General features: G+C 44.6%; 4 protein-coding genes and 2 long non-coding RNA genes across 22 annotated transcripts; 1 reads left to right on the top strand and 5 right to left on the bottom strand.

Moving 5' to 3' along the window:
- Positions 1–7,788: 7,788 nt before the first annotated feature.
- Positions 7,789–19,508, bottom strand: FCAMR (Fc alpha and mu receptor). The gene is made up of 5 exons (XM_067711120.1): positions 19,058–19,508; positions 16,281–16,515; positions 11,571–11,909; positions 9,853–10,609; positions 7,789–8,558 (listed from the first exon to the last, which is right to left on the bottom strand). The coding sequence occupies exons 1-5, from the start codon at positions 19,094–19,096 to the stop codon at positions 8,282–8,284; spliced, it is 1,647 nt and encodes a 548-aa protein (XP_067567221.1). The 5' UTR covers positions 19,097–19,508; the 3' UTR covers positions 7,789–8,281.
- Positions 19,509–38,768: 19,260 nt separating this feature from the next.
- Positions 38,769–46,605, bottom strand: LOC137219899 (uncharacterized). 3 transcript variants are annotated; one of them, XR_010941303.1, is made up of 3 exons: positions 46,541–46,605; positions 39,096–41,427; positions 38,769–39,031 (listed from the first exon to the last, which is right to left on the bottom strand). It is a non-coding gene; the product is annotated as an uncharacterized lncRNA (long non-coding RNA). The 3 variants fall into 3 exon arrangements; XR_010941302.1 differs by lacking the exon at positions 46,541–46,605 and adding an exon at positions 45,233–46,126 and having other exon boundaries at positions 39,096–43,779; XR_010941304.1 differs by lacking the exon at positions 46,541–46,605 and adding an exon at positions 45,233–46,126.
- A 63-nt stretch (positions 46,606–46,668) lies between these two features.
- Positions 46,669–47,087, bottom strand: LOC137219898 (uncharacterized). The gene is made up of 2 exons (XR_010941301.1): positions 47,031–47,087; positions 46,669–46,966 (listed from the first exon to the last, which is right to left on the bottom strand). It is a non-coding gene; the product is annotated as an uncharacterized lncRNA (long non-coding RNA).
- Positions 47,088–74,221: 27,134 nt separating this feature from the next.
- On the bottom strand, positions 74,222–111,910 carry C2H1orf116 (chromosome 2 C1orf116 homolog). 6 transcript variants are annotated; one of them, XM_067729138.1, is made up of 5 exons: positions 85,896–86,128; positions 84,701–84,890; positions 80,451–80,636; positions 77,907–78,084; positions 74,222–76,523 (listed from the first exon to the last, which is right to left on the bottom strand). In XM_067729138.1, exons 2-5 carry the CDS (start codon positions 84,722–84,724, stop codon positions 74,989–74,991), a joined length of 1,923 nt encoding a protein of 640 aa, XP_067585239.1. In that variant the 5' UTR covers positions 84,725–84,890; positions 85,896–86,128; the 3' UTR covers positions 74,222–74,988. The 6 variants fall into 6 exon arrangements, with proteins under 6 accessions (XP_067585239.1, XP_067585241.1, XP_067585243.1 ...); XM_067729140.1 differs by lacking the exons at positions 84,701–84,890; positions 85,896–86,128 and adding an exon at positions 111,774–111,910; XM_067729142.1 differs by lacking the exon at positions 80,451–80,636.
- Positions 104,295–112,339, bottom strand: YOD1 (YOD1 deubiquitinase). Its single transcript, XM_067729156.1, has 2 exons — positions 111,774–112,339; positions 104,295–110,786 (listed from the first exon to the last, which is right to left on the bottom strand). Exons 1-2 carry the CDS (start codon positions 112,114–112,116, stop codon positions 110,083–110,085), a joined length of 1,047 nt encoding a protein of 348 aa, XP_067585257.1. The 5' UTR covers positions 112,117–112,339; the 3' UTR covers positions 104,295–110,082.
- Positions 112,340–113,264: 925 nt separating this feature from the next.
- On the top strand, positions 113,265–139,263 carry PFKFB2 (6-phosphofructo-2-kinase/fructose-2,6-biphosphatase 2). Of its 10 annotated transcripts, none has more exons than XM_067729146.1 (17): positions 113,270–113,421; positions 113,846–113,940; positions 115,160–115,267; positions 121,253–121,378; positions 121,895–121,991; positions 122,419–122,485; positions 122,618–122,692; positions 123,060–123,116; positions 124,014–124,138; positions 125,956–126,163; positions 126,772–126,918; positions 127,677–127,781; positions 128,537–128,666; positions 129,437–129,499; positions 129,759–129,823; positions 130,420–130,611; positions 136,962–139,263. In XM_067729146.1, the coding sequence occupies exons 3-17, from the start codon at positions 115,180–115,182 to the stop codon at positions 137,022–137,024; spliced, it is 1,608 nt and encodes a 535-aa protein (XP_067585247.1). In that variant the 5' UTR covers positions 113,270–113,421; positions 113,846–113,940; positions 115,160–115,179; the 3' UTR covers positions 137,025–139,263. The 10 variants fall into 10 exon arrangements, with proteins under 10 accessions (XP_067585252.1, XP_067585247.1, XP_067585249.1 ...); XM_067729148.1 differs by having other exon boundaries at positions 113,276–113,421; positions 113,846–114,049; positions 130,420–130,599; XM_067729145.1 differs by having other exon boundaries at positions 113,276–113,421; positions 113,846–114,049.
- The last annotated feature ends 2,867 nt before the right edge of the window (positions 139,264–142,130 follow it).

Genomic DNA, 142,130 nt, shown 5'->3' with positions numbered 1-142,130 from the left:
GGTGGGAGGGTTCCTCGATCATGTCCTGCTGTATTCCCAGGAGTCCCCAAGACTATCTTAGCACACCGTTCCCCCACTCACCCCCGCCCCGCCCTACATATCCAAGACCCGCCTGGATTAGTGATCCAGCTTAGGGAAAGAAGAAAATGAGAAGTAGAACCCAGGGAAGAGCCACAAAGTCAAGACCCTGCGTCCTATTTTGGGCTCAGCCACATGCTAGTGGTGTGATTAGAGTCCCCCAGCTTCCCCTCTTTCTCTGTGGTTTCGCCACCTGGAACCCACTGGCCCTAAGACATAGCCCCTGCATCCCAGTCCTGAGAGAGGAGATACTGGCCAAGAGGGTCCAACTACCCAACTCAACAGTGATGATAGCAACAGGAATTATACCTCCAAAACTGCCATCACTTCATCTGCTTAAAAGCTCCCCCTCCCTCTTAAAATAATCATATGAGAAGAATATAATAATGAGAACGGCTTCTCATTTGGCTTTCACGACTCTGGGACTCAGCATGAGTCAGTGTGGGGAAGTCCAGAGCCCTGGTCTGGGGACAGAACACCTATATCGTGGCTCTGGCTCTGCCTCTAACTTGCTGAACGACCTTTGCCAAATCACTTCCTCCTTTAGGGCTGCAGTCGTTTCATCTGTTGAATGGGGGCGCTGGACCAAATGGTCTCCAAGGCTTTTCCAGTTCTAGGATTCTGTGTTTTGATCGAGCACCCCATTAGAGTCCTGTGGCTGCTGTAACAAATTACTACAACCTGTGTGGCTTAGAACAGCTGAAATGTATTATCTCTTGGTTCTAGAGGCCAAAAGTCTGAAATCAAGGCATGGGTGACGTGCTTCCTCCGGAAGCTCTGGGGAAGAACCTGATCCTTGCTTCTTCTGGCTCCTGGTGGCTGCTGGCATTCCTTGGCGTTCTTTGGCTTGTAGCCGCATCACTCCGATCTCTGTCCTTGTGCTCACGTTGTCTTTTGAAAGTGTATCTCAAATGTTTCTCTGCCTCTCTTATAAGGACACTTGTAATGGCATTTGGGGTCCACCCGGATAATCCAGGATGATCTCCTCATCTCAAGATCCTGAATTGAATTACATCTGCAAAGACCCTTTTCTCAAATAAGATAACATTTACAGATTCTAGAGATCAGGAGGTGCACATGTCTTTGGGAGGTCGTGTTTCAGCCTACCACAAGCATCTACTATGCCCATGACCAGTTAGATCAGTTTGCCACAAAATTACGCCCACAAAAAGTTCGAGGTCCAGGGAGATTTGAGACATGCAGGGGTATGCATCCCTGTTCCCCAAGGGCTTATGGTTTAACTGAGGAGTCATCACCCCAACACACCAAGAGCGACACCAGCCAGGCAGTGTAGCCTTGTGGAAAGCTCCCAAGCTCCAGACCCAGAACGCCCTGGGTTTATGTAGGAGCCCTGCCACCTACTAGCGGGGGGACCCTTGACAAGTTTTTTAATGTCTCTGGACCTTGGTATTCTCATTTATAAAATGGGGCTAATTACACTTACCCCATAATTATGGTATGGAGTTTAACTGTAATATGGACAGTGGCTGGCATCTAAAAGGGGTTTATTGTCCAGCTTCAAATGAAAGGGACAGCATAGGCTTTTGGAACAGAGCCCCACTGACCCATGAGGAACCAAGGGAGGGGAAGTGGAATGACTTGCCCAGGTTTGCATGGTGAGTTGATGGCATGGATGGGTTGAGAACCAAGCATTGGGCACTTTCCTCCACTTCCCAAAGCCTTTACTCCCCCAGATGAATCTTCTGAATTGTGTTTCCCCAGGCAGCAAAGGGCTCCCATTTGCATCCTGAACTGATCCAGGGAAGACGGGAGGGGGCCAGGTCCACACGCCTCCGCAGGTCCAGCCCTTCAGATTGGCACCACTAGCGTGTTGCTCCCAGACCTGGGGCTGACCCAGCCACCGACAGAGAAGGGGAGGTCAACGCCATCTAGTCCTCCCCCAGAACTCCGCTGCCCTTCTGGCATTGCTCACTGTGGATGGTCTCCACGAATGTAGCTGGACAAGTGGGATAAGATGGGACGGATGAAATGCCTATAACTGCCGTTTACTGCCTGCTCTCTGCTCCCATGTGCGGATTTTTAGCTAAGTCAATGTTTAACCCTTGTCTGGAGTCAATGTTTAATCCCAGGTCAGCCAGCCCTGAAATTTAGCACTCCTTGGTAAGCCAATAATATATAGTATTTTAGTATCAATCACTGGAAAATAGAATTGTGACAGTGGATCTACCAAAGCTAAATAGCAAGCCCCATCCCCCCCTTTTTTTGTTTTAAGGATGTTGACTGTTTGGGGTTGTTTATGCCAAGTATGCTGCCCTCACCATCAGCAAATAATGATCTAGCATTTCCTGGCCCCAGCTGTCATCTACTGGCAGGAGCACAGCATTGGTTCTTCCTGTTCTAATTTCACCTTTGAGTCTTGGGAGAGGGCATGGGATGGGGACGACTGCCCTTTTGGTCAGCTGAGCGCTGCCGTCTGGCAATGTGGTCCCTAGAGTGGTCACTGCCTGGAATCCCAGAGTAGAACCGTCCAGTTGGCTGGGTTTGCTCGGGCAAGCTTTTGGGGGAGTTTTTAAGCACAGACTTATGTTCAGAGGCTCCCTGGTGAATCTCCCCATTAGGAAGTAGGTAGAAGGAAACTTCATTATAAATGCTCTATGTTTGCCTGGCTACTGGGTGATTTCATAGGGGCTCCCCAGGGCCCTTCTTAAGGAGCTTGGAGCATAGCATCTATGACCTGGCAGCATTGTGTCCATGACAAGAGCAAGTTCAATGAAGGAAAAGTCAGAATGGCAAGCTGGGTGGTGGACACGTGGGGAGTGTGAAAGAAGGGGAGAGGGCTGCGACCAGATTAGAGGTTCAGGTTACTGGATGTGTTGGAGACGGTGACTTACTGGCCAAGTGTGTGCACCTGAGCCTCAAATCTTTTCTTTTTTCTACATGAACTCACTGAGTCACCTCCTTCTCCCTGACTACCTGCCTCCCTATGTCACTGTCCAGATGTCCAATCCCTCATCTGTTTTCCTAGCTCTGTTGACTCCCAATAAGGGAGTGAAAACAACATTTCTTCTAGGCCTTCTGGGGTGGTGGTGAGGAGGATTGTCTGTACTCTATCATTGTGGCTGGTGGGGGAGTGAAGGCAGAGACTGTGGTGGGTGCCCCCTGAGCCTATGTCTTGTCCCGAGGAGGCTAGGAGTGATGAAGCGGAACATGAAAGAGTCTGGAAATGGAAAGTGGGCCTTGGTCCCAAGGCTCCCTCTATTTCCCCTAAGCCAGTCCCGGGACCCCAAAGAGCTTTTATTCTCTGGTTCTGAGAGGCAGGAACAGATTAACAAACCACTTCTGAGGTTACCAAACCACTCTCTTGCCCTCTACTACCACCATCCCTTGGCCAGGGAGGGGCGGAAGAAGGAAGATTTTCAGAGTAGACATCCAAAGTCAACAGAGTGTCAGGTGACAGGGCCCAGCCCCTCTCATAAGCTACTGGTGTCCTCCTGAAGCCTTGTTGTTTCCTTGTTCCTGGTCTGAGCCTGGCCTGTAGCCCAAGGTTTGCCTAGCAGGCAGCCATTGGAAAAACATCGCCTGTGATCCCTGCAGCCTGTGCCATCCGAGCCTCAACAGTCCCACCTGTATAGTGGTGTACAATCTGCTTCTTCCCGGTGACGTATACTGTCCTTAATTTTCAGTTTTCTGTGCCACACGGGTGGAGGAGAGTGCTGGCAAAATGAAACATTTAGACAAGTTGCATTTCCTAACCAGTCTGTCCTTCCCATGCCAGGCTCTAAAGAAGTGAACTCCCTGATGCCCTTTTTCTGAATTCGTGTCTGAAGTGAGGCGCAACATCTTCAAATTATGGGGCAACTTGAAAACGCCTTTGGTCATGGTCATCCTGGCTCTCTTCCTCTTGTCTAAGATACTCAGGGCTGGGGAGGCAGGACTCTGTAACATTAGGAGAAGAAGTGGTCCTTGTTGATTGACCCTCTACACTCAGAGCAACACTGGTAGATCTAGATCAAGGCAGCAAACAGGCTAAGGTTGGGAACTCGGCCAGAGGTTGGAAGAGGCAGAACACAGAAGATGCCAGATGCTAATCAGGGAACACATGTCTTCAACAAAACGGGACCAGGAGGCAAATGGTGGCCTCCTGACCCAGTGCCTCAGTGCTCGTGATTTCTACGATCCTCTAGGAGTATGGCAGAGGGTCCTTTCCTGCAGTTGGCACCTCTCTGCTGCTTGTCTGGGTTTCAGCTGACCCCCTGGAGAGCAGGCCATGGGGTGACAGCTCATCCCCTTGCTGATAGTGAAGGGAGCAGGTTGGCCTGGGAGGGCCAGTGCCTGCAAGCCAAGCTGTGTCATTTCAAGAAAAATGGAGGGTTTGGTGGCCCTGGACCCTGCATGCAAGGCCACCCACAGAGAGTGTGTTTCCTTTCGTGTAGAATCTCCATTCTCCATTGAACGTTTGTCAAGCTGTTAGCCCTGGATTATCTACACCAATGGAAAATAATCACATAATCCATGTCTACTTGACTGAAGTGAAGTGTAAGTCTTTCTGTGGAAGTACTTTCCTCTTTATATCTGACTGGAGCTGTTATTTAACTGATTCTGTATTTCCCAGACCCCACTGGCTCCTGGAGAAGAGGAAGAAATCCCCAAAGTCTTAGTGGAGAGCATGAGAAGTCGTCTGTGGAGTTAAGCGTTTGCCCTGAGTTACCTGTGACAGATGGACACCGCTGCAGGCGATTAAGATCTGAGCTCAATTTGTACAAATGCCAATAAGGACCTCGGGGCTGGTGAGTGAATTTTTAGCTCTTAGTTCCAGCTCCCTGAACTTTTCCACTTCACTTAGCCAGGACAGGAGTAAGTCAGCTCAGTGATTGAAGAGAACAAATTATTGGAAATGGTTATGAAATTTTTACACCCAGGCCTAAAAGAGGAAAACAAGGAATTCTCTAGAACCTTAAACAGGGAAGGCCTGACCAGATATGCAGGCCATAAGTCCAAGTGTGGAGGTGCAGCGCCATGATCAAGGATCTAGGCTGTAGCTGCTGTGCGTTCAGCGCCCAGGTGTGTAGCTACTTCCTGTCTCCGGCTTCAGTCTTCTCATCTGTAAAATGGGGATTATCCTGCCTACCTTACAGAAACGTTGCATCAAGTGAATATGGAATGTGAAGTCACCTAGAGGCGTGCCAGCTGCGTAGAGATACTTAACGAACAGTAGCAGCATTAATAGGTAGCGAGGTGAGAACGGGAGGGTTGAGCCCTAACCCGGAGAACATGCTTGATCCTAGGAAAGTCAGTGCTTCCCTGCCCTGTATCTTGGATTAGAAATCTCCATGGACACTTCCCTGATTCCAGCTTCAGAGATGGAGTGTCTCCCTGCCCCTCATCCCAGAGGTGTGGGTATCATGCTAGCTGGGGATATGAGATTAAAAAACCAAAGCACTGACAATACCCAGCAGTGGATGTGGCCTGCTTAGCCTGCTTTGCCTCTGGCCCCTTAAGGGCTCCTGCCCCACTGCAGGCATCCTTTAGCCCATAAAGGAGAGCTGTAAGCCCTCGGGGCTGCTCCACTTCCTTCCTGGCCAAGATTTCCCTCAGATCTTATCTCTGCTCAGCTCCAAAGACTTTGATCTTGGCTCTGCTCCATCCATTTGAAATTTTACTGGCTCCTCCTGCTTGCGGACCTCAGCTTTCCCTGGAACTCTGATTTGGCAGTCTTTCCTACTTCTGGAAGCTGCCCCTGACTCCAGCCCCTTGGCCAACACCCTTGCTGGCTGGTCCCCTCCTTCCCCCAGGCAGGGGGTCAGGCAGAATGTCCCAAGGCTGAATCCCAGACAGAAGGATTACAAGAGCTCAGAAGGAGGAGGGGGTGAGGAAAGGGGTGGTCCAGGGCAGCTGTTGAGAAGGAGTGATCCCTCATATCAGAGTGGGAACAGGAGAGTCTCAGTTGGTTTTATGGCCTCATGCAGGGATTGGCAAATTATGGCTCTCGAGCCAGACCCAGATCCAGCTTGCTTCTGTAAAGAGCTTTGTTGAAACACAGCCAAAGTCATTCACTTAGAGATTGTCTCTGGCTGCTTCTGTGCTGCCAGGGCAGAACTGGGTAGTTGTGACAGAGGCTGTACGGCCTGCAAAGTCTGAAGTATTTACTACCCGGCCCTTTCCCCAAAAGGTTTGCTGACCCCTGGTTTAGTGCATCAAGCTTCCCCAAACAAGAAGTGATTTGAGGAACCCAGTCCTGTGAGGTTGCTTCACCAAAACACAATAGTCCAAAACCCGGGGAAACACATAATGTCCCCACCCCCCAGAGCTATTCACAATGCACCTTAGTGAGCTAAAGTCTTCCAAAAATCCTGCACAAAACCTGTTTTTTGGTTAACCCACATTTCCCAAACTTCTTTGGTCTACCAAACCTTTTTCTCAGCATGCCTCTTAACAGTCCTCAGAAGCTAGCACTCTGTGGACGCCTCTGGAAGACTCTATCAGGTGGAATGATCCTATACAGCCTGGGTTCTCTCCTGTCCCTGCCTCTAATGAGCTGAGGGACCATGGTTGAATTACATACCCTTCAGGGCCTGCTTCCTCATTGGTTGGATGGGATAACAGTGGCTCTCCTGTCTCTTTTACAGGTGTTTCAGGCAGGTCCCTGAGATCATGTGCACGAAAATGGTCTGGAGCTGGGGCTGTGGTGTCATGGATTTTTGAGGATGAGCTTTGCTCTGATACATTGTTTAGCAAAGGTGAAGTGGGGAAGCCACCAGGTCAAGGTCGTGAGTTCCCTTTTCTAGTCCTCACTCTGTTATTCCTAACTGGGTTAACTGAGTGACTTTCAACAAGTTACTTCCCCCCATGGGGTCTCAGTTATCTCACCCTGGGCAATGGATTTTAGACTGGTTAATCTCTGAGGATCTATTAGCTCTGAAATTCGGTGATTCCATTTGGTTAGGTGCAGGCAACTTCCCTGCTTATCCAAAGCAGTGAGTCTTTCTCTCCCAAACCATGCAAATGGCATCGTATTGATTTTCTCTGGACAGTGTCTGGGTTTAGCTCCAGCTATGAGGAGGTAGTAAGGAAGGAAGGACTTCTGGTGCTGCTGACAGCTTAGGAGAGAGGGCCGAGCCTTCTGGGAATGTCTACCTGACAATTCTTGACTTGACACTGGCGCCTTTCTTTCCCTTCTCTTCCACTGCTCAAGGGCTGCTCTGTCCAAACATGAAGTTCAGACAGCTTGCTGACAGATCTGGCAAAATAAAAGAGCAGATGTAATTCCTGAAAAGACAGTGGGCCCAAGAGTGGAGCAAAAGTCCCCCAACAGGCATGAAATAAAGTGATTGTAAAGCAGAATCCACATAAAATTCCTCTCGGCCACCTTCTCCCCTCTCTGTCCCTCTGACCATAACCACTTTCCAGCTTCATCATCAGTCCTTGATATCAAGGATTTACAAGCAGTTGAATAAGAGAAGCTTTATGAAGAAGATGAGAATCTACTGAAAAATACCCTCTTCCTTCATGAACTTAGGAAAATCCCAGAAAATCTCGACTGGGTCAAAAGGTCTACAGCATAATAAGTAGGGGGCCAAACGGGCAGGGATGAATTGGGAATGAGGGTTCTTCCTGTTGGTCCCTGTGTAAGGACCTATGGGATCATCTAGGGGACTCCCAGATGAAGGGGGATTCAGAACATCTGTGTTGGCAGTGTCCCCAGAGGTCATGGAGCCCATGCCCCTCCAGTCAGCCATTCAGTCACAAATATTTATTGCGGGCCCTACTGAGCTGAAGTTCTTTGGGGACATAGTGAGATGGAGAAAACACAATTACTGCCCTAAGAGCTTAGAATGTACTTGAAAAGGTTATAGTTTAATGTGTGCAGCAGGCTGAGTGTTAAGAGATGTCAGAAAAAGGGGGCACCTCCCAAGGGCTAGGAGTGATGGTTGAAATTTTGTTAATTCTCCACTCTGATTGGAAGCCTCTCATATTTTCAAACCTCCAGGAATGGAAATTCCACTTTTTCCAGGTCCACTGACCTCCTCCAGTAACTAATAGATCCTTTCTTGCAGCCTTCTTTGAGTCATAGTGTCACCTTTGGCCATGAAAAATGCTGGACCTTCCTTGGTCCAGTGATGGTCAGCCTTTGCTTCCCCAGATGGAGTCCCAGCTCCCCAAGCTTCCCTTCATACAGGCGGAGGAAGGAAGAGAAGAAGCCGGTATTCGGTCCTGGTTCTTTTTTCCATGGTGTCTGAGCGGCTTATCCTTCCATTCCTTGGGGTCCAGGGTCCCTCTCCGGGATGCTCAGGCTGGCACGGAGAGGAGGAGAGTCATCTTGGAGCATCTTCCTTTCCACCTGGGGAAGCAGGTCTGGCTGGAGGCTCAGCTCCGGGAACTGTGTCATCTGAATCAAGGTGACCCCTGATGACCTTTCTGTCTCCTGAGCTGCACAGACACAGAGCACACTGTGAGCATCCTGGGCACTGAATGTGATTCCTTGAGAACCACCCTCACCCATCGCAATCCTCAAGGACTTCCTGACACAGAGGATTTGCAACTGAGCCCTTAGATCGGCAGGGTTTGGGACAGGCCTTTGGGGAGCTGGGTCTGAGAATCTTAGCCCCTTTGACTTGCTCCCAGAGCCTCTCACCCTTTCTTTGCCAGATCTAAACGCCGTGGAGCTGTCCCTTTAGGAATGTTTAAACCTGGGCCTGGTGCTTTAAGAGACTTCCAGCTGGGCCGTGCAGAGGGTGCAAATGCAGTCTGGTTCCACATTTGGGCCCTGTACTCCGACCTGCTGTCAGGATTGTTCACGTGGTTCATATGACTACCAGCTGTCTTGCCATCTTCTGAAGAGCTTCTCCTTAAGCTCTGGGGTGCCATTGAGGCATAAATACATAGACTACTTTCCCATTTGATTGATAAAAGAACCAAGGCCAAGCTTGGTTAAGTGGCTCAGACTAGAATTTAGCACTTCTACATCCAGAGGTCCTGGTACCAACTCTGACCCCGACCCAGTCCTGAGGGTGTTAGATGGGAAGAGGCGCTCCCCTCCCCAGCCTTGGGGTGACTTAAACTCCACTTACACCTCCTCTTTCTCCGGAGCTTCCTTTGCAGCAGAACAAGAACCGTCAGCATAAGCGGACACAGCAACGAAGAGACTGGAGTCAGCATCCGAGAGATGTTTTTCTCTTCCAGAGAAACACTGGAGTGGAAGCAGCAGGGGAGGGGATGGAGGTTGGAGCTGGGTAGGAGACTGAAGACCCTTTGGCCCTTGCCCCTCATTTTACAGATGAGAAGCTGAGGCCAAGGCGAGCTGGCTGCCCGAATTCCCATGGAGGGTTAGTTGCCGAGCTGAGACTAGGTCCCCTGCCTTCCAGATCCCAAGCCCTGATCCTTTCCCTCCTCCACCAACGTGCAACAGTGGGCAAGAGATGTGAGTGAGGGTCAGGGCATCTACGCTTGGCATTTGGCTTTGCCACAATCTGTCTTTGTAGCTTCAGTGAGTCACACCCCGACCTCGTCGGAGCTTGTTTCCTCATCTTTAAAAAAAAAAAGTCCCAACAGTCCCACCTAAATGTTCCATTATTTTAGTGTTTATATTTTTGCTTGAAAAATCACATGAAGATGCTCCGATAGCATTCTCCCAGCAAGGACCCTTGAATGAGGGAGGATTCTGACTTTCATGTCCCTTACGCTTTACTGTCCTGAGGTTACAAAGGGAGAGGAGTGAGCAGACAGAGGGGGTCACAGAGGTTAGCTCACTGAGGAGCGTGCAAGGGGATGGAGCAGATGTGGAGTCCCAACGGAGAGGGCAGCCTGGGGGTTTACCTCTTAACTTGGGAGTCCTTGCCCAGGGGCCTGAAGGGCCTTGCTGCCAGGGCCTGGCTCGATGTCACTTGGGGACCACTGTCTCCAGCAGGGGTGTCTAGGTCTCCTTCACTGCTTCCTTCCGCAGATGCCATCTCTATGCTGGTTGACTCCAAGGTCCACACAACTGCAACTGGGGGTGTTCCTTCAACAGAGCCCAGGGCTTGTGGCTTAGAAACCGACATTTCTTCTTGGTGGGTTTCCCACATCCACTTATCTGAGACCAGGGTTGATGGCCTAATGGTCGCCATGACCTTCTCAGCTGTGTCTGGGGCTATTCTGACCCTCTCTGTTTCCTCTCTTTGCCTATCAGTCCCAGTAGTTGTTTCCCTCTCTCTTTCGCTGACCCTAGTCCTGTTTGCTTCCAAACTTCTGGTGCTCCACACTCGATCACCTTCTGTTGTATTGGACACACTTCTGATGGCTGAAGCTGGACTCTGCGGAGTGGGGATGGTTGCCCAAATGGAACCCTCTAGCTGGCTGCCTGTCCCTGGAGCTACTACCCCAGTTGCTCCTGGGGTTTGTCTTCCCTTAGCTGAAGCTGTGGTTTTGCTGGTTCCTAGAGTCAGAGCAACTCTGTCCCATTCCGTCCCTTGTCTCTCTATAGTCTGCATAGTTCCTGGTGTCCGTCTGTTGGCCGCTGGCGATACTGTCACAAAGGATCCCGTGATGAGCTCGCCAGCAGCCACAGTGGCTGTGGGGACGGCTCTGGAAAGACCTGTGTGAACAGCAGAAGGAGACCAAATGAGAAGGCTATCCGGGCTGCCTACAGAACACCAGGCTGCAAAGGACACCAGGCTTGACATGTTTGCTCCATGGAATGCAACCTCACTAAGCAATGCAGTCTTTGGCCAATATGTTGGATAAAATAAAAAATTGGGAAAACCAGATGTATTCTCTAGACTGTTGCCAATATTGACATTTTATGTCCCTATCTCCTTTTACACCCACAAATTCTCTATCCAGCTACCCCAGGACACCATGCTGTCCCGTTTCCCAGGGCCCACATCCCTTCACGTACTGCTTTTCAAATAAGAAAAAAAAGAAACTCCAGTCACAGCAGAGCAGCCAATGTCAGCAGATGGTTAGATGGGAACATCTATTCAAACAAGTCCACTCTCTGGACTCTTGCCTGCCTGTGCCATCTCTCTGGTAGACCTGCCTTTCATAGCCTGGATGCCCTTCCTTGGACTCTGGGTACCTGACTCTAGATCAACTCTCCAGAACGAGCCATGCACGGCGCTGGCCTGGTAGCTGTTGGATGTCTGCTGAGAGGCTCAGCCTTAGGAAGACCTCAGTCTCCATTCTTCTGCTTTGCCTGTCTTATGTGCTCTGCATGTCTGAACAAAAAGACATCATGACCCTAAGAAGCCGTGTCCTCCAATTCACCAGCTTCACCGAGCTCTCTTCAAATATATGTGCCACAACTTTCAGGGGGAATTAGGTGAGATAGATTACAGGGATTCAGTTGGGACGTTTTCCCTAGTATCTACCTTCCCTCTGAAGGTGGTCTCCATCTGAAATAGATGTCTATGTCTTAAAGTCCTTGCCTGACCCCAGCTTTTCATCATCACTCTCCTTGTGTTTAAAGCCCTCTTGGACCTCTGGGTCTTCTGTTGCCCCTTGCCCTTCCTAACATTCATGTCACCAAACTTGACCTGCCAGCCATCAGCCCTTACCTGCAGAGATGGTCAGGTTCATGCTGAAGAATAGCATGTTGTTTGCGTTTCCAATGCCACAGCGGTAGTGCCCCACATCCTCCGGGGACAGCTGGGACAGCCTCACCACAAACAAGCCTCTTTGTGGGAAGTCTGTTAGGGCCACACGGCCACGGTAGCGAAGGTGAGTGTAGCGGTTGGTGGACACGATGGTGTGGCAGACCCACGTCAGGGGTCTTAGGCGGCACCAGTACTTCCTCTGGTGGCTGTTGATGGGCAAGGGTGGGTAATGGCACCGGATGGTGACAGCTCCCCCAGGCTCCCCAGACACCAGCCTCGGGCCCCTCAACGCATTTGCAGCTGCAGGCAGAGAAAAAAAAAGTCCGGAGCAAGAGTGCTGAATTTGTCACTGTTTGGGGAGCTATGAGCTCCAAACTCTGCCAGAATTAGGGAACAGGTCAGAAAATGCTTCCGTGAAAGTGAAGCTAGAAAGAATCAATATAGAAATGTCAGCGCTTAGCCACTAGGTCAGGAGTAGCTCCAAGGTATGAAATGGAGCTGTGTCCAAGGCCCCATGGGAGAGATGAAAAGGCAACAATAATCTTACCACTATTTAGCTAACCACTGTTGAGCTTATCACGTGCAGGTGTTCTTGCACGTGTCCGTCCAAATCCTGGATTCATGCCACTGTGCTCTAGTGAAGATGTTTTTAAAAAAATGCAAATGTTTAAGAAGCTACCATCTAAGCACCTGTAAGAAGGCCAAGGCAAGAGCTGACAGAAGGGCTGTGGTTGATTTGCATAGAATGTAAAAGAGAGATGTTAAAACAACAAGGTCCTACTGTATAGCACAGGGAACTATATTCAATATCCTGTGATAAACCGTAATGGAAAAGAATATGAAAAAGAATCTATATATATATATGCATAACTGAATCACTTTGCTGTACAGCAGAAATTAACACAACATTGAAAATCAACTATACTTCAATAAATTTTTTTTTTAAAGAGGGATGTTAAATAGTAAAAAGAGATGAGTGTGACTTCTGCTGAAAGGAGAGGGTGCTGGAAGCACAGGAATCCTGCTCTGCTGGGTGGATAACTCCCCAGACCATCGTTTTCAAAAACGTACATACTGCTCCTTTCTCTAGAAATGGAAATAACCAAGTGTCACCGTCAAAGCACAGCAGAATTTTGAATACGTCTGCTTTGGCGGTAGGCGTGAATCACAGTTGAAGCACAGTCTATGGTCCTTTTACTGATTTAAATTTGATCCAATGCAAGCAGAAACAACAAAGTTTACTCTTTCTCTCACTGCCTCTTCATACTAGCTCTGGGATGTCCCTCCTCCTTGATGAAATCTCAGACATAATTTCAAGTATAGTAGCTTTCATAGTCTCGCTTGGATAAGAAGATGTCCAGCCCAGTGACTGCTGCAACTCCAGCCTCTTACCCAACTGAAGCCTTTTCCAATTTCCCAGCTACACTTGGAGGCCTGATGTGGGGGAGGGGGACAGGTCGGGGTCTCTTGCTTTGCTCGACCCCTTCCCCTACTCAGAACTGCTCTGGGGCCCCTCTGGGATTGGGTGTGGAGGGGAGAGATGAGAGGTGAATGGAAAGTCGTGATCTGCTGGTGGCGCCCTCCGGGCATGGCAGACATCCAGAGCTGGGTCCTTCCCTTTTGCCTCCCAGATCACTTGTCTGTGGCCTCTGGCTGCAGTTCCGTCTTGGTAAGAACTGCCTCTCCTCCTGCTGGGCTTTTATGACTCCTCCACGACCAAGCCTAGGACTTCTGGCCACGTGCCCCTCTCGTGGTTACAATCCCTTCTGGGTAGACCTCTTGGTAGAGGCACTGGGGCAGCTCCTTTCTGTGGGACCTACATCACATTGGGTCCCAGGAAACACACTTTGTCTTGCTGTCAGGGGAAATCTGGGACATACAGCAAGCTTGCTGAGTGGCGTCCTAGAAGTTCCTTCTCTTACTTGGCTTCAAGTGAGGAGGAGGTGATCTGCCTTGTCCCCCAGGGGCAGGTGGTGGAGAGCATAGCACGCTGCCTCTCTCCAAAAAGCTCTTCTCTTCTATCTCTGATGATTCTCCAGGAGACTACATGGTGGGCTATTTCTGGAAAAACTAGCCTTGCCATCTGTCTGCATAGTCCTGCCCAGGTGGTTCTACATGTTGCTTTAGGATGTGGGCGCCTGGCATCTATCAATTTGTTCTATGTCTTCAGCACCTCTGAATCCAAGAAAGTTTCATCCTGTTGCCAGGACTGGCTACATAATTTGCAGGGTCCAGTGCAAAATAAAAATGGAGGATCCCTTATTCAAAAGTTACTAAGGATTTCACTATGGCAACAGTAGAGCGTTAAACCAAGCACCTTCTGAATGGGGTCCTGTGTGACTGCACAGGGCACATGCCCATAAAGCTGACCTTGCCTGTTGCATGTCTTGAGGTCTCATTATAAGAAGAGTGAAGGCCATAAATGTTAGGGATAAATCAATACTCATTGTAGGTTTAATTAAGCGACACACCACAACTATGCCAGTATTGATAAAGTTAAATGGCAACTCATCATTAAAAAGCAAGAATCTGGGCTTCCCTGGTGGCACAGTGGTTGAGAGTCCGCCTGCCGATTCAGGGGACACGGGTTTGTGCCCCAGTCCGGGAATATCCCACATGCAGTGGAGTGGCTAGGCCCATGAGCCATGGCCGCTGAGCCTGCGCGTCCAGAGCCTGTGCTCCGCAACGGGAGAAGCCACAACAGTGAGAGGCCCACGTACTGCCCCCCCAAAAAAACACAGAAAACAAACAACAAAAAAAGTAAGCATCTTCGTAATTACAAACAAGGACCACCTCAGGATGACAGTGATGGTGCTCTGATAAAGTGTTCACACCTCATATTTCAGGAATCTGCATGTGATCTACATGCGGCACAGGCAAAAGGATTAAGGAGCCCCATTAATCAGTGGGATGGGCTCTTCTGACTTTGCAGTTGAGAGCTGATTAGGAATCCTTAATCAACTTTTGCAATAAACATTTTTTTCTTTTATAAATACCAAGTTTCACTTACCCTTAAGAACTTAATCGCTGGATGACTAGTAGCTCTTGGTTCTATATAATAAAGGTTTTTGGAATTTAGTACCGGTTGCCTGTGAGAATTAAAGAAAGGGCTGGCATTTTAGGATCAACGTGGCGCCTGCCAGGGGTCCCTTCGGTGGAGGTGGTGCCCCTGCTCTCATTCACCCGTCATCTCCCAGCAGCTGTCCACTGTACAGCTTCAGGCAGGGATGGGCGAGGGAGGCCTGCACTGGAACTTGACTGGAGGCCGTGGACTGGAGCTTGACCTGGTCTGAGGAAGTGCAAAAGGCCTGTGACATGAACAGGCAGAGCAGGGCTGGCGCCTGGGATGGATCACTCCTCCCTCCAGCAAAGGGGTGAGAAAACCGGGAGTGTCTCCGTGGCCCAGAGGGTGGGCCCGGAGGGCAGAGAGCCATCCCACAGCCACCTGAGACGGGGTCTTCCGTGTGGAGGGGCCAAAGCAGAACCTGGGGCACAGGGAGGAGATGGGCCCTCGAGGGATCCACAAAGGCAACCACAAGAGGAGGAGCCAGCTCTAGAGCCCTGCCAGGCCAGAGAGCTCCAAGCCATCCCATCAAGTAAGAGCTGCCTGGCTCCTGCTGTCCTCCCACCTGCTGCTGTGACCCTACTGACGTCCCAAGTGCCAGCTGCCTCGGCGGGGAGGAGAAAGAGTAGAGGGGAAGGGAGAAGGCAGCCCCCAGAGCCCTCCATGCCTTCCTGACTGCGGGCCGTGGGTGATGAGGGGGCAAATCTCTGAATGAAGATTAAATTGCTGACCAAAATATTTAACCCGCCACTTACAATGATCAAATTAGAACATCTGAGACTTAAAGGAATTAGGTTAAGACTCTTATATGTTCGGAGAAAAATCATGGGCCTGCCTGAGTTTTCATCTGGGGGCCGGGGAAGCTTGCTCCTACTGAAAAATTTTAAAGGGGGCATTGGCAGATGAAATTAAAGAGGTGGTGTGATTATATCACAGAGGGCTCTCGCCCAGAGATAAGCTACCTTTGATTCATTAAAATTCTGATTTGTTTGTAAGACGAACACAATTGTTAATCCCTTTTTTGTATTATCATAACGTTTATTTATTCATTTATTCTTTCGACAATTATTTGTTAAGCATCTACTTGGGTACCAGACACTCTAAGCACATACTCACTACATTCCTCAATGGCTCTCCATTACCATCAAAATAAAACCAGATACCACAGCATGGAGACAGGATGATCGGTCCTCTGAGCCTGATCAGCACCCCAGCCTGTCAGGACGTACAGAGCAAGAATTCTGTCTTTCATCCGTGTGTCCCTAGTGCCTGGCACCTGGTAGGCCCTCCATAAGTATGTGTTGACTAAATAAGTAAATGTGTAGATGTAATATTTACCCATCTGGTTTCTTTGTAGACTCTGCACTCTTTGGAGTAGGTCGGGGTTTTTATGTCCCTAGTACTGGGTCTGCCACTCGAGCGTTTTTAGAATGAGTGGAAATAGAGCGGTGCTACCTCTGGCTTTTGCACACCCTGGAACCCATATCTTGCAAATGCAGCCAACTTTCAGTCATCAACTTGAATGGAAGAGAGTAGAGACAGATCAAAACTGTGGATATTCCAGCAATCGTCAAGTCAGACATATGCCCCCTCATGTGAGCTCTCACCTCCCTCATTCACTCTGACCCGGATCTGACCACTCCCTCGATCCAAAGCCATGCGGATGTCCAAACTACGGTGCGAGTGCTGAATGCTGCTGAGGTGCCTGTCAGGCATGTCTGCAGCCTGGAAGGCTCGGGTCTGGGTGTACAAGCTCTGAGGCTGGGCTGTCTGGGACTCACCTTGCAGCAGGCACAGTATGAGGAGGACGGGCATTTTCCATCCTGCCCTCTGGTTGCTGACCTGCAAAAAACAACACTGTAGATGAAGAGGCCTGAGAGGAGGCGAGTGAGAAGCTGGGCGAGCAGCCCTGGGACCTGGGCAAGCACCTTCTCACTCTGGGATCTTGGTTTGCTCAGTGCTGGGGCTGGATCAGCTCCACCTAAGAGCAGGATGTACCTGCCCTCTGAGAGAAGCACAGCTCCATCCTTACTGCCCTAAACACGCACATTTGGCCTGGATCACTGCCACCAAGACTAAAAAACTCCCTCTGGGGGATTCCAGCCCCGGCACCCACCTGCCAGCACGGAGCTCTGGAGTTGGGGCAGCATTGCGTAGTGGAAAGACCCCAAGCTAGAAGTTTAAAACTTAGCTGGAATTGTGGGATCCTGGAAAGGTTACTCAGTCTTGGGGATCAGCTTCCTCTCCAGGGGGAATGAGAATCTGTATGGGGCTGTTGTACCAGCTACATGAGACTGTGTTAGAAGAGTCACCAGCAGGCCTGGTACTCAGTCGCTCGCTTCCCCTTCTCTTTTGCAGAAGGAGAATTGCTTCCTTCAAGGGAAGCTTTCTATCTCACTGGTAGTGTGCCCCCAGTCAATGATAGGAGTAAATTAACTCTCACGCCAAGTAGTTTTCTGCCCAAGGGTCCTATTCTGTTTCTTCTCCACAATTTCTAGAAAGCCCTCCCTGGCCCCCAGTCCACACTGATTTTCCCCTGCTCTGGTCTCTCTCACTGGCCTGGGGAGCTCCTTGAGGGGAGGACTTTGAGCCTCCAGGCTCTGAAACAGGATCTAGCCCGGTGTAGGTGCCCAAGGCACAGCTACTGTGAACAAGAACCTTCCACACTTTTGCCAGACACCATGCTGACCACTACTCAATGGCCTTCTGTTGCTTGCTGATTAAAAAGGCAGGGACAGTACATTATACTTCACTTGTAGTTCCCACAGGGTTTTCATGGATGCTTTTTGAGTGACTAAAAATCTCTTCTTTGAATTTATCTACTGTCTGCAGTTCCTGGGACCTGTGGACTTTTTTTTCTAAAGAAAGCAAAATTAAGTTAGCCATAGTTTTCTCCTTCCAATGCTCATACATGTCTCGCGAATGTTAAGAACAGGCTCTTGACAGTCAATGGTCTGGTCCCCTCCCCCCCTGTATAACTAGACAAAGCCACACAAGGCCACTGGCCAGTCTGGGCTGTGGGCTAAAGGGGGAGAAAAGGGAACAAGGTGAGGAGGAGAGGGGGAAAGCAGAGGAAGTAGGAGAAGGGGAAAGGAAAGGTAAGGTGAGAGTTGAAGGAAAGGAGAGAGGAGAGAGGAGAGAAGGAGATAGAGTCCATGGTTGGCCCTGTAATGCAAGCTGTCGACTCAGTGTGGCTCAGCCTAGCCATCTCCACTAAAGCCTCTGCCTGCTCTATCCAGGTAGGGCCCCCAGAGTGGCCAGATCTGGAAAAGTCCACGGGTTCCTTCTGCTTCCTGTGCCCTCCCCTTAGAATCTCCCGGGTCTTGGGCACCATCATGGCAGCCTCAGGCCCTCCCTGCCCTCCAGAGCTGCTGGTTTCCTGCCTGCACCTGGAGGATTTCCCAGGTGTGCCTGCAGCTAATCTTTTGTTTGATTAATATTCACCAGGTCCAGGCTAATTCTGAGGCTCGTGCCCAGGTTCCCCCAGGTGAGTTTTTCAAAAGTGCTAAGTGCTGACACAGCACACGCTGGGGCCAAAGTCTGCACTGTCCTGCTGGGGTTCTCTGAAGTGTGCACCAGTGGGTGCAGCTATCTCTCGGCTTCAGGAGCAAAAGCCACCTCTGAGGGGCAATGAGGAAGCACAAGGTATGAGATAAAATGCCTCCAAGGAGTTACCGGCCTTGACTAGAGGCTGCAAGGATAACATTCAACGGAAAGTCTCCAAGTTATCCACCTGCCGATAACCTTCAGAAAACCTCTCTCCAGGAGACAGGGAGCCCCAACTCAGTAGCTTGGGGCCACAGGCCTCTGTGATAGTGCACAGCATTTTAGGGGACGAGGGCACATTGCAGAATTCTCTTGTCCCTCAGTCCTGCTGAGAAGGGATCTATCCCATCTTCAGCACAGGCTGGTGTATAACTCCCCAAATCCCTACTGGCCCCCTGAGCCCCACTTCTCTCCTATGCCCGCATCCCCGTGGCAGCAGACAAGAAAGGAAGGAGGCAGATGTAGAGGGAAGAGCACAGAACAAGGATTCAGGAGGTTCCACATGGCCCATGGCAATGACCTTGAGCAATGCCTCTTTCGTCTCCACTGCAACACAAGAACTTTGACTGCAAGAGCTCCATATGCTTCCTTCTCCTTCTTAATATTAGTTGGTTCTAAATCCCTCAGGGGGCTGTAAGGAGTCATGCACTCTGGTGGGAGGGAGAGTGGGGGTTAGCAGAAGAGCAGGGAGGTAGGAGGGAGATGCTGGCCTGAACTCCAGAATCCTTCCCTGGCCCCTGGGAGCGAGGCCAGGCTGCTCTGGGATGGCCACTGCTGCAACTCACCACCCACATCCGGAGACAAGCCCCCAACCTCTCGGGGGAAAGCCTCACCACACCTTTTGTTCTCCGGGCTTAGCTGGGGATTCTCCATCCATCTCTGTCCAGAAATAAAATCTACTTGGACTTCTTCTGTTTTTGATATGCTGGTGATTGGACGCCTTCTAGTTTCTTTTCTTTAAACCTTGAGGCTGAGTTGGCTGTCTGATGTGACGGAAGGCAGCTGGAGTTAGCACTGGAAGATGGAGGGATGAGGTATAGCCCTGCCACTCACCTCTCCACACTCCCATCAAGTCACTTCACGCTGGATCTTGGCTTTTATTTCGTATAAAGAGAGAGCCAGTCCAGGTCCCTTGTTGTTCTTACTGTCACTTATCGCTGCAGAACTTTTCCAGGGGTGATGACAGTGGCTTCAAGGGAAACACACTGACCCACATCCTTCTACCTCTCATTTCGCCTCCAGTCCAGGGTTCCAGACTTTTTAGGATGCCCCAGATCAGCCAGCCCATTCAGACCTCTCCCGGGTAAGTGATGCAACAATATATGGCAGAAGAGAAAATTCAGGAGAGGAATTCCCCTGCTTTCTGGCTGGCATCTGGTTCCTCCTAGCTGGCTGGGCCCCTTCAATTTCCATGGGGAGGCAGTTTGGGTCCCTGACTCCAGTTCAACTGCATGCCTGGTAGTTACCAGCTCATGCCCTGGACAAAGCACAATAGAGTAAATGAGATGATCTCCATGGAGAAAGAACACTGACAAGTGTGGCTTATCCAGATGGATGGCACACTTCAAAAATATCCCAATAAAGCAGCCGCATAGCACAGAGAGATCAGCTCGGTGCTTTGTGACCGCCTGGAGGGGTGGGATAGGGAGGGTGGGAGGGAGGGAGACGCAAGAGGGAAGAGATATGGGAACATATGTATATGCATAGCTGATTCATTTTGTTGTAAAACAGAAACTAACACACCATTGTAAAGCAATTATACGAGAAAAAAAATGATAGAATTTTATTTAAAAATAATTCATTAAAAATCCATTATTTAAAGAAAAAAATCCCAATATTTCCCTTTGGAAGATATTTCATGGATGGGATTTTTTCCTTGTAGAAGATATAATTTGCCTGCCTCTGTTGGTTTTAAACTGACATCAAAACGGAAGGCATAGGGGCTTCCCTGGTGGTGCAGTGGTTAAGAGTCCGCCTGCCAATGCAGGGGACATGGGTTCAAGCCCTGGTCCGGGAAGATCACACATGCCACGGGGCAACTGAGCCCATGCGCCACAACGACTGAGCCCGTGTGCCACGGCTACTGAAGCCCACGTGCCTAGAGCCCAGTGCTCCGCAACAAGAGAAGTTACTGCAATAAGTCTACACGCCGCAATGAAGGGTAGCCCCCACTTGCTGCAACTAGAGAAAGCCCGCGTGCAGCAACAAAGACTCAACACAGCCAAAAATAGAATAAAATAAATAAATTTATATAAAAACAAACAAAAAAAATGGCAGACATACCCCAAGCACTCAACAAGGAAGGGGTTCCAGAGGATACATGTGCTGCGGGCTACAGTTAAAGACCCTCACCAGGACCCCGATAGAGTATGTAGCATCCTTGAGCCAATTAGAAGTGGCACTTCTTCCTTCAGAAAAATAAATTTAGTTGGTGTATTGTTGCATAACTTGGATAGCCATTGGGGCAGTATGTATTACCTATGCTTTCCCCCTTCCAGGTTTGCAGGCAGGGTAAGGGTAGGAATTGAGCCACTGAAAGCAATAGGAGAGGAAAAGAAACACCACCATGGGATGCCTGGAATATGGCTGGGACGAGACTGTCTCACGCATCTGTGCATGCCAGTGTCCTTGTGCACAGCCATGTGTACTGCTGTCCCAGGACTTGGTCGTGAGCTCCAGATCTTCACAAACACCTAGGGCCTCCCATGTAAGTTTGAACACACTACAGTGTGGATGGCATCCCCTTAGGCGTGGCACGCTGGAGCAGTGTACAACCTGAAGAACTGTACATGGTGGTCCTGCCTTCAGAGGCTTATCCCCAGGTTTGAACGATCTCTGTGCAGGTGGTAGAGAGGGTTGATGGCTGGCTAGATTCTCCCCTCCCAGCTCCCCAGAGAGCAGTATAGCCTCATGGTTGATCACACAGACTTGGAGTCAGGCTCCCTCCAAATTAATAGCCCATTGTACTTTTTGCTGGGAAAGTGATGTGGGTCAGATTACTTATCTTCTTTAAACCTCATTTTCCTAATCTGTAACACAGGAGAATAATAGCACCTACCTTATAAAGTTCGTACGCGAATTAAGTGAGATAATCCATGTAACTCAAAGGGCACAACCTGCAGTAAATTCTCAATAAATATTATCTGATAGGATTAATAGCTTAGCTTACAGCAACAGGGAGCAAGTGTCTTAAAGACTATTTGATTAGTAAAGACGTTAAGTTATAAAGTCCAGTTAGTTTGGAAAGCATGGGCCAGTTTTCAGAGCACTGGTCCAGAGCCAAGCTGGTCCCCTCTCTGAAGATTTATGGGGGTAAAAACGGTACTGGCTACTTCTCTTGGGAACATAACTGAATTCTCTTGCCCAGCACAAAGCCACCGGTGGCCTCTTTACACAGGTTTATGACACTGTGACCTTCTGATTACAGGGCCCAGACTCCAGAAAAAGGCAAAATAATACTTAGACCAAATGTCACATCTGGGAAGAGCTTTGTCCACTCCCTGACCCCCCACCTCCAACCTCTAATCCCAGTTGTAGCAAAGGATTTTATTTGTTCAGTAGACACAGCAGAGGGAAAATCAGCAAACAGAATGCTAACCAATGCAAGAAAAGTCATTTGTGCTGAAACAATCTGTATTGATCTCTTTCCTCTCCAAAACATGTTTTCTAATGAATAAGAGCAATGTATAGAGATGTTTTATGCTTCCATGTCGCTGGTGGTCAAGACTTACATTCCTCCTTACACATCACTGCAAATTTTTCTGCTTCCTCTACCCACACACGTAAGCTTTTTTCTATCCTTGTTATTTACGGGAGAGACACATCCTTCCTCCCCCTCCCTCAGCCAAGCTCTGGTCAGAATACTGAAGGCTGAAGAAAACATTGTTTTAAAACACTTGGATTACTACAAGTTCTTTATCACTTCCTCAGAAACTCATAGAGGGACTTCCCTGGTGGTGCAGTGGTTAAGAATCTGCCTGCCAGTGAAGAGGACACGGGTTCTAGTCCTGGCCCAGGAAGATCCCACATGCCGTGGAGCAACTAAGCCTGTGAGCTACAACTACTGAGCCCACGTGCCACAACTACTGAAGCCCGCGCACCTTGAGCCCACGTGCCACAACTACTGAAGCCCGCGCACCTAGAGCCCACGCTCCACGAGAGAAGCCACCTCAATGAGAAGCCTGCGTACTGCAACGAAGAGTAGCCCCTGCTCGCCACAACTGGAGAAAGCCTGCGCACAGCAACGAAGAACCAACGTAGCCAAAAATCAATAATTTTTTTAAAAAAGAAACTCATAGAGGAAGGTGAACTATGCAACTTGTCACTCCTCCAAATGATAACAGACGAAAGTAATTGTATAGAACAAATAATTGTTTTATGATGCCATTAGCAGGCTTTTACAGCTCCAACCATCATTTGGCTGACAGCAAAGATTACGGTCCAGCAACATTCACACCTTCCAAACACAGAAGACGTTTGTTCTGGAGGCAGCCAGGAGAGCACTGAGATGGTTAAGTTCCTGCTGGTAAAAGCACAGAGTAAAGAATCCCAGGATATTATTTCATAGATCATAGGAGTATACATACAGCTAAGATCTTAGCTGAAACTCATCTCAGGACGTTGGTATAGATCAGTGTGGGAAAACATGTTCCACAGCTCTTAGCATAACCTTTCTGGAGTGACTTGAGTCTGGGGATTAAAACAAATATATTTCTTACTGGTTGGGATTATTTGCTTATGATGCTATTTGTAATAGACGTTATCCTGTGATGACGAATCACTGGCCCTTGCAGGATGGAAGAGGCTCCTAATAATTAACTCGCCATGGAGGAGCAATTGGTCTCCCTGAGGAATCGTGCTGCACGGGGGACTTGGTGTTCAGCTCTGCTGCTGGCAGGTTGGACGCTCATTAGCAACAGTGCTAAACTCAGCCTTGGTTAGTGGGAGCCCAGGCTGTTCTTGGGAGCCCACTTCTCTCTTGTGTCCATTGTACCAGCACCACGGTGGCCAATGCCTGGAATTGGCTGATGCCGGATGGCCAAATCATTCTGTCTGCTTGGTAATTTAGTGCCTCTTCCATGGTGGATACTTTCTGGTGGGCATTAGCCTATGATACAAAGAGCTTCACACTTCATACAGCTCCCTTGTCCAACCATGTGTCTTTAACCAATCTTTCAATCTTTCTCTATCCAGGCCTCCATCTCTATTCTAACATCAGGCCGTTTTTCCTTTAACACAGAGTAGGTGCACTGCCTAAAGTTCTACTTCCTGGAAGGACTTTCTCTTGCTCTCTCTGCTTTGCAAGGTCACTCCTTGTAACACAACTACTGGTTACTTTCAACTTGAATCCGCATATCAAACCAACTCATCTATAAACAAAGCCTGGGTTTTGTTCCTCTTCCATGTGGTTTAATGTGTGCTCTTGCGTGGCCCCTTATAGAGGGGCACTGGTGCAGCAGTGGTCGTGGAGATGAGGGACAGGCTACTTGATCATGCAGCCTGCTTGTGCCCTCAAGTCCTTATTGTGCTTGGTCCCAGCTGTACCACTTCCCATTTATTCTGAGTTGCTGCTGGCATACTTGACCTTATGACTTAGTAGGTGTAATAGCTCTCAGTTCACGATGGGCAGTTCCACATGCACATTCATCTGGGGTCCTGTGTTCAGGTGTTACGTCTCTCCCAGGGCCCAGTATCACGATAGCAGTTGTTTTTCAAAAGACACATGATTCTCCCTTGCAGGTGGCATGGCTTTGCCAAACAACCACAGGGGACTATGTGCCCAGGCTGTGATTCTCCCACTGGGGCTTGTCATAAGCTCCACATAGCATCTTTTCCCAACACCTCTACCTCTAATATTAAGTGGCAGGGCTGCTTCCATCTCAGCCTGGACCTGCTGCCGAGGTCCTGGATGTGGACCCTGATCTGGGCCCCGGTCAAAGGTAGAAGCATTTCATGCTGCCTGGTGTATGGGCTAGAGCAGTATTTTTATGTGGAGGGTATGCTGCCTCCAGAACCAAAGAAGCTTGTCAAATACGCTGCTTCCTTCACTGTGGTGGAAGGTACAAGGTATAATATCTTGTCTTTCACTTGGGATGGGAGTTCCTGGCTGGCCCCCGATCACTGGACCCCTAAAAACATCGCTGATGGGGTGGCCCCCTGGAACTTCCATGAGGTCTTCCTCCCATCCTCTGAGGCATGTGTGTCTTACTGGGGCCTCCAGCATTCTAGGAGCATCTTGCTCACCCGGCCTGATTAGCATAATACCATCAATAAATAATGGAGCGATGTGACATCCTTTAGGATGTCCAGATGGTCCAGATCCCTTTGGACTATATTATGACATAGGGCAGAGGAATTAACATAGCCTTGGGGACAAAATTGTAAACCTATGTTGTTATTCACCCGTATAAGTGCAAATGGTCTCTAAGCCTTTCCTCTGAAGGGAATAGCAAAGAATGCATTCACCAGACCAAGGCTTCATACTATGTGCCAGAGGCCAGGTCAAATCTGCTGTGGTAGATAAACAGATACAGTGGCTGGAATTGGGGCTAATATTTGGTTGAGTTTGCAGTAGTTTATTGTCATCCTCCAGGCTCCACTAGGTTTCTGAAGGGGCCAACTATTGAATTGAATAGTGACAGTATGGGAACTGCCACTCTGCATCCTTTAGATCCTTAAGGGTGGTACAAATGTCAACAGTTCCTCCCTACCGTGCAATAATATTTTGTATTTATTATCTTGTCTGAGGAGGCACCAGTTTCACAAGCTTCCATGTGGCTTTCCCTACTGTGATAGCTCTTACCCACAAGCCTAAGACCCAATGATTCAGCTAAAAAGCATGTCAACCCCAGTTACACATTCAGGGACTGGAGAAATTACCACTGGGTATACCTGCAGACCCAGTGGGCACACTGTAAACCAGACCTTGGCAGGGACTTTAGTCATTACCCATATACTCCACTAGTTAGAACAGGGGGCTGTGATGATGCTTTGGTTCTCTGGGTATCATGTGAGCTCAGAGTCAGTGTCCAATAGTTCTTAGAACATTTGGGGGTCCCCTTCCCCCAGTTACCCAATCAAACAACTGTGGGTCCCTTTGGGAAGGACTTACGGATTCATGACTCTGTATGTTTGGTGTTGTAGGTTTTTCCCTTTTTTTTTCTCTTCGGGACCTGGCTGAATCTGAGTCTGACATTTTATTGGGGTTGCTGCCCTTACACTCCTTGTCATCCATCCTTGACTTCTTCTGATGATATAAGCCAAGAAACACCCTTGTTGGTTGAGTGTTTATTTTGCCTCTAAAGACACCATATTATTATTATTATTTTTTTTGCAGTACGCGGGTCTCTCACTGTTGTGGCCTCTCCCGTTGCGGAGCACAGGCTCCGGACGCGCAGGCTCAGAGGCCATGGCTCACGGGCCCAGCCACTCCGTAGCATGTGGGATCTTCCCGGACCAGGGCACGAACCCGTGTCCCCTGCATCGGCAGGCGGACACTCAACCACTGCGCCACCAGGGAAGCCCAAGACACCATATTCTTTTAATCATGTCCATAACTCTCTGGGGTCAGGCCCCTTGGCTGCCACTCTAAACTTACTGCTCATCGTAATAACTGCATCCACCTGGCCTCTTTGGTCTGGGCCTCTCAACACCACTGGTATCACTGAGCCAATTTCTCCACCTACCTCTCCTACCAGCAGCCTGGCTTACAGAGGAGAGCCCCTCTCGATCTTTTTGGTGATGCTGGTGTCTTTCTCACTAGCTCATTTCTTTTAGCTTTTGTGAATGGTGTATTCACCAGGCCTTCTCATGGAACAGAATCATCTGGTAAGTCTTCCAGCCTTATAAAACATCCTCTTTAGCATCATCCCTTCCTGAACCCTTTCATCACTTCTTCCACTGCCTGCTGGGGCAGCTCTGGCATTTCAGCTGCATCTGGCTTGGGCCATCAATTTTTCCATGCTTCTAGGAGCCGTTGGAACAGTGAGGACTTCCTGAAGTCCTTGCCAGGGTGTTAACTCTTGTATCCTTGGAGAGCGCTCCCCAAACAAGAAACTCTTCCATATCTTTTCTTATGTTTCAGCCCCCTTGGTTCAGCAGCTTCAGAATCCAGTCCCATGTGAAATCCTCTGACTTTTGCTCGTTCATGCTGGCTGGGACTTGCAGCTCATCTGAGGTCTATTCCCTTTCTTCCATTATCAGGCCCAGTATATCCCAGCTGGGTGATGCTGGGACTTACCTCTCATTAGAAGCCTACTTACTAGAAAAGTAGATGGTGGGGAGAGGTCTCTGTAGTGTCTTCAAACAAGGAGGGTGTGGTGGGGTTTGGGAGGTAGAGAAAGTGGTGCTAGTTCTTAATAGGGAGAGGTGGATCAGTTCTGCAGACTCTGAGAGTTTAGAAGAAGCTGAGACTTAAAATTTTGGAGGGGTCATCCACCAGATGTCCCATCTCAAGCTCCCGGGTCCCATCTCCCCCACAAATGTCTCCATGCTCTTTGGACTTAAGCTTGTATACGTGTAGGAAACAGAAAGGGCAGGTTCCGCTTTCCTTTACAGAAAGAATGTTGTGTTACTTGCCCAGCTTGCCCGAAATCCCGCAGAAGCTGATAACAGGAGGCTCCCAAGGCCATTTCCTCACCAAATATTGAAACAAGCAGATGGATGCATTTAGTTTCCAGATTTGCTGCAATGGGACAGTCTCCACAATGATAGGACATTTCACTGAGTCGCAAGTTCTAAATAAAGCCTATTTGTTCACATTATCACTTTTAAGCTCTACAGTAACAAAACATCTTAATTTGAGAAGGCAGATTATCTTCAGAGATCATTACCCTTAATCTTCCATTCCCCTTTTTAAAATCTTTTAATTTTTTATGGCTTCTACAATGATGCCTCATTCTGCATTTCAAAAGCCAATGCCTAGGCTCCTCAAAGTTCCTGGGGTTATTTCCTTCCTAACTGTTGACTTTTTGAAGCTGAGGTTTATCTTGAAGGAGAGAAGGGGCTGGAATCCTGCAGCTGCACCTACTTGGGCCTGGGAGCTTTGCTCTCTAAAAGCAAGAGTGGGCTGGATCTACCCTTCCTCCCTGACCACTCTTTTTTTTTTTTTTTTCCCATCACAGGATATTGAATATTGAATATAGTTCCCTGTGCTATAAAATAGGACCTTGTTTTTTATCCATTCTATGTATAATAGTTTGCATCTGCTAACCCCAAACTCCCTGTCCAACTCTCCCTGACCACTTTTTATTGAGAACCCAGTGACTATCTGCAGTGTTGCTGGGTGCCTTAGGGAGGGGGTAGTAAAGCATAAATATAAGGTATGGTCCTCAAAAAATGTACGACCTAATTGTGGAAGAAACATCAAAACTCAAATATCAATACAAACTTACATATTCAGAAAAATAAGACCTCAAAAGAGTGAGAGAATTCAATGAGCCTAAGAAGTTAGGAAAGGATTCTCTTAGAACCATAAATTATCATAGAATCATAAGATGTGAGGGGACCTTAGAAGTGACCTAATCAAACTTCTACTTAATGCACAATACCTTCAAAGACTTCTTTATTTTTTAATTTATTTTATTTATTTTTGGCTGCATTGGGTTTTCATTGCTGCACACGGGCTTTCTCTAGTTGCGGCGAGCGGGGGCTACTCTTCATTGTGATGCACGGGCTTCTCATTGAGGTGGCTTCTCTTGTTGCAGAGCATGGGCTCTAAGTGCACGGGCTTCAGTAGTTGTAGCTCACGGGCTCTAGAGCGCAGGCTCAGTAGTTGTGGCGCACGGGATTAGTTGCTCCGCGGCATGTGAGATCTTCCAGGACCAGGGCTCGAACCTGTGTCCCCTGCATTGGCAGGCAGGTTCTTAACCACTGCGCCACCAGGGAAGTCCCTATTTATTTATTTTTGATCTTTATATTCTTTTAAAAAAATTTACACAATTTTTACAGGTTACTTTCCATTTATAGTTATTATAAAATATTGGTTATATTCCCCGCATTGTGCAATACAGCCTTGTAGCCTGTCTTATACCCAATAGTTTGTACCTCCCACTCCTCCACCCCTCCCACCCCCAACACTGGTAACCACTGGTTTGTTCTCTATATCTGTGAGTCTGCTTCTTTTTTGTTATATTCACTAGTTTGTTGTATTTTTCAGATTCCACATATAAATGATATATGGGATTTGTCTTTTTGTTTCTGACTTACTTCACTTAGTATGCTAAGCTCTAGGTCCATCCATATTGCTGCAAATGACATTATTTCATTTTTTTTAATGGATGAGTAGTATTCCATTGTGTATATATGTACCACATCTTCTTTATCCATTCATCTGTTGATGGACACAGGTTGTTTCCATATCTTGGCAATAGTAAATAGTGCTGCTATGAACATTGGGGTACATGTATCTTTTTGAATTAGTGTTTTTGTTTTTTTCAGATATATACCCAGGGGTGGAATTGCTGGGTCACATTGTACTTCTAGTTTAAGTTTTTTGAGAAATCTCCGTACTGTTTTCCATAGTGGCCGCACAAATTTACAACCCCACCAAAGTGTACAAGTGTTCCCTTTTTTCCACATCCTTGCCAAACATTTGTTATTTGTGTTCTTTTTGATGATGGCCATTCTGACAGGTATGAGGGGATAACTCGTTGTGGTTTTCACTTGCGTTTCCCTGTTGATTAGTGATGTTGAGCATTTTTTCATATGCCTGTTGGCCATCTACATTTCCTCTGAAAAAATGTCTGCTCAGTTTCAAAGGCTTCTGTCAGGGCCACGATCCCTCTGAAACCTCTAGGAAATGATTACCTCTTTCACCCCAGGCATTCCCTGACCCGTGGTAGCATCACTCCAATCCATACCTCTTTCTCTTCTCATACGGACACAAGTCATATTGGATTATGGGTCCGCTCTACTCTGTACGGCCTCATTTCAACAAATTAAATCTTCAACGACCTTATTTTCAAGAGGTCCCGGGGGTTAGGACTTCAGCCTATCCTTTTGGAGGAAAGAATTCAGCCCAAAAACAGGAAGAAAAAAGAAGAGAGCTAACAATTAAAGGATCATTAGGAAAACCTTCTTCATGGGCCAGTTGAACATATCTAAGTAGTGTGCACCTTCAGTGCAAGGACTAGTGTCTTTGTAGGTCAGGATCTCAGAAACTGCTGGTGGAGAGGACCCTTCCCTGGGTATCACACAGGAATGCTTGAACCAAGGTCTGACTTCACACGCTAAGAGAATCCTATGAGCTTCTCTCATAGTTGTCAGGTCTGGGGGATGGACAAGATGACCTCCTTGCTTTCTAAGCTACCCTCATTTCGTTGGTCTCGTGCTGTATTTCCAGCCCTCTCCTGGGTTAAGAAAGGGGGTAGTTTCTTGCCACAGATGCTGGAACCACCCGCAAGCTACGGTGCTTTTTCAACCATGGGCAGATGCTGCCACCTTGTGGCAAAAGGGCTTCATAGCTACGGTGACCATGCCCTTCGTTACTCAGATTAGGACACTTTTTAAAGTGAAAGGGGGCTTTTTTAATCATGGTGCCGGGCCAGCAGTTGCAAACGGGGACAGGGAATGTGAGGGAACAAAAGGACGTGCTGGGATTCTCTAGAGACAATTCTGGCAGCGTTTTCCAAATTGTCCCACTCTCCTCCGTTTACTCTCAGCAAGAAGCTTCCTTCCACGCTGGCCATCACCCATCTCATTCAATGTTAACAGTACAAGAAAGTTTTGAGTTCCTCTGACACAAAGTATAAGGAAATGCCAACCACGCCTATTAATAGAGGAGAAAAAAAAAGAATTATGTCTTTCTACATTGCCTGTGGATTCAAAGTGCCCCAAGAACATTTAAAGTTTAGTTCTGACTTTAAAGGTACATTTTAGGGGTGGCTTCCCTGGTGGTCCAGTGGTTAAGACTCCACTCTTCCGCTGCAGGGGGTACAGGTTCGATCCCTGGCTGGGCAACTAGGATCCTGCATACGGCAGGGCGTGGCCCCCCACCTAAAAAGATACGTTTTAAATCAATAAAGGAACAAAAAGCCCAGAAAAGACCTCAAGTGAGTGTGTGTGTGTGTGTGTGTGTGTGTGTGTGTGTGTGTGTGTTTGGTGGTGGTAGTTTCGAAATTTATATATTACTCAGAAACATAAAAGTAAAAAATTTTTTTATAATTGCATTTTATTCTGGATGTTAACTTCTGTTGATAGCAAAGATGAAGTGGCATTGGCAAGATACTTAAACCTGATGATTTAACGGTAACTTAACCTCTTTCATTTTCAGACCTCTTTTAGGTAAAGCAGTCAATTCAAAGCCCAAACTCCTAACAGCTTGAAGGGGTCCCTCTACCCCTTCTCAGGATGGTGTCTGGGTACAGTGACATTGCTCAGATATCACCTGGTCCCCCCCATTCTCCGCTGAGATATTCTTGTCCTGCATGACACCTCTCAGAAAGCAATTTGTCAATGTAACCCAGGAATCTCACTCGTTGGAATTTATCCTATGGAAATAATTTAAAAGAAGACTCAAGTTATACACGCTTTTTATAATCTCTTTCATATTACACTGTGATGACCATTTTACACACTGGACTCTCCCATCAGACAATGGGAGACTGTGTTCTTTTCACCACAAAATTCCTGATGCTTAGTCCAGTCCTGATGGCAAATAAATGTTGCAGAATACATTGTTTTAATTTATTTTTTATTGAGGTAACATCAGTTTATAACATTATATGCTTCATGTATACAACCTCGTATTTCTATTTCTCTACACCCTACAGCACGCTCACCACCAAAAATTCAGTTTCCATCTGCCACTATACAGTTGATCCCCTTTGCCCATTTCAACCACCCTTCCTCCTTCCCCTCTGGTAGCCACTACTCTGTTCTCTGTATCTGCTTGTTTGCTTTTGTTTGGTGAGATTTGTTCATTTATTTTGCTTGTTTGTTTGTTTGTTTTTTAGATCCCACATTTGAGTAAAATCGTATGGTATTTGTCTTTCTCTATCTGACTTATTTCACTTAGTAAAATACCCTCAAGGTCCACCTATGTTTGCACAAATGGCAAAATTTCATCTTTTTATGGCTAAGTAATATTCCATGGTATTATATACCACATCTGTTTATCCTTTCATCTGCTGATGGACATTTAGTTTGTTTCCATATCTTGGCTATTGTAAAAAATGCTGCAACGAACATATATCTTTTTGAATTAGTGTTTTTGTGTTCTTTGGATAAATAACCAGAAATGGGAAAGGGGGATCATATGCTAGTTCTCTTCTTTTTTTTTTTTTTCATTTTCATCAAGAACTTTATTGAACAACATATTCACCCTTTTGTTCTACTACCTTCTGCCATTTTTCAGGCAACTTCATAATTCCATCTTCCCAAATCTTTTTATCTTTTTGAGTAAAGAACGGTTCCAGGTGCCTTTTAGAGTCTTCCAGGGAATTGAAATTTTTTCCAAGAAAAGAATTTTGTAAAGGCCGAAATAAATGGAAATCCAAACATGCAATGTCTGGTGAATACAGCGAATGAATCAGAACTTCCCAGCCAAGCTGTAACAGTTTTTGCCTGGTCATCAAAGAAACATGTGGTCTTGCGTTATCCTGATGGAAGATTATGCATTTTCTGTTGACTAATTCTGGATGCTTTTCATCGAGTGCTGCTTTCCGCTGGTCTAACTGGGAGCAGTACTTGTTGGAATTAATCATTTAGTTTTCTGGAAGGAGCTCATAATAGAGGACTCCCTTCCAATCCCACCATATGCACAACATCACCTTCTTTGGATGAAGGCTGGTCTTTGGTATGGTTGGCGGTGGTTCATTTCGCTTGCCCCACGATCTCTTCCATTCCACATTTTTGTACAGTATCCACTTTTCATAGTCTGTCACAACTGTTTTAAAAACAGAACGTTTTCATTACGTTTCAGGAGAGAATGGCATGTGGAAATATGGTCAAGAAGGCTAGTTCTAGTCTTAATTTTTTTGAGCAATCTCCATACAGTTTTCCATAGTAGCTGCACCAATTTACATTCCCATCAACAGTGTATAAACGCTCCCTTTTCCTCACATCCTAGCCAATACTTGTCATTTCTTACCTTTTTGATAGTAGACATTCTAACAGGTTAGGTGATATCTCATTGTAGTTTTGATTTGCATTTCCCTGATAATGAGTGATAGTGAAATCTTTTCCAGTGCCTGTATGGCTGTATGTCTTCTTTGAAAAAATGCCTATTCAAGTCCTCTGCCCATTTTTTAATCTGGTTGTAATTTTGTTTGCTTGTGTGTTTGTTTTGTTATTGCTGTTGAGTCGTATGAGTTCTTTAATATTATGTATATTAGCCTCTTACTGGGTATATAATTTATGAACATCTTCTCGCATTTGGTAGGTTGTCTTTTTGTTTTGTTGATGGTTTCCCTTGTGCTACAGAAGCTTTTTAGTTTGATGTAATCCCATTTGTTTATTTTTGCTTTTGTTTCCCTTGCCTGAGGATACATATCTACAAAGATTCTGCCAAGACTCATGTTAAAGAGAGTACTGCCTACGTTTTCTTCTAGGAGTTTTATGGTTTCGGGGCTTACATTCAAGTCTTTGATCCATTTGAAGTTGACTTTTTTTTTTTTTTTTTTGCGGTACGCGGGCCTATCACTGCTGTGGCCTCTTCCCCTGCAGAGCACAGGCTCCGGAAGCTCAGGCTCAGCGGCCATGGCTCACGGGCCCAGCCGCGGAGCGGCACGTGGGATCTTCCCAGGCCGGGGCACGAACCCGTGTCCCCCGCATTGGCAGGCGGACTCTCAACCACTGCACCACCAGGGAAGCCCTGAAGTTGACTTTTGTGTGTAGTATGAGATAGTGGTCTAGTTTCATTTTTGTGCACGTGGCTGTCCATTTTTCCCGACACCATTTAATGAACAGACTATACTTTCTCCATTGTATGTCCTTTGCTCTTTTGTTGTAAATTAATTGTCCCTATATGTGTGGGTTTATTTTTGGGCTCTCAGTTCTGTTCCGTTGATCCATGTATCTGTTTTTCTGCCCATACCATGCTGTTTTGATTACTATGGTTTTGTAGACCAGGGAAGCATCTGTTGCAGGCCTTTCTCTAGCTTCTAGTAGTTTCTTGGTTTGTGGTAGCATAACTCCAATCTTGACATGATGTTCACCCCCTGGCATATCTGTCTCTTCAGGGAAAGTTTTGTTTTTGTTTTTATAAGGACACTAGTCATATTAGATTAGGAATCCACCCTATTCCAGTATGACCTCTTCTTAACTGGACCTTGTTACCAAACCAGGTTCATTTTGCCCGATGCACAACAAGCCAAAATGCTGAGACACCGAGGTTTGCAGCAAAGAGAGGGTTTATTCGCAAAGCAGCCAAATGAGGAGACTGGAGAACAAATCTCAAATCTGCCTTCTCAAAGGTGAGGGGCTTGAGATATTTATGGGATAAAGAAGCAGGGTGGTCTTAGGTGTGGGGAGAGGTAGGGAAAAGGTGAGGTAATCAGTGTTCTGTGCAGGCATATCTGAGTTACATGCTTCTTCATGGGATGTATGTTTAAAAATGGAGGTGCTTAGCACAATCTAAGGGTGGAGGTTTTGGCCTTCTGATGTCGAAAGTTCATTCATCAGACACCTATGCATGGCCCAATTTTAGGGTTGGTGGTCCCAGCCAGTCTTAGCAGGCTCAGGCTGGAACTAGACACTGCTGACTCCAAGTTCCTGGTAAACAAGTGGGGTACATCTTATTGTTTAGGCTACCTGAAGCTTGGAGGGTATGCAATTTGCAACAAAATAATTAAGGCAAGCTTGCTCATTGGAGGCAAGCTACAAGAGAAGGGGTTTTTAGCAAGCTGCAAGACAAACTCAAGGATTTCTATTAGTCACCAGTTTCTGTTAACCCTGTGAGGCATGGCTTCAACCTCATCTACAATGACCCTATTTCCAAATAAGGTTACATTCTGAGGCACTGGGGGTTAGGACTCCAACATATGAATTGGCTCGGGGTGGGGGGGCACAATTCAACCCATAACTAGTAACAGCAACTGAAAGCTGTTGTTACTTGACATTATGCTCTGGATACCCTGATCAATTCCCAGTCCCCAACTCTAAAGGACTCTGGCTTTGCTATATCAGTGGACAAGTGTTTGTCCTGGGTCAAATTTCCCCATTCTCGATGATGGTGTTACACCTCTTGAATCATGCTTTTTGCTGAACACCTTCCTCCTGGAGCCCTTGGATGTCCTGCTCCACAGGGGGTATCGTTTGCTCACAAGACCTACGTTCGGCATAGCTGTCCCGGGTTGTCATAGCTTTCACAAGCAAGAGCCACTGTTTCTGGGGTCCCATGTTTTTCCTGTCTTAGCTGACTCCCGTATTTGCTGAAGTGTGTTGTTAATCATTTACTAACACAGGAGGTTTGATAGGTAGATTTCTTCAGCATTTCTAAAAATATTATTATGAATAAAACAATTAACAAGGTTGGTCTAATGGACATACATTAACTGCTATACTTAATAACTAAAGAAAACAATCTTTGAAAAATATATTTAAAATTTATGAATTGACTGCCATTGTAAATCATAAATCAACTTTCAACAAATTTCAGAGTTAGTATCCAGCAGATAGATCTTAATTCTGATCACAAAACAATTGTGCTGAAATTCAATAACAAAAACATACCTATCTTTTAAAAGCCATATGTTTGGAAAATTTAAAATAGATCTTTAAATATCTGATGGGTTAAAATAGAAATGATAATATGAATTAGAAAAATACTTAAATCTAAACAATAAAAATACCAACTTTCAAAACTAAAGTAGAAATGTGAGGGAAATTTATAATCTTAAATTGCTTATTTTAGAAGAGGAGAGAGGCTGAAGATTAAGTAATTATACTGGATTAAGTATCCAACTAAAGATGTTAGGAAAAGAACCACAAAGAAAACAGTGGGGAGTGAAATGCAAGACAAGAGCAACACATGAAATAGAAACGTAAAATAGAGAGTGACAGAACCAAAGTAACTAACAAAACTCTGGAATGATTCTTCAAATAAGGGAAGCAAAGGCACTCACAGACTGTATCTTGAATGAAAAAGGAGGTTACTACAAGATTAAAGGTAGTGTTGTAAATTATGCCAATAAACTTGTATTCTTAGGTGAAATGGACAAACTCCTAGAAAAATATAACTGGTAACAATTGCCTTTACATAAAATAGAAAGCTAGAATGGTTTTATAACTGTTAACAAAATTGAATCATAAAGAAAACATGGAGCCCAAACAATTATAAAGGTGAGTTCTATCATGTGTCCAAGAGACAAAGGGAGATAATCCAAACTTACTCAGACTCTTACAGAAGGAGAGGCAATACTCCCAACTTCACTTTATGAGGCTAAATGGAACCTGATTTGCAAACTGCACAAAGAGAGTCTGAAAAAGAAGAATAACAGATCAGATTCATTCACTCATACAGATGAAAAAAAAACCCAAAAACCCAAGTTAAATGCTCCAAACATAATCCAGACATTAAAAAAATAATATGAGTCTATTCCACAAAGTTATATAGGAAAATATCTTCATATAATTTATCCCATTAGAGATTTAAAGAGACGATCATCTCAATAGGTCTAGAAAGCATGTTAGATGATATTCAACATTCATTCCTTGCTAAAAAAATTAAAACCAACCTCTTAATAAATTTGAAATAGAAGGTAATTTTCTTTACCTGGTCAAGGAAAACTATTTTTTAAAACTACAGCATTAACATCATAAGTCATTGGTGAAAAATTAAAAGTATTGCTTTTAAATTCAGAAACAAAATAAAGATTGAAGTGACTATTTTAGCTAGCTCAAGGCAAGAAAAAGAAGAGAAAAGATATAAGAATGAAAAAGGATGAAATAAAAGTCTCATTTTGGCCAATGATATGAATATCCACATGGGATACTCCAAATGATCGACTAATAATCTTTATTATTAAAATTAATGACTGTTTAGCAAAGTTGCTAAGTATAAAACCGATATACAAAAACTAACTTCATTTTATACCAGCAATAAACAGAAAAATATAATTTCAAATTTCCAATGATAAAAACAGCAAAAAACAAAAATATCTAGAAATGACTCTAAAAATGTGTAAATCCTTCATATAGAAAGTAATATGACTTTTTGAAAGATATTACTAAAGACTTAAATAAATAGAAAGACAATATATTTGTGGGGAAGGAAAATCAACTTTGTAAATATTTACATTTTCTCTATCTTGACCTATAGAATTAAAGAAATTCCAATTAAAGGCTTAACATGGTTTTCCCTGGAATATGACGATCTTACCGTAAAGTCTATTTGGAAGAACAAAGGACCAAGAATATCCAAAGCCCTCCTGAGGAAGCACAAGATTGGTGATTGGGGTGGGACAGCATGTTCTCTGCTGTCACAATTTTTAAAAATAAAACTAGAGTAATTAAAACAGTGTCATATTAGCAGAGGATAGACATATAAATCAATGGAACCGAATAAATAAGAAGACCCGGGAAGAGTCAAACACATAGATGAAAGCTTGATATATGAGAAGGGTGGTATTGCTGATTATTTACCTATGATGAAAAAAGAAATTAATTCCCTAATTACATCATACAGGAAAATAAATTCCAGCTGGATTAAGAACTTAAATATAAAAAACAAAAAACTTAAATTTAGTAGATTATAGAAGAATTTCATGACTTCAAGGAAAAGAAGGTTTTTTCTTTTTTTGTAACAGGACACAAATCACAAACTAAAGGAAAAGGTGGATACATATGAATACATTAATACATTGTATATATTTTTATACATTGAATACTTTGATACAGATTATCAAAGTATACCATAATGAGAGACAAGGAAAGCCACAAACTGAGGGAATATATTTGCAACACACATAGGTAACAAAAGAATTTTTATCCAGAGTATAGGAAAAACGCCCACAAGTGATAAGAAAAATAAAAATAAACCAAGAGGAAGACTGACAAAAGACATCTCACGTCTCACTGGAGAAGAAAGCTAAAATGTGAGCTCAGTATCTTCTTCAGAAATGTCTAACCCAATAGGGTACCCCGGGTTAGGTCCCCTTACATGCTCTTATCATACTCCATATGATAATTGTCATTATTTATTTAATGCCTGTCTCATCCTTTGCTGGACAGAATTCTCCATGAGGACAGGGAACCTGTCTGTTCTACTGCATGAGGGAGTCAACTGTGTCCAATTCATTGAGGACCTAATACTCAGGTTCAGCAAAGACGTACTGAGCATTTACTACTTGTTAGGCATGATGCAACTTCAGATACAATCTTATTTAATTTCATCTCCATGAACTTTATTTTTATTTTTATTTTTTTTTTTTGCGTTATGCAGGACTCTCACTGTTGTGGCCTCTCCCATTGCGGAGCACAGGCTCCGGACGTGCAGGCTCAGCGTCCATGGCTCAAGGGCCCAGCTGCTCCACGGCATGTGGGATCTTCCCAGACCGGGGCGTGAACCCATGTCCCCTGCATTGGCAGGTGGACTTTCAACCACTGCGCCACCAGGGAAGCCCCCATCTCCATGAACTTTATGCTAGGATTTGAGGTTCCAGGAGCTGAGGTTACTGCATTGAGATTATGAGTATTAGATGAGCTCATTATGTTGAAAACTACAGGCCTGACACATAGCAGGTGCTCAATGAATATTTATTTGATAGAAAAACACATTTGAAAAAAGCAACCCTCTGCTGAAGAAGTTAAATTATTCATTTTACAGCTGAGAAAAACAGATTTCCTAAATCAGACAGCTAGGAATTCCTGGGCCTGGGATTTGGACCCAGGCCTGGAGAGGTGAGTCCAGATCTCACCCCGTATGCCCACTTATCTCTGCTGGTCCAGTGGGAACTCAAAGTGGTAAAGACCTTGGTCTGCCCTGGAGGGACAGTAAAATTGATAAGAAAATGATATAGGCACAGGAAACAATCTGAAGACCTAGGTGCCTCTTGGTGCCAAAGCAATGGATACGAACAGGAAATGAAGTTGGAAATCAGAGAAGGAAGAGCTCCACATAGTAGTGAGGGATGCCTCCAGGGCTGGAGAGGCATGGAAGGGCATCCAGGATGGGTGAGCCAGCGGAAGCAAAGGCAAAGGGGAACAACTCAGCATGAGTGGGAATTGTGCAACCAGACCAAGCGTGTTCCCGAGCAGTGGGAGATGAGGCATGGGGAGAAGAGGAGAGGGGGTGCCAGTGGCTGAGGGTCCTGCATGGCAGATGGAGAGGTGACTGGACCTGGCAATGGGAAGTCAGTTGAGATTTGTGATCTAGGGAGCAGCCTGATGCGAGTGGAGTTCCAGGAAGATCAGTCTGGGAGTTATGTGCAAAATGAACTGTAGCAAAGAAGAAAGAAGAAAAGGCAGAGGGGAGGAGGCAGGATGGACAGATGGAGGAAGAAGGGAGAGGTAGTGTTAGACCTGCGCGGTCTCCAAGGAGTTTCGACTCGCCCAGGAAACAACAAGAGTCGGAAGTCGATGCAAAACGCAAGAGGTTTATTGAAGGCCAGTGCACCGGGGTTCCTTGGTCCTCACGCAGGAGGTCGAAGAAGGAACCCTTTTGGGCGCGAATATGTCAGTTTTATAGGTTCCCACTTCCCCGTATGTAAATTATAGATTTGGTTGTGTTCTCCTGCTGATTGGTCCCGGCTTAGGCTCGGACCAGAGAGGGAACTTGTCCCCAGCTGCCTGATTGGTCTTTGACAGACACCTTTTTTACATTTTGTTATCTCCCTCCTTCTCCCCAGCTGTCTGATTGGTCTTTGACAGACACCTTTTTTTACATTTTGTTATCTCCCTCCTTCTCCCCAGCTGTCTGATTGGTCTTTGACAGACACCTTTTTTACATTTTGTTATCTCCCCTCCTTCTCGGAAGGGGGCCGGACATCCTGGAAATTGACCCATTGTCTAAGAAGCCCCTATTGTCTGGAGAGTTCTTAATCATTAGCTGGAAGAATGTCCCTCGAGTCCCACATTCCCCCCTTTTTCTTGTGACTATTGATTCCAATCATGGAATCTCAACCTTCTGTTCGTAAACTTTGGTACTGTTGTCTTAACATTAGAACTTGTACAGTACTGATACGTTCTCTAATAAATGCTATCAAGCGATTTAGAACACATGGTCCAAAAGTTAAAATCAACAATAAAACAATAAGAGGTCCCAACAGAGTAGAGATTAAGGTGGTAAACCAGGGGGACTTATCAAACCATGATTGAAACCATCCTTTTTCGTTTTCTCTCTCCCTTTGCCTTTTATCTAAGCGTTCCCTTAGTTTATCCATGGTTTTGGTAATGGTTCCTGAATGATCAATATAAAAGCAACATTCTTCTTTTAGAGCGGCGCATAATCCCCCTTCCTTAAGAAACAGCAAATCTAGGCTGCAACACCATTTCTGAAAGTGAGGTGAGTGATTCCTTTAGTTGAGTTATGGAACTTTCTAATGCTCGAAGGTCGATGTCTACAGCCTGTCTTAAACTTGCATAATACTGGGGTTGTTGTATGAGGGCTGTGGTTCCTGTTCCTATCCCGGCAGATATTCCTAGTTCTAGAAGGACAGCCAATGTGAGGGTTACAGGTTCTCTTTTGTTTTTTGTTTTTCCTACATATTCATCTAAAAAGGATGAGTCTGAATGGTAGATAAGTCTAGGGACTAATTGCACTAACACACAAAAGTCAGCTGAAGTATTAAGAACCTCTAAAGAGACATAAGGGGTGAGCCCCGTGTTACATGTCCACCATCCATCTTGAGGAGGTACAAGATATCCTGAGCCTGAAGGGAGGCTAAAATCATGACAAAGGTGTCTATGGGACTGGGGAGGTGTTCCTATACAAGTACCATTTCCAAAAACCGAGGACAGGGTTAATTTACTGTTCCCTTCTTGCTTCCATCGACATTGGTCTGAGGAGGTAGAATTAGTATAGTTGGAGCTATATCCTATAGCATCATAATAAGGGGGAGGGGCAGCATAGCAAAGCCAACATGATTTTGTAGCCTCTGGGTTTGTAGCATTGAGAACCGTAAAGGCTGCCTGCACCAAAGAAAGCATCCTATCCTGAGGAGTCCCAGGCTTAACTGTGGGTTCTTTGGATCCAGAGGTTTCATTAGCCTCATTCTTTGTTGACGTAGTTGAAGGGGCCGGGGGAAGCAAAGGGGGGCCAAGTATGGGATTTGGGCCTATTGATATAGGAGCAGGAGTCTCAATCTTTAGCTTAAGGGTCATTAATATTCCTAAATCATATCCCCTCATGTAAAATCTAACGCCCCAAGAATGACCATTTATCCATTTTTTATCTCTTTTTCCGGGATTACTAAAGGAAATTTTAAGGGGATGACACCATCCTGAACATTTACTCCGGTGTCCGGTATCCTCATTATGAGAATAATTAGCCGTTACAGTAATAAAATCCCAAGTTGAGGTGGGTTTCCAATTAGTATCCCCGGTAGTTTCACATCCCCAGCTTTTGCAATAAAAGTTTTCAGTTCCACCACATTTATAATTCAGAGATCAAGGGCGGTGGAACCCGGGGCATACGTAGAAAGTGAGGATACCAAGCATCATTCTTTTGCCTGCATTTTTGCAACCCGGCCCAAACCAATCAGTTTCCGAAACTTTGGAAGGGGCAGTGTTCATATCATGAGAATCTTCTGTATCCCAATAAGGTGCTCCTATAGCCAATTTACAAACATCAGGAAAAAGATCTGGCCACCAGGTCCAGGGGGGTGCAGTATGACTAATGGACCAGGTTACATCTCCAGTCTGAGAAATTACCTGCCAAGTTAAACGTTGGGGGAGGTGAGGGCTAAAATCACTTACAGTCAGTAAAGGCAGTAAAACCAAAATTATAAGTCTTAGGTTCGTAGAAGCTTGAGTTTGAGCGGGTTGTCGGTTCTTTGGGCCCGCCATCCTGATGATGCCGTCACTGGTGCAGCCTTCACATGTGAAGCATGGATCCAGGCAGCGATGCCGTCCACTTTTATGGCCGTTGGGGTGGTGAGGAGGACGGTGTATGGTCCTTTCCATCGAGGTTCCAACGTCTGGGTTCGATGCCGACGGACGTATACGGAGTCTCCGACTTGGAAAGGATGAGTTTCTCCCGGTGTTCCCGGTTGGTAGGCCTTGGCGAGTTGGGACCATATTTCTTTCTGGACCAATTGGAGTCCCAGTAGCCTAGCATATAAGTCAGTGTTATTTTGACAATCAGGTTTTATTTCTTTTCCTAAAGTGAGGAGGGGAGGCGGGGCACCATATAATATTTCAAAAGGAGTAAGATGGTATTGGGAAGGTGTATTTCTAACCCGGAATAGGGCCAAAGGAAGGAGCACCGTCCAATCGGTACCGCCAGTCTCCAAGGACAATTTAGTTAGGGTCTCTTTTAGAGTCCTATTCATTCTTTCTACCTGACCTAAACTTTGGGGTCTATAGGCACAATGTAATTTCCAATCAGTCCCCAAATATCTGGCCACATCCTGACTTACCTGGGCGACGAAGGCTGGACCATTATCAGACCCTATTACCTTTGATGCTCCAAATCGAGGAAAAATTTATTCTAAAATCTTCTTGGCTACTACAGCAGCTGTTTCTTTCTTTGTTGGGAAAGCCTCTATCCATCCTGAAAAAGTGTCTACAAAAACTAAAAGGTATTTATTACCGTACCTTCCAGGACGCACTTCGGTAAAGTCCACTTCCCAGTAAGTTCCTGGGCGGTCCCCCCTGAGTCTCTTTCCAGTTTCAAGTTTCCCTTTGTGAGCATTTACCTGTTGACATGGGACGCATTCCTGCACAATTTGTTCAGCTAATTTTGTCATTCCAGGGGTTTCGTACCCGGCTTTTTGTAACAAGGCTACCATCTTTTTAGTCCCCAAATGTGTCCATCTGTGCATCTGTTGTAACATGGATTCTGCTTGCTGAGGGGACAAAGTTCCTTTTGTTGTGGCCGGGATGATTTCTTCATCGCGGCCTGGTTTTTCAGGAACTTTATCTGACAGTCCTAAAATGACTTCTCCCGATGCTATTTCTCGGGCCACTTGGTCAGCCATATTATTTCCCCTAATTATTGGGGTATTTCCTTTTTGATGTCCAGGGCAGTGGATGATACTGACTTTAGTAGGAAGCATGAGTGCAGTCAACAAAGCCACGATTTCGTCTTTGTTTTTAATTTCTTTGCCACCTGAAGTTAGTAGCCCTCTCTGTTGGTAAATGGCACCGTGGATATGAGCGGTAGCAAACGCATATCTACTGTCTGTGTAGATGTTTACTTTTTTATTCTCTGCCATCTCTAATGCCCTCGTCAGGGCAATTAATTCAGCTCGTTGGGCTGAGGTCCCTTGTGGTAGCGCCGCTGCCCATATGACTTGTTTTCCGTCTACTATGGCTGCCCCAGTTCGACGCTTACCTTCCTCCAGGAAACTGCTCCCATCCGTGAACCAGGTGAAATCAGCATCAGGGAGGGGCAGGTCCATCAGATCTGGCCTACTGCCGTGTGCTGCGGCTAGTACTTCCTGACAATCATGTATGATGGTGGAGCCTTCCAAGTCAGGATCAGGTAGCAAGGTGGCTGGATTGAGTCCTGTGGCTGGAGCAAACTTGATGCGATCTGAGTTTAGCAACAGGGTTTGGTAATGAGTCATCCTGGCATTAGTTAGCCACCTATCCGGTGGTTGACGGACTACATTTTCCAGGGCATGAGGAGCTGTTATCGTTAGATTTTGTCCTAAAGTTAGTTTGTCAGCATCTTTGACTAGAACGGCCACTGCAGCGATTATCTTTAAACAGGTGGGCCATCCTGATGCCACAGGGTCCAATTCTTTTGACAAATAAGCAACTGGGCGATTCCAGGGACCCAATTTCTGAGTCAATACTCCTTTTGCAATGCCCTTATTTTCGGCCACATATAAATGAAAAGGTTTGGTTACATCTGGCAGTCCTAGGGCTGGAGCTGAAAGTAAAGCTCGTTTGATTTGGTCAAAAGCCCGTTGTTCCTTATCGCCCCAAACGAAAGGAGTGCTGTTTTTGGTTAGGGGGTACAATGGGGCTGCCAGCTCAGCAAACCCTGGAATCCATAGTCTACAGAATCCGGCCGTCCCCAAAAATTCTCTAACCTGCCTGGCGTTTTTGGGAGCCGGAATTTGGGCCACCGTATCCTTTCTGCTCTCCGTGAGCCATCTTTGCCCCCCTTTTAATAGATACCCCAGGTAACTGACCTGTTGTTGGCATATTTGTGCTTTCTTGGCTGAGGCTCTATATCCCAGGGTTCCAAGTTCCGTTAACAGTTTTTCAGTACCCTTGATACAATCTTCTTGGGTCTCAGCAGCTAATAAAATATCATCAACGTATTGGAGTAATGTTACCTGGGGATTTGATTCTCTATATAATGCCAAATCCTGATGGAGGGCTTCATCAAAGATGGTCGGGGAGTTCTTAAATCCCTGAGGTAGCCGTGTCCATGTCAGCTGACCAGACATTCCCGATGTTGGATCTTTCCATTCGAAGGCAAAGTAGGGTTGGCTCAGGGGAGAGAGTCTTAAACAGAAAAAAGCATCTTTAAGGTCCAAAACAGTATACCACATATGTTGAGGTGGAAGAGTGCTCAGGAGGTTGTAAGGGTTTGGAACTGTGGGGTGGAAGTCTGCCACCCGTTTGTTTACCTCTCGTAGATCCTGCACCGGCCGATAATCATTTGTTCCTGGTTTCTTTACCGGCAGGAGAGGGGTGTTCCATGCTGATTGACATCTTATTAAGATGCCCAAGTCTAGTAGCCTCTGTATATGGGGACGGATACCGTCTTTGGCTTCTCTACTCATGGGGTATTGACGGACCGTTATTGGGGTGGCAGTTGCCTTGAGTTCCACTAGCACCGGGGGCCGATTTTTGGCCATCCCCATTCCGGCAGTTTCTGCCCAGGCTTGAGGGAACCGAGTTACCCAATCAGTAGCATTAACTCGTGAGGATGAAGGCTGCTCGTATAATTTATATTCATCTTCTAATTTCATAGTCAATATTTGAAGTAACCTTCCCTTATTATCAGTTATGGTGGGACCTTCTGGCTGAAAGTGGATTTGAGCCCCTACTTTGGAGAGTAAATCTCTTCCCAGCAAAGGATAGGGGCATTCCGGAATAATCAAAAATGAATGGGTTACTCGTCCAATCCCAAGATCTACTGTCCTTTGTGTGGTCCATGAATATTGTTTATTCCCAGTGGCTCCTTGTACCCATGACCTTTTAGCTGAGATAGGACCTTTTGAGTGGAGAAGGACGGAGTGCTGGGCTCCGGTATCTACCAAAAATTGAACAGGTTCCCCCTCCACTTTAAGAGTTACCCGGGGCTCGGGGAGAGGGTTCGAGCCCTGATTTTCCTAGTTTTCTTTCAATGTTAAGATTTTGTTTTTGGTTGGCCTTCCTCCATTCTTTTTCTTAGGGCATTCTCTCGCCCAATGTCCTTTTTCTTTACAGTAGGCACATTGGTCCTTGTCTAATGGCCGCCTTCTGTCTGCCGTTCGCCCTTCCTGCCTATTTCTATCCCCTATATTTCTTCCTCCAACCACAGTGGCCAGTATCTTACTTAAATTCCTCTCCTGTCTCTTATCCCGTCTTATTTCATGGGCTTCCTGCTCTTTCTGCTTTCTTTCTTCCTTCTCTTCCTCTGTTTCTCTTTTGTTATATACTTTATCTGCCTCTTTTACTAACTCCTGAAGCGAAAATCCCTGCAAGCCATCTAGCCTCTGTAATTTCTTCTTAATATCAGGGGCCGCTTGATCTATGAAAGCCATTGCTATAGTAGCCCTATGTCCCTCCGAAGTTGGATCATAAGGGGTAAAGCGTCTAAAGGCTTCCATTAAACGTTCCAGGAACACAGTTGGCGATTCCTGGGGCCCCTGAGTTACTTCCCTTACCTTAGCCAAATTAGTGGGCCGTCTGGCCGCTCCATGGAGACCCGCCACCAGAGCCTGGCGATACATTTTCAGGCGCTCCCTACCTTCCGGGGCATTGAAATCCCAGTTTGGCCTGACGAGTGGGAAACCAGCATCAATCTCGTTAGGCAGCTGGGTAGGTTGCCCATTGGCGCCTAATACATTTTTTCTGGCTTCTAAAAGAACCCGTTGCCTCTCCTCAGTCGTTAGGAGAGTCTGGAGCAGCTGCTGACAATCATCCCATGTGGGCTGGTGGGAGAAAACAAGAGATTCTATTAAAGCGGTAAGGGCCTGTGGATTTTCGGAAAAAGTTGGGTTATGCATTTTCCAATTATAAAGATCTGCAGAGGAAAAGGGCCAATATTGGAGAGGTCTATTCCCTTGGCCATCGGGGGGGCCATATTCTCTAAGAGGTAGGGCAGTGGAGTCCGGGGAGATAGCCCTCCGGCTCCTAGTGCCCACTGAGGGACCCCTTTCTTCTTCCATCATGGATGGTTCCCTTGGTGCCGAGGGCAGTGGAGCTGGGGGTCCTCTAGGTGGTAGGGGATTCGGGGCCGGAGGATAAGGGGGTGGGGAATCCAAAAGAAGCAAATCGGACTGCGGGTCAGGATAAATCGCCTTCGGTAGATCCGGGGCGTCGGGTAGCTTCTCCGTGTTGGGGTTTTTCTTTAAGGCTAATATCTCCGACGCTGCTGATGTATGCGCGGACGTACCTGTTGAGGAAACAAAGGGCCGGACCCACGGAGGTGGGGAGAGAATTAAATCTTCCCAGACCAAGACATATGGTACTTGGTCTGGATGTCCGTGGGGATCTATATTAAATATCTTAGACTTCAGCAGCTTAATCTTGTCTAATAAAAAGGATCCTTCGGGGGGCCATCCTATCTGAAATGTTGGCCATTCAGAGGCACACAAAGTCTGCCACTTTCCTTTCTTTACCTCTACCGAAAAATTATGGGCTCTGGCCTGAAATTCGGTCCAATAGCTTAGGGTAAGGGAAAGAGGAGTCGTCATAGTTTGTCCCATTGTCGTCCGTCAGAGAAGAAGAATAGACCACAATACAGAAACAGTTAAAACTCCACGAAACACATATACGTATGGGCCACCGCGAGCTCGCTTCAAAACCGAAACTTCTTCAGATGGCAGTTATCACCAAGGGAACTGCCGAAACCGAGTGAAGGGGAGACAGAGTTTGCCTCTCCTTCCAGATGAGCCACTAGGGCGTCCCCTAGGGCTCATGGACGCCGGCTATTAGCACGTCTGCCTAGCCAGAGGTCCGATACAGATTCCATAATAAGCCGATTCTTACGGCTTTCCTCCGATAATGGCCCACAAAGAACAAGGGACAAACAGACAATCAAGCTCGAGCTTACCTGGTACCTCCAACTCCCGATGTTCTTGTGGTCCGGGGCGAGTGGAATCCCGGACGAGCCCCCAAATGTTAGACCTGCGCGGTCTCCAAGGAGTTTCGACTCGCCCAGGAAACAACAAGAGTCGGAAGTCGATGCAAAACGCAAGAGGTTTATTGAAGGCCGGTGCACCGGGGTTCCTTGGTCCTCACGCAGGAGGTCGAAGAAGGAACCCTTTTGGGCGCGAATATGTCAGTTTTATAGGTTCCCACTTCCCCGTATGTAAATTATAGATTTGGTTGTGTTCTCCTGCTGATTGGTCCCGGCTTAGGCTCGGACCAGAGAGGGAACTTGTCCCCAGCTGCCTGATTGGTCTTTGACAGACACCTTTTTTACATTTTGTTATCTCCCTCCTTCTCCCCAGCTGTCTGATTGGTCTTTGACAGACACCTTTTTTTACATTTTGTTATCTCCCTCCTTCTCCCCAGCTGTCTGATTGGTCTTTGACAGACACCTTTTTTACATTTTGTTATCTCCCCTCCTTCTCGGAAGGGGGCCGGACATCCTGGAAATTGACCCATTGTCTAAGAAGCCCCTATTGTCTGGAGAGTTCTTAATCATTAGCTGGAACAATGTCCCTCGAGTCCCACAGTAGCCCTTGCTGAGAACCTAGTAGGCCCTTCAAAAGAGCTACCTCTGTTATTCTTGTCAACAACACTAAATGGAGTGTATTACCATCCATGTTTTACAGATAAACAAGCTGGAGTTGAAAGAGGTGAAGTAACTTGCCCAGGATTACTTAGCCAGATAGGAACCAGACCTAGTGCTTGGGTATTTTGTCTCCAAGTCCAGCAACCTTTCCACTGCATCACAAAGTGCATCTGATAGAGAGCCCAGTTAGGAGGTCACAGTGATGCTGAAAACTTGGCCTCTGTGCACCGGTGCTGAATAAAATCTCAGAGACAGAGTTTTGGGTGAAGTAGAAAAGAAGAGCTTTATTGCTTTGCCAGGCAAAAGGGGACGCAGTGGGCTCGTGTCCTCAAAAACTGTGCGTCCCAACCCAGGGAGATTTGGTGAGGAGTTTTATAGCAGTGGTTCAAGGCAGGGTTGCTGATAAGGATCGGGGTGTGTACAGGGCCTGCATTCCTTTAATTTGGCCCCAGGTGGTCTCCTGATGAGCTTTTGTGGTTCTTGAGGTTATAAAACTATGACCTTCTCTCTGGAATGAAGAATGCTTCACCAAGTAGTTCATCTTCCGTTTGTTGGGAGTTTTAGTTCTGCAGAAGAGCTCAAAGATATTTTTATGTGTATCCCTTGAGGTGGAACCAGGACCCTGCCCCAAGGCTGCACTGTTGTTTCTTGACTGCTCCTCCCTTGTCTCTGCATCCCCTCCCTTCCCTGATTAGCAAATGTTTGAATCTGCCCTTTGGAACTCAGGGAAGGTCATGGAGGCTGGAGCCTATTCCTTACAAATAAGAAATGGGGGACACAGAAAGGCTTCTGTGCCCAGGAGCCCCACAGGGTCCTGATTGGTTTCAATAGGGTGGTGGCTTTGGGGACTTTTCTGAGCGAAAATGGTTGTGTTTATCTCTGGGACTCAGCTCTAAAAGCACCATGGCAGGCATGCTCGAACAATTCTAGCAAAGAGTTCAGGAGCAGCACAAGGTCAGTCCTGGGAGAAGTGTCCCATGTGGAGCCACATGAACAGCTGAATCCAGAGCAAAGTCTCAGGATATGTAGTTAGAGCCAGGGAGTCAGCCTGGCCTGGGAGTCGGGATAACTGGGTTCTGGCCATGAAAGCATCCCTTTGGGACTTTGGATCAGTCACTTAATCTCTTTGAGCCTCAGCTTCCTCATCTGTAAAATAAAATTAAAAATCTCAACTTCCTCATCTTCCATGTTATGAGATCCAAATGAAATTGTCACTGTGGGTGTGTTTGGATTACTGAGAAATGCTAGGCTGGTGGGAGGAATGGTTGTTGTTATCAGAGGTCAGGGGGTGATGGGCAGGTTAACTCCAAGGCCTGAAGGGGAGCATTTCCTCACCCAGGATCCAGTGGACACTTTCATTGAGCTGTTGCCCTGAACTGGGTGTTTGTCATCAACCATTTCTCCTTGACCATCACTTCCAATCAATTCATTGCCTATTTATTAAGCACCACTTTATTTAAACCACTGTCTGGACAAGTCTTGTTCCGATCCTCTTACAACCCTTCTTTTACTTTTCCTCTTCACTGTGTATCAAAAGAGGAAGTCAAATAAATCCATTGTGCTGTTGGTAAATAGTGAATTACTCATATCCGAATCTTGAGACAGATTAAGAGGCTCCTTTCACATTTTCCCCAGTCCATCTCCGTTCTCCAATGAATTCACCATCTGTGACATATTTGTGTTATAAATGACAGGCATAGCCTATCTGATTCCATTGTTGAAAGAAGAAAAAGGAAAAAAATACTTACCAATTTTCATTGCTGGTTAACTTTAAAACATGATGCATTTTATATGTGTGGATGAGGGAACCTAGGCATTGGCCAACACAATGCCTCACAAATTTACTTTTCACAGAAAATGCATTAGTACAGGCAGTGCCAGCCTCTCCCATCTTGCATCTGGGATGGCATGGCTATGCACGGCCCACAGCTCAATCTGTCTACTGCCCATCAAATTCCATCCTCCTCTGGGCAACTTACTTTGCCCCTCCTCACATAGAGCCCTTCAAGATGGGGCCAGTCCGCAGTCTGCCTTCTTCAGATCCTGCTGGAAGCAAGGAGAAAAAAGCAGCACCCACTTCTGGCTCAGGAGGGGAGAGTACCCAACCTTTTGCAGTCCTTCCTTACCCCTTCCACAGTTCACTGCACTTGCTCTCTTACTCCCTTTCCTTTTCAGTCTGGGAAGAGAATGACAAGAATGCTTCCTCCTAGTTCAGCCGGTTCTTCTACTTTCTTCCCCCCTCCCCAGAACACAGGTCTTATTGCCCCTCTTCCAAAGCCCAGCCCCAAGTGCCAGGCCCAGCAGAGTCCTGATTCTTCTGTTTCCAGGGAGGTGGGGCACAGGCATGGCTGGAACAAAAGGAAGGCGGCAGGTGCTGATAATAAAGGGATGGGGGTGGGCGGGTCGGGGGGCTGTCACATGTATTTGTTCATATACTACTTCACTTTTAGAAGGCTGAGAGTCTTCTACAGTGGCCCTCTCATGTCCTTGTCCCCAGCAGTTACTCCTCCCAACCCCTCTTGCACACATGTCGACTGAAAACAAACTGCACAACCTAAAAGTTGAGAGTTTTGTTTTCTTCAGGGACCTTACTGAGGACTATAGCCTGTGAATCAGCCTCTCAGATAGCTCTAAGGAACGGTTCCAAAGAGGTAAGGGAGGAGCCAGGATATATAGGAGTTTTTGCTAAAAAAAGAAAACAATAAAAACAAACAAACAACATGTAGTTGAACATCAAAAGATTACTATTAATCACAAAAAACATACATCTCAAGTTAATGTTTTTAGTGCTTTTCTAAGATGCAAAAGTCTGGGCTCAATGAAATTATTCCTTTGATGTGCATCTTAACTCTCCAGGGTCAGTGTTTTATCTCCATCCTGATTTCCCCTCTGGGCACACACTGGAGTGGCTACAGTGGCTGATGGCTTGACGGTAGGCAACATTCTTTGTTTACTGAAATGGCAGGAAACATGATTTTCTCCAAACACGTATGATTTTTTTTTTTTTATGTTTAGGATTTTGTATTTTGTTCTAAACAGGACAGGAAGTCATTGAAGAATTTTAATGAGGACATGATTAGTGTGATCCAATTTGAATTTTGAGGATATCAATATAAAGAATAGATTAGAAGGGACAAGACCAAAGAACTAAGGAGCTAACTTAGGAAGTGGTTACAGTTATATGCCATAGGAGAGTCCTGATCCAAATGTTTGCTGATATTAGAAAATGGAGGGGCTTCCCTGGTGGCGCAGTGGTTAAGAATCCACCTGTCAATGCAGGGGACATGGGTTCGAGCCCTGGTTCGGGAAGATCCCACATGCCCCGGAGCATCTAAGCACATGCGCCACAACTACTGAGCCCTCGTGCCACAACTACTGAAGCCTGTGTGCCTAGAGCCTGTGCTCCACAGCAAGAGAAGCCACCACAATGAGAAGACCTCACATGGCAACGAAGAGTAGCCCCCGCTCGCCACAACTAGAGGAAGCCTGCGCCCAGCAACAAAGACCCAACACAGCCAAAAATAAAATAAATAAAATAAATTAATTAAAAAAAAAAAAAAGAAAATGGAAAAGAAAATTTAGTGATTTCTTTGGGAGACAGAAATGTTAGCCTTGGCAATGATTAAATATGTGTTGGGTCTGTTAATCCTAAACTCCCAGTCCTTCTCTACCCCACCCCGCTCCCCCTTGGCAACCGCAAGTCTGTTCTCTATATCTGTAAGTCTGTTTTCGTTTACAGTTATGTTCATTTGTATCATATTTTAGACACAGTTGTTTGGGATTAACAGATGCAAACTATTATATATAGGATAGATAAACAACAAGGTCCTACTATATAGCACAGGGAACTATATTCAATATCCTGTGATAAACCATAATGGAGAAGAATATGAAAAAGAATATATATATATATATATATATATATATACACACACATAACTGAGTCACTTTGCTGTACAGCAGAAATTAAACACAAAATTGTAAATCAACTGTACTTCAATAAAATTTAAAAAAAACATGTGTTGGGAGGCAGAAAGTATGAATAGGGGAATAAGTACAGGATGATGCTAAGAGTCATTTAGTGTATGATGGTGTGATTCACTGAAATGTCATCAAAGAGGTAGTTCTTGAGACCTAGGTAGGGGTGGGAGATGGAGGGTGATGAGATTAACTTTGAAACAATTGCATTTGCATCACCTATGGGACAGTGAGATGGAGACTTCCTGAAGGCTTGAAACTCAGGATCAAGAGCTATAAGGTTTGAAATTCATCAGCAGGTAGATATTAATTAATAGTGGGGGAGTGGATTAGATCTCTTCAGCAAACACACATGATTTTAACCCTGTTTTTCTGCACCCAATTCCAATGTGTGTGTGTATGGGGGGTATGAGTGAAACGGAGCAGGACCCTGTGGGGACCTCCCAGGTACAAATCCTGTGTCCGATGTAAGGCCAACTGGCCTGAGGCAGGGGAACACAATCAGATTCACAGGTTGCATCAGACTGAAACTCTCCGGACCACCCAGTTCCAGAAACTGACCTGGAGACTTTCCGGACCACCCAGTTCCAGGACCTGACCTGGGGACTTAGAACCCGGCCCAGCCTTCCCGCCTTTCGAGGGGCGGGACTAACGGTCCCCCAGGATACCCGAAAAGACCACCAAATAAGGAATACCCTGCGCCCTCCCAGATTCACCACACCCCTTTCCCTTCTTCCCCTATAAAATCTTGCCCAACCCTCGCCCAGGTGCAACTTCTCTGGCCCCTTTCTCTCGGACCAGTGAACCTTGCCCGGGAGCGCTCCCTAATAAAGCTCACTTGAAGCTTTCCTCTGTTTCGCGGTGCCGTTTGTTAAGATCCGACCTTACATCCACCATTTCATTGTTTGTAAGAAATAAACTTCATTCAGCCTCTTTGACCTACCCTGAGTTCCAAAGGGCAGATTCAAACACTTGCTTATAAGGGAAGGGAGGGAATGCAGAAATAAAGGCAAATAAAGGCAAATCAAGAGGCAATAGTGCAGCGATGGGGCGAGGTCCTGGTTCCTCCTCAAGAAATATACACAACAATACCTTTGAGTTCTTCTGTGGAACTAAGGCTCCCACCCAGGTGGAAGATGGTACTTCAGACTGAGCACAAGATTCCTGGAATGCCACCCTGTTACCTCACCACCAACCAATCAGAAGAAAGTCTGCACACAGTGGAAGATAATAAAGACCCTGACCCCCTCCACTAATGAGTCTCCCTTTAAAAACTTTCATGTTTGGGCGGAATCTTTGGAGTTGGTTTTTGGACACAAGTTGCCAATCTCTTGCATAAAGCAACCTTTCCATTCCTACCAGCACTTGTCTCTCAGAAGCATTAGCTTTTGAGCAGCAAGCAGCCAAACCCGAGTTCAGTAACACGGGGGCAGGAGTCCACACACCACCAAGCAATTCCCGGACACCACCTGAGTTTCCTACAATCAACTCGATTCTGAAACTATCTACCTGGAGATAGCATCAGATTCTACAAGTTAAAGGCTCAGTCCTATAAGACTGCCCCCTTCCCCCAGTTGCCACTTCAGACACCAGTCACAAGTCCAGGTCTTTCTGACCCACCAGCTGTAAAATCGGAGCTTCCAATGACCGCTTCCTTGAGTTTCTGTACCAGGGAAGAGCTAAAGGGAAGGGCTAAATCGGACTCCTTGTTAGATCTGTTATCTTTGAGTTTAACTTTTGCTTTTTGTTGCTTTTATTATTATAATCATACATAATGGCCTGCCTCGGAACCCTGACCCTCTGTCTGAATGTTAAACCAAAGTGCCTTTGTTCAGGGAAACATCCTGACCCAGTCTACCTGTGAATTGCTGCAGAAAAGAAGAAATTAACACCTCCCCTCCCGGAGGCCAGCCATTCTAGGAGATATTTGCAAGGCTTATGGCCTTTTTACATTACTTCCTCACCTCCTCCCCTTCTCTGTTCTATAAAAGAAACTGGCATTCAGACCAAAATAAGATGGTTTTTTGGGGACCCTTGTCCGCCATCTTGTCGGCCTGCCGGCTTTTCGAATAAAGTCGTTACTCCTTGCCTCAACACCTTGTCTCCCGATTTATCGGCCTGTCGTGCGGCGAGCAGAGCGAGTTGCACTCGGTACCAGTTCCAGCAACCCCTTTCTTGGGTTCTGATTAACTTACTTGAATGGCTCACAGAACTCAAGAGAAACATTTTACTTACTAGATTACTGGTTTATTATAAAAGGATACAACTCAGGAACAGTCAGATGAAAGAGATGCGTAGGGCAAGGAGTGAGGAAAGAGCACGGAGCTTCCATGTTCTCTCTGGGCCACCACTCTCCACTAATTTCCATGAGTTCACCAATATGGAAGCTCTCCAAACCCCATCCTTTTTGGGGTTTTTATGGAGACTTCATTGCATAGTCCTGATTGATGAATTCATTGGCCATTGGTGTTTAAACTCAGCCTCCAGCCCCTCTTCCCTCTCCAGAGGTTCAGGGGTGGAACTGAAAGTTCCAACCCTCTGATCACAAGATTGGGTCCCCAGGCGACCAGCTTGAGTCTTTATGTGACCTAGGAGCATTCCAAAAGTCACATAATTGACATAACGAAAGACACCTTCACAATTCTCCTCAGTTAGAAAATCCAAGGGTTTTAGGAAGGAGTTCCAAGCCAAGAACAGAGGTTGGTGTCAAAGACCAAATAAATATTTCTTTTTAGGAATCACAGTGTTACAAACCTCTAACTGTTCCTCTCCACTTCTCTTGATAAAATACAAATGGCTCAAACAGTGGGTGCTAATCTGCAAGCACAGTTCCTCCTTCTTCTGAGAACCTTTTTTTTTTTTTTTGCGGTACGCGGGCCTCTCACTGTTGTGGCCTCTCCCGTTGTGGAGCACAGGCTCCGGACACGCAGGTTCAGCGGCCATGGCTTACGGGCCCAGCCGCTCTGCGGCATGTAGGATCTTCCTGGACCAGGGCACGAACCCGTGTCCCCTGCATCGGCAGGCGGACTCTCAACCACTGCGCCACCAGGGAAGCCCCCTGAGAACCATTCTTAGTCAACTATTCCTGAGACTAGCTGAACTTCAGCTGACCCCTCCTGCTGAAGCCCTATAAACCGTTCTATTTCCCTCCCCAAGTTAGAAGGGCATAAATGGTCTTCTTCCACAATGCACTCCTTGTGATAAATTGACACAATCCAGGAAAGGGTCTTCTATTTATCCCAAGAAAAACTTCCTGGAGGGATGGGGAACTTGAGGAGAGAGGAAGGGAAGATCATTCTGAAGCTTGTGGAAGGATTAGAAAGTGTGTCAGGGAGGGTGATTCTAGAATAGTCCGCAGGTCTAGCAGGCACCACCCCCGGGGGCTGGCCCGGGAGCCCTTTTTCAGCTCCCCTCATCACCATAGCCCCTCCCTCACCAGGCCCCTGAGTGGTTGCCTCCTCACCTCGCCCTGGAACATTGGGCCCCACTTCTCAATGCACCTTCCCTGGCTCAGTACTCCATTTCCCTGTAGACCCACACAACTGCTTAGTTTTCTCTTCTATGTTTTGTCTTGGAAAGGTGATTAGCTGCTATAACTGAGGTTGACCAAGGAATTAGCACTTCACAGGGGGAGATGTGCCTCTAGAAATACAAGCTCATGGTCTCTAACCTGAGGGCAGGTCCTGAACCAGGCATTGTGCTTTGGGACCCCCCAGGGTGGATGCAAGTCCTGTTCACTCTCCACATGGTTCCTGGCCCCAGACCCATCTCTGTCAGAGCAGGTACAAAATTCCCAGGTGTTAGTAGGACCTGATCAAGGGCATCAATGGAAACTTGATAACCAGGCCAGAGTCCAAACTGTACCCCATGCTACAGCCACACACGTCTGCAAGAACAAGGGATCCCTCACTAACCGTTGCTTCCTGCTCCTGTGTTCCCTGAACGGAATCCAAGCTTATTCACAGAGAGGAAGAGGCTGCCAAGGCCAGGGTCCTATCAAAAGGCCTTTTGTCTCCTGAGCTAAACGTTGACTCATTGTTACCTTTCTCCCTGGACCCTTCCAGAGGTGGGAGGACACCCAGAGCCTCTGGTTTCAGTTCATGAGTCTGAATGCAATGGAGCAGGAGGAAGAGAGTGGCCCAGCTCCAAGCAAGAGGAAAACCTGGGTCAGGCTGATGTGATGCACTTGCTCAGGACTTCCTGTCCAGGCATGACCAGGGTTCCACTGGCCAAGTGGACACACAGTTGCCTTTCTTCAGGATGAAGAGTTCTTACACCTTTTCCTTCCTCCCTTCCAAACTCAAACCTGTTAAAGACTCCTTTTCCCCTTGCTTTTCAGGTTAAGCTCTTCATCCTTCAAAACTGGAGCTCAATGTCCCTTGCTTTCAGTCAGCTTCCTCTGATTAGCTCTGCCATATTCCTCAGTGGTGACACGCCTCATCTGTACTGTGCTCCTCTGCCCTCTTCTTTCTGTGGCACTGTTCATCTGTGTGCTCTGTCTCTGTTACCTGAAAACTGGATTCACTTCTTGGTGGGTGTTGAGCCAATAGAGAGATCCAAGCCAAAGATTGGGGGAAGGAAGGATTTATTACTTGCAGCAAGTAAGGAGAACTTCGGGGATATTTCCCAAAGCAGTGTCTCCCCAAACAGCAAAAGTGGGGAAGTTTTCAGCTAAGGGTATATGCATATTCATGAGGGAGCTTGAGCAGAGAAGAATTCAGCAAAGAATTGGGGCCAAGGTTGACAGAGTCCAAGCTTTAGCTGATTGAAGTCAGGAGGGTCAACGTTTTCATTCCATCCTCCACCTGGGTGAGGGCCTTAGTTCCTGCAGAACTCAAAGATATATATTATGTATATCCCTTGAGGAACCAGGACCCTGACCCAAGGCTACACTACTGTTTCTTGACTGCTCCTCCCTTGTTTTTGCATTCCCTCCCTTAAGATCATTAATCACTGAGGCCTGTTCAAGGGCAAGCATCTGTCATGCTTAGGTCACAAAATGGCTGCGGCCAAAATGTTACGAAAGGCGCTCCTGGTTCTCTTTCTCCAGGGAACCCCCTAACCTATCCCACATTGGAAGGCTTTCTTAGGGCAGAATCCATGGCTTCCTTCTTTCCAGCTTGAAGCCTGAATACAACACATCATGTTCTTTAAATATTTGTTGAATACCAATTCTAGCCACAACTCTTCCAAGGGCAGTGTTAGAAAGGTCTGTGTGCAGACTGTCTCTCTTTCTCTGTCTGTCTCTCTTTCTCTCAGGATTGGACTTAAGCTGTATGTTATTTCATGTAGATCAACCATCCATCCTTCACCAAGTTACTGTCCCTGAAACTGTGTAACTCTGATCAGGACTTGAACCCACACGCTGGGACCTGAATGCAGCCAAAACCCAGATTGGGACTTGAACACATGATCTTTTAATTGAGATCACACACCTGGTCTCAGGACTTAATGAAACTCAGGTGCTTGAATTCAGAAAGAATTCAGTGAGAGACAAAGTGATAGGTAAGAAGTTGATTTATTTCGAGAGAAACACACTCCACAGACAGAGTGTGGGCCATCTCAGAAGGCGAGAGCGGCACCAGGATACGGGGTTGCCAGTTTTTATAGGGGTGGGTAATTTCATAGGCTAATGAGTGGGTGGAGTATTCCAGGTATTTTGGGGAAGAGGTGGGGATTTCTAGGAATTGGGCCACTGTCCTCTTTTTGACCATTATGGTTGGTCTCAGAACTGTCATGGTACCTGTGGGTGTGTCATTTAGCTTGCTGATGTGTTACAATGAGCGTATACTGAGGCTCAAGGTCTAGTGGGAGTTTTCTCATCTGCCATCATGCACCTATTTCATTCTAATCAGTTTATGTCATGTCCTCAGGCTATGTCATTCTTTTAAAGGTTGTGCCCTGCCCCCTTCCCTCCTGTTTCACCTTGACTCTAGTAAATGGTACAAAATGAGTTTAGTTATATTCCTCCAAGACTTGAAGTCCTGTTTCCGAAAGGGGTGAGGGTTATTTAATCACCTCCTCTCCACCCTGACACTCCCAACTCCCATAACTGAGAAATGAAAACTTCAGAGGGAGGAATTTACTCTCAGCCTATGTTCTGCTGTAGTAGACCCCAGACGAGCTTAACTCTAATGACACCAAGGAAAGATCTCAGCCCAGTCCAAATGGAGGCCCCTACACCAGCATTCTAATCAGCAATAGCCCTACATTCTTTATTGGACACAAAATTCTGACATATCCTCAGAATTTCACAGGCCACCCATTCTATCTCCTGTGCTAATTGAAAGATGCCTCCCCAGCGCCCTCTCCTGGCCCCCTTATGTCAAGGGGCTGTGATGACACTGGGAGGCAGTGTCAGCATTCTGCTTACCCCAGACCATTTCTAGAACATGCCTTTTCCGCCCTCCTCCACATAATACCAATCCTCAGTGCTTCCAGAGTAAGTCTTAAAGTCCCTTTTAAGCAGCCTTCAGGTGCTGATAGCTTCTTCAGGTACTGTCAGGATGCTGGAGTGGTTCTCACAGGTTCTGGGGATGAGTAAGTATGGCTGCAAGAGCTGTGAATTTAGCTTAATTGGGTGGAAATTTGGGGTAATTGTTTTTTCAGAACAATTGTTTTCTGATGGAGATTTTTTTTTTCAATTTTATTTTATTTTTTATACAGCAGGTTCTTATTAGTTATCCATTTTATACATATTAGTGTATATATGTCCAACCCAATCTCCCAATTCGTCCCACACACACACCCACCACCACCCCCCACGCCCTGCCACTTTCCCCCCTTGGTGTCCATATGTTTGTTCTCTCCATCTGTGTCTCTATTTCTGCCCTGCAAACTGGTTCACCTGTACCATTTTCTTAGGTTCCACATATATGCGTTAATATACGATATTTGTTTTTCTCTTTCTGGCTTATTTCACTCTGTATGACAGCCTCTAGGTCAATCTACGTCTCTACAAGTGACCCAATTTCATTCCTTTTTATGGTTGAGTAATATTCCATTGTGTATGTGTGCCACATCTTCTTTATGGGGATGTTTTTATATAGTAGCTGTATAATGGTGAGTGAAGAGCCTCAGTCAAAGGACCAGGGATGGAGATAAGCCTGCACCCCCTCCAACCTGATTGACCCAATGCCACCTTCCTTTCTCTACATATTTACGCTTTTCTGGGTGGTTTCTGACCTGGTTTGGACCTGTGGTATCACCACATGTTCTTTTCTGTCATTGTTCCCAATGAACTTTATTTCTCATCCCTACCAGTATGGTTATTCTATACTTTCTCTCTTATCAAGCTCCTTACCCTTCCCCTACTTCCTTTGCTTTCAGCAGTTGACATTGCTTCCAAATTAAAAGGGAAAATGCAATTTATTAAGAGGGGACTCCCTTCATTTTCTACCCTCTACCCACAAAGATTTTTGTTTTTTGTTTTATATCTCTCCATCTTTTCCTTCTTCTCTCTTACCTGAAGAAGGTACTGACCTTCTTTCCCAAGAATTCGTTCACTAGATTCTGTCCCCTTTTTCCTTTAAGAACCTTGCTCTATAATGATGACATTTCCTGTATATTTAATTTTTTCTTCTGCTGACTCTTTCCTCCTAGCATATGATCATGCTTAAATCTATTTCATCTTAAAGCAAACAATTAAAAATAAACCCTCTTTGGCCCTTGATGACTCTCTGTCAATTGCCCTAGTTTCATTTTCCTTTTATAGCTAAGCTTAAATCTATACTGTTTTAATTTCCATTCACCTGACAACCCTCTAAAGTTGGGCTTCCACACTCAACTCTCCACTGAAAATGCCTTTGCTGAGACTGTTGGTGACTCAATTTCCAAATCCAGTGGAGGTGTTTTTGTCATTGTCATATTTGATGCATCTGGGGTATTTGATACTGTTGACCATGTCTCCTTCTAGAAGCTCTTTTTTCTTTTAGCTTTCACAATCTCTCTCTCCCTTTCAGCCTCTCTCTCTCTGTTTCTCTACTGTGTTTCAGAGAAATCCTCTCATATATTCTTTAAGCAAATATTTGTTGAGTGCTTACTGTGTGCTAAGAATTCTTCTACAAGATAGGCAAAGTCCTTGCTTTCACAGAGTTTATACTTTCGTTGAGGGAAGGAGAAAATAAATAAAATAAGCAAACAAATAAACAAGAAAATGTTAGATAGTATTGAGTACTATGCAGAGATATGATGCAGAGTGTGTATCACATAGTGTGATAGTGTGTATCACACTATGCAGAGTGTGATACTATTAAAGAAAAGATTGAACGTCATCTTTAGACTGAGCATTCAGCAAAGCCCTCTCTGAAGATGTGAAATTTTATCTAAGACTTTAAGGCTGAGAAGGAACCAGCTATGTAAAAATGAGGGGAAGAGAATTCTAGCAGAAGAAACAGCCAAGGCAGAATCCCAGAGTTGGGACAGAATTGATTTGTTTAAAGGATTTTCTCTTTGAACATGTAGATATATCTGAGCAAGGTAGTGCCCTGGGGCCCAAGAGAATGAACTGGCAAAGGCAACTGAGTAGGAGCAGACAGAACCCAAAAGACCAGAAATGAAAGTGTTTCAAAAAGAAGGAAGTTGTCAACTATTGCCAAGAGATAAAATAAAATGAGAGTAAAGAGGACCATTGGATTTGCCAAATGGGTATAATGGTGATCTTGACAAGTGCAGTCTCAGGGACATGGAGGAGACAGATGTTTGTTTTCAGGGGGTGGAGGAGTGGGTGTGAGGTGAGAAAGGAGGGACTGTGACTGTTTCAAGGAGCATTTCCAGAAGAAGAACAGAGAGAGGGTCAGAGCTCTAGAAATGCGCTATACTATGTGGTAGCCACTACTCACATGTGGCTATTTAAACATTTTCATTAAAATGAGATAAAAGATTCAGTTCCTCAGTCACACGAACCACATTTGAAGTGCTTGATAGCTTGATGCAGCTAGTGGTTACTCTATTGACCAGAGCAGATATGTTTTTATCATTGCAGGAAGTTCTATTGGGCAAGCTTGCAGTAGAGGATGTGGGATTAAGGAAGGTTTTTTAATTTTGTTGTTGTTATTCGTTGGTTGGGTTGTAGTTAATATTTTAAAAAATATTAATTTAATTTATTTATTTGGTTGTGCCCGGTCTTAGCTGTGGCATGCGGACTCTTAGTTGCAGCCTGCTTGTGGGATCTAGTTCCCTGACCAGGGGTCAAACCCTGGTCCCCTGCATTGGGAGCACAGAGTCTTAACCACTGTGTCACCAGGGAAGTCCCTGTAGTTAATTTTTTAATGTGGTGGATACTAGACACAGCAGTGATCACATAGAGATTGGAGGTACATCTTTCTTCCTGAACTTCTCTTTATCTCCCTTCAGCTGTTAGTGTGCCCTAGAGATCCATCCATGACCTCTGCTCTTCCTATTCTACCCATTCTCCCTTGACAACCTCATCCATGCTCATGATCACCCACCAATTGGCCCCATTATTTTGTCTCCTTCCTGGGCAGCAGATCCACAGTCCACCTACCCAGAGATCATGTCAACTTAGAATTCCCACAGCAATTTCAAACTCAGTATGTCCAAAACTGAACCTCCAGTTCCTCCTGGTTCTATTCCTATAGCAACTCCTTGAAACCCACCCACTTACCCAGGCCAGCAATGTGGGAGTCATTATGAATCCTTCTTTCTTATTCTTTATATCTGGTCAGTCACTAAACGGCTAGTTGGATTTGGGAACATACGTGGAATTGATTCGCTCCTCTCCATTTTCACTGACTTATTTAAACTCTCACTTGAACTGTTGGGGACATTGTGGATTGGCCAACAGAATACTCATACCCACCTGCTTCTCCCAGGCTAACCTCTAATAGAGAGGTTGAGGGAAGGGACACATTCATCTAGGGAAGGCTTGTCTCATGGACCTAAAATGAACCTTGTTGAAGAGTTTCTGGGAAAGATTTTGCTTTCCTGATTAAAAGGGACAGGTACAGCTGCTGCCACTCTTTCTTTCCCTTCTTTCTCCTTTAACTGCTGACATCATGACTGCCACCACCTTGCAATGACTGAGGGAAAGGCAAAGAGAATCTTAGAGCCTTCAGCCCTGACAAGTGCCAACAGCCACCTACCCCCAGATTTCTCAGTGTGGAAAAAAAATAAACCTTTATTTAAGCCAGAGGGGATTCTGTTACTTGCAGACAAAAGCATCCTTGACTGATAGTCTCCTACCTGGTTTCCTTGTTTGAATCTCACTGCAGTTTTCCATTCTTCACAACCTTGGCCAGAGTCACCTTTATAAAATGCAAATTTGATCACACTACTTCCCTAATTAAATCCTCCACTGGCTCTCCACTGAACAGGATACAGTTCAGACTCCTTTGCATGGCATGCAGACCCTCCACAATCTCCCGCAGTCTGTCTTTCCAGCCTCATCCTTTGGCACTGTCCATCACAGACAGTTCTCCAAGTAAACCATGTTCTTTCATGTTTTCTGGGCACATGCTGTTTCTTCTGCCTGAAATACCTTCTTTTCTTCAAGCTTTTCACCTCCCTCTCTTAGAGCTCTATCTTCTATGGTTCCATATCCTTACTATCTTTATCACGATCACATTTTATTGTCTTTTCTTCTCACTGGACTATGAGTACCTCTATGAATTTGTCTTATTCATCTTTGTCTTCCCAATATTGGGTAGGGGACTGGGACTTAGGCAATTGTTTGTAAAATGAATAAATAGACAAATGAATGAATGAGTGCCCTGAACCAGGGGTCTTGATTCCCTCCTTAGTTCTATTTCTCATAACCCCTTGAGTTCTCTGAAAATCATTTTCTTCATATGTAAAACAAGGGTATTAATTTTACCTTTGTCTATGTCTATTTGGAGTTCAAATGAAATTACGTTTGTGGCAGCTTTGTAATGTCAGAAACAGCACTGGCCTTGGTGACAAGCAGACACAAGTTAAAAACTACCTTTCTACTAATCACTAATTTACGAACTTGAGCAAGTTATGCAAACTCTCTGAGCCTCAATTTCTTAATCGTTAGGAGGTTGTGTATAAACCTGTGTGGTTGTTATGAGGATTAAATGAGATACAGGATGTGAGAATGTCTGGCTCATAACAGGGGCTCAGTAAATATTAGTTGAAGTGGAGGGGAGGAGAAGAGGTCTTCAACCTCAGTGGGATTCTGCCTGGGATGCCCATTTCCTGAAACCCAGCAGGACCCTGTGGGGCTCCTGGGCCAAACAGCCTTTCTGTGTCCCCTTCCTTGAGTTCCAAAGAACAGTTTAAACATTTGCTAATCAGAGAAGGGAGGGGATGCAGAGACAAGGGAGGAGCAGTCAAGAAACAATACTGCAGCCTTGGGTCAGGGTCCTGGTTCCACCTCAAGTGATATACATAATGTCTTTGAGCTCTTCTGCAGAAGTAACACCCCCCACCCCCCACCATCCCTCCCCCACCCCCCTATCCCTCCCCCATCCCCCACTCCCACCCCCCCACCCCCACCACAAATAGAAGATGTTAACTACTTGAGGAAGCACTCTTCATTCCAGAGATGGTCACAGTTCGCCCATCACCACCTGAGCCAGATGATCTCTGGATTGAAGGAATGCAGGCCCTGCACACACCCTTATCCTTATCAGCAACCCCGCCCCCCTGGACTATAAGACTCCTTACAACACCGCCCCCAGGTGGGGACACACAACTTTGAGGGCTAATGCCTGTCGTGGCCCCCTTTGCCCAGCAAAGCAATAAAGCTATTCTTTTCTACTTCACCCAAAACCCTGTCTCCGAGATTTAACTCAGTGTCGGGGTACAGAGTCCTGATTCAGCTTTATTCCTAGAAGAGAGGTGTGGTCCACGTGCTGCTGGGCAGCCAGAGCCACAGAACGCTGTCTGCCTCCTTTAACTGCGCAAACCGCAGCTGCCAGGCCAGCTACTCCATGCAGAGCTGCTCTGGGTCTCTGCCCCCAGGCTGGAGGAGTAAGAAGAGCTATTAACATCCTCACAGCACTGAAGAGGTCTCCTGGTGCTTTCATAAATATGTATCTCATGTGAGTTTCAAAACAACTCTGTGAATCACCTCTTCAAGGGTGCGCAGCAGGCGACTTGGGGCAAATCTTTCACCCTTTTAATGCCTCAGTTTCCTCTTCTACAAAATGGCAATAATACTAGGATTGTTGGGAGGATTAAAAAGAATAATGTGGGTAAAATGCCTACCTCTGTGTCTCCTATCTTGTACAGATTAACTGCAGCAAATATTACCTATCATTACAATTCTCAAGACGAGCCCCAGGATCCGATTTCCTGAGTTTTCCCTCTTAACTTGTTCTCTGCTACCTCTCAAGGCACATGAGCATGGTCCTGGGGAGCTGGGATGAGGTTCCCCTTCTCTGTTTAGAAAGTTCTACAGTACAATCCAAGCCCCAGGTAGAGACAACGTCCACACATTTGCTTATGAAGCCTGACTATCAAGAGGACCACTAGGCCCACCAGGTTATCTAATACCTGGCAGGTCTCAATATGAATGCGGCCTATTTAGAAAAATTAAAAAGGTGTACCTGAGACTTGGTTAATCAAAACTGACTCACTTTTTGTATGAACTATAGAAATGATGGGCCTTTGTGGCACCCTGCACCCTATTCCATCATTCATTCCTTCCTTCATTCTACAAATACTCATTGCGTGTTTACTGCATGCTGGGAATTATGCAATGGCGGTGCATACAATGATGAGCAAAAAGAGACATGGTCTTTGATTTTGTGGGCCTTAGGCTAATGGAGGAGCAGACATTAATTAAATAGCTATAAGCAAATGCCCTTTGGAGAAGAGAGTGACTAATTCCATGAACTGAAGGAGTGACTTGCAGCTCAGAGAGAGTGCAGTGGAGGCTGGAGGGATGGACTGGGGCTGCCTATGATGGAACCTGGAGATCTTACAGTCCATGTTTAAGATTTTGATCTACATCCTAAGAGCAGTGGGGAAGCCAGGTCATGTATGCTTCAGTGTTCTATTTTGAAAAAAAAAAATTCTTTCTTGAAACTTTTTGTTTTAAAAGAATTTTGGATTTTAAAAAATTTGCCCTAAGAGTTCCCACATATTATTCCCCCATCTTCCCCAGATGTTACCATCTTACATAGTACTTATTAAAACCAAATTGAGATGTTTTGCAAGATCCAAGCTAGGCTCCCACATTGCTTTTATTTGCCATATCTCTCTTATCTCCTCCAATGTGTGACAGTTCTTCGGTCTTTATCACTCAAGACCACCATGCTTTTGAAGAGTACTGGCCAATTATTTTGTAAAATGTCTCTCAATTTGTGTTTGTGTGATGTTTCCTCATTTAAGTTCAGGTTGTGCTTTTCTGGGAAGAACACCACAGCTGTGGTATTGTGTCTTTCTCAATACAGTGTAATAGTAGGTACCTTATGTCAATATGTGTCATAATTGGCGACGTTAACTTTGATCACTCAGTTACTTTTTTCCCTTTTCAGTGAATAAGTATTTTGCAGGAGGATACTTTGAGACTATGCAAATATCCTATTTCTCTTCATACTTTCTTCCACTAATTTTAGCATCCATTAATGATTCTTGCCTGCAGTAATTATTACTGTGGTGTTTGCCAAACTGTCATTTTTTTATTCCATCATTCTTTCTACATTTTTTGTTGGAATTCCACTGTAAAAAAGAACTTTTTTTAAAACTCCACTTAATTATTTATTCAATTATTTATTTATATCAGTATGGAATCATGTATACTTATTTTACTCTCTGGATTATAGTCCATGGCTATCATTTATTTTGTTGCTCAACTTACTCCATACTTGGCTATTGAGAGACGATTTACATTGGTTCTTTTGTCCTGTTGACATTTATTAAAAATAAATAAGAAAGTGAGGAAGCCTAGAACAAACCTTGTGATTTTGGATTGGAATTGGAGGTACTGATCTCAGGTAGCCTTGGCCTGCAGCGGCTTGAAGCAGGATTTTGGTTCCACGGCCAGAGATTGAAGTCAGGCTGCAGCAGTGAGAGTGCTGAATCCTAGCCACTAGACCACCAGGGACCAGCGGCCAGTGACAAGGCCGTGGCCCATCAGCTTTGTAGAAATAAATTTCCACAAAGAGATATAAAGTAGTGAAAAAAATAAAGTGTTTATTAGGAGGAAAAAGAGTACATGTGGATAGACACACAGGCAGACTCAGAGAAAGAGTCACACCCTCGTGGTAGTTTGAATCACTTATATGGGGCATTTCTTCTGGGTTTCCTTTGGCCAATCATCTTGCTTTGCCTGGTTCTGAGTTCGTATTTGGTTTATCTCAGGGTCCTCCCATGTATGCGCGTGCATCTCTTAGCCAAGATGGATTCTAGCAAAGAGGTCTATGGGTAGGTTGACATCACCTACTATGGGGTGGCATCCCCTACATTTTTAACCCCCGATAAGCCTTTCTGTGCATGTGTAGTCAGGAAGGTCTCCTTGACCTTGAGAATGAGAAATATGTGGTCTTTTATCTCTTATCTGGGCAGGGGCTCAGCTTCTCCTCCCCTTGCTATTATCTTCATCTTGGAGTATCTGTCCACAAGGGACAAAGTCCAGCTGCTCAGCCTGGGGCCCATCTATCTCCTGCCCCAGTATCAGTATGAACTCATGATTTTTAACATATTATAGATAGATAAATGTAGACAAGATATAGATATGTATACATACATATATTTTCTAGCTCTTTCTGCTGAGAGGGTCTAGAAGCAATGGACACATCTAGCACCCAGATCTTAGTTTCCAAATATCATTTCCCAAGAAGAGGATCCATTAGTCCTTGGCGAGGAATTCCTGGGTAAAGACAGGGAAAGAACAGATGGGCCTAAAACATTTTGTGGTGGCAAAAAGTAAGGAAGTACTCAAAAAAGTATAGGGGCATGTCAAAAGGACAAGAGTCAAAGTAGGGCTTCCCTGGTGGCGCAGTGGTTGAGGGTCCCCCTGCCGATGCAGGGGATGCAGGTTCGTGCCCCGGTCCGGGAGGGTCCCGCGTGCCACGGAGCGGCTGGGCCCGTGAGCCATGGCCGCTGAGCCTGCGCGTCCGGAGCCTGTGCTCCACAACGGGAGAGGCCACAACAGTGAGAGGCCTGCGTATCGCAAAAAAAAAAAAAAGAGTCAAAGTAAAGGATAAAATTCCAAACAGTAAATGTAGAAGGAATGGTAGAAATAGACAAATGACAATTTGCAAACAGCACAGTAGTAATTGTAATAATTGTTGCAGGCAAGTATCATTAATGGATGCTAAAATTAGTGGAAGAAAGTATGATGAGAAGATGCTTGCATAGTCTCAGAGTATTTTGTTTCCCTTCTTATTTCCCTTTTCAGACAATGAGAAATCTGGCTCTTTTATACATAATATAGGTACTTATTGTTCAATCCAGTAATACACATAAATTCAGAATGCTAACCCGTAAACATGAAAAACACATTCATCAGATAGAATCTGTCGTTAGCCTTTGACAGCGTATGGTAAAAATACATTTTTTTCAACCTTACTTAGATTAGTTCTTCCCTTCCCCACTCCCCTCAGTGTGGTTATGTTACTCATTTTTAATACAATTAGGTTTACTTTTTACTGTTTGCATTCCATTTTGGATCCTTCCACCCTCCTCCTTCAAACACACAAACATTCTGGTTGTTATTTATTTATTTATATAGTCATTATCTGGTTATGTGACACATTACCATGGTTTGAAAATCTGAGCTATACAGAAAGGCATACCCAGCCAAGTTCTCTCCACCACCCCCTGTTCCTGACCGTGTTCCCATTCCTCTGTTTTTTCCACAGCTTTCCCACCCACCTTCTGTCGGTATCAATCGCACTAGTTTTTGGTTTACCCTTCCTGTATTTCTTTTTGCACAAATGTGCAGATACATGTGCATTTTCTTAGGGTTTCTTTTCTCTTCCATGAAAGAAAATGTAATATAGATGGAAAGACCATTCTGGTTGCTGGGTGGGACTGGAGGGAGGCTTGAGCGGATGTGAAGAGAACACTTGGGAAGCTGCTGCTGTGGACCAGGAGAGAGATGGGGGAACTGGTGCAGCTCCAGTGGCAGCAGAAAGGAGGACAGGTTTGAATGATGTTTGGAGTGATATTGTCATAATTTGGTATCTGATTTCCGAGGGTGACGTCATGGATGATGCTTTGGTTTCTGGCTTGACTGATTGGAAGGATGCTAGGGTTGCTCCCTGAGATAGAGAACACTGTAAAAGAGTCAGATTTGGTGAGGGGTCCCTCACATGGGTCTGTGTTTGGACATGTCGACTTTGAAGTGGCAATGGAGTGGGCACCTGAGGCATAAAGCACAGATTGGAGGGCTAAAGAGTTATTCCTCAAGCTGTGAATTCTGCCCTGATCTTCTGGTCAAGAAGTGAGTGCAACAGCATGGGGAAGAGGATCTGGTACCCAATTCCAGTGTGACACCAGCAGGGTGTCTTACAGTTCAACCCAATCCTGACACTATCCACCCTGAGACAGCATCAGATTCCACAGGTTGAGGGCTCAGTCCCACAAGATTCCTCTTTACTTCTGATGCCAATTGCAAGCTCAGGTTGTCACCTGTGCTTCTGACTGCCTGGTTATAAATCGGAGGTTCCCATGACCTCTTCCTTAGGTTCAATTCATTTGCTAGAGTGGCTCACTGAACTCAGGAAACCGGTTTACTCACTAGAGTACAGGTTTATTACAAAGGATATTAAGGGATATGAATCAACAGCCAGATGAAGAGATGTATAGGGCAAGGTTCTGAACAAAGGAGCTTCTGTCCTTGTGGAGTTTGCAGCCTGGCACAGTGGCACATGGAAGCATTCTGGTTCACCAACCCAGAAGTTCTCTGAGCCCCATCCTTTTGAGTTTCTATGAAGGCTTCATTGTATAGGCACGATTGATTAAATCATTGGCCATTGGCAATTTAACTCAGTCTCCCGCCCCTCTCCCCTCCCTAGAGGTATGGGTATAGGGTGGAGGGGGAGGGAAGTGGGTGGGACTGAACTCTCTAATCACCCGGTTGGTTACCCTGGTGATCAAGTCCCCATTCATAGGTTCTGTAGGGCCTTTCCCAAAGTCACCTCATTAACACAAGGAAAGATACCTTTATTGCTTTCATCACAGGCTATTTCAAAGGTTTTAGGAGCTCTGTGCCAGAAATGGGGATTAAGACCAAATATACATTTTCAATTATAAATCACAGGGAGATATTCCAGTCCAATGCAGAAGAACAAAAACATAAACAAAACCTTGGTAGTCACTCCATCTTCTTGCAGAAGGCTGGCTGCTCAGGGCATGGTGTCCACCAGAGGATGTGCCTTACCAGTGGGTGATGTCAGAGGCACAGGGCAATCCCTGCCTCTCAAGGTGGAGGTGGGATGGCAGAAGATTGGGTCTAGAATTGTGCCTGATTTCAAGTCTCAGTGAAAAATTTGCCTGCCATATCAGTAAACAAAGGATGCTGTAGCCATCAAGCCATCACATTACAGCCATCCCTGAAGGTGGGCCCTGAGGAGACTCAAGATGGAAAGAGGATGCCCACCACCAAGCAGTCATCACTGCAACCACCCCCCAGTGATGCACCCTGAGGAGACTCAGGTTGAGAAAACACAGGATACTGGCCCCAGATAGCTGAGGTGCACATCAAAGGAATGATATCAGTGAGTCCAGACTCTTACATCTTCCCATACATAGAAAAGTGCTAAATTCCTTAACTTGAGATGTCTGGTTTTCTTTAATTAACAGTAATCTTTTGGTGTTGCAACTACCTGGTCTTTGTTGCAAAAACTCCTGTATATCCTGGTTCCTCCCTTACCTCTTCAGAGCAATCTCTCAGAGCTATCTGAGAGGTTACATCCTGGGCTTAAGTCCTCAGTTTTGTCCACCAAATAAAACATAATTCCCAATTTTTTTAAGTCAACAAAATCACCCTAAAATGCTAATGATACCATATTTGAACTAACCAGCTAAATGACATTCCCATAGCCCACAACACCTACCTGGGGCCTTGGCTAACAACAGAAGAGCCCCTGCCTGAAAAAGTAGTGTGGGGTGTCACTGGAAGAGAGGGCCAAACTTCTTTGCTTATCCACAGAGCAGGGAGCTATCCAAAGGAGGCCCTGCTGAAGCCCTTGGGAAGAATGTAGTGGGGTCGGTGTGAGTTGGAAGCGTAGATGTCACGAGCCATCTTGTGTTGTAGACTCTCCGTGACCCAGCCCACCCCCCAGCTTTCAAGGGTAGAGGTAAGGAGGTAGAGAACACTGCAGTCTCCAGAGCTCATTTCAACGAGACACTCCTATTCATGGATAAGAAATGTTTTGAAAAGTCTCTTGTGGCAAATGCTCAGAGCATGAGGGGCCCTGAGTGTGGATGGAGGTGAGAGTTTCCTGGGAGTGCTGTAACACACCAGAAGGGACAGAGAGGGAAAAAAGGGTGACACAGAGGTGGTGGTAGGCTCTGTGCCTCATGTTCGGTCCCTTGGCATCTCAACTCAATCTTCAGTTAGGAACTCAGAAAACAACAAAATGCTTAAACTTGATTTCCCTTGGGAATCAGTTAAAGGCCTGGGCTCTAGGGACAGGGAAGATGCTCTGGGGTGGGCAGTGTGTGGGGTGGAAGGGTGGGCAGGTCGGGGGAGGCCCAGAAGCAGCACCACAGATGTAGAGGGAACACAGGAGGATTGATGGTGAGGGCTTTTGACTGTTTCAGGTTGAGGAATTTAGGTGCAGGCTAGGATTAATCCAGTCCTCAAGGGGGACCCATTTGGTATCTGAATTAAATATGTATATGATGATAACATTAATAGAGTCCATTTATTGAGCAATGTGCTAAGTGCTTTTTATATGTATTATCTCATTTGATTCTATGCTCATAACTGTAACAGGTAAGTATTGCTATTGCTTCCATGGGGTTCATTCCTGTTATAAGTTCTTTTCTTTTTAACTCTATTTTTGAACTAAGTGACTGTAGGACAGCATACTGTTCCCTTACAAAGGAAGTTAAAGGAATCAAAAAGAAATAAACTGAAAAGGAAGCTGAGGTGCAGAGAGCCTGACTCCTAAGCCTGTGCTCTTGGCCACTATATGTTCTCAATCCTCTCTTCCCTCTCCTCTCTTCCATCCACCCATCCATCCATGCCTCTACCCATCTATCTTTCTGACTATTTATATCCACTTATAGACATAATTCCTCTTTAGCTGGGAGGTTGGATTAGATAGCCTAAAAGTTTCCTTCCAGCTCTTAGGTTCTATGAGGTGTATTTTAGCTTAGACTACCTTGTGATTATTTTTGGCAGGGTGTTGGTCTTCCTAATTAAGTTGCTTGGGTGTGTTGAAACATACACTTCAAGGCTGGCATGGATCAGCCCAGTCCAACCCCGCATTTTATGAATGAGATGAAGCGACTTACTAAAGCTCACCTGGTCCAGAGCTTTTTAAAAAGAATCCGTTTCAGATTATTTTGAACTCTGGATACATGGCAAGTGGTGAATAAAGACAGTGCTCCAGATAGGCAATGAGCAAGAGGGAATGATGGGTGGGATTTACAACATCATCTGTTTTTACCTCACTTGTATGCTAAGTCAGCGATGGTGATGATGGTGGTGGTGGGGATGGTGATGTGGGTGATGACTCCTCCAGTTCATAGGGCCCTCATATCAGAAGGATTTGGAGAGTTCGCCCAATATACCTTCTTTCCTCCTGCTAACGAATGCCTGATTCATTCCTGAAAGATGCCTACCTTATTTTAGAAAATGCCCCAGGAATCTTGAAACCTCTGTCTCTTCCTGATTTTTAGCCAGAGTTCCCTCCTGTTATGTTTATTCTTTCCCTCCATTTGAAAAATAAATAACTATAGAGCAGCATATAGTTCCCTGAACCACAGTAAAAATAAGTTAAAGGAAGCAAACAGAAGTAAACTCTATGGTCACGGACAACAAGAGATTGATGATAAATGGCAATCTGGGTTTGGGGATAGAGAAGCTGGAAATAGCTGGTTCAGCCTTCACGGAGACAGAAACACCATATTCACTCTGATCCCTTTGTTTTCAAGTTCCGGGACTCACGGCTTGGGTGAAGTTGAGTCCCTTGGAGAGCATGCCAAAGCCTACTTGTTAATTTGGACTTTTATCTGCAGCAAGCTCTCTCCGATTTCTTCAGAGCTGAACTGGGTGAGCTCTTGGCTGCCAACCCTGTCTACATTTGCTCCCTTTGAGAAGGAAGGAATAAGACCCAGAAGGAATAATTCTGTCATTTATTGACTATCTATGCTATGTCAAGTACTAAGCTTTAGATTTTTTTATATCACTTGTTCATCTTAATAATCTTGAAAGCCTGGTATTATTATACCCATTTTACAGATGAGAACTCTGAGGTTCAAAAATTAAAGTGTCATCCCCACGGTTCCCTCATTGGTAAGTGATGGAGGTAACCTGAGCCCAGATCTATAGGCTCCATAGTCACTCACGTGAAGAAAAGAGCATGGGAGCACTGTATCTGCCTTCCTTCTTAGATTCTGATTGCGGTAGACGTGCTTTCTCCTGCCCATGCCCCTGGTTCTCCCCCTCCTCTAGTTTATGAACCTACAGCTTCATATTCTGACAGTATGATCCTTTTCTTCCTACAAAATGATCATGGATCGAGGATGAACTGGTTCATCTCACATATTTACACATATTCAAATTCTTCACCTCCGGCTCTAACTCATAACATCAAGTAGGGCCTGCTCTCCAGTCTTTCACTTGCTCTTCTTGCATGCAATAAACACCAACTTTTGCACACCTACGTACCCCCAGGGTGGCATCTGTCATACCACACTTCCCACTATGGAGGGGGCCACCTAAGAGGTGACTGGGTCCATCCCTTTACCTCTGTGTAGGATAGTGCGTGGGCCTGGAGAACTCTCAGGGTGGCATATGAGTGGTGATTCAGAGGAGTGGCTACCAACGCATCTGAGGGCACAGACCCCACCGGGCTAGGCTGAGGAGGGCCAGCTCCTGTATTTGGCAGATGGTTTGTTTCCAGCAGCAGCAAGACTACAGCAGGCAGGGGATAGTGGAGAAATAAGGCCATGTGAAAGTAGAGTTGTCACTGTGGTTTTTTTTTTTTTTTTTTTCTTTTTTTTGCGATATGCGGGCCTCTCACTGTTGTGGCCTTTCCCGTTGCAGAGCACAGGCTCCAGACGCGCAGGCTCAGCGGCCATGGCTCACGGGCCCAGCCGCTCCGCGGCATGCGGGATCTTCCCGGACCGGGGCTCGAACCCGTGTCCCCTGCATCGGCAGGCAGACTCCCAACCACTGCGCCACCAGGGAAGCCTGTCACTGTGGTTTTTAAACTCATATTTCTGCCTAAAATCCTTCAAAGGGGATAAGAACAACCCTGACCCCACTCTCACCTCTCCCCCAATCAGTTCTAGCTGAATGAAGAGCAGTCCTACCTGGGACAGGAAGATGGATGCAACTCAGGACAGTGGATGTCCTTACTACCTCCCCTTGATGTTCTTCAAAATGAGGACAACCAGGTTTGGATTTATTATCCTATTCTTGAATCCCAAAGACCATCCTTAGAGCAAAACATGCTCTTTGAAGGCCAAGGACATGGGGAAGCATGGTATCTTTAAATAACAAGGGGACGGAGTATCTCAAATTGGGTGACTTGGGGAACCAGGCAGGATGAAAATACAGAGCAGCAGGGCAGACTGTGTGTAACTCTGCTTTGTCTGGGAGAGAAACTGCCTTCACCAGGGAGTGGGATTTAACAGGATGTGGCCCTGACCAACCTGTTAGTGAGGCTTGTGTTAATGCCAAGGCCCCAGATTCCTACCAAGTCTTACTTTATAGCTGGCCCCAAGTTTCCCTATTTATCAGGGAAATTAATAAATAATAAAGTGAGCATTCTTCAGGTTGTGTCTTGGGAAGCAGTTCAACCAAATACAGCATGTCTGACCAGTATTGCGGGAGGGGGTCTTCTCTCTCTGGGGGGTGTCTGTGGTAAGATGTGGCTCAGACAGTCATGGGTGACCCTATTGGCTGTGACAGGCCAGGTCTTCACCCAGGGCCAGGAGTAAGGCATCAGCTTTTGGGTGTGTGTGTGAGAGTGTACACAGAAACTGTCACAAGCACATCCCACATGCCATAGCAGGGCGCAGCCATTTGTTGTCCTTACCTTAACCTCCTCACCACTTGCAGAGATACTGAGCCTTGATGTGCTGGGTCCCTAAGGACACAGCCCAGAAACGCTCAGCAGACCTAAAGGGCACTTTTTCAACCCGGTTCCCTTTATCTGCCCCTCACATCTGGGGACCTTGGACTCCAACCAGGTCACGTCTCTGAATAACATTAATTTCTTAAGGGGAAGCAGGGGTCACGCCCAGCCATGTCTGATCTCCAAGCTTGTATTCACAAGCCCACACCACCTACCCACAGTACGCCCTTCCAGCATGTGCTCAAGGTGCATAACTTGGTCAGGGAATTTGGGATTAAAAACGAGTTATTATATTGCTACTTTCCCAAACTAAGTAAAAACCCACAACACTAAATACGATCCTGAACAACGTTTAATCTCTGATGTTTCGGAAGACATTTTAGATCTTGAAGAGCTTTAGGGCTGGACCTTTGCTGGTGACTCCTTAGGAAGCTGAGTGGAGGGACAAAGGGACCGCTGGAGGGGAGGGTCATGCGGCAGGGGAGCGGCATCAGGCGCTCCAGCTCTGATCTCAGTTCTGTTACTAAACAGCAGAGTGACCACGATGAGTCACTTCCCTTCCCCATCAGGGTGGGACTAGAGTGTCTCTAAGGCCCCTCCCAGCTCTGATATTCTATGAATAATTAGCAGAGCATGCACTGTGCTGATTTCCCATAGGAATTGAGGAAATCAAAAAACAACTTGCAATCGTGTAGACGAAGGCCTGTAAGAGTCCCTCGGTATTTACAAAGCCTCTGGGCTTGGGCTCCCATTTCACTGTTGGCCAACCCTGGGGTCACTGTGCAGACTGAGATCCGGAGCAGGAAGGATAGGCACACCAGAGTCAGGGACCACCGTAGTTTATTACTGAATTTAACAAGCCCACAGACAAGGCCCTCTCCAGTGGAGGTGTGCAGTGTGGGCACTCATCCTGACTTCTCAGGCCAGCAAGAGCTCTCCTGGTATCAGTCAACCAAGAGTTTTTAGTGACAGGGATGTGTCTGGTCCTTGGGACTAGGGACAGAGAGAAGGCAGCAGACGATGAGATAACAAACCAACTCCTCTTGGCCGCAGGCCCCCTATCCGGGAGGCCAGAAGCGAGAGGGGAATCCAGCAAGGTCTGTGCCAGTCTCCACCCACTGCAGGGGTTCTGGGAGACCCACATTTCATGTGATCCTGCATTTGCCTAGTGTCACGGGTACATCCATTGTCCCATTTGACTTTTTTTTCTCAGGCTTAGCCACCCCTCTGCACTCAGTTCTGGCTTGCCTGAGCTCTACCCGATGTAAGAAAGTTTCCAACAAGTGAGGAATTCTGAGCAATGACTCTGTCATATAAATAGCTTCGGTGATAGACACAGCCTATACCACACACACACACCCTCCTGTGGAAATCATCTTCAGGGTGGTTCACGCAGGCGCTCATTGGTACAGCCACTCTGAATAGAAATGTGTGCTCCAATCTCTCCCTCGGAGAGAAGAGGACCTGCAGAGAAGCCGACCCCTGCCCAGCCCCTGACTTGTGAGGTGGGATAGACTAAGTGGAGCCCTGGGTCTCTTCTCGAATAACGGGGTGCGGGAGGGGTTGTGTGGGGGTGCTGGTGGCCAGTGCCTACTTCTTCAACAGGCCCAGCTTCTTGAGAGCCTCCCTTCTTTTTTCATCAGACACGCCTTTTGGGGAGATCTTGACACTGACACAGTGGGATCGAGGCAGCATGTCACGGCTTTGTCCTTGGTAAGACAGGCGCTTGGAACCCAGCTCATGCTCCGGGTCGGCCAACTTGCCCACCTGGATACCCTCGAAGTCCTTCCTGGTGCCCAAGGAGGCCGGGCGCGGCCGGGAGTTACGCAAGACGTTGGGTGAGATCTTGTCCAAGAAGGCTTTTCCCAGAGAGGTGCTGGTTTTGGGGCTGCAATCTTTCTCTGCTGAGAGGTAGCTGCTCAGCCCCACGCCTGAACGCTCCAGCGTGTTGGACTTGAAGTTCATCTGTCTCAGGCCAGGGACGCTGCTCTCCTGGAGAGTCAGCCCAGAGTCTGGCTTCGGCTGAGTGAGGGGACTATTTGCCCGTGGGGCCCTAGGGATAGGAATTGGCATGGATTTGTCAGCTAGAACTTTCCCTGGAGTGGGTTCCTGGGCAGGAACCAAAACATTGCCTGGAGAAGATGGCTGAGCTGGAGCCGGACCCGGAGCTTTCACTGGAGAAGGTCCCCGCATTGGTGCAGGTGCTGGAGCCTTTCCTGTCACTGCTGAGACCTGAGCTGGAACCACAGGCGGAGCCAGGGAGGGGGCCTGAGTGCGCGTCTCCCTGAGCCTGGTGGAGGGCCTACTTAAGTGGGTGCTGGCCTCATCTTGGTCCTGGGGCAGCCCCAGCTTCTCCAGCGCTTCCCTGCGTGCTCTCCTCTGCTCCTGCAGTGATGACGAGGTGGGGCCCGAGTCTCCAGGGCCGGCCTCCGAGTGGCAAGACAGCCAGTTCTGGGGATCACTGTGGAAACCACCCCGGCTACTCTTCAGCACAATATTTGGTGGCAGCTTCCGTGGCTTAGGGGCTGTGAGGGGAGCCAGCCGGGCATGTGGAGCCCCCTCTGATGGGACAGGAACATCTTCAGCTTTTGCATTCTGAGAGGACACAGCTGGAGGAGGCCGAGGCTGTCCAGGTTCCCTGGTTGAGCCTTCCTCATTGGCTTTCTGGGACATGGCCTCTGAAGTGGTCTTCCTTTTCTGCTGGAGGCTGAGTGATGTGTGGACCTGGGGCCTGGGACTCAGCTCCCCTGGCTGTCTGGGCAGGCCGTGTTGCCCACGCTGCTCTGGCTGGGTGTCCCGGAAGGCCTCTGGTGGGGGGATGAAAGCCCTGTCCAGATCAAGGGCAGCGTCCCGGGGGCCCGTCGGTGCCTGGGGGGGCTCACTGCTCTGGCCCACCTGCTCTTTCTCAGGCCCTGGGACAAGCCCGTCAGATACCGCTGGGGTGTGGCTGTTAGTCTGTGTGGTGCTTTTTCTGAGGATCTGGTCTCTGCCGATGTGGATATTTCTGGGGAGGCTGCAGGAGCCAGACCTGAGGCCCAGGCTTTGAGGCTCGGGCAGATGAGACAAGCTGAATGGAGTCACTCTTTTCGGCTCTGTTCCTTGCTGAACGGTCTCTTTCGGATGTCCTGTGAGGGTCGGGAAAACAGGCAAAGAAGAGTGCGTGGTGAGAACCCTGCTGCCAGGGGGAAAGAAAACACCTCCCAGACTCTGATCTCTAATTAGCAATGGATGGGTTTTGTTTTTTGCGGTTCCTTTGCTCTTAAAGGGTAGAACTCTTGTTTGGATGTCATTTAGACTAACAGATCAGTACTAGCAGTTTCCCTTCAACCAAGGATTAATGTTTCCTGATGGCTGGGGAAAGGGCAGCCCCAGACAGCTCCATGTTCCTGACTCAGGCTCTTTCTAACCCTCTACAGAGGCAGGGTTGGTTGGGGTTCAGGACAGTCCCTCTAGCTATCCTGGGGCCCTCAGGTAACTGAGCCCAGTGGGAGCATTCAGCATTGAACATGGTCAACAGGTGATTTGCTCTTGCCGGACCAGGCTTCTGCCTTCTTCTGCCTTCACTTTCTATAGGCACCTGGATGATTCTGTAATGGCCACAGCTGTCCCCACACCACAGAGTGGCAGGGGCTCTTTTCTTCCAGCGAGTAAGCACGCGTATCAGGCCCACTGGACCAGGAAATCAGCACCAGGCAGCAGAGGAAGCCCCACCTCCCCACTTCCTCCTCTATCTCAGGGAGGGTCTAACACATTGTCAATAAATATTTGCTAAATGAATGAATAAGTGATCACAGTCCTGATACCAATGGGTCTGTCTTCAGGAGTAAAATGCCCCCCTCACCCTGGGGCATGTGGCCCTGCACTCATGGCCACACTTACGTGTCACCTTGTTTCCCGTCTACTGAGCCTCAACGCCACTCCATACTCTCTCACAAGGCCCTTGAGACGTCACCCACTGAAGTTAAGGGAGCCCTTCCCTCTTCTTATCTCCTGCAGCCTCATCCTCTGGGTCACCCAGATTAGCTCCACAGACTGACTTAGTTTTTCCAGAGCCAACCACCCACCCCTCCCTGAATCTCTCCCTCACCTCTGTGGTCATATTGCTTTAGAATTTCTCCATAAGAGGATGGGTGCTGGTCAAACCCCTTTCCCTCCCAGGCCTCTGATACTTCATAGAAAGACATAGAAGGCTGGCTTGTCGGCAATCCCTCCTTCCCTGCAGGGACAACAAGGCTTTATTCCAGCCATGAGAATGCAGAGGAGAGCATTTGTTCCTTCTTCTGCCTGTGACCCTTAGAGCAGAGGGCAGACAAGATGGAGAGTGGCCAGAGGATGTACTGCTTTTTGGGGGGTTTTATTTTTTTTTTTGGCCTCACAGCATGTGGGCGGGATCTTAGTTCCCCGACCTGGGATCGAACCCGTGCCCTCTGCAGTGGAAGCACAGAGTCCTAACCGCTGGACCTCCAAGGAAGTCCCCTTTTTTGATTTTTTTAGACACTCTCTCTTACCCTGGGCGGCAGGCTGGGTCGTGGGCAGTGTTCGGGGACCTCGGGGAGTTGTGGCTTGACCAGACTTGTCAGTGGACAGTCCACTGTCAGCCTCGGCGTCCAATGAGCCAATGGTTTTCTCTAAGAAGAGCAGACACTCCTTCTCTTCAGCGGACAGGAAGTCGTAGCTGCTGTCACTCTAGAGAGAGGAGAGGGTGCTATGAGAGGTAGCTCCCCAGAAACTGGCGGGGCCCGAGAACCACCCTGCGCTGGGAAGGATTGCTGAAGAGCTGGAAACCCCTCCATCATGCCACTCTGCAGACCTGCTTGAGCTGCTTCCGAAACTGCAGGCACCAAGGAGGGCAGAGACTGTCGGGCTGCTGTCCCAGTAACACCCAGCCGGGCAGGCAGATGGCAAATGACCTTTCTTTTGTTCACTCCTGGGTGGAATGCTTAGGGGCCAAGATCAGAAGCAGTCCCAGGTTCTAATTCCACTTCTTCTGTGTAACCTATGTCAAGTATCTCATTTCGCGTGTCTCCAGTGTTGTTCTAAACTATATGGGCAGCATGATGATTTGACCTTAAACTTGAATGGTATTGCTTTTAACTTTTCAAAGTACTTCTGCATTCTTGATCTGGCATGTCAAGGACAGTATGAGGACAAACAGGAAAGACAGCCGATTTATCATGACTAGTCACAGATCAATTTACTAAGTAATTTACACTTGACTTTGAAATGCATTCCATACAGGATTTTTTTTTCCCTTTTGTGTATTTACTTTCTTGATAGCATTTGGCTCTGGCTAACATTAAAAAACGTGTGCATTTATTTCTTAAGCAAATATTAATTTAAGGGAGGAAGGTGGAGAAACTGGTATGGGGTGAGGGGAAAGCAACTTAGTATTAAATATTAAGTAGAAATTAAAATAAATAATTTTCATTATGAGAAAGCACATAGGAGTGTTTGGGAGAACAGGTGAGGCCCTTTCAGATGGTTACTGCCTATGTTCTACAAGGCTAGGAAGATCCATGGGATAATCGCTCTCCAAAGTTGAAGGTTGAAGGGAGGACCAAAAGGGCAGATGGGAATATAGGAAATTTGGCCTGAGTCCCTTCCTGCCGTCTCTACATCTCTTCCTAATATTGGAGATAATTCAGAGTTATATATTTTCCAGACCCACTCAGATGTCCAGGAAAGATTTTGAGAAAGCCCTAAAAATATCTTAGGGGGAGGGGAGATGGTTGTTGGAATAACTTCTCCAGTTCCCCAGGCTCCTTAAAGAATCATCTGTCAGTTGATTGAGGGAGGCTTACATGGTCAAGGGAAGTCCCGAATACAGCCCTTGGAAGCCTTGATGCAGACCCCAGAGGTTCCCTAAACAAAATCTTCTCTACTGCCCTCTTCCTACTAAAATAGTCTTCCAAAACTCCAATTCTGAATTTCTCCTTTATGGATGACTCACTTTGAAAACCTTTAATCCCTGTCACATTCTGTGTCCAGTGGTATGTAACTACTCATGTTGGCCTCTGCTTAACAGAAACTGAACGTGGTCTGTGAGGTCCCATCATCTAGGGTTAAAAAGAAATTATCTACAGATTGTCTGCACTTTAGGTTTTTTGTGTGTTGTGTGCTGCTTTTCCTACTTCATTTTTACATATCAAAACTCACCGACTATATCAAACATCTTTGACATTCAGTAGAGATCATTACGATCCTTAAATTATCAAATACCTCTACGTATAGGATATAGAACAATAAAGTATAAATTCTCAAGGGTTATTATGTATGTGATGAGTACCCATAACAAAGGAATGCTTACATTTGGACATAGGACAGATTTACTCTGTCACACCAACCTTATAAGAATTGAGATTTAAATTCATACCCAGAAAAATTACAATTTATTACATGTCACTCACAAATAGTTAAACACAGGGACTTTGGAAAATTCTCAGTCTCTACTTACAGATAGGCTATTTCTTTTCTACATAGAAGCACGTGCTAAGTGCTTTACATGCATTTCATTCACTCACCTCAAGAACCCTATGAATTTGGTATTAATATTATGCCCATCTTAAAACTGAAACTGAAGCTTAGAGAAATTAAGTAATTTGTCCAAGGTCATAGAGCTTATAAGTAGAGAACCCAGATCTGTTTGGCTCCAGAACCCAGGCTCTTAACTGCTCCGTGCTCTTTGATCTTTGTAAAAGATGGAAGTAACACTGTTCTTTGCAGAGGACTTCAGGAATCCACGTGCTACAAGGATCTACGTTCTAGTTTCCACCGTGACCTCAGATCACTGACCCACTCTCTCATCTCAATTAAACCACGCAACCTAATGAAAACTGGGAAAAACTCTCATTTGTCCTATTACTCTCTGGGGTTGTCCCACTCTATTCTCTGTAGAACCAGGGGTGACTCAGAGGCAGAATACCAACTGGTGTGATTCACTCCCTGACAAGGAAGATGAAAGACAAGGAACAGTGAGCAAGGATGGTGGTGGGTAGGGCAGGGCAGGGCAGGGGTGCGGAGAGCGGGCCAGGCTGCAGACAGAGAGTACGTACAGATCCAGAGAGGGTGGAGGTGGTGCTCATCATGCTATCGCAGCTGCCAATGTGGGTCACGGGTTCCAAGCCAGGCCCTGCTGGCCACAGCTCTCTCTCGGGCATCGCCTGAAGCAAGGTGCAGGGGTGGTGAAAGGGGCTCTCAGAGGGGAAGCGAAGGGAAGCGAAGAATGTCCCAGGCCGGGCCTGAAAAGAGAAGAATCAAAGCCACGTGTGAGCTGAGCCAGGCTCCAGCGAGGCTCTGCTCAGGCCCTGGAGCAGCATGGCAGCAGGGACACCAAGCAAACAGAGAGCTGGAAGGGGCCATGCTCAGCCATGACCCAAACCCAAACCCCCAGCCTGCAGGGGGACACATAAGCTGGACATGTAAGGACGCATAAGCTGGCTTACATACATGCAGAAGGTCAGACTTAGGTGGTGGAGAAGCAGTCTAGTCAGAAAAGAGATTCCATCATTTCTCTTGGTCATGTTTTTTCTCTGAACCAGGGAGCTTAACCTACATTTTCATTACTATAAACACTACATATTACAGGAGTTAAAGCTTGGGTTCTGGAGGTAGCTGGATCTGGGTTCAAATTCCAGTTCCATCATTTAAAGTGTTGTGATGAGGCAAATTACTCTTTGAATCTGTTTTTCTTCATTAAATAGGGTTAATAGTAAGACTAAATGAGAACCGATAGCACAGTTCAGTTTGTAGTAAGTAAGCAAACACTTAAGGAATAAATGAGTAACTACTACTGTTTTTGTAATAAGAAAAAGACAAGATCCATCTCGGATCAAAGTAGACTGAAGCAAGGGAAATAAAAGCTTTCTTTAAAAAAAAGGAACAGGGCCCGTAATAGTACCTACCTTAAAGGGTTTTCGTGACTATAGAATGAAATACTCCATGGAAAACACTTTGTGCAGTGCACGGCCCTGTAACAGTCAGCTGCTACCATAGCCACATCATCAGCACCATCACAACGACCCCCACCCCAGCCACCGTCATCCCCTAGTCTGGGAGGGATGTGCATGGCACCCCAGTGGTGGACGGAAACCCAGTTTCCCTCTTGTGTATCACCCTCCTGATGTTGCATTTATTCCCAATGAGATTCCCTAATCTGTGTCAAATGGACAAGAGCAATGTTCTAGGTAGCTTTCTCCCAACTCCAACTCATAGGGAAAGAACAGTTTCAAGTTCATCGTGCCAACAGAAATAGCAAAGGAAGGTAGTGTCATCTTCCTTCAGGGAATCCCAGGGATTTTCATATTCCTGTTTGTGGGAAAAACTCCACCAGAGCTGGAAAGGCCAAAGGTGACTCTCCTATGCTCAAACGAAATTCTAGAAGAATTAAGATTAAAAGACAGTTCTAAGATCAAGTAGGGACCTGGGGGAAGAGCTAGAATTAGAGTATACTTTGTCTGATTCTGAATCCATATTTTCCCCACAATGCCAGGTTTTATTTTCTACCATCTTTCCCACCTTCTGAATACTAGGTAAAATGTCCTGGAAGACTGGGTTTTATTTGAGATCTTGAGACTTGGGCTTTAGATTCCAAGGCGGGTTGTCTTTTTTGCCTCTGCCAATAATTGCTTCCAGTGCCAAAGTCAGGTTTGGGCTGTGCTGGGTGAGTCAGTCTGCCAACCACCTAGAGCTGACAGACACAAGGCCTCACAGAGCTCCCCTCCTGCTTGGGAGGAGACCTTCAACTGGGGCAGGTAGGGAGGGGGCAGGACAATGGGGAAGGAAGAGGTAAGATCCGTTATGGGCAAGACACATGTAGTTCACGCGGGTCCAAAGTCTCTCAGGAGAGAGAGGGAGAACCAGAGGGGACAGAGATACCAAAGAAACCCAGTGATAAATCAACATGGGGTAAGATAACTCCTGGGATTCCTTCATGAGGTTAGTTCCCCATTATCCAGAATCCCAAAGAAACAGAAATGTGAGAAGTCATGTGGATGAAGTTCAGTCACCTCAGCTAGCCTCTCCGTTAATGACTGTCTAGGTTCCAAAAGTACTGACTCATTCCTAACATCCTGAAGGGTTGAGACCACTACAACGAAGAGGATCCATTTCTCGTTAGCCTAGGCACACAGAAGGCACTCAAAAAACGCTGATGAATAAACGTCATTTGTTCTAGTGTCTACTGAGTTGACACTAGAACTCAGTAGACATTAGAACTAGTTGAACTGTTGGAAGGTCTCTTTTTTGGCTTCTACCCTATTACTGTAAGCTCTTTTAAAAAATTTTTTAAAAATACATTTACTTATTTATTTATTTTTTGGTGCATTGGGTCTTTGTTGCTACACGCGGGCTTTCTCTAGTTGTGGTGAGCGGGGGCTACTCTTCGTTGCGGTGCGCGGGCTTCTCATTGCAGTGGCTTCCCTTGTTGTGGAGCATGGGCTCTAGGCATGTGGGCTTCACTAGCTGCAGCACACGGGCTTAGCTGCTCTGCGGCATGTGGGATCTTCCTGGACCAGGGCTCGAACTCATGTCCGGCAGGCAGATTCTTAACCACTGTGCCACCAGGGAAGCCCCATGTAAGCTCTTTTTTAATATTTTGTTTCCCAGAAAATATATGGCTTAATGGAATTTGGGCAATGCTTTCAGTTACACTAACATTTATGAGTACCTAATAGGCATGGGGCATGCAAAACTTTGTTAAGACAAAGGTATTGTTTCCAAGAAGTCAGTGTAGATCCCAGGGTCTGTTTTTTTGGCTCTAGTTTTCCTATCTGTTTGTTACACTGGGGCAGTAACTATTAAAAGTGACGCACTGTAGAATGTTCTCTGTGAATGGATGAGCAGATGCTGCCTTTCCCTTTCAGAGAAAAATGACTACCCTTGTTCCTCCAAGCACAGTTCGGACTTTACAGTGGTGTGCTAGCCTCTCCTCCCTCCCAGGGCAGCCTAACACATTCTCACTTTGAAACAAAGGATGGCCTGAAGCAGCTGGAAGAGATAGAAACAATATGCTTTAAAAAACATACCAGGGTATAGCTTACAAAGTGCTTTCAGATAACCTGATACCTTAGGCAGGATGTGGCATTTTCTCCATTTGACAGATGCAAAAGCTGGGGCTCTTTCTACCTCCCCTTCCTATGGGAAGTAGGAAATGATTTACAACTGCATCTATTGGGCAGCCTGTGGCTCCCAGCCCTCCTAGAGGGCATTACAGCAGCTGTCCAGAGGCAAGAGGGCCGGGTACCTCAAGAAGGACCACTGGCCACGTCTGACTAAACACTGAAAGCCCTAAGACCACTCTTCTCTGATTCAGATTTATGCATCCAGGCCAGCTTTTTGTCCCCACAATAGCTATTTCCAGAATAAGGAAAAGACACCAAATGCCACTGAAGCTCAAGTCATAGGCACAACAAAATCACTGCAGAGATTAACCTGAATCTGACACCGAAGCTGAATGAGCTCTAAGGCGCTCACACCTCATCTCCACACCTAGTGTCCTGACCCGAAAAGTCTGAACCATAAAGACGTCTTCTCTTCTTCTCACCACCCTCTCCTTCCCTCACCAGTCTGACCTGACCTGGAGGCTGCATTTCCTTCCACCAACTTTACAACCTTGAAACTTGGGGGCTATTTCAGGGCAGCCATTGAAACCTGAGGTATTTCTACTTGATAAGAAGCCTGAACAGCATGCAAAACACTCAAGGTGAGAGTTCTGTATTTTTTAACCCTTGACCTCTTTGGGCAGCTTGAGGGGAGGAGGGAACAGGTTAAGAAATGTGCACAGCCTATATCGGGGCCACCCATGCAAAGGTACATTAAATATTAACTACTCCCTGAAACCAGTCAAGCCTTGGAGGAGAGTAAATAAATGGCGTGTGGAACTCTGGTATCTGGAGGGGGTGGGGTGGGAAGAGGCCTCCAGCTCTACTCCTGTTTGGCTTCTCTGTACCATCTGAACAGACCCAAGGCCCCCTTATCACCCTCTTCCTGTGACCCCATTCCTATATCCTCCAAGAGCTGAGCTCTCTCCCCAGTGGTCAAAGAGGTTTCCTGTTTCTCTTAGACCGGGTGCCTCTGCTTTTTGCTGACCACCCAAAATGTGCCTTGGGCTGGAGAACATCCTAAGGAAAAGGCCAAGAAGACTAAAAGTTGCACTGTGTGTGTATCCCTCTCCACAAGCACATGGGCAATTTTCTGTTTGTGTTTAAGCAATGATATAATCGCCTCTTTCACCAGTGGGTTTGAGGGAGAGGGTGGGTGGAAATATCACCTGCACAGAAGAACTTTGCTCGACACTGCAGGTTACCTTTATTGCTGACGAGGTCGCCATGTATGGCAGCCCTCAGTCAGTGAGCTTGGCGGGCTGGTTCTGTGGTGTGGGCTGAGCTAAATAAAGCCTAAAGCTTCAGTTGCTAGGACGAAACCCAATATATTCACTCAGGGCTTGTGTGCCAGGCCCTGGGATCCTGGCACTGGGTCTTCCCACTTCCCTCTTTCTGGAAGCAGGAGGAAAAGGGGAGAAGTTAGGGACCAGAGTGTTAATCCCCACAAGCTGGATGGCGGAGAGCTGACTTGCTACTCTGACTTGACTTCTACACCCAGCGTCCTTGTGCAGGGAATCCGGCCACACAGACTGCCAACTGGGACGCCCGAAGGAAGTCAAAGCAAAACCACAACACTGGTCTGGTTCTCCTCTCTGGACTCTGCCACACTGCTTTGGCCTGAGCCCCACTCGGAATTCCTACTAGACTCAACATGTTACCGTGAAATATTAATGTAGGTGAGGCCCCGGCACAGTTGAGTAGCTTCCTGTTTGCCAATCCCTGTGTCTATTCACAGGCAAAGTCAGAAATTTAATGAAGCTCAACTCAAATAGGCTTGACTTTGCAACTAGACTATCCGTGGGTTTTCCGAAGATGAGCTGGTAGCCTGAGCTGGCATTTTCCCAATGTAACCAAATCTCACACACCCTTACAAAAACATAGCACAGCTCACACCTTACACACCCATCCACAAAGAGCTCCATTATCACACTACCATTACTGAACACACACACACACACACACACACTGCACCCTTCATTTAAATAACAATAGACATTGAGTTCATAAAGCCATGAGAAATTTGCCTGTTAGAATGGAAAACCAAAGCACTTTTCTTCCCCAGGCGATTTTCCATTTTGGCGTCCTCTAACAATTCTCTTCCAAAATCACAGTGCAACTTCAATGATTCAGAGATGGAAATTTCTAAAACAAATCTGTTTTCTTGTTGTCAGCACAATATGCTCATCCAACCTAAACTGGCAGATGGAAAAAAAAAAATGTGTCTCAGCCTGGGTCTCCACTAAAACACTCCAATCTCAAGAAGCTACCAACTCACTCTGATCCCGTACTGGACACAGGGAGTTGAGGAACAGAGAGGAAAGACTCCCACCTGGTGTATAAAGGGTTCCCCCCTTGCTGCAGAATAAGCAATAGTTAGTTGGTTAGGAATTAACTCACCTTCACTGGGCGGGGGGCTGAAGAGAGGAAAGGAATACCCTTATATTTCAAAGGGCAGAGACGGAGACAGAGACTGCTTCCCCTGCTTCCCACTGTTTTCTTCTTTTGACCTCTCCCTGACTTACCTAGACAGGTAAAATCTTCATCCGCGCTGCCTCACCCCACCCTGGCAACTGACACTCAGCCAATCCCAGCCCTCCCTCCCTACTTCTCATTCCAGCTGTTTATCCAGGGAGGGCGTGGGAGGGGATGGCGCAGGGCGGTGCTGCTCTCACTTAGCCAATCGTCTCTTGCTCTCCCTTCCTCGTTGAGAGCCAATAATGAGCCTTTAATAATAGAGGAGGGCTGGAAGGAGGGGGACCGGTTTGGGCTGAGACTGGACGGAAGGAGAGTCGGCATGTTATTTAAAAAAATATATTGTTATAAAGAAACACAGTCCACTAGGCAGTATGCTTTTCCGTGTGTCTGTTTGAAACTTGATTTTCTATCTATAACTGCCTTCTTCCTCTCGAAGTATTCCCCTGAGTTCTGCAAGTTAAAATCCTTTGTGGCCAGTTTTGCTACTCGCTTTTTTAGCTTTTCAGAGTCACTGTCATCCTCAAGCTTTTTCCTAGCGGCTCATAATCCTAGCAACTCCACTCAGGACCACAGAAAAAAGGCGTCTAAGGCAAGAGATGCTGGCACTGAGACAACCATTGCCCTATAGTTTGCCAACGACCTTCTTGGCCTCATTTACTTCTGGGGGAAATAAAACCATTTTCTCCCCCAAGAGGTCCCTGTTCTGATGAAAAAGCGACTGGACAGCCTTGAGGGAGGGAACATGCGTGCTGTCATTTGGGTCTCTGGTCCCTTTTAGCTGTGCATGGAAGGTAGCAATGAATATTAAGAAATAAAAACAAAAGAAGCTACCAACCAGTTTAGCAACTCCTATCTCCTTCCAGTAGCCGATTTCTGGCACCTGTAGTTAAAACAACCAGAAGAAAGTAAGGAGAAGAGAGTAGTTGGAAGAACCCAAGGCTTTCAGGAAGGAATCTTCCTCCAGGAATGGAAGCCACTTTTACCAGATGTGCCTTTTGCTTGGAAGCTGGTTTTTCCTGGATATATGTTATCCTCAATACCAGAGGGCAGAAAGAAAAATTAAAATCAATGCACATAGTAATTGCCAACATTTATTAAGCTCTTGCTATGCACTGGGAATTGTGCTGTGCTAAGCATTTTCATGCATCATTTCATTTACTCTTTATCTGAACTTCAGGATGTAGGCACTATTAATATACAAATTTTACAAAGAGGTTAAATAACTTGCTCAAGATCTTGTAGCTATGATGTGGCAGAGCAGGGATTTCAACTCAGGCAGTTTGACATCAAGCTTGCCATCTATCAGTATGATGCCAATCAGCCTCTATTTTGGAGAAAAATCCCAAGTAGGAAACATGAAATACACAGATAATGTGCAGGTCTAATTCTAATAACTAGATTTATCCTGTCTTGTCTCATTTCTGTCTTGTAGCTATTCATCTCTTTTTTTTTTTTTTTTTTTTTTTTTTTTGCAGTACGCGGGCCTCTCACTGTTGTGGCCTCTCCCGTTGCGGAGCGCAGGCTCAGCGGCCATGGCTCACGGGCCCAGCTGCTCCGCGGCATGTGGGATCTTCCCGGACCGGGGCACGAACCCATGTCCCCTGCATCGGCAGGCGGACTCTTAACCACTGCGCCACCAGGGAAGCCCTGTTCATGTCTTTTATAACAAGATGACACATGGCTTTCATCTTTTCTCTGTGTGGTCTCTGCAATGTGATCATTGCAGAAGTGCAGTGACTCTGGGGCTTAGGTACAGAAGAGGTAGGGCAGGACTAGTGAGGAGAAAGGAGGTTTGAGGAAGCCTGGAATAATTCAGCACCCTATCAGCGGCATGTGGATAACAGAACTGATTGAACATTTAAGGAGGATGACCTCTCTTCCTGATGTGTCATTCAAACATGTATGATGTCATAATACTAACAAAACAGGAAGATACGAATCAGAAGTTCAATGCAACTAGTGTTACACCCATGGATGGAGTCACTGAAGTTGATCAAGCTTCATGGGTGTGTGATTTGAACATTTGCTAAAAAAATGAATTGACTTGTGAGCATTAACCTCAGAGATGAGAGGAGGCACAGTCTTGTTTGTGAACAGTTTTTCAGTTTATAATAAAAGTAGAATAATTAGGAAGGGCCCCTATCTTTTCCCAGATAGTCGTAGGGACATAGACAAAATGATCTTTCTGTTACTCTTCCCTTTTTTTTTTTTTGTGGTACGCGGGCCTCTCACTGTTGTGGCCTCTCCCGTTGCGGAGCACAGGCTCCGGATGCGCAGGCTCAGCAGCCATGGCTCACGGGCCCAGCCGCTCCGCGGCATGTGGGATCTTCCAGACCGGGGCACGAACCCGCGTCCCCTGCATCGGCAGGCGGACTCTCAACCACTGCACCACCAGGGAAGCTCCTCTTTCCTTTTCTTAACATCTCTTTTTGAAAATTATGAACTATTTCAGATATTCTGGCATAAAACACCACTGTACCTAATACCCAGTTCAAGAAATAGAACATTAACATTACAGTTCAAGCTGCTAACAAACTTTGCCCCCCACTCCTTCCTGCCTCCTCAAAACAGACATACACCCCCAGCTGAAATAAATCACTATTCTGAATTTGGTGTTTTTCATCCTCCATATCTTTAAATGGTTTGCTTGGAATCTTTCTTCGTTTTGATTTGCTTTCTTTATTTTTGGCTTGGAGAAATACCAAGTCTCGGGACTTCCCTGGTGGCGCAGTGGTTAAGAATCCGCCTGCCAATGCAGGGGACACGGGTTCGAGCCCTGGTCCGGGAAGATCCCACATGCCCCGGAGCATCTAAGCCTGCACGCCACAACTGCTGAGCCTGCGCTCTAGAGCCCGCGAGCCACAACTACTGAAGCCCGTGTGCCTAGAGCCCGTGATCTGCTTCAAGAGAAGCCACCGCAATGAGAAGCTGCGCACCACAGCAAAGAGTAGCCCCCGCTCGCTGCAACTAGAGAAAGCCCGCATACAGCAGTGAAGACCCAACGCAGCCAAAAATAAATAAATAAATTTACTAAAAAAAAAAAAAAAAGAAAGAAATACCAAGTCTCTAAGGTCCCAAGAGAATTGAGAAGGCGGTCTGGACCAGGGGAGAGAGAGGATTTCCCAAGTCAGAAACCTGAGAGACTAAGGCTCCCTGGTTGATGTAGATCATCATTTGAGGAGCAGTGTGTGTTGTTGCTCTTTGTATATGAATTCCTATTTGATGACCTGACCGTGGAATCTAATTACAGTCCAGCCCACCTGACTCATCTGTGTCCTCATTCCTTCTCCATCCTTGCATGCTGTTGTGGTGCAGTCATCTTCTCGACTGTCCGAAACTAGTTTATTTCCTTTCTCAGTACCACCTCCCCATTGAGGCAACTCCCTTCCCCTACACACAAACACACACACACCACCTTAAAACCAAAATATACCACAAACAGTCATTGGTCAATCTTTCCTCTTTGGGCCCCTTATAAAGTTGGACTCTCTGCAAAATACAGTGGACCTCCACTCTAACCATTCATGATACTTATTCATTCATATTACAGTCACATCCTAGCCGTGCTTTTCTTCTCCTTTTCCTCTCCAAAGGAAAAATGAAGTTACTTTGAACATGTATTATCACCAGCCCTAGGAAACGCTGGGTACCCACTATGTTCATGGTGTAGGGCATGGTACTCCGTGCTGGGTCTCTGAATGTACTTCTGTTGGGGAGAGGGAAGGTTTTATTCTTCGAGTAGTAGCGAGAACTTGCTTTAAAGAGAGAACAGTTGGGAAAGGATTCAGACGAGGATGGTTATAACTTGGCTATAAACTGTGGAATTGATAGGCCAGATTAAGAGATCAAATAGATCAGCAAGTTCTCACCAAACTAATATTAGTGTTAAGCCTAAACTAATTAGATGGGAACTAAAGGGTGTAATTAAGTGGATTTGGATGAAGTTCTGAAATGACTTAATCATTAAGTAGTTGCTGGGAGTAGCTTTTTTTCTCCTTTTTTTTCTTTTTTGAGAGCAGTGTTGGCCCACCTACCATAAAAATTTAGAGGATTCAGTAGTCCTTTTCTTCCCAGTGTTAATGAAAGTCTGAGGGGAGGGCTGAGATCATCTAGTAGCATCAGTGGGTTTTGTAAGGAATGCCAAATCGTAACATGTTCAAAATGGAACCCGTCTTACCTCTGGCCTCTCTCCTCTATCCTCATGCCACCTAACTGCAGCACCCAGACTCAATACTTCACAGCAGTCCTCCCATAGCTCCTGTGAGATCACTCTCATAACTGTCTCCGGCTCTTCATCCTCTCTGCTCTGATCAGGACTTCACTATTTGTAGGATCACAGACCACTGAGGATGGAAGAAACTACAGAAGTTCCTTGTTTCACATTTTTCGTTTTATAGAGGCACATCTGAATTGTCATTCCTCTCCTTAAAATACTTTGAGGTATTTTCATAGCATTCAGGATGAAATTCAAAGTCCCTATAAGACATTAAAAAACCTTCATAAACTGGGCCTACGTGCATTTCCCCACCACGTATTCATCCATACTCTTTACTACAGTCACATCTAATTTTTCTGAAACTGTCATGCTTTCATGCTACTGGGCTGCACCCTTTGCTTGGACCCATTCCCACCCTGTTCTCCTGGCTTAGTCTTAGCCTTCCTTCAAGGTTCAGCCCAAGCACCACCTTTTGGAATAGGATGTTAGGTGCTGCTTCACTGTAATCTCTTAACACAATGAACATATCTCTAGATTTAACCCACTAGGATGTAATCGTCCTCTTTCTCTCCCTGAAAAATTTGAATTCATGAAGGGCACCAAATTTTTCTATGTATAATTCTTCTATTATATTATAGTAGTTATATATTAATGTCAAAACTGATGATAAACTTTTGGGAAACTGAAGTCTTTTATTTAACAAACTTGTCCTAAAAAATTCATTTTTTGGAGATAGCGTCGGTAGATAACCCATCTACTGTTTTTTCCCCAAATCTTGTCCCTTGACATACTATTAAACTGTGAGTAACTCTTAAAAGTAGTAGGCATTGGCTCATCAGGACTGTTTCAGAGGTTTTTGACTTTTTGATGTTATGAATATACCTATGAGTCTGAGATATTATGAAAGCCCCAATTGACGATAATTTACATTGCAATAACTTAAAACGCATCTGGCAATGGGCTGACTGATTTCAATTATCTTTCTTAACATGCTTCTAACATTCTTTATGTTCTTTATTTATTATTATCGATGTCTGTATTGAAACATTGTTTAATAAATGAGAAATATCAAGTTTAATAGTATTTACAAAGAACTGTAGCTTATAGCAAATATTCAATACTGGAAAATATTAGGGAACATAAATGGACAATATTTGGATCTCCCAGCAAGCTCCTCATAGCTCTACACAAAGTCATTTGTTGAAATTGCCAATTCAAGAATATATTTTGCTTCTCAAACTTGTTATTTCTTGGAACACTTGTCATAGAATTTGCATTAAGTATACTATGAGTATAATATATTAATATTTATTTTATTCATTGTTAGCAGTATACAGGACCATGGAATACATACTTATATTATAGTAACAGTTATAAGCCAGACAGATGGATTAGACTGTAACCACTTCCCTCCTATCTGCTAGTATCTAGGTACCCAGAAATGTAAACTTTAACCTTCTACTCCACATGTCAGAATTTCCTGCTCTTGCTTTTTTTTTTTATCATTGGATTCCTTCAAATCACTAAGATCTCTTGTTGATCACACAACAAGAAGACTGACACCACGAATCAATCAAGATGGCAGAGTATGAGGATGTGGGACTCCCCTCCCCTCATGAACACATCAAAAATACATGTACATGTGGAGCAATTCTCTCTGAAAACTAACTGTAAACTGGCAGAAAGACTTCTGTACAAACAAGGCTGTAAGAAAGATCCACACAAAATCAGATAGGAAGGAAAGAAAAGTGATCAGGTTGGGACCTGTGCCCCTGGAAGGGGACTCAGAGGAAAAGGCAGATTATACGGGCAGAGACCCACACTGGGGAGTAAGTGGTTTGAGCCACAGATTGGGCACCCCACTCCTGGGGTCCTACACAAGGGAGATGAGCCCCTTCGTTGGTCAGAGGACCACTGGGACTAACAGGAGGGCTGAGGGAAGCCTGAACTTTGCCCTTGAGGAGTGCATGCATGCTGGCTTGTCCCCAAGGCAGAGTAGAGAGGTTGGATTGAAGACTCCTCTAGTGGCTGCTGGGTTTCCCCTGACCACCTCTGCATGTGCCCCAGTCTGAGTCAAGTAAATGGTCCAGTCTCACTTACTCCATGTTGTAGCTCGGCACTGGATCTAGGGCTGCTGTGACCAGAGAAGAATTTCGGCCGTGGGACACAGAGGCAATGGAGTCCCAGAGTGTCATCTGGGTGTGGTGGTGGTGGCCATTGTTGGCATGTGCTCAAGCAGTGCCTCAGAAGAGACCCAGAACTCTGATGGTGGCCAGTCCACCACAGCTTACACCCTGATACACACGAAGAATCCATATGGGTCCCACCTGCCCTGCAGTGTGGCTCCACAACAGGGTGGGGGCAGTGATCAGCTGTGGGGAAAAAGTGTACTTCACAGTAATACAGTAATAGTAGGGGACTTTAACACTCCACTTAAGTCAATGGACAGATCATCCAGACAGAAAATCAATAAGGCAACAGTGGTCTTAAATGACACAGTAGACCAGCTGGTCTTAGTATATATCTACAGGACATTCCATCCACAAACAGCAGAATACACATTCTTTCCAAGTGCACATGGAAAGTTCTCCAGGATGCATCACATTTTAGGCCACAAAACAAGTCTCAATAAATTTAAGAGAATAGAAATTATATCAAGCATTTTTTTTCTGATCACAATATATAAAACTAGAAATCAATTACAGAAAGAAAAATAGGAAAAGCACGAACACGTGGAGACTAAACAACATGCTACTTAAAAAACCAGTGGGTCAATGAATATATCAAAGAGGAATCAGAACATCCTCCAAGACAAATGAAAATGGAAACACAACTTTCCAAAATCTATGGGATGCAGCAAAATCAGTTCTAAAAGGGAGGTTTAGAGTGATACAAGCCTTCCTCAAGAAACAAGAAAAATCTCAAATAAACAAATAACCTACCATCTAAAGGAATTAGAAAAAGAAGAAAAAATAAAGCCCAAAGTAAACATAAGGAAGGAAATCATAAAGATCAGAGAAGAAATAACTAAAATAGAGACCCCCCAAAACAATAGAAAAAATCAGTGAAACTAAGACCTGTTTTTTTTGAAAAGATAAAATTGATAAACCTCTAGCCAGGCTCACCAAGAAGAAAAGAGAGAAGACCCAAATAAAATAAGAAGTGAAAGAGGAGAAATAACTGATACCACAGAGATACAAAAAAATCATAAGAGAATACTATGAATTGTTATATACCAACAAATTGAACAACCTGAAAGAAATGGACAAATTTCTAGAACCATATAACGTGACAAGACTGAATCAAGAAGAAACAGACAATTTGAACAGAATGACTACTAGTAGTAAAATTGAATTTATAACCAATAAAACTCCCAGCAAACAAAAGTCCAGGACTGGATGACTTCAGAGGGGGGATTCTACCAAACATATAAAGAAGAGCTCATACCTATCCTTCTCAAACTATTCCAAAATATTGAAGACAATGGAACACTCCCAAATTCATTCTACGAGGCCACCATTACCCTGATACCAAAACCAGGCAAAGACACTACAAAAAAGAAAGTTACAGGCCAATATCTCTGATGAATATAGATATTGAAATCCTCAACAAAATATTTGCAAACCAAATCCAACAATATATAAGAGGATCATACACTACGATCAAGTGGGATTTATTCCAGGGTCACAAGCATGGACAAGATTCACAAATCAATCAATGTGATTCACCATATTAACAAAAGTAAGAATGAAAATCACATGATCATCTCAATAGATGCAGAAAAAGCATTTGACAAAATTCAACATCCATTAATGATAAAAACTTTCATCAATGTTGGTATAGAGGGAACATATCTCAAGGCCATTTATGACAAACCCACAGCTAACATCATACTCCACAGTGAAAAGCTGACAGCTTTTCTTCTAAATTCAGGAACAAGACAAAGATGCCCACTCTCACCAATTTTATTGGAAGTCCTAGCCACAGCAATCAGACAAGAAAAAGAAATAAAAGGAATCCAAATTGGAGGGAAGAAGTAAAACTGTCACCATTTGCCAGTGGCATGACACTATACATAGAAAACCTTAAAGACTCCACAAAAAAAAACTGTTAGAATTAACAAATGAATTCAGTAAAATCGTAGGATACAAAATTATTATACAGAAATCTGTTGCATTTTTATACTCTAATAGCAGACTCTCAGAAAGAGAAATTAAGAAAACAGTCCTATTTATAACTGCATCAAAAAGAATAAAATACCTAGGAATAAATTTAACCAAGGAGGTGAAAACCTATACTCTGAAAAGTACAAGACATTGATGAAAGAAGTTGAAGATGAAAGAAATTGAAGATGCCACAAAGAAATGGAAACATATAATATGGTCATGGATTGGAAGAATTAATATTGTTAAAATGTCCATACTATGAAAAGTAATCTACAGATTCAAGGCAACCTCTATCAAAATACCCATAGCATTTTTCACAGAACTAGAACAAATAATCCTAAAATTGTGTGGAACCAAAAAGACCTCAAATAGCCAAAGCAATCTAGAGAAAAAACAAAGCAAGAGTTATCACACTCCTGGATTTCAAACTATAATACAAAGCTATAGTAATCAAAACAGTACAGCACTGGCACAAAAATAGACACATAGATCAATGGAATGGAATAGACAGCCCAAAACCAAACCCTTATATGCTCAATGATTCTAGAATAAAGGAGGCAAGAGTATACAATGGGGAAAAGAGAGACTCTGCAATAAATGGTGCTGGGAAAACTGGACAGCTACATGTAAAAGAATGAGATTAGAACATTTCATTACATTATAAACAAAAATAAAAATGGATTAAAGACCTAAATGTAAGACCTGAAACCATAGGATTCCTAGAAGAGAAAATAGAAAGAACACTCTTTGGCGTAAATCTCAGTAATTAAAAAAAAATTTGTCTCCTAAGGCAAAAGAAATAAAAGCAAAAATAAACAAATGGGACCTAATTAAACTTAAAAGCTTTTTAAAAAATTGAAGTATAGTGATGTACAGTATTATATGTTACAGGTTGCAACATAGTGATTCACAATTTTTAAAGGGTATACTTCACTTATAGTTATTATAAAATATTGACTATATTCCCTGTATAATATATCCTTGTAGCTTATTTATTTTATACATAAAAGTTTGTACCTCTTAATCTCCTCCCCCTCTTGCCCCTCCCCCCTTCTCCCTCCCTGCTGGTAACCACTAGTTTATTTTCCATATCTGTGAATCTTTCTTTTAAACTTAAAAGCTTTTGCACAGCAAAGAAAACCATCACCAAAATGAAAAGATAACCTATGAAATGAGAGAAAGCATTTGCAAATGATATGAGTGACAAGGAGTTAATATCCAAAATATATAAACAGTTCATACAACTCAATATCAAAAATAAAAACAACTCAATCAAAAAATATGCAGAAGACCTGAATTGACATTTTTCCAAGGAAGACACAGTGACTAGTGGGCACATGAAAAGATGCTCAACATCACAATTTATTAGAGGAATGCAAATCAAAACAACAATGAGATACCACCTCACATCTGTCAGAATGGCTATCATCGAAATGATCACAAATAACAAATGTTGGCAAGGATATGGAGAAAAGGGAAACCTTGTACATTGTTGGTGGGAATGTAAATTGGTGTAGCCACTATGGGAAACAGTATAGAGGTTCCTCAAAAAACTAAAAATAGCACTCCTATATGATCCAGCAATTCCTTTCCTGGGTATATATCTGGAAAAAATAAAAACACTAATTTGAAAAGATACATGTACCCCAATGTTCATATGTTCATAGTCATTTACAATAGCCAAGATATGGAAGCAACCCTAGTGTCCATCAACAGACAAATGGATAAAGAAAAAGTGGTATGTGTGTATATATATACACACACACACACACACACACACACATATATATATATATATATATATATATATATGGGGAAAGGGGAGGGGAGGGGCAAGACAGAGGTATGGGATTAAGAGATACAAACTACTATGTATAAAACATATAAGCAACAAGGATATATTGTACAACACAGGGAATTATAGCCATTATTTTATAATAACTTATAATGGAGTATAATCTATAAAAATACTGAATTTTATGCTGTACACCTGAAACTAATATAATATTGTAAATTACACTTCAATAAAAAAAATTCAAAGTAAAGAAGATTGGCACTATTATAAACTCAAGAATAACAACCTCAAACGGGTACTATATACTCCCAGGCAATTACCACATTTCTCTAGGAAGTTGGATTTCCCATTTTCCAAGACCTCCCTTTCCTCAAATTTTCCACTCCTCTTTTGCTTCCTTTATTTTCAGAAAATGAGTTTGCCACAAAATTAGAAAAAATTGGTAAGAAAACAGCAGCCAATAGGCAGGAACTCCATATTTCCATCATCAAATTTACAAACCTACCTTCCTTTGCACCCATGTTATTCTTCTTTTGGTACAACAAAGGAAATATTCTTCCTATAAAACCAGATGATGTACATGTACTGTGGATCTCATCTTATGAACTCCATCCCTGTGATCCTCTCTTATACATCATCATTTCGACCTTTCTTCTATAATAATTCCTGTCAGCATTCAAATGTGCAATACTACAGTATAGTCTATCTGGAGCCAAACTGCCTGATTTGCTTCCCTGCTTTTGCATTAAATAAATGCTATTGAGAGTTAATGCTTTGAGATATACTATGTTTACTCTTCCTTTTCTATATATCTTTTTTGTCTGTCCACCCCCACCCATTATGTAAATCTTCTCTCAATACATTCAGATTTAATAGTATTCTATTAATTTCATCCTGAAGAAATATTTTCCAGGGCATTCTGATCTACTTCCATTTGGATAGGTTTTTCTCCAGCCTGTTGCATGTCTGTCATTTTGACATCTGCCTTTATCATCCTACTGGGAAAAATCTTTTCACCTCTTTCTTTTGTTGTATTACCTAGATCTCATATCTTCTTCCTCTTTCTTGAGTTAGCTCTCTTATTTTAGCAAAACACATTCTCCAGTAGCTTCCTGAGAAAGAGCACATAGGATCTTATATGTCTGAAAATATCTTTTATTTCATCCACATGTTTGATTGCTAATTTGGCTGGGTATAGAATTTTAGGTTAATGTCTGCTAGCTTTCGGTGTTGCTGTTGAAAAGCCAAAAGGATTTATGATTCTAAATTTAGGGCTTTCTCTTTGTTTCCAGTATTCTCAAATTTTCATGATGCTGTGTTTTGGAGTGGATCTATGTACTATGTTGGGTACTTGGTAAATCCTTTCAATCTAGAATCTCATGACATGCAGTTCTGGGACATTTTCTTGAACTATTAGTTGTTGGATTCCTTCCCTCCATTTTCTCTGTTCTTTCTTTTTGGAACTTCCACTATTTGGATGTTGGATCTCCTGGACTGGACCTCTATCTCTCTGTTACTGGGAGCTTTCTTAAAATTTACCTACAGCTTTCTGTTGCACTTTCTTTCTGCTATTGTATTTTTAATTTCAAAGAATTACTGTTTGTTTTTGAATTTTTATCATATTTTTCTGTAGTTTCATTGATGCAAAATCTTCTCTTACTACTTTAAGAATATATGTGTAAATACAATGTTAGTATTTTTCTGTCACCATAGTCTCTGTTTATTCCATGTTATTTTTTTTCCTAAGTTTGTTTTCACTTTTGTGTTTCTTATTAAAGAGTATCTTCAGATGTCTGATGATTCTTGACTATCCACTCAAATTTAAGAATTTGGCAAAAACTAAGTTTTGTGGTGTGGATGGGGCTGGTTTACTGTGGAATTTACTGTAGAGTGATCATGTAGGGCCAGCTGATTGGAAAATATTTCATGTCAATATCATTAGTTTTTTTTGTTGGTGTTGTTCCTCAGAGAAGAGTTTTCCAAAATCCTGCCTGAAGGGCATAATTCTGGCAACTAGCATTCTTGGAGCCTAGTGGCAGAAGAAGGTTTTTTGTCTCAACATTCAGCATATAAAAACACCGCGTCATCCTCTTTATTTTAGTACAGAGACCCTCTGTTTTGCCCTCAACTAGAGGCGATGTAGCAAGCACTTAGTTGCTCGGAGTGAGAGAGGAGATCTGAAAGGTATATTTCTTAGCCAGATTCTCCATTTTCATGATTTTTTTCCACCCCTGTTTCCAGAGGTATTAACACCACCAATTACTGAATTTGAGGGGAGCTCCATGGAAAAATAGGGTTGCTGCTTTAGGATTCAGCTTTTTCAAACCTGCTAGGTCAGTTATCACGCATCCAACTCCTGGCTATCTTCCAAAATTTTGTTGGTATTATTTATCATCTCTTTGTCCTTGAGAGTTTCTGCCTTTTAAAATCCCATAATTATTATTTAATGCAGTTTGGGGAGAGTAGACGACCAATGAATATGTTCAACCTGCTATCTTTAACCAGACATCCTATTTACTCCAACCCACATCCATCTAGCTTCTTTCTCTACTATTTCCCTGAAATAGCTCTTGGTAAGTTCTTCAGTGAGCTCTAGGTTGCCTAATTCTACAGACTCCCCTAAGCTTCCTCTTTGACCTTTGTATAACATCCAACAAACAGTTCTGTTTCTTAAATAACCATATTCTCTTGGACATCATGACAAGAAATTCTTACACACCTCTGATCTCTTCTGAACTCTCAGTTATCCTTGGTGGCTCTCCTTCTTTAACAGACTTCTAAATGTTGGTAGTTTCTCTGTGGTTTGGTGATGAGCCTTCCTCTCTTTACATACTCTCTCTAGTTGATCTCTTCCATTCTTATATCTTGTAACTATTTATAGGTCAAGAAATTGAAAATTTAGATCTTAATCTTTGGACATATTTTTTTAACTTCAGGCCTGTAGTTGCCTTTATGACATCTCCTTTCAGATGACTCACAAACATCGTAAACCTAACATGTCCAAAGTCTTATTTTCTCTCTTCCCTCCAAATATTCCTCCCCTCTATCTTCCATGGGTCAATAAATGTCACTTTCATCCACCAGATGCTTGAGTAAAAATCCTGAGAGACATTCTAGATGATGCATCCCTATTACTCCTCATGTCACCAAGTCCTGGAGATCCTATTTCCAAAATAAATCTTAAAATGATCCTCTTCTATTGACATTACCTTGTCCAAGCTATTATCCATTTATTGGCTTTTGATCCTTGAAGAAGTTATCAAACTTCTCTAATCCTCAGTAACCATACCTACAAAATACAGAATAATAATACCTATCTCATAGAGTTATTGTGAAGATTACATGAGATAATACATGACAATGCTCTGTACATTGTAAGCACTCAACAAATGCTATTATAATTATTATCACCATCATCATCACATATACATATTACTGCAGTAGCTTCCTCCTAACTGGTCCTCCACTTCCACTCTTGCCCCCTTAATCCATTCCCTACAGAGCAGCTAAAATAACTTGGAGAAATATAAATTTGATGACTTCTTTAAAGCGTTGTCCTCCCAGTGCTCTTAGGATATTCCTAAATTACATGTTAACATCATTTGTTTATATTTTCATTTATTTAAATAAATACTGAATGTCTACTATATATCTAGTACCTTATTAGGTGTTCAGAATAGAATGGTAATAAGAAATAACTGGTCCCTGCCCTCATGGACAAACTATTTGGGGACACACATAACATAAGCAAATAACATGTGGTAAATATGAATAAGGATAAGTGCTTAATATAGCTTATAGATGCTGCGAATCTGAATACTTGCTTCTAAAACTTCATCTCATGTTCCTCTTTCCCTGCTTACCACCCTATGGCCAGACTGGCCTGGAAAATATTTCATTTCCTCCTGCAACATAGTGTTTGCAAGTGTTATAGCCCCTACTTAGAATGCTCTTCTTACTCATCAGCTAACTCCTATTCATGCTTCAGGTTTTAGCTCAAATGTCACTTTCTCAAAAAGGCTTTCCCAGATTAATCACTTTAGGTTCTCCCACCCCATTATTCTCGTCATAGCACCTGTATTTCTATTCCTTTATAGCATTGTGTTTCCCCTCCCCTACCCTATGTATACCCAGCACCTAGTGCAGTTCCTAGAACAACATGAACATTCAAAAATGCTTATTGAGTGAATGACTATCCCTGTAATCCTGAGGTAGTTGATACCATATGGTACAAGAAGTAAAATTAAAGAAAACTGCTTAACAATTTATCTGAGATCTATTGACTTTAGCTGTTTCTAGCCAAATTCAAGATCATTTTCTCAGTCTTCACTGTTATAGAGTAAGAGTAAAAAAAATACGGCTGGATGTTAAAGGAAGGGTCTAATGGGAAGAGTCACTTTGGCAGAAGGTGAACATAATTCAAAGTCTGTTCCTTAGTTTTGTAGGTTTAAAAAACTTGATTTGATTAGTTTATTCCATAATATTCAAGCTCTGGGAGAAGTAATTCAGTCTAATAAAATTCATAAGAGAAAGATTTATCAATCCTAATACAAAGTATTTAAGTCATAGTAGAAGGAAGTTTGGAATTCTATAGTTGTAAAGTTATGTCCACAATTAGGATGGATAATTTTGTGAAATACCCCATGTAATAAACTCTAAAGAGGATTCTTACTCTATGATAAAGGACACATTTTCTTTTTCTATTTAATTCAACATAAATATCCAACAGGATTGAAGTGAACTGTGTTAGACATATTCATTGTTACTTGATAAAGTACTTCTTCCTTTAAAATAAATACTGACAAATTCTCACTATCTCCCCCCTCCATTGTTGATGGTAAAATTATTATTTAAAATAAATTTATTTTATTTTTATTTATATTTGGTTGCGTTAGGTCTTTGTTGCTGCACGCAGGCTTTCTCTAGTTGCGGCGAGTGGGGGGCACTCCTCGTTGTAGTGTGCGGGCTTCTCTTATTGCAGAACACGGGCTCTAGGCGTGTGGGCTTCAGTAGTTGTGGTGCGCAGGCTCAGTAATTGTGGCTCGCGGGATCTAGAGCGCAGGCTCAGTAGCTGTGGTGCATGGGCTCAGCTGCTCTACGGCATGTGGGATCTTCCCAGACCAGGACTTGAACCCGTGTCCCCTGCATTGGCAGGCGGATTCCTAACCACCGCACCACCGGGGAAGCCCTAAAATTATTAAATCATTTGCTTCATACGTGATATTTCCATTTCCAACATTATATCTTTTTTTAAAACACATTTTATGGCAGTTTTTTTTGAATATCATAAAAAAGGTGTTGCTGTGGACCTCCATTTCCAGTAATGTTGGGCTAGGCATTCAGACAAACCCTTCTTGCTGAAGCAGTGGAAAGCCAAAAATACAGTGAAGAATTTGAAGGATTGCCAAGGCCTGTATCAGGATAAGGATAGAAGTCAGGTGTGATGCAACCAACATTTGGGACCACTTTTATTCTGGAGACATTCCTCTATTCCAGAATGGGTGGCTGAGATGCTGAGGGATGCTTCTGATAGCTCCTCAGAAGCAAGGGATCAGAGATTGGAGTCCAGATCCACTAATGGTTGGGACCTAGTGAACCACACTCACTGCCGGTTGGGACCTCAAAGAGCTGTACCCGAGAGTGAGCATAAACTCTCCCAGCACTGGGATGGGGACTAGCTCTGTTGGACTTACTAAGTTACGGTTATGTCTATATACTCTACTTTGTGAGCCAGTTAAGAGGCTATCAGGAATAATTTTGTCTATATTTTGTATTTAACCTCAGCATTGATTTTGAACTTGACCTGAGTAAGCTTCAATTCCAAATTAACAGCTTTCAGCCTACTGCAATTATTCAAGAGAGCCATCATTAGGGTTTTAGACCTGGTCAAGTCACTGTGACACCTACTCTAATTATTAACAATTAATGAAGCCCTTCAATTGATTACAGAGAAACGTCATCATAGTAAGATCAGAAAACACTTCTTGTTATACAGAAGGAATTTTAGAAAGACAGAATGGCAGAGAAGCAGTTATGAGGAAGGCAGTTACCAAAGTAAAGACAAAAGACTATTCTCAAAGCTGGTTTCTCATGAATTCTTGATTTTTTACTAAACTCACACATATGGAAGTCATAAAAGTTTTAGTGAGTGTAGGAAAATATGTTCATGATACCCTGGCACTTGATGTCATCTGATAAATACCCTCAAAATCTATAAACACAATAGAGATAAAGACAATCCAAGTCAGAACAAAAATTTAAAACATAAATGTATTTGAGATGCTTTTCTATTCTTGAACCTCTCATTTTAGATTTAGAGATATAATAAACATAGTATATACTACTCCCAATTATTACTAAATAAGAGTGTAAGCCATTCCTTTCCAAACACTAACTGGATGGTAAGAGCAGAAAAAGAGAGAAAAAAAAAAAAAAAAGAAAGAAAACCACATGCTTTTTTTTTTCCTAGCGAAGAAGTTCTTTTTTTAATTATTCATTTCATAACTAGCATTTGAAACAAAATTTTCAAGATGTCAGGGGCCTAATGACTTGTAGCTCTATTTTTCACTATGCAGGAGGTTACATCACAATATTTGACCTTAATATCAAAGCATCCCTTTCTATTTGTGTTAGGTTTTTGAGGTAAATTTTACTTTGTAATATTCACCCCTTACTGGTCTGAGTTCTTTCCTTCAGAGCCTCGGAGAATAAATGTACTTCATCGTTCACACAACACTTTCCCAGATTTGAAGTTAGCCGTCACATCAATCTGAGACCCCTTTTCTCTTTTACAGGTAATTGTCTACAGTTCCTTCAGATATCCCATTACAGCTGTCAAACCTTAGATTTTCATCATGTTTTACAAGTAAAACCCTCATCCAAACCAATGCAATGTGATTAAAGTAGGATACATTAATACTATTGCTTCCTTTTTTCTAGATCTTTTAACTATTAAAATGCAACTATTTCTGCAACCAAAGTCATATCACCCTGTTGGGATCAGAATAATAGTTAAGTTCTATTGCTATTTCTTCCTCAATTCAACTATAAAGCCAGGTTTTACTCATCCTGGACTCACATAATGTGTTGTGTTAGCACTTAAGGGCAGGACTTCACATTTATGAGTATTCAATCTTAGGATTTTTCAGCCTGTTGAGATTTTTGAATTGTCATCTATTGTTATCTATAACTTTAATAACTGTCTTTAAATAGTGGATGAAGACGGACTGCATGAGGCCAAGGATATAGGACTGACATAAGCCATCAGAGGTTTCTGGAAGTTGACACCGATTCGTTTATATAACCGTGGTCATAGTTGTGGTTCTCAAATTTTTATTATCATCAAAATTATTTGGAGGGCTTGATAAACAGACTGTTGGTCTCATTTATTTCTGACTTCTGAGAATTTACATTTCTAAAAAGTTCCCAGGCAATGCGATGCACACATTTTGAGAAGCATTGCCTTATGGGTAGTTAATTGTTCAACAAACTACCACCACATATCCCAGGAGACTCCTTACAAACCTTTTAATATGATGTTTGGCTTGACTTATTCTAAGGTTGGATTTATGTTGACCCCCAAAGATACATTTTGACCTGATGCACAAATTGATCAGATTGCATGGTTCCACTCCCATAATTTTTATGCTTTCATTGAGAAGGAAAGGGTAAGTAGTTCAGTTTAGTTAGAGAGCCGAAACTCTGGCCAATTCTAACTCCAGTGCTGTTTCAAATGTTTAAATGTTGATATTATCAAAGATGAAATAAATTCTCCCAGAGAGATGTTGCAGTTTCCAAACAGATAGATCTAAGTTCACACAGACCTCAGTCTATTATAAATGAAAGGGAACATTCAGCCTTTCCACTTTGACACTTTGTCAGCAACAGACATTGAATTACAACTTTCAGGAGCTGATGGCATACCAGAAAGTTTGGAGTCAAAGACGGAAAATTTCAAATGCCCTCTGGTGTTAAAAAGAAAAAACATTTTACTTTCTCTTATCCAAGTGGTTAAGACTCCACCTATAGAGTGAGATTTGGCAGGTACTCGTACATAAGTCAAAGCAGTGATGATAAATATGTAACTTGACTGTAGCAGCTGTTCACTGGCCCTCTGCCCTCCCCAAAATATGCTCAGACAACAATATTTTCACTTCATTTATTCCTTCAAAACAAGTCAATTCATACAATATTTATGTATTTAAAATTATACACCTCATAAAATCAATGCATCTTAATGACAATGGCAAAATCACATAAGAGTTGTACAAAATGAAAGTAGACGTCTCCCAAGTAGCAGCAGTGCGTTAACTTTGAAAAGATGCTGGCAAATAGACAAAATATTTTTAAAACAAGAAAGCACTGTCCATCTTCATTAAGAAAAAATATTTTCTTATGCCAAGTGAAACAGAACTTTGTTGTTTGTCCTTCCCTATACTTTTCAAGTCATGTTTTAAAGCTCTAAATTTGACAGTTTTATGGGTTTCTTCTTGCTTCAGGAATTTCAACCTCTACTGCATTAATACAAGAAATACAGGACTATTGTCATTCTCTATTCCTTTTGACAGACTATATGTACTTATTCTGTATTTTAAACTTAATACTTTTTTAAAGGAAAAAAAGTTACTCTTTGCTAAGGAAATTATATTTCCTGTAAACAGCTTATGTGATGAATGGCACCAAGGTGAACTGGAAAACTGACAAGAATTAGGTGCCCTGGTCCTTTTAAGTAACTTACAGGCTACAACTAACTACATATCCTATACCAGTATAGAGTCACGCTCATGTAATCTTAGTAGGAATTGTAAACCTTTCTTAGGTTAACCTGTTTGCCTACAACATAACTAAATCATATCTTCACTATCCCTAAACTCTTAGACATAGATTTGTATTTTTAAAAGCAAGTATAAAAAAGCATTATAGGGCTTCCCTGCTGACGCAGTGGATGAGAGTCCGCCTGCTGATGCAGGGGACACGGGTTCGTGCCCCGGTCTGGGAAGATCCCACATGCCATGGAGCAGCTGGGCCCATGAGCCATGGCCGCTGAGCCTGCACGTCTGGAGCCTGTGCTCCGCAATGGGAGAGGCCACAACAGTGAGAGGCCCGCGTACCGCAAAGAAAAAAAAAAAAAAAAGCATTATAGCAAAATCCTTGTAGTCATGGTTTTATACTGTACTGACAAGCCTTTCCATTACGGCCTTGCTACATTCTATGCCAAGAAATGGGGGAGAAGGGTTAAGGTGATGCAAAGGCATTGCTTGAAAAATTTTCTGAAATGCATAATTCAAGACTAGGAATGCATTCATTTGAGGATCTCTTCTGTTTATGTGGCACTTTATCTTCTTGCCCCTTTCTCCCTTTACTCTGAAACAGCACGGCAGGGTTACCAATCTCCTCTAAATTCTATCAACCAAGACCTAAAGCAATAATAATAATTTCTTCTAAGTCAAATACTCAAAGCACTGTAAACAAAATGCCAACTAATTTCTGGAGAAGGAAAAAAAAACAAACAAACCCTTTTCCACAATTAGGGAAGTTTTATAATCTTTTAAGTTGGATGAAATGTGCTGAAATACCATAACTCTTAGTAAGAAAACATCTTTAGTTAATAAACTAGCTTATTCAAATCAAGTGTTTCACTTTAGACTTAATGATGTTGCTTACACATGATGCTTTTAAGGCCTTTGACTCAAAAATCAGCTCAAAATCGTTTTGCTTAGAAACAAATGAAGGGTTTTAAGAATCTAATCTTTTCAAAGTTGTAGTAGTCATCTTTGTGCTACAAGGACAAATATGAATACTGCATTGTACAATGAATAAAGAACAATCACATTATAGAAAAAAGTAACACTTTGAATGCTAGGGCACAGAGCATGCTGCTAATAGTTACTGAAATGGAGTTCTGCTGTTACCAAAACACCAGAATGTTGTACCATTGGATACACTATTCACTGATGGTAACTGCTGATTAAGAAGAACTGATAGTTGGCAGTTCCAGAATTATATTTTAATGTCTTTGACAAGGTCCCCGGAGAGGGCTAACATGTAAACTTTTATTTCATATTTTTAAAGTGCTGCAAATAATAACAAATGTGTGTTCTCAATACATGAAAGAACATAAAAATCTTAATATATGGAAGTTTAGGAAGGCCACCTGACACATAAAGAAAAAAAAAATCCCTCTGCTGCTAATCTTCTAAACTCCCTATTCAATTTTTTCAAAAAAGACATAGAAAACTATGTTCAGTTAGGGCAACTTGCAACATTCATGTTTTAATGCCTACACAAGATAGAAAGAATAAGCTAGACAAGCAAGTTAGGCGCATTTATGGGCATGTACAGCTAAATAATATGCTAATTCATTCCTGATTATGATTTTGCTGGGACTTGAACTTCATGGAATAATCAAGTGGTATGACTATATTAGTTTTTGCCAACAGCCTCAAGCTGACCAGCCCCCAAACCTTTCAAGGGTATCACTTGACTGTGCCCATTATCCATTCATGGGAAACAATTAAGAAATCAACCATGAACCACTAACAGAAGATGTACTATACTGATGTCTTCACATGGCTATCACATCACAAAATTCCCAGAGATATTAACTTCTGAAATCACTCTCTATCTAGAAGTACATTCATTGCCCTACATCTAATCTTTAAATCCAAAGAAGAGTAAGAAAAAGAAGAATAAGGGAAAGGAGGAGTGGGGGATGGGAAAGCACAATCTTCATTCATTCTGCTACCAATGTAAACTATACTCGTTTTAATTTAAAAAAAAAAAAATCTTGTATGGCAGTCAAAAACTGAATGAATAGGAAGAGGGGTTTCACTCTACTCAACAGCAAATTTAAGAAAAAGTTTCTTTTAATCCTGTTGCAAGATTTCAAAATTCTCAAGATTAGAATTTACAGACATTAATAAACTAATTTCAAGAGTATAAGAAGTACAATTAAAAACATCTAAGTTCTGTGAGGCTTACAAGCTTGAGTTCAGAATTAGCACAAGTTTAGGTTTTTAAATCCTCAATAATTAAATGATCTGCAAATAGTGCTTCATCTTGAATTCCCCATGATCAGAACATTACTTAAAAGTCCTAGTGCTGAATTTCAGCAGCTGATTAATTTAAAAAGTCATTATTGAGAGCGATCTATCAGTGTCCAACTGAAGAATGCACAACCTAATTCACAGGTAAAACAGAATAAACTAAGAGCCCCTGAATAAATATTTGACTTGTTATAAAAGCATAAGCTTAAATATGCAAACAAAGCCACTTAAAATAACAGGTTTAATTTTATAAAATATCAGGTTCTATTTCTTTCCATTTGTTAAATTGGAAATTTGTTAAATTAAAATCAAATGTATTGACTGAAAAATTATATATATATATATATATATATCTCACTTTGCTGTACCCCTGAAACTAACACAACATTGTAAATTAACTATACTTCAATACAAAATTAAAAAAAAATCAAATGTATTGATAGATAAAGGATACTCAATTTTAAAGCAACAGAAATTTATGCTGGGAAGCATCAATATATACCTGACATTATAAATTACTCAATAAATATCTGTTGCATGAATAGACTTCTCTAAAATTCCAGTAAGCAAGTATCAAGTTTGGCCCCTGAAACACTTAAGAAAGGAAGGCAAGGTTTATGAATAATGATGCATAAAGCTCAATTTGATGGGTGCTACCCAGTGGTATACTCTTAACCTACAGCTTTAAATTTAATATTTTCTGGGGGAAATAAGATACAAAATCCTTTTAGACCTGATGACAGGTACAAAGAGATATTCAATCATATTCACTTGTACACATTATGATCGCCAAACATTAAGTTTCACAAACTCACAAGTGCTATTTTTAAGGCTTAGTTAAATAGAAAATTAAACACTTTTGAGCTATAGTGACCACAATAACTTATAATGCCTAAAAGACCTATTCACACAAAAGGTACTCAAGAAATGTCATCTAATGATTTCAAGCATATTTTGTGAATTGTTCCTTAAAGGTACATTTCTCCTAAATTGTTTACATATTCCTTAATTTTATATGGCTATCTCTACCAAGTGAAAGTGCTAAAAGTAAATCTCAATTTTGAAATATTTGCCAAGAAGATATGCTAAAATATACATGTGCTTTAAAGTATACCATTGGGTTTTTTTTTTTGGCCACGCCACGCGGCTTGTGGGACCTTAGTTCCCCAACCAAGGATTGAACTCGCGCCCTTGGCAATGAAAGCACGGAGTCCTAACCACTGGACCGCCAGGGAATTCCCATACCATTGGTTTTCTAAGTGAGATACTTAATCAAAAATGAGACCAAGATAATAAAACTTTACAACATCAGGCCTCTTCACATTATGTAAGATAATGCATAACAAATTATAATTTAGCATCCCTGATCGTCAGAAGAATTAAGAAAAGAGGTAGAAAACTTTTATCTGGAAGATCTCATAGTGAAGCTAAGTTTTAGAGGGTGTGCCTTGTGGATTAGCCCACCAAGCAAATGGCTACACATCTAATATCAGTAAGAAGCAGAATTCTGAGAAGGCTGAATAAGGCAAAGATTTAAAAACTGTCATATTTTGTAAGTGAAACAAATTCATTCAATATTATTATCCCGATTACTTTAAAACTATGCAAAAGTCAAGGTAAAAGATGGTGGATAAAAGTGCTAATTTTCAGACACATGAAATCATTTAAAAGAGCATTAGTGGTGGGATAAGGCTAGCATGAAAACAAATTCTGTTTAGGTAGCCAAAGATCTCACAAAAACCAAACCAAAGCACGTTATAATTTTAGATGAAAAGTTTTTTTAGGAGTTGGAGGAAGTGCTCTTAACAAAAGGCTGAGGAAATCAAATCCCTCCAGGCAAATCTTAGGTAGAAAGGCAAAAATAGAGCATTCAAATTTCAAGGAACTACAATTAAAAAAAATATCCTGCTTAATTTTAAAGTTTTATCCAATGCGACAAAGATGAATAAATGAGTTGCATTAAAACACGAGGCCGGGCTTCCCTGGTGGCGCAGTGGTTGAGAGTCCGCCTGCCGATGCAAGGGACACGGGTTCGTGCCCCGGTCCGGGAAGATGCCACATGCCGCGGAGCGGCTGGGCCCGTGAGCCATGGCTGCTGAGCCTGCGCGTCCGGAGCCTGTGCTCCGCAACGGGAGAGGCCACAGCAGTGAGAGGCCCTCGTATCACAAAAAAAAAACACAAAACAAAACATGAGGCCAATGGTCTTTTAAAGCTTCAGTAATCTGCTCAGGCACCTCCTCTCTAATACATTCTACTTTTATAACACTAGAAATCCTTAACTGGGCACTATCAGTTCTCGTTGTTAGGTAACATTCTCAAGGAGTAGACTCAACCCTGTAAAAATTGCTTCTTATGTACTTTTAACTGGTGAAGTACACATTTATAAAGTCTACCAAGTTGCAATATGAATCAGTTTTGACAATTCTGAGTATCTTCACTTGAGGAATCAATTCATAATTTAGAAACTATTAACTCAGTTCTTAAAAGGACTCAATTACCGGAGACATTGTGGTTTATGTCCGGTGGCCTCACCTGAGGCCTTTCGCATTACCCAAAATATGAAGTTGTTTTCTTCTACAAGTTAATGCTGCTGGGTGCTAGTTTATAATACTGAAAGTCAATCTTCAGGTTAGTGTCAGTAGGTAGCAAGGACCACCTATATTCTGTCACCCCAGCAGAGAGAGGGCATGTATCACCACTGTAGACACACATCTGTAAACTTGCACACTAATTTTAACAAGGAATTCAGTGTCTTAGTGGCTTTAGGTTAAAAGGATGGTTCAAGCATTGTGTCCTTTTGTTCTTTAGGGTTACGAATAGCTTATTGGAAAACCCAGAACCTTCTGGATCTGTGAGGTAGTAGGCGTCAATCCTCATTATGCATGGATCACACTTCTCCGAAGTTGGTATGGCCTGTCTCCTTGGCATGGTCCCTTGCTTCTGCGTGTCCAGTTAATCCCTTCTGACATACCATGCATCTCAGGGTGAAGCGGTTTACATCAGTAAATTGTCTCTTGCTTCTAGCTTCATCTGCTAATTCCAGTGCTTGCACAAGAACAATATCATCATTAGAGGAGAAAATGGTCAGAGGAGGGGTGTCTGGGTTGGGGAAGACACGCTGAAGCGGATCATAGTGGATGCCATCATAAATAAGCAGGACCCTTTTGGTATATCCTGCATCTTCCCCAAAACGATCAATTCGTACTGTCTGTGTATCCACCACACATATTTCGCATTGATAAAACTTAGACAAAATGGATATCTCAATAGCTCCACCCCAAGTATCATCCCTTTTGATCCAGTCACAGTACTCTTGATTTGTTTTTCCCAGTATTGCCTTGCTATAGAAGTCTGGATTGCTTGCTACAATTTGTGCTATGAGATGTCTCATCTCAGGGGCACAAGCTGGATTCAAGACTCCTCCTTCAACAACATAGTACACACTGGTAAAGAGGCAAGAGTTGTCTGCTGGGACCACCGCTCTGGTAAGCACAGGCAAAGTTTCCCTGATGTAACTAGGAGCACCATGTTTTGTAAATGCAGGTGACATTTTGGGCCTGGTTTGGTCTTCTTCAACAATCAGCATGTCGCCTGTCAAAAATAAAACAAATCCAGAACTGAAGAGAAAGTATAGGTGAAATTGGGTGTTTACTAACCAAGTCTGTAAATTACAAACAGAAGGAGTTAAAGTATAAGCTGGGGTTACTAGGGAGAATACAGCTTTGCAGACATGTGACCAGTAACACTTTCTGTTCACTGTATCTTCATAAAGACGCAAATGGAACAAAGAGCAAAACATTTTAGGCTGCACCTCATTTAGTAAAGGGGCCTGAATTATACACCTTCATACTTGCTTAAAAAGATACATTTCAAGAACAAAATTTTCTTAAGCTTGCTCTCTGCAGTTTAAAAACACTTCCAAAAGGTGTTTGTCACAGACTCGGCCACTAGGGGGTCCTCTCCTTACGAAACTTGCATACCTACCCTGTTCAGTGTTTACAGGATCCTTGATACAACAACGGAAAGCTTTTAATTACCATTATTGCTGTTCAAGTTTTAATACTGCACAGAAATAACTGCTGTTGTCTAGAACTTGAAAGGGCCTTTACTGGGTGTGTCAGAGCAAACTCTAAAATGAATACAACTGTCAAAGTAAGTATGTATGAAGGTGATTGCAAAAATGAACCAGGAAAGCAAAAAAGTATCCTACATCCTTCAGACCGGCTGTCTTATTTCAGTGATATAGGGGAAAAGAGCCATCAGGACAGAGAAAATAGGTCCCATTTTTAAAATACTGTTGCGGACGCAGAGGGAAACAAAATGAATGAGACGTTTTCAAGAGAGACCAGAAAGCAGATTGAGGAAAGGTTAGTCCAAGGCTTTGGGCTTCTCACAGAGGCTGGGCCCTCCCTGCTAGACACTTGCCCTGGCCTCCGTCAGAGTTCTCTGTTCTTTTATCTTTCCTATCCTGTTCCTCCAAGCCCCCAGCTGACCCACACCACCTCGCCCTGTTTGTTCTCCCTTATGCCTCTCTCCGACCTCTCAGGACTAGCCTTGGCCTAGCCTCGATTCCCTTACCTGACTGAATGGGCAAATCCTCCAGAATGGTATCCCCGTTGCTGAGGTCCAGGCACTCGGGCGGGTATCCTACGAGGATTCGCTGACAGCCGGGGGCGATCCCGGTGATGGCGGCAATTTGGCCCTGGAGTTCCCGCATCCGGGTCCGGCTGGACAACCCCTGCAAAACATGGGTGCCATCCTTGGCCTTGCAGCGGAGCCGCCACATCGTGTCGGTCCGGCCGCCCACAGACCAGACACCCGTGGGGCCAGCTTTGGTCCCGGCAGCAGGTTGGCAGACGCCGCCGGGGTAAGAAGCCGGCGGGTGGACTCCAAAATAGCCACCCTTTGCCGGTCCAAACATCGCGAGATGTCGCTGGTTGTTACAGTTCTCGCGATACTCTGCGGCTTCTGTTTTAGCACACTCTTAAAGTAATAACTGACTCTCACCATCACCCCCTTCAGGAGGCAAAGGATGAAGATTTACCCGTATTCCTAACGTACGACTGGTCTTGCTACCTGTAGAGCGAGTGAGGTACCCTCCGCGTCGGAAGCATATAAGCTTAAGGGAAGAAAGCGGCGGAAGGAGTTCCTGAATCGAATACAGTGGAATGTATCCTTGCAATTAGGTCGGAAATGATTAAATTGGGGCTTCCAAACTACACCGGGAGAAACAGAATCATAGTTCGGAATGCAAACGAATGCCAAGAATGGTCTGTGACTCAAATGACCAGTCAAAGACAAACAAATACTCGTGGCTAGACTCATGGCTGCAGCAAACATTGACTCATCGAGGTTAAGGGGGCCGGAAGACTGGCCTTTCCACCTCCATAAGACTGTAACTTGAAAACGTCCATTTGCCACATCAGAAAGCGCAATATGAGGTCAGCATCTGGGCTGAGGGCAATTGCTACATTCAGGAGGTGGTGGCAGTATAAGGAGGAGGAATGAAGAAGACCAACATGTGTCATCCAGATTCCAGTTCAGGACCTAGGTATACAAATACCAAGGCGACTCCATTCCTGCCTTCAAAATGGCAAATTACTCACGTAATCGAGAGAGAGGGTGGTGTGTAAAGGACACATAACTACTGACTTTCATAGCAACGTGATAATGCTAGATTATGTGACCCTTTTCAACCCTGTATCCCTAGAACAAAGGACTGTGCCTCGCAAATATGTGCTCAGTAAATACTTGCTGAATGGATAAAACGGAGTTGTATAGGCACAGAGAGGGCAACTGTGACGTAATGGAGTTGTAAAAAGCGTCAAAGAGGAGGTACTATTTGAGCTGTTTTGAAGGATGAATTTAATCCCCAGGTGAAAGAGGAATAAAAACATCTCTGAATTTACCTCTCTTCCGAGAAATATGTACTCGTTCTTTTTTTATCCTGGATCCAGAGGAGCAAAGCCTACCCTGCTTAGAGGGGGTTTATCACCACAATCAAGCATCAAATGGGCCTGAGGGCAACTGTGAAAAGTTCACTTGAAATGTGCAAACTCACCTCCACTGTAAAAATCTGCCTCTGAATAAGTTATATGGAAACTATGCATCTTTTCAAAACTTTCATGAGCCAGTTTTCTCCTGGAGCAATTTTCCTCTTTTGTTCTTCAAGATGGCCATAACAGACGTTACAGCGTGGGCTGTAAGCGGGAGAATAAATAAGGTGGTAAGTCCACTGGAGTATGTGCATGGGTCCAGGGAAGCCCCTGGTTCAGCGATGAGAGTAGTTGATTTTCTTAGTTTACAGTGTCTGACCTAAGGGAATATGCAAACACCCTAAGATGTAATCAGCTTAAGTACTTTGGTAGTTTACTCTAGCAAAGCCTCTTCTATAGCTTACTTTTCAATTCATGGATCTAACGAGGTCCCGCTAGGATTCAGGGAGGAAAGCGTTAATCTCCGCAAAAATTTTTCCCGTCACCATAAAGTCACACCCTTTCAAGACGTCTACTAGTTCACTCTCGCGAGAGTATGAAAAACGTCGTGCTTTTAATTAACCCCGCCCCATCCCTATTAGTTGCCAGGCAACGATGTAACTAACCTCCACAGTGCTGGTAAACTTGCGAGCTTGTGATCTTTCTCCTTCACAGTTCCAACCTTCTTCCGGAGCTAGCGACAGCGATTCCGATTTGAGCCCCGCCCCCTGGAGCCTGCGGGCGCTCGATTGGTGGACGATTCTCTCCAGGTGAGGGCCAACGCGAGAGTGGGCGGAGCCAGGCAAGGCACGTGATTCTCCGGAGACTGGTGTGCCGGACCCCGGCCACCGTGTCGGCTCCTGGCTGTCGCGTTACCGGGTAGGTGCTGGGGCCACAGCCCGGAGGGATCTTAGGAGGGGTCCTAGGGTGAGCGACGGCTGTACAGCACCTTGAAGGGGTTAGGCGGGCGAGAGAAGGGGGGCTGCGTGCACCCTGATGAGGAGCGGGAAGATGAAGCCTAGCTGTTTCGGGGAAGTGCGGGCCCCCAGGCATTGCCGGAGTGCGGACGTTTAGGGACCCAGAGACGCAGCTGACGTGTGAGTTAGAGGATTTGTGTGGTCAGTGGAATAACAGTGCAAGATCCTTGAAGCAGTAGGACTTTCCTTCCTCACGAGTCCCTTGTCTGGGTTTGCGCAGTGAACTCGGGGCTCTCCCACCCCCGTTCGAGTCAGGACTTACCCCTTATTCTGAAAGTGATCTTTCAGAATAAGAGAAGTTATTTACCACCAGAATAAGAGAAGTTATTTGCCACCTCTTTGCTCCCCAGTGTTTCTTCCATAGACTGCTTCCTAGGAGATAGATGGGGAGAGGGTGCGGTCAAGGGCTTGAGAGGAGAAATAGTGACGTGCTAGGGCTGTCCCCGGGTCTAGCTACAGTTTTTCCTTAAGGGAACATGTTTGAGATTTCCCCACTTATTTTTTTTTCAGAACTGAATTCTACCATTGGACTGCAATTACTTTATGATAATGAACTTGATCTATTTGCAACCCATCCCACCCCCAGCTGCTGCCACTACTCTCCCCAGATTCTTAAATTGGAATCTGAGGTCAGGAAGGAACTTGGATAAGCCACTTAGTTTGATAAGCGTCAGTTTTTCAATCTGTAAAATGGGGAGAAGTAATAATGGTAGCAAAATCTGTTTTATTATGGGATTATTGGAAGGATTGAAGGAGATAATTCATGTGAATGTACACTCCTAAGTCAGCATTACAGATCGGGGTTCTGGTGCAACTCTTCACAGATAAGGAAACAGAGGGCTAGGGACATTCATGACTTATCCTAGGGCATGTAGCTATTAAGTGGGAGAATGAGGGCTGGACTTGACCCTTGGCCCAGGGTTCTTTCACTTATACCGCACTGATCCTCTTTTGAGTATTTTGAGGGATATTTCCTTCCTTCCCTTCCTTACATCCCCTTTGTCCCTTCCAGACATCCCCTGAAGAGCTGCCATGTCTGGGAATTCTGCCCCTTCCTCAGAACAGAACAACAACAACTATGAAACCAAAACAAATCTACGAATGTCAGAGAAGAAATGTTGTGAGTGTTGGTAAAGAGGAGGGGCTGCTGTCTCCCAGGATTTTACCTTGAGAATATTGCTGTAATTCTAGACTTTGCTGCTTGGTGGGAGTGAGAAATAGTTCTTCGACATGGTAATTTAAAACAAAGTCTACCAGGGGAATTTCCTTTCTGAAACAAGTAGACTCAGTGAATTGTCTGTCCTTGGGGCTAGACTGCTGGTGTAGCCCATCATTTTCTTTTTTTTTTTTTTTTTTTGCGGTATGCGGGCCTCTCACTGTTGTGGCCTCTCCCGTTGCGGAGCACAGGCTCTGGACACGCAGGCTCAGCGGCCATGGCTCACGGGCCCAGCCGCTCCGCGGCATGTGGGATCTTCCCGGACTGGGGCACGAACCCGTGTCCCCTGCATCGGCAGGCAGACTCTCAACCACTGCGCCACCAGGGAAGCCCTAGCCTAGCATATTCTTCCTGCTTTCTTTAACTGAATCTCTATCTCCCCCACCCTGGGGGTATCTGCACAGTTGATTGATGCTGCAAGTTAGAGCCAGTGTTATTGTACACGCAGTGAGTAAGGCTGAGTAGCAGGGTGCAGGAATTCCTTGGGGTTGATACTGTTAACAGTTTCCCTTTATCTCTTGGGCTAAGTTTTGTGAGGGTGCTGCTCACAGCAGAAATTGCAGGTAAGAACCATTAGCTTATTTCTACAGGCCTAAGGGGAATCGGCCCTGATATTTCACTTCTCGCCATGTCTTGGGCACCTTACTTTCTCACAGGTTTAGTCTTTACACTCTGCAGACTATTTTCCCTGCAGGTTCATTGCTCTGGGGATGGGTTTCACAGGAGCATTTCCATGCCCATCTTTTAGACAGAGACAGCAGGTGGGTTTGCAGAGAGATGAAGTGTTGTTTCCTGTCCCCATGCGTCTGCATGCCTAAGCATCCTTATAGACTGCAAGACTGCAGAGCCTAGGCCAAAAGGTCCTGAGCAGTTTGTCCCCAGATGTTTTGGGGAACCTCTAGGAAAGCTAACTCTTGTCCCTGCTACCAGGTTCCTCTGGAACGCTATCAGTCAGTTCTTCTCACTTCAGTGGTTATATATATCAGCAGGTGGAAACAGCCAACTAGCATGAGACCTGGAATCATCTCATGTTGCAAGCTTTCCCCAGAGTCTCAACCTTGATGTCATGACCTTGTCAGTCTCGTGATTCATGATGGTCATCTCTTTTCATGTAGCACTGATGAGGCTTTTGGGGGTTTGGGCTGCAGCAGAGGCAGGTTGTTTGGGTGTGATACTGGGGTTGGTGCACCTCTATGATTAGGGTCTTCTTTCTCCGCCAGGGCAGGAAGCCAGGTACTGAGGGCAAACACCCTGTGGAAGATAACTAGTATAGCATGACGTTTGAGTGCAGCCTCTGGAGTCAGACTGCCTGGGTTCAAATTTTGGTTTTACTATTGCCTAACTGTGGGCTTTTAACCAACTTGCTTTTCTGCCCCATGCCCCAGTTTACTTTTTGATAAAACGGGGATACTAATAGTATCTCTCCCCAGAGTGATGTGAGAATTGAATGAGTAAATACAGGACAGCTTCTAGAAGAGTACTGGGCATGTGGCTAAACTGTGTTATTTTTCACTGGTGACTCTATTTGCATGTTGTGTTTGTTCCTGAAACATTATATATAGATTGAATTATAGTCTAAATGCTGTGCTGGGAGCTCACTTTTTAAAAGAGCTCTGTGAAGAATTATATTTTCAGTAAAAAATGTTTTCTCCTCTTGTTTGACAATATGGTAACCCAGATTTGGGGATATGGAATGCACACTTTAAATAGAGGTGCCCTCGTGCTACTAGGACACTTGAGCCCAACAAGAGCAGAGAACAGGTGGTGGTGTTTGGGGGTCAGGGGGAGTTGATAACTGTGGGAGTCTCTGACCCTGTGCAATGCTCAGTGTCAGTCCTTCTAGTTCTGCTTTTCTCCTTCTAGTTCTGCTTTTTCTCTGACCCTGTGCAATGCTCAGTGTCAGTCCTTCTAGTTCTGCTTTTTCTCCATGGGACTCTCCTACCTGCCTTCCTAACTTTTTTTGCATTTTTTTTTTGCCTTGAGGGCTTTTGATTAGTCAAAGAAGCAGTAATCCCAGGTCTCTTTCCTTCCTCTAGACTCTAATTCCTGATCTCTCCTTTCCAAGTTCTACCCTCTTCTCCCCCACTGGAGGTATCTGGGTTATCCTGAAGCCACTGTCATTCATTTACCGCCCCCCCCCCCCCCGCCTTTCTCCTTTCGTGGTTGGACTGTGGGACTGTGACAGTCTATGAGAGTATGTGTTAGTTTATTTCCCTTCTCTCTGTTATTTTCCTGTATCTTGGAACAGGCTTCTTGGGCTGCTTAGTGTTCACACCCAGCAGTTGCTTTATTAATAGCTTTCCCGTTAGCCCGTTGCTGTTAATTATACCTGTTGTTGGCTGACTTTGACTTGGGAAGTGCCTGAACTAGAGAGCTGAAGAATGTCTTTAGGGAGCCAGAACCGCCAAAGGAGCAGTACTGGAATTTCAGCTGCTCCAGGGGTGGGGGAGAAGGGGGGTTGGTGCTGGCTGAGGTGCCCTTAAGGTGCTCAGATAACTGGTTTCAGGGCTCAGTGAAAGCAGGAATTAGGGGTAGCAGGGAAGGTCTACATGCTTTTCCTTCTTTGTTTCTTTTATTCTTTGATATTTTGAATAGGTCTGGAACAGACAAGTCCCTGTATGAACCTTCTCCTAATTATAAAAGCAATACATGTTCATGAAAAATTCACACAATACAGAAAGAAAGTAAAAAGCAAGAAAATCTCACCATTTCTCCTGTCCCTGTTATGTTTGATTCTTTCCAAAATCTTATTCTGGTGTATCCTATTAATGGAAATAGGTCCACACTGTACATATTTTGTTATACTATCCCCCCCCCCCACACACTTTTTTTAAGCTATATTCTGGACATTTTTTTCATGTCGATAAGTTCACATTTACTTCATCCTGCATGGTATTGCCTTGTGTGGATATGCCAGCCTCTCCCTGATGGACATTTACATTGTTTCTAATTTCCCACCGTCACAAACAATGCTGTAGTGAGCATCCTTGCATATACACCTGTTTGTGCTAGCAGCTTTCCCTACAGAAATAACAGGAGGAAAGGCATACACCTTTGAAACATTGATCAGCATCCCTCAAAAGTTCTACATTGTTAGCTGTTTTTAATATTTCAAAGCGCGTGATAGAAATTGGGCATTAAACTATAGCTTCGATGGTTAACTAAAACATAAACTTTCTTAGCGTTTGGCTTCAGAACTTCGATATGTTATGCTTATCAGTCAAACGGCAGGACATAATTGGCAGTTTTATGACTTCTGATGAATAAAAAGAAGATATTACTAATGAAGCACACTTTAAAGGGCAGCATATTTCAAAATATTGGGGCTGTTTAGAGCAAAAAGTGGAAGATGGCTTGGTCATGAGAAAGCCGGGAACCATTGGCCTTCTAGACCACCCTTCAGGTTTAGATTAGAGAGCAGAGTTATGCTGGCCACGTGGCTCCCTTTGTCAGGTGCTGACAAGAGCTGGTACTAGGACTGATTGGGCAGTCATGAAACCAGGAGTCTGGCCAGAGCCCTGACCTTGACTTTCTATTGAGGGACTGTGGGCCAATCTCTTCCCTTTTCTGGGCTTGAGGTTTTTTGTCCGTAGGAGGAAAGTTCTCACACCTTCATTCCCTCGAAGTGTGTTCATGAAGGGAAAATAAGTTTAAGATTGAGAAAGTGAGTTCAACCTTGTATAAAGAAGGTAGAAGAGAATTTCAGGATTGAAACCGCTTTCCGTTCTTTGTCAAGGGGTAAGTTACATTGTCTCCAAAATTAATCAGCATACAGTGTCTACTGTTCAAATTAAGGTGGTGATGGCTTTGTTTTTTAACAGGCAGGACAGAATGTACCTAGTTTTGCCCATGTGGCAATTCGAGATAGGAAGTGTGGTTTAGTTTTGTCCTCCGGAAATTGAGCAGCTCTGGTTGTAGCAGGTGTACATGGGTGTGTTATGGGCAGAGGTGGGAGGTGTGGTGCTGGGGGCCACCGTGGGGAGTCCTTGGTGGCCCGTGTTTTCTTTTGTTCTTAGAACTCTCTGTCCAGTTTGGTAAACATGGAGCAGCTGGTTCCCTGGTCGGCCTCAGAGCGTCTCCCAAGTATCAGTTCATTTTCAGCTTCAGGGAGGATAACAGGACCTTTGGGAGAAGTGCCTAATGGGCTGGAAGGTGTGGACCAAGCAGTACTAGAAGTGCAGGTAATGAGCCAAGCCATGGTGATTGAGAAGAGTGCAGTGCAGGGCTGGAGAAAGTGAAGACTCAGGAGGATTTCACTCCTGAAACCTGAGGCAGCTGATCTGTCTGTTAGGGGTCAGAGATCAGGCATGAACATCAGCGGAGGCTGCAGCATGGCGTTTGCTTGTCTTTGTGCTCCCTGTTTGGACAGAGATGAAAATCACTTCTGTTGCTCGTTGCCTACCTTGGAGGGGCTCCTGCTCAGGCCCGGGAATTTTCCGTGTGCGTAGTAGGTAAAGGACTAAAAGCCAACCCCTCTGACCCCAAGTCTGGGCATCCACCCCTCCCTCACCGCCAGGGCCCTGTTTGGCTTCTGGGTACTTCTTGCCAAACACCCCTAGGAAACTCTCTTCCTTCCGAGCTCTGTTCTCTACCCACACCTCTCTGCCCACTTCTCCACTGAGATCTTTTTACATTCCCCTCTCAAAAAAAGAAAGGATGACGTTCCCATCCAAGTACCCCAGTTTTGCTGAATTGTTTCTTAGCCTGACAGGGTCACCTTGTCCCAGGGAAGAAGAGTGGCAACTACTGTGGGGCACCTTCTGAAAAGCAGTGCTGGGAAGACGAAGACAAAAGTGGTTCTTCCCCATCTGCACACAGGGCCTCCCTCCTTTCCCATCTGAGCCCTCCCAGATGACCTCAGTTTGGGTCTTGGCCCCAGGAACATGGCTGGCAGCTTGCAGGGCACTCTGCCACCACTCCTCTGTGGCAGGATGGACAGGAAGGAGCCAGCGCCTGTGAGCAAGCTGATGGCGGAATCAGAGGCTCTTTTTATGGAGAAAAGCTGCCCAGGAAGCACAAGATCAGGATTCTAGGGCCAGCCCTTCCCATGACTCATTGCGTGTCCTTAGGCAAGTCACCTGGCCTCTGGGCATCTACTTTGCCCCCAGCTGCCCAGTGAGACCTGTCTCTGTAAATGAGCATTCCTGAAACCAATTGTATTCTGAAGAAGGGCGGACCAATGGCTATTCCTGCTTTTAAACTGTCTTGCTTTCACTTGGGCCTTTGAGGCAGGCTGGCTGTGATGCCCTTGTGGGCCAGCTTTACCACGAAGCTTCCTGAGGTCTAGTCAGAACCTATGTCAGGTAGGCGTTGACACAGTCTAAATGGTTTAGAAGTTCTGGCTTAAACTCGTGGCCTGAGCACAAAGGCCAAAACGGGTTAAGGCCAGGCTCTTTTTTCGTGGGCAAACTCTTGCCTGTGGTTCTGAAGGGATAGATGAGATCCTCAGGATAGAAACTCTGTTGGATCTGTTATAGGAGCTGGCTCAGTGCTGCACTGGTAGAATCTCCAGGCCCAAGACTTTCCTTTATGGCTTTATCACTGCCGTGTTACTAGATATTCTCATGCTAAGGAAGATGCTATGGTTACTGTCTTTCTAATCCTGGCCACTTTTTTTTTCTCTTTCCATCTTGTGCACCTCTGTGAAGACCTTGGCCAAGTGGGAAAGACGTGTCTTAGTTTAGGTACTTTCTGGAAGTCTACATGACCCTTTGACTGTCTTTTAGGAGGGTTTCCCCGATATCTGCTTGGTTTGCCTTTCCAGTCCTCCTGGACACTGGCCTCATTGAGGTGTATGAGGATCAAACCTGACCGTGAAGTCCCAGCCCCATGCACAAACCTTACTTGACCCCTCTTTATTTAGTTTCGTTCTGTTCCATTTCCCTCTAGCGTGGGCATCCTACATGACCAACTCCCCGACCCTCATTGTTATGATTGGCTTACCAGCCCGGGGCAAAACCTACGTGTCCAAGAAACTCACACGCTACCTCAACTGGATTGGGGTGCCCACCAAAGGTAGGTGCAACCATGCATTCCTTGGGAAAGGAAGTGATCAGTTCCTGGGCCTCACAGGCCTCTGGGAGACTTATTCTCCCTGGCATCAAGGATACAGGGTTCTCTTGACAGCAGTAGTGGCTGCTTCCTGGTTTACTGGATTTATTCCCTGTCCATATACTTGTTCCTCCTGGCCTGGCTGAATTGGCCTAGTCTGGGGGCAATGCCTTTGATAGGAGTATTAAGAATTAAATGAGCATAAAGCTTTACATTTCCAAATCCCTTACATCTACGTTATCTAGCAGTATCCATGTGGAATAGCCAAAATGGCTGAGGAAATTGAAAGTCAGACAATTTAAGACTTGTCCAAATTCTAGTAAGTCAGAACTTGAACTTAACCTGATTCTTAATCTGGTGTTGTTTCCAACATACCATGGTGCTTTTTTCATCCCCTTGGCCACTCTGACATTAGACCAAGAAGTCCCCTTTGGGACATCGTATTGTTTCACTGCTGGAGGGTATGGGTGTCTTCTGCAGTGTTTAATCTTGGGGTGTATCGGCGTCAAGCGGTCAAGTCCTATAAATCCTATGACTTCTTCCGGCATGACAACGAGGAGGCCATGAAGATACGCAAGTGAGTCTTCTAGGCCTGACTGCCAGGCCAGCTCTTTCTTGGCCGTCATGAGACTGGATGTGTTGGGGCTTGGTTTCCCTTTCAGTAAATACCTTGTGGGGATTTTAAGTGGAAGTTATCTGCTGGGCAGCTCGCCATGGGCTTGGGTGGGTAGAACAGGGCTCAGAAAGTTGCGTGTGTGCTTGTAGGCTAAGCCTCCAGAGGGGTAAGACATGTGCATGGGACAGGGGAAGAGGAAAGACATAGGATGGTAGAAAAATCTCAACGGGCAAGCTGAAAGGTCTAATTAGGGAAAATTTTTGATCAGTGGGGAAACTGAACAGGAAGGGGTGTGATCCCTGTGGCACCCTGGCTGTTCATGTCTCTGGCTGTGCCTAAGCTTGGCCCCGGCCCAGTCCTCTGGCTGATTCCTCTGCTCTCTCGGCAGACAGTGTGCTCTGGTGGCGCTGGAGGATGTGAAGGCGTATCTCACGGAGGACAGTGGGCAGATTGCGGTAAGCCTCACCTGCCTCCTCCCCCGTCTCCCCCCTTTCAGCAGCCTGGCTGCACCGCCCCACCTTGGGTCCGCCTTGGTGGGATTTCATTTCTCGGTCCCCGTTCATCTGTCTTGTGGGCTCTCTTCCCAGGTGTTTGATGCTACCAATACCACGCGAGAGAGGAGGGCCTTGATTCTGAACTTTGCCGAGGAGAATTCCTTCAAGGTAGAATCTGCCTCCAAGCTGGAGGAGGAGGGGTGAGTGGAGGTGGGGAGTTAGGAGGGACACGCAGATCTGTTTGATTCTGGTGGGTGAGGACAGGATTGGACATCTGATTCTCTCCTCTTGGTGAGTCACCGCCAGTCCTTGAGTGTTTTCTTTCAGGTCCTTTCTCAGCTCCTTAGCCTGTATGTATGAGGCCGTGGGGACGTGGTAAGAGCTATTTTTAAATGAAGAGGCCTTGAAGGCCACTTTCATGAAAGAAAATCCCAGGGGATGTGTTGGCTGCGGTGGAGCAGATATGAGCGTGTGCTCTTAATTAACAGCCTGGCCATTACTGACTCATTGATCACTGCCTTCTCTCCCTGGCCAGGTGTTCTTTGTGGAATCTGTCTGCGATGATCCCGATGTCATTGCTGCCAATATCCTGGTAGGTGACATCCCCTCACACCACCACCTCTTTATGCCTTGTGTGTGTGTTGGTGGAGGTGGTGTGGGGAGTCAACCCGGTAATGAAAGAGAGAAATAGACATGTTTAACAGCACAGGGTGATCTTTTTGATCTGCCAGAACACCGTTTTGTACTTCCACACTCTTCCCTTGGGAAAAGAAAGAGGCTTTGAGGAAGAAAGTAAGAATTAGCTGTTGAACAGAGGCCAAACTTAAACTGTAGTAGCCCTGGCCCTGTGTTCTGGGTATTAGCTAGACGTTGAGACCCAGGTATATTCTTAGAATAGATCAGACTCTTTATTATCTGTCAGGGCCACCTTACAGGAAGGTCATCTGCCCACCGATTGTCTAATATTGAGGTCAGCATTCTATGCACTGGGCACCTCGTGCTGTGTGTGGTCACAGCTTATGCCAGTGCCCATTTGATGGTTGTGCTGTGCTGTGCTGAGTGGATATCCATGCACTGTGTCATGGTGGTGCTCTCCCAGCAGTGTGGGAACTTGCTGAAGAGGTGTCTGGTCTGAGTCAGCAGTGTATCAGATCAAGCACCCTATTCTAATTGCCCTTGGGGAGAAATTGGATCCCATTCTGTTTTCCCAGGAAGGTACATAAAAGGATTGGGGCCCAAGAACTGCTTCAGCTGCGTGACTGCCTCTGTCCTTCAGCCAAGGGCAGGCACGTGACTCCCCAGTTGTCTTTCCCTTCTTGGTTGCCAGGGTCACAGGACAGGGAGGGGGTGCTCAGTGAATGGGGATTGCCAATGCTCCAGTGAAAGGCCACTTCTGTGGCCTTCCTTTTCTTTATTTAGCAGTGGCTGTTGGCAGGAGGGCTGTTAAGGGCAGACCTCTGACTAGGCCCTGCTCTCCCTGTGATTCCAGGAGGTAAAGGTGTCGAGCCCTGACTACCCTGAAAGGAACAGGGAGAATGTGATGGAGGACTTCCTAAAGAGAATTGAGTGCTACAAAGTCACCTATCAACCCCTTGACCCAGACAACTATGACAAGTAAGGTTTAAGGCCAAGGTTTGAAGGGCCTGAGGCAGGGGTCTCATTTGAGAAAAGAGCCTTTCTCCCCTTGTCCCTAGACTTCCCTCTGACCATCCAGACCTCTGTTTACATCATTCCAGGGAAACAAGGTATGGATTTGTGGCCTCTAGGCAGATTGAATCTTATACCTGAACACTGGAGTGTTCTTTATCCTGAGTTCTTCTGGTCTGTCCTCTAGGGCGTGATTTCTCAACCTTAGCATGATTGACATTTTGAACTGGATAATTCTGTGCTGTGGGGCTGTCTTGTGCTGTAGCTGTCTTTAGCAGGATCCCTGACCTGTGCCCACTAGATACCAGAGCACTCCCAAGCTGTGACAACCAAAAAGGTTTCCAGACTTTGCCAAATGTCCCCTGGGAAGCAAAATCACCCCCTGTTGAGAACCACTGCTCTAGATCAGTAGTTTTGAATTAGGGTATTGTAGGACACCTCTTAGAGGTGTGTCATCAGTTTTTGATCAATTTTTAAAGTTTATTGTGTGTGTATAGGTATATATATATATATGTACATGTATAAAAATATATAGTAATACATATGAATATATGTGCATATATTCCATATGTAAAATAACATAATATGTAAATTTGTTTTGCATAAAACAATATATTGTACTTGTGTATGCATATATAAATATATATATTTAAGTGGTTTTTATATATTACTTACTATGGCAGTGCCTATCAGCAGTGTGGCATAGAACACAGGGTTAACTTGACGTGTGTGGGCGAAAAGAGCTGTAGCAAGATGCCAAGTCCATGTTGAAGAATGACATGTGCACAGGGAGACCCGTGAGAAGGTGGCCTTTGAAAAAGCATGCAGTCAGTACAGCTCTAGTCAGATAAGAATACAGCCCTGAAGCCAAGCAGATGGCAAGCCAGTGTGCATAGCCACTGTTAAATTGCTTCAGTGGTCTGCTTCATCTTTCGAGTCTTTCAGTTCCTTCAAGTATGTTGCCCACAATGTTAGTGTTTGCAGGTGTTTCTCAATACAGAAGTTGAAAACCACTGCCCTAGATATGGCATAATAGTATATTCGTCAGTTAGCCCTCAGTTAGTCCTACATAGAAAAATATTCTAGAAGAATGTGTGTGTGTGTGTGTGTGTGTGTGTGTGTGTGTGTGTGTGTGTGTGTGTAGATGTTACCTCTGGTGGTAGGGCTATGGGTAATTTTTATTTGCATCATTCTTTCTTAAAAAAATTTGTTTTGGAATAAACACTTATTATTTTTATAGTGAGAACAATTCCATGATGGCCACAAAGCAAACAGTCTATGTGAGTGCCTTTGAGAGAAACTTGATTTATGTAGATGGGGGGGAACGCACAGAGATCTCTGTCTATGGTTCTGCACCCCCCTCCTCGCCCCTCCCCGCTGGTAGATGCCACACTCTGACTCCGTCTTGACCGCCTCAGGTGGGCGCTGTGCTTCTCAACAAACTTCAGGGTTAGCAAAATCTTCAGGTCATCCATCTGGTCTAGCCCCTGAGGGGAAGCCTGAATTCTGTTTATCTAACTTAGCTACAGTGCCTGGCACAGTGTAGGCACTGAGGAAATGGTACTGCCTGATGAGAAGTTCAGGAAAGTTTACTGCATCTTTGTTCTGCGGAGCCATCCATCTCTTTCCATTTGATTCCTTACATTTGGGTCGGGGTGTGGCAGGAGAGGCAGAAGAGCTGCTGGGAGCCTGCAAGTAACTATACAGATCCTTTCCCCTCCTCCTGTTATCCTCAGATTTTCATACCCAGGGGACTTTTTTTTTTTTTCCCTGCTCTGTCCCAGGGATCTTTCTTTCATCAAGGTGATAAACGTGGGCCAGCGATTTCTAGTGAACAAAGTCCAGGACTACATCCAGAGCAAGATCGTCTACTACCTCATGAATATCCATGTCCATCCTCGCACCATTTACCTTTGCCGGCACGGAGAGAGCGAGTTCAATCTCTTGGGAAAGATTGGGGGTGACTCAGGCCTCTCCGTGCGGGGAAAACAGGTGAGTAGTTAGCCAGCAGGCTGGATTTCCCAGGCTTAGAGTTAGAAGGGCATGGTGGATGTCATCTCTTTGATCCCCTTACTTCTTACTGAATCCTATTGGAGTTTAGGCTGTGGTTTCAGATAGTCAAGCAAGTAAAGAGACGTTTTCTTATTCACTGGTTCTAGCTGTGTATTGAAGGGTGCGTAACTCGGAACCATTTCTGCTGTGATCATTCAGCTGTCCCATATTTATTGAGCTCAACTTGTATGCTCAGCACAGTACAGGATGCTCTGGTTAAAGTTCATTTCCTCTTGGGTTTATTATAACTATGTAGCACCTTTCAGAGTTTGACTGGGGTCATACACATTGTCCTTTTCAGGCTGAGTTAACAGTCCTCTGTGTGTGTGTGTGTGTGTGTGTGTGTGTGTGTGTGTGTCTGTGTCTGTATTTCCTTCCTTCCTTTCTTTTTTTTTGGCCGTGCCATGCGCGGCTTGCAGGATCTTAGTTCCCCTGACCAGGGATGGAACCCGCGTCCTCTGCAGTGGAGGCGTGGAGGCCTAACCACTGACCGCCAGGGAATTCCCTGTGTGTGTGTGTTCTTTTAAAATTTTTATTTCACACCCCAGTTTGCCCAGGCTCTAAGGAAGTTTCTGGAGGAACAGGAGATAGCAGACCTCAAAGTGTGGACAAGTCAGTTGAAGAGGACTATCCAGACCGCTGAATCTCTGGGGGTGACCTATGAGCAGTGGAAGATTCTGAATGAGATTGATGCTGTGAGTAGGAAGGTCTGATGGCTAAAAAGCCTGTAAGGGTCTCCTATTCAGGCAGGAGCTCTCAGAAGTCACCATGTGGGCCGTTCATCTAGAAAACTAGAAACACCAAGTAGAGACTTTGAGGAAGCTGAATCTATGGCCAGTTTAGGGAATAAGTGGGAACAATGCACCCCCAATCAGGGCTTCCTGCCTGCTTGACACACCTGTGCCAGTGATGGGACCTGAACCAAATTTTGACCTAGCCTCTGGCACCTGGAGAGGGTGAAGCTCCATTTGGACCCTTCATATATTTTCCTCCTAGGAAAAAGAAGTAGCTGACAACTCACTTCTTTAATTTCTCCTTAGGCCACCTGGTCAGCTGTTCTGGAAAAGTCCTTTCCAATTTGTTCTTGGCTTTCTGTGTCCTTGAGTGCAAAAGTAGGCACTTTTTCTTTCCTTCCTCTGTACCCTTTTATGTCTTCTACAAGAATTCTCTAGTGCCTTCAGTTTCCCCTCCTTCCCTGCTTCCTGTTCCTTTTATCCTGCTGACTTTTCTTGACCTCTAAGTTCCCCACAGCAGTAGGAGAAAGCGGCAGCTTAAGCTAGAGAGGCGGCCTCCTCTCCCAGTGGCCCCTCACCCTGCTAGTCGGTCAGTTGCAGTGCGTGAAGGGAGCCAGCCCAGTGCCTGGCACGAATGCCTAATATTCTTCACGGGCGCCTTTTCATTTGGGGGGCTGTGTGGGTCCAGTTCGCCTCTTCCAGCCGTGTGGCTCCTGCAGGGCGTGTGCGAGGAGATGACTTATGCAGAGATTAAGGAGCGGTACCCAGACGAGTTTGCACTTCGAGATGAAGAGAAATACCTGTATCGATATCCTGGAGGGGAGGTGAGATTTCCCTCACGAGAGGTGACTGCCCCACCTTTTGCTAGGGGCTTAGCTTGAATTTTGGGGAAGGATTGAATGTGAGTTTGGGGAACCGAGAAAGAGTACTTAAGGCATCATTTAGTTTCTCTTCCTACCTTTGGGGCCTGCTGTGTTTAATTCAGCTCTGGCAGTCGGCAGTCCAATGCCTCATTTATTTGTTAAGATCTCCAGAGAAAGGGTAACAAGATAGCCTCTGTTGCTGAGTATATGTTAGAATCCACGTGGTCTTTTGTAACTTCTTTTCTTTTCATTCCAGCCCCACCCAAGCAGGTATAGGCCCCAAGTAAATGTATGGGATATGAATGATTTTCCTCTCATCTGTGGTGTTTAAGGCTGCTTGCTGGCCCAAGTGGCTTCGTAGTCTGGGGGGTGAGGCAAAGGTAAATAAAACAACAGGGCTCTAGGAAATCCCTAGGAGCCTTTGTTGCCTTGCACTCTTGCCTATTCTGTCGAGAGAAAAAGAACCCCACAGGCTGCGTTCAGATTTTCTCTTCTTGACCTGCAATTTTCTCGGTCTGAACATTGCTCTTGAAAAGTCTGAGTATTCTCAAGAGGTACCAGGGCTGGGGGTGGTTAGCAGGCGACACGAAGGCGCCAAACCTCCAGGAGGAAAGCCAGCTGGGGAGAAAGGAGAAGCGGCCTCTTAACTCTGGACACAGCCACCGACTTGGCTGCCAGCTTGCGCCTCCTACCAGCCCACCCCACTTCCCCCACAGTCGTACCAGGACCTGGTGCAGCGGCTGGAGCCTGTCATCATGGAGCTGGAGCGTCAGGGCAACGTCCTCGTCATCTCCCACCAGGCTGTCATGCGCTGCCTCCTGGCCTACTTCTTGGACAAGGGTGCAGGTGCCATTGGAGGGAAGGACCGGGCACACATCCACAGGGAGGGGGCTGGACTTGGGGTGGCACCAGGATCCCTGGCAACGAGACCTCCCACTCTTCCACTCAAATCAGAGTACATTCTTCAGGCAGCAGTGTGGGGCTCCCAGCAGCCACTGGGCCAACTACTTGGTGAATTTACTCTGCTGATACAAAAACCCCCAGTGGAGAGCAACTGCTGCTTTAGCTCTTGGTCCTGCCTGGCTAAAGGGGCAGCACTGCGCTAACACTCCTGGCAGCATTAGAAAAGTGGTTGAACATTCCCGGCTTGTTACTTGGGCTACTAGGAGGGCGTTATCTTAGAAGCATCTTCATCCTTTGGATTCAGGGTAGACGGTTTCTGGGGAGAGCAATAAGGAAGTGCTGCTGTCTTCTCTGATACTCCCCTCCCTTCCCTTCCTGATCTACCTGAGCTGCTGGGAAGCCTGCAGGTTGACCTTTGGGGTACCCACAGTGCCCCAGTCTTCCCTTGTGTGGGGCCCTGGCTACAGCACTTCCTCTTGCTTTGCCTGCAGGGAAAGATCTAAAGTGGGCTTTTTTTCCTTTCTTAGCCACTCAGTAGCTGGGGTGGCTTCCTTGGAGGCTGTGTTGATAATTGTCTGGGGGTTTAGAGGAGGAGATGTCTAACTCCAGGTCAGGGTAAAGAAAACTCAGGAGCGCCTCAGATGCTCTCTTCCACTAACTTGACCTTGCTTCATAATACTGAGACTTCCTCCACCTGGTCTTTCTGCTTTCAGATGAGCTGCCGTACCTGAGGTGCCCTCTGCATACCATCTTCAAACTTACTCCCGTAGCCTACGGTAACTATGAGCCTAGGAGCTGGGCAGGAGGTGGGGATAGAGGAAGGTCAGGAGTTTTGAATTTTCTCTGAAGTTTGCCTAGAAGTTCAACTTCCTCACCTGTATCTAGCAGGGAAGTTCCATCAGTGCCTTCCATTTTTAAAGGGATGTATGTATGTATTGGGGAAAATATATGTTCTTTTATTACCATACTGAAACTAAGGAATTTTTCTTTGAGCTTTTTTCCTGAAGCCCTCTCCACTTTCCTCTGTTTTCTCAGGCTGCAAAGTGGAAACAATTAAACTTAACGTGGAGGCTGTGAACACTCACCGTGACAAGCCAACTGTAAGTATTTCCCCACGGATGACATGCTGGTTCCCCACCGCTTCGAGTCTTTGAACCTTTGACATCGAGAGACTGGGTTTCTTTTACGTACAAAAGGAAAACCGATCCAGAACTCATGTCCCATGTAGTCTGCTCACTTCCAAAAAGAAGAGATGTTGGAATTACTATTTTTTAAAATCAGTATCTCTTTCCTGAGTCTTAACCTTGCGGATTGGCTCTTGGAAATCCAATGAACTATGGAAAGTGTTTGGCAGAAGTGAAATGCAGATTTTCCCCCCAGAAAGCACTCCCTTTAGAAAGCAGGATCCAGAGGTGCCTGTAAGGCGGGGTCAGGAGGTATAGGTCTGTTCCTAGGTCTGTCCTGGTAATCTGTGTGTGATCTTAAATAACCCCCTTCCTTTCTTTGAGCCTCTTTCCTGCTTTGAAGTATGGTGCTCAAGGAGCTTCTACCCCCACAACCCTTAGTCTCCCGGGGCTGGGGGACCAGGCCGCGGCCCATGTCTTAGGAGAGACCCCGTCCGCAGGAGGCTGCTGTGGTTTAAGAGTGAGCTTTTGGCTTGGCTTTCATTTGTGTGGTGTCCCTCGTTTCCAATCAGAACAACTTCCCCAAGAACCAAACCCCTGTAAGGATGAGAAGGAACAGCTTTACGCCTCTGTCCAGTTCGAATACAGTAAGGCGTCCAAGAAATTACAGTGTTGGGAGCCGGCCCCTCGAGCCCCTCAGCCCTCTCCGTGCCCTGGACATGCAAGAAGGGGCCGACCAGCCGAAGACCCAAGTCAGCATTCCGGTGGTGTAACCGTGTGTCTCCCTCCCATCCTGGCCTCCTGCCCTTGTCACTAATCACCAAGGAGTCATTTAACTTCCAGCTCCCACCCCCCCACCCCCACCCCCACCAGCCCCACACTGTGGATCTTAGCAGAGAATGTGAGGTCCCGTGTTTCCAGACCAACCCTAGCTAGTGTACGGTGTGAGACGTCTCCCCTCCCAGGGGCAAGCTGGCGAGTTGGGTGTTTTAGGACAGGTCCTCTGTTGGGGGGGTTCTGGAGGAGGAGAAAAAGGGATCCAGTCTCCTGGGGTGATTGGCAGAGCTGGGGCTGAGGCTGAGCACGCCGTGGTTCTTGTCCATCCACAGTGTCTAAACTCACTAATGTCCCTGTGTTGGTAAAGTGGGGGCAGGGTGGAGGGGGACACAGAAGCCCATTTGCCCTCCACCTTTGTCTCTTCCAGGTGTGCTTTACTCACAGTCCTGACCTGCCTGCTTTCTTCCCCCTTCTCGTGTCCCCTTTGGATTGCCCAGTGTGATGCATGGCATTGTTGTGTGTCTGTCTAGGAGGGAAGGGGCAGTGGGTGGGAGAGAAGTCTGCCCTCCATTGATGTTCTCTGCAGTGGGCCTAGATGGATCTGGACTGGGGGAGCCTTTCTTTTCCCTTCTCCCTTCCTCTCAAGCCAGGTCCTACAAGGGTCAGCCCAGGCTACAGAACATCCACAGATGTTCTAGAGACTGCAGGTAGACATAGGATGAGAGCTCTTGCCTCCTTTCCTGAGGAACAATCCTAAAGTCTTCAGTACCCTGGGGGAAGCTGGCTTTCAGCCTGTGTGAAATACCTTGGTTTGTATTTTTCAGACATACGTCTCTGGGCTGCAGAGGTGTGAGGTCTCTGGGCTGCAGAGGGGTAAGGTTTAGGAGAGTAGACTGGCCTCTAGCTCTTACAGGGCTCTGGGAGGAGTGTCATACATTTTCTCCATTGGTTCCTGGCTTCTTTGCCAACTACAGGAACTTTCCTGCCAAAGCCGGTGACCTCCAGGACTGTTGAGAAGGACAGAGTGAGATTTAGGAGTCACCACTGAGGTTTGAATTGCTCAAGGGAAAAGCAGAGAAGAGTTCACTAGAGCTGCTAGTGAACTAGTAATTTTCAACACATTCTAGTAATTCTCAACACATTCTCCTTTTTAAGTCAAAACATGTTCTGCGTGAGCAGTTTTTTCCCCCAGATATTGGGAAAGCCTGGTGATAAATTAAATCTCCCTCACTAGGGTGTTAATTTATATCATCTTGGTGTCTAGAGTAGTCTTAGAATCCTGTGGGGTCTAGCTGTTGACTGTTTACACATTTACTTGTGTCATTTTATTTTTTTCTGCAAGGTTATGTTTAGAGTAGGGATTCTTAGCCCCTTGGTGGCCCACGATGTTATACCTCCCCCAGTTTTGTATACAAAATACATGAATATACGTATGTGCATTTTTCTGAGAGGCAAGTCTAGAGTTCTCATGAGATTTTTAAAAGAGAGAGAGGACTCCGTACCTTAAAGTTATCAATCTGTCTCTTAGAGGTGACCAGTGAGAGCAAGTTAGCTATTTACCAGGGATGTTTCTGTTTGGTAATAGGAGGCCTTTTGTTGTGCTTCTCATCTAAGAATCTTCATTAGAATCCCCTATAGAACTTTTGAAACATGCACATGCCTGTGTCCACTCTAGGCTTAATTCTGACTCAGTCTCTGGGATTAGGGTCTGGGCATGCATGTGTTTAAATAGCTTCTCTGATGATTCTGAATCATACTCCAGGTTAGAACTCTATTTTGTGTTGTTGGGTGGAGAAACAGTAGTTCCCTGGACTAAGCGTCAACCTGGGAATTCTGAATTCCTCATGGTTTTGAAAGGACAGTTTCCTGGAGTTAGATGTGTGAGCAGATCACAGTATTGAATGAAGTTACCCCCTCATTGTTACTTCAGGCAGCAGCCTGTTCCGGCTTTAACACTTTACATTGCAGGGTGATGTGGAACAAATCACTATGTCGTATAAATGTCCTATGATAATAGCTGAGAATTTTAAGCACCCTGGAGAGAGGTACTGAGATAAAACTTGTGGGATGATAAAGGTTATCATCACAGGCAGCTGGCTTGTGACCTTGAGTCCTTTATTCCTACATCCTGAGTAGGACATCACAGCCAATCTCAAAGGCCACTTGCCTAGATGCTGCTCTAAATTGCCTTCCAGACATAAGGTAACTTCCTATTCCTGTTTAGCCATTATATAATGTGTACCTAGTGTCCATGTTTGTGGGGCTTTGGGCTGGGTGGAGTGGTGGTGGGAGAAGGAGACACCAAAGCAGCAGAAAAGGTCCTTGCCCTGAAAAAGTTATTTTAGAGAAAGAGCATATAATTTATAATAAATGAACATTTGTGAAAGAGCAACACGTTGAGTCTGTAAATGTGGACGTCGAAGTGGAGTAGAGATTCCTTCTGACTTCTTTCTTGTCCTACATGTATGAGACTAAAAGGGTTGGGAGGTGGGAATGTCCCCCAGAATGACGTGGTCTAGGAGGTGTGTGTGTGGCACTTTTACAAGGTTGTCTTGTCTAGCTTTGCTTGGCTGGTGGCATCTTTAGCCCAAATGGGCATTCAGTCTTTTCTCTTGCTGTGAGGTGAGAGTGATTCAGAACTAATGCATGAGAAGGAGCATTTTGAGCCAAGATTTGGCTTTGGGCTGTGCGTACTCCTAGCGAGAAGAGAATTCTCTAGCAAACTAGCATTGTTTTACCTTGTTATAAACCCCTGCATTAGACACAGGGCACTGGGATGTTCATTTGGGTTCTCAGCCTGCCGATATTTTGCCATTCTCCCCATGTGTTAGTTTGCTTCCCCAAGAAGAGGAGTGAGGTGGTCTTATAATTCTCAGATTGGACATGAGAAATTAGAACTTGACAACAGCAAGGATTTCAGCGTTGTTTGGTTTTTAGAGCAAGGTCCCTCCAGAGAAGTTTCAGCAGAAAGGAGCCAGGAGAGCATAGAATAGAAGAGAGCTCTTAATCTACCTTTTAGAGAATTCCTGTTCCCTATCTTTTCTTTCCTGTCCTCCTCTCCCCTTCTTATTTGAGTGTGTGTCGGTAGTATATACACGTTACTCTGATTATGTGTTTATCACGAATGCTAGTAAGGAAGGATGAACTCCCGAGTACCTTTTGCTGAGGCTTTCAGCTGTGTTATGGGAGAAATAGGTGAAGGCTTTAGCATTTAATCTACTGGTAGAAAATTAGGAAAGGAAAACAATCACTGTATTATCTTTGATAATCACTGATTATCTTTTCCCTGCTTTAAAACTAAATGAGGAATTGCGTGACAGATGTGAAGAGGAATCTAAAGCAGATTTAGACAACTAGCTTCTCTTCCTATATCTTAATCCTTAAATTGGAATTTAGCTCTTATTTATTATCTGTATTGTTTTTGCTTTTGTTTTGGTAAGGAGATTGTTTTGCATTCAGTTGGAAAGTAGAATAAGAAAATCTATTAAAAACACGCATTGTGCCAGGGGTCTGCCCCATATCCTTATCTCTGGTTTTTGTTTTTTTGTCCATCCCCCACCCACCCACTACCTCCCAAGAAGTTAGGTTTAGGAGTGCAAGATATTTGTATCCTAGACTGAACGGTTGAGTGTTTCCTGTGAGGATCTGGGTGTTCCTCTTTGCAACCCACATTTGATCTTCAGAGACACTGGCATTTTGAAGAAACATGATACGGCTGTTTGGAAATAAATCCATCTTATGGTGTATCTGTGAGTAGAAGGTCTGAGTACCAGAGAAACTCACTGATGCTTGGGGTAGCCAAAGGACAAGGGGAATAAGTGCCTAATAATTGAGGGAACTCTATCTGGGTTGTATAGTCTTACGCACATTCTATTGTCTTTGTTAAGCCCAGAGGCCATGTTGTGTTTGTTTTCCAGAAATTTGATAACTTTACATAGGTTTTCCGGTATACATTTTGACTTGTGTTTTAAAATATTTTACTTTGAATTAAATAATTTTATTGGAATTAAATATTTTAATTTGAATCAGGTTGCAACATTGGCAGGATTGATCTCTGACTTCCGATCGAGGTGACACAGACATCAGAAGTATGTCCAGGAATTTAATTTAGACTCATCATGTCCAGAACACTGTATCTAGAATTATCTATGTGCTGACTGCCTGACAGAGTGTGGTAGGGTCCGCATGCTGCCTGACAGATTCTGGTAGGGTCCCTATGCTGACTAACCAACAGGCTCTACTAAGATCTGTAAGCTGACAAGTCTGACTGTTTCCTAATTGTACCAGTTGACACTGTATGCATGTTACTACAATTCTCTGTCTATTGTACATGTCCTACAAAGAAAGGAAGTAACCACTCCACATGTTTTCTTTAGGGGGAAGTTCTATACACTATGATTTTTAACAGATATTTCTTTTAGAGTAGCAGCCACATTCTAATCATTTTGTAGAAAATGAAGGTTGAACATCACTTGTAAGTTATTTTGTAAACTCAGCTAAGGAAATGCCTGCTCAGAGCCTGACACTGTTACCTTTACTTGAAGTCATCCTATCCATTCCCCCATTTCTGGGCAGGACTTCACTTTCTGAACTTTCTGTGTCCTCAGCTTCCCTGCTATGGGCTGTAGCATTCCATTGGATAATGCTGCTGTTTTTAGTCCGCTACCCATTTGCCTCTTAATTATAATATAATCAATAAAAATGCAAAGGAAATTTTGGCAAAAGTATTCTTTTCAGTAAGGCTTTCACTGGGGATCCATGACCAATTTTTAGCTACTCAGTGTTTTTTGTATCTGAATTGCTTGTGTCCATTTTTTTTTTTCTTGTGTTGAAGTAACAAAATGAATTCATTCTGATAATGGTGATAGTTTCGCTGTGGCAAAAGCAAAGGACTTGTTGCCAGCTGTGCCCTTTGGAGGGATTGGGAGTGGGCTGAGCACCACTGGGTTAAATGGAATGGACTGAGTTGGGAACCGAAGCAATAGCGCTATCCTGCATGTTTCCTAGGAAAAGCTGTGTTGAAAGAAGGAATGTTAATCCTTAGCAGCATTCTAATTTAATCTGGTGACATTGATGTCAAAATATGGCACTCAGATCCACATAAGGTGTATAACTGTATTTGAAATGTGTTTTTGTGTGTGTGTGTGTAGAATGGGTAAATAAAATTGTTGAGTAACTTGAATCTATCAGAAGGCTTCTGGGTTTTTTGTTTTGTATTTTGGGTTGTGTTCTCCACCACTTCCCCACCCCCAAAACTTTGCCTCAGGCTGCTTGGCACTTGAGCGTCAGACCAGCAAAAGCCAGTCCACAGAGTGACTGGAGTCCTTGGTGGAGGCGTGGCTCTCTTGCACCACCTTCTGGGGAAGGTGGGAAGGACATTATAGAAGGCACCTGAACTTAGTCGTGTGTACTTTTTGGCGCCTCTACAAGAATTAAGAAAAAATTACCTTTGACCACACTGTGCTCTGACTCGCACTAGCAACATGGAACTCATTATTTATTGTGGGAAAAAAAAAAAAAACCTTTGGCGATCTCTTAGAATTTAGTGGACTCTTCCTTCTAAAATATTACCTTCCTGTTTCTGAAGAGATTACAGCTGGTGGGGTAGAATGGCATTTAACTTCTTCGGGGATAGGAAAAAAGGGTGGGATTGTGTCACTATTCTCATGCCTTATTTATTCCTTGTTACCTTAACAAGGACCAGGAGCTCATTAGACATGCAGGCTCTTGGGCCCCATCCCAGGCCTGCTGAATCAGAATATTCATTTTAACTGGATGACGACACACATTTAACATTTGAGAAACACTGTTCTCGGGGGAAGAATTTCTCACAAGTTCAAACGTTGGATCCCAGTTTATGGGAGGAAGTTGACTTCTGCTCTGATGACTGATTTCAGGATGGACCGGGATAACTACAGCGGTAGGGACCCTCCTCAGAAGCCAAGTAGCCCCTGCCCGCAGTATCATTTTTTTGGCCTGGTCTTTTGGCTGATGTAGCCTAAATACTCTCCTTTTACCACGGGGCTGCCTACTGCTTCCGCCTCCTATCTTGGATATGTGGCTTAGCTCCAGGTCTGAAAGGAGTGCTTGGTCCAACATGGTCACAAGGTCGGTTCCTCAGGGAAGGAAGCTCAGGACTAAGCCATTAGAGTTTGTCTGACTCCCGAGGGTAGAGGGGCGTGTGCTAGCCCACCAACGTGTTCACGCACGTGTGCGGATGTGGGGATGTGAGCCGCGGGGAGCGCTGGAAGGGTGGGTGAGGGTTCTGCTCAACTTCCTCCGTTAGTCATTTGGCGGCGGTGTAATGGCTTTATTTCTCTTCCTCTCTGGCTCCTAGGCGGAGACCTCGCTGGCTGTGCATAGGCTCTCCTCTCCGGCCGCCCCCCCATTGCTCTCCTGATGATGTGAAGGCTGAGGCCAGACCTCTGCGGGAGACTGGCCTACTGAAAAACTTGGCATGTCAGCTCCAAAGGGGCTTGAACAGGAAGTTCAGTGGGGATTGGACATTCGGGGCCACCCAAATGAGCCCTGAAAAAGCACCACATTTCTTCCCCTCATGCCTAATGGGAATATCAGTTACACTGAAAAACTTGACTTCCCTGTGCCTCAAAACATTTCACAGCCTGAACCAATTTCGTTTTGATCATCTCTTTGCTAGGTTTGGGCCAAGTTGGTCAATCCTGTTCCATTTTGGCATTTAACATCTGACCTGTGACTGTATCCCTAGCTGGCTTTCGTTGCCTAATGTGCAAATGTACCTCTTCAGATTTAATTGTTTCCAAGTGAGAGGGCTGAACTCCAGCAAACCATTTCTGTGCTGTAAGAGCTAGTCTCTACATCCACTACAAGTGAGCAGGCTAGGGTACAATATACATAGGTTTGCGGTCACTTTTTTGTCACATTGGAAACGAGACAAATTCATCAGGTGAATGGAGGGTATCTGAGAAATTCAGTCCCTAAAACGTCTCTTCTGCGGTGACGGAAGAGCGGCATTAGTAGCAATCTTTTTGTTTAGAGAAGTTTTTCTTGTTTCAGGCCCCTTGAGGGCAGGATCTGACTACAAGACTCCACAAAATATGTACCCTTCTTCTGAGTTCTCTTTTGTAGCTACTGTATTTTCTACCTGATACTGTGTGCCTCTCACAGCTGAAGAGGGCTGACATCACCCTCTCTCGTGGTTCGAAATGAGGGCTGGAGAGAAAAGTAGGGTGCCATTTGGATCACATGAAGAAGTAAAAGAAGTTTCCTTGGGAATCAACTCTCCCAAGGACTTCTTTTGGTTTCAGAACAGGTGCAGGGAGACATGCCCTTCTGTGGAGTCTGCTACCGTGATACGGTCTCTAAGAAAGCTGTGGTTATGACTTCAAGAGCATCTGGTCTTCTAATCCCTTCCTCTTAGCTAGTTGTCACTATTGTGGTCTACTGGTCTCTTATGTAGAACCTTGGGGGAATGGGATGGGGGGACACCAAGCCCTCAATGCATTAATCATGTGGTTTCCCTTAAAGATAAACCAGGTAATTATTCCTTAGATCAGTGATTGTCAAATGTATAAATATGTCCCTGCAGATGCGATTTTAATATGTCACTGCTCCTGAAGGAAGGCATGGAAGCTCCCAAGGATACTATATCTTACAAGCAAAATCTTTTTTTAAAAAAAAAAAGAATAGTAAGTTACTAGCTTTTTAAATTTTTTCCCCCTTTTCATTCAGATGCCCACTTGCTGGTCAAGAGGGTGAGTAGCAAGAAGATGCAATGCAATTTTCCCGAATGGTTCTTGTATACTGTGGATGATACAGGACCCTGTTACCTAAGATGTGATGTGCTGGGCTGCTGGCAGTTCAGCAACCAACTAGGAGCTTATTTTAAGTGCACAAAGCTGCCTTCAGAAAGTCTCCTGACCCTGCTCTGTAGCAGGTAATTTTCATCTAGCTGCTCATAGCATGTTGTACTGTAATGATTTTGTTCTTGTGATGCAGGTTTCTTTCTGCATCTAAATACACTGTCTTTTGATGATCTGATAAATGTTTTTATTTAGTTATTTATTCATCCATGTAAGGTTTTTTTTTTTTTTTTTGCGGTACGCGGGCCTCTTACTGCTGCGGCCTCTCCCGTTGCGGAGCACAGGCTCCGGACGCGCAGGCCCAGTGGCCATGGCCCACGGGCCCAGCCGCTCCGCGGCATGTGGGATCCTCCCGGACCGGGGCACGAACCCATGTCCCCTGCATTGGCAGGCAGACTCCCAACCACTGCGCCACCAGGGAAGCCCATGTAAGGCATTTTTAAGTCCCCATATTAATATCTGCATGTATTTAATCAGAATGTAAGGTAATTTGTGTTTGGTAGAAATTTAGGTATTTTGAGTATTTAAGTTTAAAGTCCATAGTATTACCTTAAATTAAAATTTCAGAATGTAGGTATCCGTCTTCTGTAAAAGGATAATAACTGTGTGAAGGCACAGTGGATTTCTTTTGAATACTTTTTTTTTTTTCATTGATTTTTATTATAAGTATAAACCAAGAGATACATTTCTCTGGAGAAAAGTTTACCTCCTGGATAAATAAGATCATGCTAAAATTTGTGAATAATATGTATTGCTTTTGTAATAAGAAATGTAATAAAAGTTATTTTTAATTAAAAAGTGCAGCTAATTTTTAAAATCACACACAAAAGAAGGTAATATTTGGTACATTATACATACACAATAGTAACATCATGCATAATGTATTTGAAGCTAGCTTCTTTAAAATGATTCTCAAATTATTAGATTGTGTATATATTTCCAACTGGTGGTTTTAACTGGTGACTTCTGCCTTTATCAAGTTCCATTAACATTTCAAAATGATATTAGTGGGATCATTACTGCCATGCATTATCAACATTCTAGAACTTTATTAATTTATTTAATGGATATTTAATGATCACCTATTGGTTGCCATGCAATGACTAAAACACAGTCTGTCCTCTTTCTAGAGTTTATTATTAGAAAGGAAACACTTAACAGCAAGTCTGTAACCCATCCCTCCCTTCTGGGAGGGAATGCCTTCCCCTTATAAATGACCTTGACCAAAACCATTTTTAGATAATAGTTATGCAAATATTTATGAATAAGGAACTTGGAACACTATAGGATGGTTAGCAATGGAGATAAAATGAAACGTTCATAGTAACAGTAAAACAATTATAAATTCTGTAAGCTCAAGGGCTCTGATAGCATGAAAATGACTTAGGAATTCTCCCAGTTTGAAATTGAGAGAAAGTGCTAAATGTATGAGCTTTAGTAATGTATCTGGAGGAGTAACAATAACGAAGGTGTCAAGGGTGTGATTTCCTTGGAAAACTCTCCAAGCCCTTTTATTACGTTTTCTCTTATTCAGCAATCAAGCCACTGTTTGAAGAAGGCTGGGGAGTGTCTTTGATCATTCTCCCTGTTTTATAAATAGGTGAATGAACACCCTTATTGTGTGACTCACCTCAATAATGATGGAGTTTTTGTCAAATTATAAGATTTGTGATGGTGAGGGCCCAATAAACACATAACATACTACTTTTCAATATAGTTGGAAACTTAAAAGATGATCAGGATTAGAAAATGACTTTTGGGAGAGTGCTCCCGTGTTGGGTAATGGTCATTTGCTTTATTTCTGTAGCCATAATTGTTACATCATGTGTTAAATTTCTCCAGGGTCTTCACTGGGGACTCACCATGAGGAGGGTCAGCCTTTGGGTTCACTAGCTTGTCCTTGTTGGTGACAACCCCACTGATACTTCCTCTGGCAGTGTGGCAATAGGCTGTTACCATGCTTTATGGTTTTGAAGTATTCTGCACCATCCAACCTACACTCATTGTCTTGAAATCATTTGAGAATTTGATAAAAGCTAAGGAGTCTCTCCCCAGAAAAAGATACACACACATAAGTTGTACATACAATTTAGTGGGGGGTCATGACCTCCTGAAGCCTATCCCTGGACCTCAAGGTAGGAAACCAGGAGGTAGATGAGAATCTACACACATACAAATACACCTCATCTTCCTTTCTTTCCTTTGACATAAAAAAATGAAGACATCTATTTGATATTAACTCTTAAGCAGAGAAGGGGAATATATGAGATTCTGAAATGCTCACTTTTTTTTAACTGGACATTGTGGATTAGTCAAGAATTTGAATAGATTGTAACAAGATAACATTGCTAATCATGGAGAGTAACGTTTTCGTTCTCTTAACTTAAGGGAACAAAGTTTTTCTTCTTTTATTCTCATTAAGCCAGCTGCATTTGGGGCAGAATAACTCCCTTCTGAATTCCCAAAGACATTTAGGTATGCTTTTTGGTTGTATATGTGATACCGCACGTTTGAAAACTAAGATTCTATAGGTGAGTTTCTCCTTGCAATTAAGTGAAATAATTTCAGAAGCATAGGAACCCTTGGGAAGAGCATTCCAGATCTAATGGGACCTCGCCTCAAAAAGTGTAATGCCCTTCACCAAGTATCCAGCCTACTTTCCGGGAATAGCTTGTTTATCCGTTTGGGTTTTCTTCATTAGGGATCCATTTACCTTATTGTTTACATTCAGTTTTCACTTCCTAGGTTTTCTCTTTCATCCGTTGCTTTTTTAGAATCTGTGCATGGGATGGAAAACAGCCTCTAGGCACAATTTAGTAAAGTCTATTAAACATTTTTTTCCAAATTTAAATTCCTGGGTCCTTTCACTCAAATACCAGTTGGCCCTTATTTTCTTGTATTCATGAGTGTTTCAGATTAGAGTTGGTTTCAGCTGAAGGTGTCACCAAATCCAAAATAACAGCACCTTACACATGCAGAAGGTTACTCTCACCTACAATGTGCTGGATTCTACCTCAAGTACAATATCAAGCTACCGGAATCATGTCTACATTCCAGTCAGTAAAAAGGGAGCAAAAAGGGTACACCAACTTCCTTTAATGGTGTTTTCTAAATGTTGCACGCAGTACTTATTCTCATAGCTCATGGCTATATATTACTGCAGGCAGGCTGAAATGTATTAAAAAAAAAAATTCCAAGTGACCTTGTGCCAGCTATAATTGTGGTTTAATTACTAAAGAAGAAGGATGGAATGGAATTTGGGAATGAATAGCAATCTGCTTCAGTAGGTAATAGGGACTTTGCAGTAAGTCTGAAGGGACATAACAAGGTGAGCAGTAGTCTTTGAAGAGTTACATTGCCACCACTTAAAGACACACTATTTGTCATTCATCAAGTCTGATCTTGCTGTAGTGCATGTCTGTTTTGACTCACAAGCAAAGCTTATTCTACAATGCTTCATGAACAGTTTGACCTTTTTAAAATTTATATATTTTATTCTCATGTAATCTGAATAAAGGCTACTTTTCTGGCCCAGGGTTTTCTTGGTGAGGCATTCAAGAAACATCAACTCGGTAAATAAAAAATAATCAGAGAAGCAATTTAGATCTTTTCTGAATTGCCTTGACAAAGACCCGAAGGAAATCCATTTGTAACATACTGCAGAA

The sequence above is a fragment of the Pseudorca crassidens genome, chromosome 2 (genome assembly GCF_039906515.1).
Source record: "Pseudorca crassidens isolate mPseCra1 chromosome 2, mPseCra1.hap1, whole genome shotgun sequence".
NCBI lineage: Eukaryota > Metazoa > Chordata > Mammalia > Artiodactyla > Delphinidae > Pseudorca > Pseudorca crassidens.
Note: the sequence above shows the minus strand (reverse complement) of the source record. Positions and strands in the feature narration are given on the sequence as shown.

What these genes read in the sequence shown, in the direction of transcription:
- PFKFB2 (XM_067729146.1), top strand. Translation starts at nt 115,180, where the DNA reads ATGTCTGGGAATTCTGCCCCTTCCTCAGAACAGAACAACAACAACTAT. An exon ending in GAGGCCATGAAGATACGCAA is followed by an intron (nt 121,992 to 122,418) that starts GTGAGTCTTCTA and finishes CTCTCTCGGCAG; the next exon opens with ACAGTGTGCTCTGGTGGCGC. An exon ending in GACCCAGACAACTATGACAA is followed by an intron (nt 124,139 to 125,955) that starts GTAAGGTTTAAG and finishes GCTCTGTCCCAG; the next exon opens with GGATCTTTCTTTCATCAAGG.
- FCAMR (XM_067711120.1), bottom strand. Translation starts at nt 19,096, where the DNA reads ATGGATGGAGAATCCCCAGCTAAGCCCGGAGAACAAAAG. An exon ending in GGTCAGAGTGAATGAGGGAG is followed by an intron (nt 11,910 to 16,280) that starts GTGAGAGCTCAC and finishes CTCTGCCTGCAG; the next exon opens with CTGCAAATGCGTTGAGGGGC. An exon ending in AAGGACTCCCAAGTTAAGAG is followed by an intron (nt 8,559 to 9,852) that starts GTAAACCCCCAG and finishes CCTCTGTGTCAG; the next exon opens with GAAGTCCTTGAGGATTGCGA.
- C2H1orf116 (XM_067729138.1), bottom strand. Translation starts at nt 84,724, where the DNA reads ATGGCGACCTCGTCAGCAATAAAG. An exon ending in CGACCTCGTCAGCAATAAAG is followed by an intron (nt 80,637 to 84,700) that starts GTAACCTGCAGT and finishes TTCTCTTTTCAG; the next exon opens with GCCCGGCCTGGGACATTCTT. An exon ending in GACCCAGCCTGCCGCCCAGG is followed by an intron (nt 76,524 to 77,906) that starts GTAAGAGAGAGT and finishes CGACCCTCACAG; the next exon opens with GACATCCGAAAGAGACCGTT.
- YOD1 (XM_067729156.1), bottom strand. Translation starts at nt 112,116, where the DNA reads ATGTTTGGACCGGCAAAGGGTGGCTATTTTGGAGTCCACCCGCCGGCT. An exon ending in GGATTTGCCCATTCAGTCAG is followed by an intron (nt 110,787 to 111,773) that starts GTAAGGGAATCG and finishes TATTTTTGACAG; the next exon opens with GCGACATGCTGATTGTTGAA.